The sequence below is a fragment of the Gorilla gorilla genome, chromosome 12 (genome assembly GCF_029281585.2).
Source record: "Gorilla gorilla gorilla isolate KB3781 chromosome 12, NHGRI_mGorGor1-v2.1_pri, whole genome shotgun sequence".
NCBI classification, from domain to species: Eukaryota; Metazoa; Chordata; class Mammalia; order Primates; family Hominidae; genus Gorilla; species Gorilla gorilla.
Genome location: NC_073236.2, coordinates 91,575,690 through 91,719,868, shown reverse-complemented (window position 1 = coordinate 91,719,868; position 144,179 = coordinate 91,575,690). Strand labels below are relative to the sequence as shown.

Sequence of the window (144,179 nt, the reverse complement as noted above, 5' to 3'; positions counted from 1 at the left end):
ATAATTATATATTGTATATTTAATGTTTACCAAAAGTCCTAATGTTGATATCTCTCCAGTCATTTTGTTTGTCTAAAGTTCATTCTCTAGCAGATTTTTGGGGAAGGGCTCATGGGTACAATATTCCCTGAATTGTTGCTTGTCAAAAATATTTTATCTATGTCTTTTGTACTTGAAAGTCTGTTTTTCTGAATATAAAATACTTGGCTTAAATTTTCTGTTTTTGAGTATCTTAAATATGTTACATCACTTTTTTCTGCTGTTGAAAGTTTTGATGTTAATCTGATTTTCCTTACCTAATAGGCCACTTGCTGTTTTTGCCCGAATAACGAAAGGATGTTTTCTTTCTTTCCTTTCTTTTTTCTTTTCTTTCTTTCTTTTTCTTTCTTTCTTTCTTTCTTTCTTTCTTTCTTTCTTTCTTTCTTTCTTTCTTTCTTTCTTTCCTTCTTTCCTTCCTTCCTTCTTTCTTTCTTTCTTTTTCTTTCTCTTTCTTTCTTTCCTGCCTGCCTGCCTTCCTTTCTTTCCTTTCCTTCCTTCCTTTCTTTCTCTCTTTCTTTCCTTCCTTCCTTTCTTTCCTTTCTTTTTCTTCTTTCTTCTTTCTTTCCTTCCTTTCTTTTTCTCTCTCCCTTCCCTCCTTCCTTCCTTTCTTTTCTTTTCTTTCTTTCTTTCTTTTTTCTTTCTTTTTCTTTCTTTCCTTCCTTTCCTTTCTTTCTTTTTCTTTTCTTTCCTTTCTTTCCTTCCTTTCTTTCTCTCTTTCTTTTCTTCTTTCTTTCCTTCCTTCCTCCTTTCCTTTCCTCTTTTTCTTTCTTTCTTTTTTTCGTTCTTCTTTCTTTCCTTCCTTCCTTCCTTCCTTCTTTCTTTATCATTCTAGAATATATCTTGGTGTTGGTTGTTCTGGGTTGATATTCTCAGGAACAGATGAGTCCTGTAGTTTCAAATCTTTCTGCGCTTCAGGAAAGTTTTTTTCGATTAGATTTTTTAATAGTTGTTCTGCTCCCTTGCTTTGGTTTTCTTCCCCAGGATTTTTATTTTCTGTACGTAAAATCTTCTTTGCCTATCTTTTTCTTTTTTTTTTTTTCTTTTTGAGACAGGTTCTCACTTTGCATCCAGGCTGAAGTGCAGTGGCATGATCACTGCTCACTGCAGCCTTGACCTCCTCAGCTCAAGCAATCCTCCCACCTCAGCCTCCCAAGAAGCTGGCTGGACTACAGGCACACACCACCATGCCCAGCTAATTAGATATATATATTTTTTTTTTGTAGAGAAGGTGTCTCATTATGTTGCCCAGGCTGGTTTTAAACTCTTGAGCTCGAAGCGATCCTCCTGCCTTGGCCTCCCAAAGTGCTGGGATTATAGGCATGAGCCACTGCTCCCAGCCTCTTGTCTATCTTCAATATGTGTTACTTTCTCTCAAATCCTTTTTAAAGTTTCTTCATTTATCATTCATCTTTAAAAATTAGAAAAAGTTCCTTTTCTTTACCTTCTATTTCCTTGGAAACCTAATGTATTGTTTTTATTAGTTCTAGGTTAGTGTTTACTTTTGAAATTTTTTTCTTTCATTTCTAATTATTTCCTGAGATCTGTTACCTCCTGTGTGATTCTTTTCTATGTTTTATTTATGTTGTTTCTTCAAATATTGTATTCTTTTCTTTATGTCCTTTAGCTCATTTTGAAATAGTTTCAACAGTTTTGATCTGTTCTGTGAGCATGACCGAGTGCTTTCATTGTGGATAGCAGTGGATCTTGAAGTGTGGTTCAAGACCCTTTCAGATGCTCTGTGAGGTAAAAACTATTTTCATAACTTTACTAAGATGTTATTTCTTTCTTTCACTGTGTTGACATTTGCAATGATAGCTCAAAGCAAGGAGAGAGAAAATTGCTGTGTTTTATCACGAATAAAGATTGTGGCATCAAAATGTACTACTAGTCATTTTACATACAGTTTTTTTTGAAAGCCAGTTTCACTTAAGAATGTCCTTGATGAAACAGTAAAAGTTAACAATTTTATTAAATTTCGATCGTTTAGTACACATCTTTTTAATGTTCTGTGTGACAAAATGGGAAGTACACATAAAACACTTGCTTCATACTAACATGTGAGGTTGTTTCAGAAAAAGTATTGTAACTGCTTAAATTGTTAGCTGAACTAGCCACTTTAAAAAAAAAAATGGAATACCACCTTTACTTGAAAGAATGACTATCAGATAAACTCTGGTTACTCAGAGTTGGGGCATTTGGTAGACATAGTTTGAAAATGACTAATTGAGCCTGAGACTTCAAGGGAAACCACTGATAGTATTTGTTGCCAATAATAAATTTTGAGCTTTCAAGTAAAAATTAGAATTTTGGAAAATGTGTATTTGGCACTGTGAGCTTAACAGTTAGTTAATACTTAAAGACTTTTCTGGTGAGATTGGTGGTAGCATTTACAGTGTGACTTTTTGCTATTGGAGAATGAAATGTTTCCACATTTGGAAGATCTACATAATTCAGTGAACCAATATTCTCCAAGTAATCAACACATTGTTAAAAAGTCATGCAAAAGGTAAAAAATACATTTAAAGATAAACCAATTAATTTTAATAAAATTAAGTTTGAAAAGTTATTTGACAGAATTTTGTATTCCATGTTGCAACTAACTTCAAGCATCTACCAGTTGTCAAGGTTTGGTATGATGTCAAAAAATATTGTAATCAGAGCACTTTGGGAGGCCGAGGCGGGCGGATCATGAGGTCAAGAGATCAACAACATGGTGAAACCTCGTCTCTAGTAAAAATACAAAAATTAGCTGGGTGTGGTGGCGCATGCCTGTAGTCCCAGCTACTTGAGAGGCTGAGACAGGAGAATCTCTTGAACCTGAGAGGCGGAGGTGGCAGTGAGCCAAGATCGCGCCACTGCACCCCAGCCTGGTGACAGAGCGAGACTCCGTCTCAAAAAAAAAAAAAGAAAATCACAATTATCTGAAAAGGCTGTTAAGATACTTCTTCCTTTTCCAAATATATATATCTGTAAAAGTTATATATTTCAGTGAAAACAGCATATCACAACAGGTGGAATGCAGAAACAGATGTAAAAATCCAGCTATTTTCTATTAAGCTCAATATTCAAAAGATTTGCATAAATGTAAAACAATGCTATTCTTCTTAAATTACCTTCTATTATTTTGAGAAATATAGGTTTCTTTCATAAAATATGTTACTAATGTTAACATATGATGGGTAAATTATAATTTTAAATGCAATAATAAATATTTTAAACATCACTCGATTTTAATTTTGAAGAGGGTAATAAATATCAGCAGATATAACCCATATATACAAAAGCTTTCTGGGTTGTCACAATTTTTTAAGAGTATGAAGCAACACTGAGAACAAATGTTTGCAAGCCACTGGATCATGGAGATGCTATCCTATTTCTTATTTTCTTTTATCATATAATATTATAACTTTGTGTGAAATTTGATCGCAATTCTTAATTTTTTTGGTAAGAAAGGTTTTTATTCTTTAATATAAAACTAATTATTCTGAACTTTTGCAAGAAAGTGTAATTGAGCATAACTTCTGTTGTTTTCATGTAGCATTAAAAATGATGGCAGCATGTTTTCTGAAATTTTAATAGAAAAATATTGATTTCTTCTATTTTCAAATATATAGCCATAGAGTTCAAATTAATATTCACTCACAATATATTCTCATAGTATCTATTTTCTTGTGTTTCTCTCTTCTATATTTTTTCCCTTAATTAGGTTTGAGGAACATTTGCCTATTAAGCTTGGTGACTTTATTTATACTTCCATAATTTTAGAAACATTTCAATAATTTTAACATTTGTCTTTATTAATTCATTTCTTTTACTTTCTTTTGGTTTCTTCATTGTTATTTTACTACTTTCTTAAAAGTGGAACTCTTTTACTTTTGGTACTCAGGCTATAAATTTTCCTTGGAGTAAAATTTTAGCTGTTCCCCATTGGTTTTCTTGTAAAATACTCTCCTTTTCATGATTTTCTATAAAATTTGTAATTTCAGTTTTAATTTCCTCTTCGGTCAAGAAAATTTCATATAAGAATTAATGGGATATGAAACAAAAGCCATACAGATAAGCAATTATACCACAAAGTGAATTTGACCCCCCAAATTTTAGATTATATCAAAGCAGTACAGTAATTCACTAAGAGGAAGGGATACATTTTGAATAGAATTAGTGAATACATTCTTGGATTGTTTGATAATTCAATTAATGAAGATCATAAAATCATATAACATAATGGAAAAGGATTTGTGTTACTTAGTGATTTGACATAAAATATTGGACAAAAAATAATTACGTAAAATCTATGTAAGTCTTACAATGAGAGCAATGATGACAAACTAGCTAATGAAGGTCATCAATTCAAAGAGAACTTAAAGTTAGTCACTGAACAAGGAAAATTGAAATGACCTGAAATCTTAGTTCATATATGAAAGAAACTTGATAGAGAGTTCCCCAAATTTAACAAAAATCCTACAAAGTTACATGACAATAGCAATATCACACTGTAATGTTGCAGGTAACTTTTCTAAACCATCATTAATAAAAAGCAAATTTTAATCAACCATGCTAGAAGAAAAACTAAAGTATCTATTTTTACTATGAAAAATAATATAAAATAATTGCCATATAAAGGTACAATCAAAGAATCTGCGGCAAAAATATTATAGAGGTATATCAATATTAATTGCCTATGTCAGGCAGTTAATAAAAATATTATTTTCTTTTACTATTTTAGTTTTCTGTATTTTCTAATGTTTGCAGAATGCATTAGCTTTATAAAATTTTAGTTTACTATCATTTCTCTTTTCATTCAAAATAAATATTCATGTTTATATCTAGTTTTGTATTTGGAATTTTACATGATGTTTCTTAAAGAATACCCCTTCTTTTCCCTTCCACACATTTATATGCTTTAGGCCTCATGAAGCTTGTCTGCCCAGACTTGGACTAATCCCAGTTTCTCCGCTTCTCATTCATAAACATACTACTTATACTAGCTTTTTTCTTGAGGGATAATGATGGTTGATTTCCATGTATTACTTGCGCTGGGTTTTCCAGAGGATGTGAAGCTGAAGATAATACCAATTTAGTTTTCTTACTATGCTCCCAAGCATTGTCTAAAAAAGATGAAATGCAAAATGGCTTTTGAACCACTTGGCAGCCATTTGGAAAACTAAAATGAAATTGGATCACTACCTTGCTCTTTGTATCTAATACATTCCAGGTGGATCAAAGATATAAACATAAAAAAATGAACTTACAAAATGCTAGCAAAAACATAGCAGAATTTCTATATAATAACAATGTGGGAAAAGGCTTTTTATGTTTGATACAAATCCCAGAGGCCATAAAAAAGATTGATAAATTTTAATGCAAAAAAATGAAAAAATTTTACTTGTCAAGAAATAATAAAGTTAAAAGACTAATAACAAGTTGAAAAAATGACTATAACACATATCCCATAGGGTTTATTTCCTTAATATAAAAATAACTCCAGGCCGGGTGCAGTGGCTCATGCCTGCAATTCCAGCACTTTGGGAGGCCAAGGCGGGCAGATCACCTGGGGTCAGGAGTTTGAGACCAGCCTGACCAACATGGAGAAACCCTGACTCAACCGAAAATACAAAATTAGCCGGACATGGTGGCACATGCCTGTAATCACAGCTACTTGGGAGGCCAAGGCAGGAGAATTGCTTGAACTCGGGAGGCGGAGGTTGTGGTGAGCTGAGTTCATGCCATTGCACTCCAGCCTGGGCAACAAGAGTGAAATTCCGTGTCAAAAAAAAAAAAAAAAGAATTCCAGCACATTAATAAGAAAAAGGACAAGCAGCCTAATAGAAAAATAGGCAAAAGAGATTAACAGATAGTTTACAGAAATGGAAATAAAGATAAATTGTAAACATAGGAAAACTTGTTCAATCACCCTTGTTATAAGAGAAATGCAAACTGGAACTGACAATCCGATTGAAGAAGCTCTCAAAGTTTGTAACACATTGTATAGGTGAGGATATTGGGAAGTAAGTACACTATTGGTATAAGTGTAAACTGATAAACTTCTGGAAAGGGCAGATTAAATTTGACACAACAACTTCATTTCTCAGAATTAATATTATAGGTACATTTGTAAATTGTTGCAAGTGGAAGGGCATTCACTGTAGCATTGTTTATAATAGCAAAATGTCAAAACAACCTCAATCTCTATCAAAAGGGGACTTGTTAAATACGTTATTGTATATCTACCAATGAAACATTTTGCAGTGATAAAAAAATAGAGTAACTCTATATATGCAGACATGAAATCTGGTATGGTTTGAATGTGTCTCCCCAAAAGCAGGTGTTGGAAACTTAATCCCTAATGCAACAGCGTTAGGAGGTAGGACATAATAGGAGGTGTTTACGCCATGAGGGCTCTAACCTCATCAATGAATTGATGGCAATTATAAAAGGGCTTGAGGCTTTGAGTTTGATCTGTGGCTATCTCTTTTTCATGAGTGCCCTCTTGCCTTTCTATCTTCTGCCATGCGGTGTGCTCTCTTGCCCTTCCATTTTCCACCAGGAAGGCTCTAGCCAGATGTGGACCCTTTAACCTCGGACTTCCCAGCCTCTAGAACTCTGAGTAATACACTTCTTTTCTTTATAAATTACCCAGACTGTGGTGTCTTGTTATAGCAAGACAAAATGAACGAAGACACCATCCTAAAGACACATTGTTAAAAATGCAATATTCAGGGTAGGACACTGACATTTAAATGGATAAATTCAAGGCTTAAACGTAGTGGTTGCCTCCAGCAGAGAACTAGGGAGTTGGGGGATGGGGGGCAGGTAATGAGGTGGGTAGGTGGGTGGGAAGACTTACTTTTCACTACATATCTTTCCGTACTTTTGAATATTCTTTCATGTACCTATATTACTTATCAAAATGATACAATTATTTATTAAAAATAAGAGCTACCCAGTAACTAGGCTAGTTCCTGGCCTAGACAATATATCCTGTGGGCATCTGAGCACTGTTTGTAGTTCTTTCCCTGAAAATACATATTTAGTACATGGAGAAAAAGCAAGGTAGCCCCAGGCTGAAATATAACATTATCCTCTGTAAAGAAGATCATCACTCCAACAGTGATCTGTGAATGATTGCTTAGGAGTTTCTTAGCTGTTGAAATACCAGTCATGGTCTAAGCTCAGGAGAACATAGAGAGCTTAGCATGTCTAAAGTGGAAGTCTATTCAGCTGTCCAATGTGGAGGAAGACTGAGCTGATAGATGGGAGCTGGGCAGTGTGTGATCTAGAAAAGGGAGTCAAGAATAGAATTTGACAGTATTCATCTAGTACTGACTGAGGGAGAGGATGCTGTCTGTAGTGTACAGTTATGTCTTTTAGTTTTCCTGTAAAATTAGTAACTGCCATTTCAGGGATCTTCGAGTAGTGGCTAAGAACATGGCCTTTAGAGACAAACAGATCTGGATTCAAATCCCAGTTTTTTTCTATCAGCTAGATGATTTTAGGCAAATGCTAATTCTCTGAGCTCCAGTTTATGTATTATTAAAATGTGGATAATAACCTCTACCTCAAATACTCTTGTGGATTTAAAAAAAACAACATAGAGAAAGTCTAACACAGTGTCCAGCATATAGTTGGTGCTCACTAAATAATAACTATTATTTTTTTTTACAGATGGCTTTTATCTTCTCTACCACTTAAGTGCCTAAAGATCAATTAATAATTGGAATGAATTAAATTGAATCAAACATTTAACATCTTGCTATTAGCAAGATAAACATAGCCTTCAGACAGGGTCTCCCAGATGAAGAGGGAAACTTAGACCTTTTTCTTTCTTTCTTTTGTTCCTTTATTTATTTATTTGGAGGCTTTTAGTATAAAAAATAAATGAAAAATTTCAAAACTGTGTTCCAAAAAATCGTGGTGTCTTTTAAATATTGTTTACATGAAACATAATAAGATATATTTGTGTTATTCACATGAAAATAGTATTTGAAATATGAACTGTATAGTGCACCACAGGTAGGACACAACATAGATGAAAGTTTCTTTTAGTCACTGTGTGCCTCTGGAACTGGATGAATGGTCTCCTTTGATGATAAAGTCAAATGTCTAAAGTTGAAGTTCTTCATGGAGATGAGAACCAGCCAGATGGCCATCTTGAATCCCCAGGCCCTGTTCTATGGAGCAAAGCAAAATAGAAAGGCAAACTCCTCTAATGGGCTACAAAACTTAGCATACACATTTTTCTCTTCCACTTGCTCAGCATTTCTAAGTTGCTAATGACAAAAGCCAGCATTTGTGTCTCATGTCTTCCTCTCGGCTGGTGTGACACAGTCTTTAATCTGGGCAGGCTGCCACTTGGGGGCCAGGATAATGCCCTTGTAATGTAGGGAGCACTCAATCCATTCACATTTCCCTGTATCATGGTGAGTTGCTTCATCCTAGTTAAAAATCAAGAAATGATACAGTTAAAAGACTCTTCAAGAACCAAGAAATAGCTCCTAAGTGGGGTCTTCAGTTGGATGCCAAAGAGAAATGGCTCATTTTCTCCTTGGTTGAGTGAATTTTTGCTGCTGACCTGTAAATTCTAAACTATTTGAAAGTTACTGGCTGGAAAATTAATGGAAACTGAGCTGGAAATTTTTTCTTTCTTACCCTTATGTGTGATGCCTTATTTAAAATAATTCAGACTCAAAGTGAATTTCTAGCAAATGGTGCTATGGCTGCTATTAAATTTATTGATGGCGAATACATCATCCTTGCTTTTTATGTATGATGTCGCTGATGTGGTGATTTTTTTAAAGCCTCATGGTAAGACTTTTTAAAAATTCACCTCTTCCATCTGCCCCATAGTGCTAAGTGAGTTCAGGTTAAGATGCCATTTAGCAAGTTAATTTACCATGTTGATGTTTTATGGTAAAGCTTTGGAAAACCATTAAAGAAACCACATTTATTTTTTATATATTGGGATGTTTTTTATGTGCTAAGATTTTATATAAATTTGTTATTTATCTTGATGAAAGCCAGATAAATAAATGCTCCTATTGTGCCTAATAACTCACCTCTTTGCTTTCACAAGGCCAGAGCAAGGCTGAAAGGAAATTCATCTCAAAGCTATTAAGAAAAGCCAGATAGAAGTAGAGCATAAAAATGAAATGAACGATGGTGAAAGGGCCAGACCCTCTTCCAGCCTGCTCTACATCATCCCAGCTACCCAGATGGAACAAAGATTTAGAGTTCCAAACAGAATTCAAGAATAGAAAGAAACAATGTGGGATGGTCTGAGAAAGGGATCAATCCATCCTGTGTTCATAGGAGACACAGGGAGAAAAAGAAATCATTTGGTGAAAAGTCTCAGCAGCCCAAAGCAGAAATAATATGACCACCCGCAAACTGCCACCATGGCCCCCATTTGAATACACCTCAAAAGCAGCCCTTGCTTCTATTACTGTCTTTATTCCCCATATGTGTGAGGAGATGAAACAAAGGAATGAAGAAACTACCTGGGTGCCTCCTCCTTCATACTTAGGGGAGGGTTTGGTCCCAATGTTCAAGTTTACTGAAGCCCCTGGTGGCCAGAATGCAAAGAACATGATAGGTGATACGGACTTTGAGAATTTTCTCTAATAACCTACGGTAGGTGAGCTTTCTTTTTTCTTTTTCTTTTTCTTTTTTTTTTTTTTTGTTTGAGACAGAGTCTCATTCTGTCACCCAGGTTGGAGTGCAGTGGAACAATCTCAGCTCACCCTAGCCTCCACCTCCCAGGTTCAAGCAATTCTCCTGCCCCAGCCTTCCAAGTAGCTGGAACTACCGGCAGGCACCATCATGCCATGCTAATTTTTGTATTTTTAGTAGAGACGAGGTTTTCCAGTGTCGGCCAGCCTGGTCTCAAGCTCCTGACCTCAAGTGATCCACCCGCTTTGGCCTCCCAAAATGCTGGGATTACTGGTGTGAGCCACCACATCCGGCCAACCTTTCTTTTTAAAGTCCCTGCAACTGCACAGTTCAGAGCACAATCTCACTCTCCTGTATCATGTGATTGAGTCTGCATATCTTATCTTTCCATCAAGTTGGACGTCATTCCAAATTCCTGAAGAATCCAGTTTTTAGTTCCCACCTACCTAATGCTATTCAGTCAGCTGTCATGTTCTTCTCATTTTTCTTGGTCCAAATCCTGTCTACCCCTCAAAGAGTAGCTAAAGCTATTTCCACTTTGAGAAACCTTTTGTAACAGCATAGGTCATTCATAGTGGCCACCTTTTTCCTATGTTTGGAGAACGACTGCTCTAAGGCACGTCTACTTTTCCCTACTACCGTAATCATGCTGGATACCCATGTCCTCGGCTTCCTTTGCAGTTAGGGTGTGGTCATGAGATCTAGACTCTCCCAGTGAAATGCCCACACCCTAAACTAGCTGTGAGAAGAAGCTGGGAAATTGTAGACTCCTTTCTGGTGGCCAGTGGGGCCAGCAGCAGTGGCAGACCACCTGGTTCCCAGAGGCAGTAAATGGCTGTGTTTCCTGCAGCTGAATTCTGCTTTGGTGGTGGTGTCTTGGTAAGCAGCACAGTCTGTGCTCAGCAGTAGTGGCTGTGATATCTTTGCTGTTCCAGTTGCCTGCATAATTTGGAGCATTGTTTCTGCCTGCACGATCTAAGACTGGTTCTCCAGCTTCTCAGAGATTCTGTAATACACCCTCTAGTGTTTTGAAAACAGTTTTATTGTAATATCATTCACATACCAGATAATTCACCTATTTAAAATATGCAATTCACTGTTTTTAAGTAAATTCATAGAATTGTGCAATGATCACCACAGTGTAATTTTTAGGACATTTTTGTCCTATAACTGCCCCCCTCCCCCCCACAGAAAAAAAACCATACTCATTAGCCACCAGTCACTTTCCATTCCTCCCTCAACTCCCAGCCCCTTAGGCAATGGCTAATCTACTTACATCTCTGTAGATTTGCCTTTTCTGGGCATTTCATACAAATAGAATCATACAGTATGTATTTGTGTGTGTGTGTGTGTGTGTGAGACTGGCTTCTTTCACTGAGCATGTTTTCAAGGTTCATCCATGTTGTAGCATGTATCAGAATTTTGTTCCTTTTTATGATTGAATAATGTTCCATTGCATGGATATACCACATTTTCTTTATCCATTCACCAGGTGATGGGCATTTGGGTTGTTTCTAGTTTCTGACTGCTATGAATAATGCCTCTATGAATATTTATAGGTGTTTGTACAGATATTTTGATTTCTCTTGGGTATATACCTAGGAGTGGAATTGCTGGGTTATATGGTAATTATGCTTAACCTTTTGGGGAATTGCAAAACTTTTAAAAAGTGGCTGCACCACTTTGCATTACCACCAGTAAGGTGTGAGGGTTCCAATTTGTCCATATCCTTGCCAACACTTGTTATTATCTGTCTTTTTTATTATGCCATCCTAGTAGGTATGAAGCAATATCTCATTGTGGTTTTGTCCACTATTTTTTTTTTTTTTTGGACAGAATCTCGCTTTGTCACCCAGACTGGAGTGCAGTAGCACAATCTTGGCTCACTGCAGCCTTGACCTCCCAGGCTCAGGTGATCCTCCCATTTCAGCCTCCCTAGTAGCTGGGACTACATGCACATTCCACCATGCCTGGCTAATTTTGTGTATTTTTAATAGAGATGGGGTCTTGCCATGTTGCCCAGGCTGGTCTTGAACTACTGGGCTCATGTGATCCTCCCACCTTAGCCTCCCAAAGTGCTGGGATTACAGGCAACAGCCTCCATACCTGGCCTGTCCACTAATTTTTAAATAAATTCCTTCTGCTTAAATTGAATTTCCTACAACTAGAATCCTCACTGATCCATTCTTTATTCAGTCCACTGAATTTATCCAAGTGTGGATAAATCCCTGGATGTAAGATGCATTTCTCCTTTCATGGGTTGTAACCTACTGGGGATCAGAGAGCTGATCACCTACTTCTGTGTGTTTCCCGTAGTGCCTAACCTGGAGCTGAGCAATTACAAGGCTTTAAATGCACACTTGTTCATTGGGGATTGTTGATTGGTTAATCCAAACAGTTCCTTACTTACCTCAAAATTCTGGAAACTTGTCTTTTATTCTCTCAGTAAGCAGACTCAATCGTGGAGATATGTAGCAGGTACTAAGGACATGGATTTTGGAGACTGGTCAAATTTGATTCTAATTCTATCTCTACTTATTACTAACTGTGGAACCCAGAACTAATTAATTAACCCTCTGAGGTTTGGCTTTCCTATTTACAAAGAGAGATGATAACAGGTATCTCAGATAAGTTTTATGGGGATTAAACTATATCCTGTATGTAAAATAATAGAACAATGATGCATGAAAATTGCTCAATAAATGTTAGTTTCCTCTGCACCCCCACATCTCTCCCAATCCTGTCCCTAGTTATCTGGCTGAGAGATGCACCCTAGCTAAATTTGCTGTTTTACATTGAGTACACAAGGACGCAAAGAAGGAAGTGATAGACATTGGGGCCTACTTGAGGGTGGAGGGTGGGAGGAGGGTGAGGATCGAAAAACTACCTGCTGGATACTATGCTCATTATCTGCGTGACAAAATAATGTGCACACCAAACCCCTGCAACACATAACTTCCCTGTGTAACAAACCTGCACATATACTTCCAAAACCTAAAATACAAGTTGGAAAAACAATTTGCTGTTTTACAGCATTATCAGGAGGATAGAGCAATGCTGCTCCTTACATGACTTAATATTCTTGCAAATGAGTATTATGTCGAGGGGTTACAACCATCTGGGGGAGAGAGGGAAAGACCTTACCCAAACCCAGTTTAGAGAGCAGAAAGCTGTTGATTTTAGAGAGCGCAAAGGTAAAGTTGCCACTGGAAAGGAGGGAACAGGCTGCAAGGGAGGCCTGAGCTCTGCTGTTTACATGTCCTGTTTCCCCAGAGGACTCTTTTTTTGGGTTATGACCACATAGGCATAGAAACTTTTCGAAGCAAAGTTGATGTTTATTTCAGATGACCTATTTCTAGGGTGCATTGTGGGATCTGACTTGAAGAAGCCATGTGTATACCACAGGCTGAAGGATTAATTGTGGGGGGTGTCTTGCAGGAATGTTGGTGTGTTTTGTGAAGATTGTTGTCTGTCACAGCTGTTTTTATCCATAGTACATTCAGAGAAAGTTTCCATCCTGGGGGGCTTAAAATAAAGCATCTAATTGAGTGAAACTTTTCCTGTAATGATTGTGAGAGGGTTGAGCTACATCTTTGTGATAAACTAATGGGAGTTGAATCTGGCTTTTGAGTGAAGCTTACTTGGAGGACAATATAACTTGATATTTAGTGTTAAAATGTTCTTTATCTTTTACCAAGTAATTTAAATTCCATCAGCAGAGGTCAATATCCTGCTACAGGTTCCTCAGTGAGAGCTCAATAAATAAATCTAGAGGTGTTAACAGAAAATTTTTTTTATTAATGTGTAAATTATTGCATGGAAGGCCTTTGTGAGAGTGGGTTTTAGTAGTGAGCAGAGGGAAGTGATCATGGTGGGGAATCAGATTCCTAAACACGACACAGTGAATGAGAAAACAGCAGGCAGGATGGAGAGGCTGCAGATACAGAAGTTAATTTAACGTCTTGGTTTCCCAGAGACGGCTCTATCTGGCTTCATTCAGTCATTCAACATTTAGTGAGCACCTATTATAGACCAGGTTCTGTGCCGGGAACTTCAGTGACAAAGCAGGGCCTTTATTGTGAAAATCTTTTTGTTGTGTACGGACCTGAACCTAATCTTCCTCCCGTAGATTAGATCCTGGAACTCAGGAACCTGAATTCTAGCTTAACCCACTCGAACTGTAGCCAGCCTTTAGATCTGTGAGCATGAGAATAAGGGACTATTGTCGTAAGCCTCTGGTTTTTGGGGTAGTTTGTTACATAGCATCATTGTGACAATAGCTGATTAATACATTATAATAGATTTGGATTGTCTTCTGAAAGCATCAAGGAGCCACTAAGGAATATTAATCAAGGGAGAAGTAGATAACTTTTACCTTTCAGAATGATCTCTCTGGCTGCAATGATCTCCTGGGTAGCCACTGCTCCTCCATCTTGGGTGCCAGCATGAGATACATGGAGCAGCACTCAAGCCCAGAGTAGCTGCCGGTCCAAAGACAATGAGAGCCAAGTAGAGCATATCCTAACCAACCTGTAGCTTGCAACCTAAAGAATGGATTGAAGATGGCAAGACTAGACAGAGAGAGACCATCAAGGAGACTGTTGCAATCATGTAGGCTTGAACTTGGGAAGTGACAGTGGGAGAGAGGGGACTATTTAGGAGATAGAATTCATTGGCTATGGTGATGATCAGATGTGAGAGTTGCAGGAGAGAAAGGTCTAGAATAACTTGGTTGGTCAATAGGGCAGACAATAGCGCCCTTCACTGAGATATAACACTCAGGGGAACATATTGTTTTCCAGGGGGAGATGGCAGGAGAGGCAAACAGCAGATTCACTTTAGAGCATATTGAATTTGTGTGTTCATGAGATGTCCAAGTTATGTCCAGAAGACATTTAGATATTTAGTTGGTGTTATCAGCAAGCAACAGCAAGAGGACCCCAGCAAATAGATGAACCTTCCCAAGGAGATTATGTAGTCTGAGAGTAAAAGAAGTCCAAGGACAGAACTCCAGAGAGCATGGACATTTAAAACATGGATCAAAAAAAAGGAGACTGAGAAGATGTTGCAGACAGGAGGAGACAGTAGAATCATGCAAATTGAGAGAGTAAAGAGTTGCACAAAGGCGGGAGTGGTAATGAACAATTTTATTTTTGTGTTTATTTATTTATTTTTAGATAGAATCTCTCCCTGTTGCCCAGGCTGGAGTTCAGTGGCATGATCTCAGCTCCCTGTAACCTCTGCCTCCTGGGTTCAAGTGATTCTCCTGCCTCAGCCTCCCAAGCAGCTGAGACTAGAGGCACGCGCCACCACACCCAGCTAATTTTTGTATTTTTAGTAGAGATGGGTTTCGCCATGTTGGCCAGGCTGGTCTCAAACTCCTTACCTCAAGTGATCTGCCTGCCTCAGCCTCCCAAAGTGCTGGGATCACAGGTGTGAGCCACCAGGCCCAGCTATGGGCAAATTTTGCAGAGAGACAGAGAATGTATTAGTACATGAGCTAAAGTGATTCAATTACTGGTACTGGAGTAAAAAAGAATTGGGTTTGAGTCCTGGCTCAGCAGTTTATGGCTATGTAATCCTTATCTTACTTTTCAAAGGCTATTTTCTCATCTATAAGTTGGGAACAACCTCAGTATCTATCTCATATGGCTGCTGAAAGGACAAACGAGATTGTGAATATATGAGTACTTACCTAGGACAGTATCTGATGTATAATGAGCCCTCATTAAATTCTAAATATTATTGTTATTGTTAGTCATTACTTAGCAAAAGCAGATCATTGGTGACCAAGATGAGGGCAGTTTCAATGACATGGTAGGGCAGAAGCCAGGACACAGTGGGTCAGGGAGTGAATAGGAGCTGAGGAATTAAAGAAACTCTTGCAGAAAATTCTATTGCCTGACATGAAGAAGAGAAAATATATAGGATAGTAACTTGAAGAGAAGCACAACTGAAGACAATTTTGCTTTGTTTTGTTTGTTTCTTTTACAAGAAATAAAGTTGGCGTGCTTATAAGCTGTGGAGAGAGTTTCAAGAAAGGAAAGAGAAAGACAATTGGCAAAGTAGGGTCTTATAGGAAAAAACAAATAGAACCCCAGGAACGAGTGGTGAAGTAAGCCTTCAGTTAGTGAAGACAAAAACAAAAACCACCCAGGCTTTCCACTGGAAAGGGAAATAAAGAAAAGTTTTTTAAAAGGTAAGTACAATGAAATGTTAAATTTTTTTTTTGTTTTTGTCTTCTTGTTTTGTTTTGTTTTTTTGAGACGGAGTCTTGCTGGAGTGCAGCGGCATGATCTCGGCTCACTGCAACCTCCGCCTCCCAGGTTCAAGCAATTCTCGTGCCTCAGCCTCCTGAGTAGCTGGGACTACAGACATGTGCTACCACACCGGGCTAATTTTTGTATTTTTGGTAGAGATAAAGCTTTGCCATGTTGGCCAGGCTGGTCTTAAACTCCTCCTTGAACCTGCCTCAGCCCTCTCAAAGTGCTGGGGTTACAGATGTGAGCCACCAGGACTGGCCCTGAAATTTTTATTTTCCAAATCCCAAAAAAGCTGGAGATGGTCAACTGGCCAGGCAGGGCTGCACCTCCAGGGAGAAGCCTTAGGAAGTGGGCTGCACTTCCCAGAAGGCTGTTCACGGATGTGAAGGTCATCTCAGGAGCAGGGGTTTTGGATGACTCCTGAGATAGGAGGCTGGGTATAAGGACACTGTCTTGGTGAGAAGCAGTGTGTGTTCCATGTGATACCATCCCACAACTCCTCAAGCCTTCAGTGAAGTTATGAAATTCACAAAATCGCTATTGTAATAGAATTTCCTGCAGAAAATGATGAGAGGAGTTAAGGTGAGCCTCCTAGCTGCCAGGGATTCTGGAGACAAAACACATGCAGAAGGAACAGACAAGCCCAAGGCAAGTAAGTGTTACATTTGCATAAACCTTAAAGACGGTCTTTAGACTCATACTGGGAGGGAAGTTGAGAGTTTGGGTTAGGTCAAGTTACTTAAGTCTGCTGGGCAGAGGGACACCTAAAGTAACATCTCAGTCATATAAGTTTGTTGGGGAGGGTTGAACAATTTTGTCGAGGTTGTACCTATCTTACTACACACTCCCCTCGCCACACACTATATATATATAAAATATATACATACATAATTATTTTGTATTTTCCAGCTAAGTGAAAGGCAAAGGCATTCAGGGTTTTTAGGCAGGGTCTTTATTTCAAGTCAGGTTAACCTGACCAAGTTTTTTTTTCTTCTTTTCCAGTCCCTACTGTATATTTAATTTCACAACTGACAAACGCATATTAAACTTTAAATCATGACATTTTAAAAAACTCAATTGATGAAAACTCATTTTCATCCAAGTTTCAGGACCGTGTCATTTGTGTAAAGTGAGGTGCACCTGTGCCAATAATTTACAGCAAGCTTTTATTTAAAGACATGTATATCACATAATTTAAAAAACCAACAGCAATAACAACAACCTTCTCATCTCCCAGTGTAGCAGAGACCAGCAAGTATGACTGTCTCCATCTTGCAGGTGAGAAGCTGAAGCACAGTGAGACTGAATCACTTCTTCAAGGGTCCTTTGTATTCCAGAGCATCCCAGCTACTGAATACATGGTAAATCATGCAAACTCCCAAACAAGAGCAGTGAACAAATAAGCTATCATCTGTTAATATTTTTGGAGCCCTTGTGTCATGCTCATCCTATGGTGATGCTATAAATTATTAAAATAAAGATGTGCAATGCACATTCCTGGACCTAAAAATCCTATAATCTGGTTAGGGAGACCAAACTTCAACACTTAAAAGTTTACAAAGAATTTTAGAAATAAATAATAACCTTTGGAGACAATGACAGAAAAAATCCTGAGGCATTTGTGATGTGAGTAGAAAGTAGAATAAAAAATAAATTGGAGGTCAGAAGAAAGGATAGGCCAGAACGGGCTGGAGTTGACAGAGAAGACATCATGTGGGGGAGGGAATTTAACTGGACCTTGGAGAATGGAGAGTGGTTGTAGGGTTATCTTATCATTATTGTCTTGCTTATACAAGAGCAGATGTATAAACATGGAACCTCGTGAGTTTCCATTTGAGAGGACACTTTCAGACTGAAGTCTGAAAACAATTCAGACTTCTGAATTAGCATCAGTAAGTGTTAAGGGGAGGAGGAGATGGGAAGAAATGCACTGAAAGCTAACTTTCCTAAGATCCCATTTTCCCCCCTGGCAAGAACCAGCTCTGGGGATTAGGGGAGTTTACTTAGGATTATCACAACCCTGGATCTCACACATGTTCCCCTGTGCCTCAAATCTCTGGACTTGTGACATGAATGAATCCTCCAGCTGCCCTAGTTCTTGATGCTCTATTATAGTTTGCTCTTCCATGAGGTAAAAGTAAGAGAACTCTTTCCTAACCTGTGCATTTTCCAAAATGTTCACTTCAGAGTTTCCTGAGACAGCCTCCTGGGGTTGGCAAACATTGTGGCCTGCATAGAATCACTGCAGGGCAGGGTGTTGCTACCACTCATTTCTCAACTGGAAATGTGGTGGGCAAGAGCTATAAGAATAGATAGCTTAGAGACTCTACCCATCTGAAGACTGGATGGTCAGTTGATGGGTGTAAAAAGGTTGTTGAGTCCTCTGGACTCACTGGGTCCATTCTGGGCAGTGGACTTACTTACATCGGAACAACTTTTCAAGAATAGGTCCCTGGCATCCGTAACCAGAACTCAGCAGGCTCCGAACTTGTCCATTCTCTCGCAGGCTTTCCCAAATACACACCCTTGCCCTTTGTTATTCCTGAACACAAAAGCCTTATTCCCTTATTATCTCATACAGTGAGGTTAGGTGACCCATAGAGAAGAACTTATTTGTAAGTATGTAGCCAACCTTGTTAGTAAGAAATAAAAATGCTGGTGTCAGAAATTAAGAGAATCTACAGAGGTGGAAGTATTTACATTTCATGAGCAATCTCATTACTTTAGAGTATGGATTTTAACAACTGGCAAGGAGGATGGCCAAGTGTTGAAGTCTCTTGTACATGGAGACAGGTTATACCTGGTCTTCCTACAGAGCATGGGTCAGGCCTTCATCCCTGGGTTATGAATGTCAAAAGAGTCAGCTAAGAGAAACCAAAATCCTTATTCTGTGCTACCAATGCAGGCTCAATTTCTCACAATATTCTCATGATATAGAAGCCCTGAGCCAAGCTTATAAACTAAATATTTGCATGGAATCAGAGAATCCTGTTGAAACCCCAGCAAAGAAAGCTATGGAAAATCTCCATGGAGTCATCTTCACAATCCAGGACACAAAGCAAAATAGACTTCAAGTGTGTTTTAAAATGTTCAAAGAAAGAGAGGAAGGAATAGAACTTGTAAGGGAAGAATAGAACATTATTTTTACATTTATTTATTTATTTATTTATTTATTTATTTATTTATTTATTGAGACACAGTCTAGCTCTGTCACCCAGGCTGGAGTTCAGTGGTGCCATCTCAGCTCACTGCAACCTCTGCCTCCCAAGTTCAAGCAAATCTCGTGCCTCGGCCTCCTCAGTAGTTGGGACTACAGGCACCCACCACCACTGCCCGGCTTATTTTTTGTATTTTTAGTAGAGACAGGGTTTCACCATGCTGCCCAGGTGGTCTTGAACTCCTGAGCTCAGGCAATCTGTCTGCCTTGGCCTCCCAGAGTGCTGGGATTACAGGCGTGAGCCACTGTGCCCGGCCAGGACATTATTTTTTTTTAAAGGAGGAATTTGAAAAAGAATCATGGTAGACTGTATCTTCCAAAGTTTGTTGCAGATAGTGGCCACAACAATGCTTTCCTATCTTACATGCTTTTCTTATAATGTGTACTTATATTTTTTCTATTAAGAGGTAGGGTCCCCTCCCTTGAGGGACATGCTTATGACTCTGTTGTGATTAATAGAATGTGGTATAAGTGATGCTGTGTGATTTCTGAGGCTAGATAGAAATGTGAGTCCATTTTTGCTTGCTTACTGGATCACTTGTGCTGGAGCTCTAAACTACTGTGTAAGGAGTCCACCTGCTTGGAGATTGTCACATGTGAGGAAGCCACAATTAGCCCATGCAAAGAGACCACACGTAGAGAGGTGCTGTAACTGCAGAGAGGAAAAGAGCTATCTGGCCACTCCCCAACTTCTCCAGTCCTCTGCTGTTCCCGCTGTAGGCACAGTCTGACTGCAATTACTTAAGAGACCCTAAGGCAAAACCTCTAGCTGAGCCCTTTTTGAATTCCTAACCCAAAAAATCATGAGCAAAATAAAATGATTGTTTTAGGCTGCTAAATTTTGAGGTAATTTTTTATGCAGTAATAAATAATTGGAACATATAGAAATTCTAGAAGTTAAAAATTTGAGGAAACCAATGAATAGATTAAATAATAACTTAGATTAGTTGAAGAGAAATGACAGAATTAGATATATTCTAATCGCACAGACTGGAGAGAGAAAAGATAGAAAAAATTAAAAGGAAATTAAGAGACATGGAGTTTGAAATAAAAAGGTTACATTATACTTCTAGCAGGGATTGCAGAGAAAGACAATAGAGAAAGGAGGACAGAAAGTTTTGAAGAGATAATGGCTGAAAATTTTCCTGAATCGAAAACATGATTCCTCAGGCAGAAATTGCACAAATAATTGAGTAGAATAAGTAAAAATAAATCGAGATCTAGACATGGTATAGTAGACATATAAAAAGTCACGTGAAAAGAGAAAATCTTAAAGCTTTATGATGGAAAACACAGATTATCTATTCAGTTAAGCAATACGAAATATAGATCAATTGTAATTTAAAAATGATTGAGTAGGACTTGTACTTATGCGTATGAAGGATTAACTGCTATGGAAATTGCCCTCCCTATGTAAATAGCTAGAAAACCAGATAAAATGTATTAACCCAAATGTTCACTAATTTGTGAACAAATAAATAGATTGTGATTTATCCACACAGTGGAATAATAGTCTGCAATAAAAAGGCACTAAATAACATGAATGAACCTCAAAAGCATTATGCTAAACAAAAGGAACAAGATACAAAAAAGGAACAAGATACAAAAGAGCATATGCTGTATGAGTCCATGTATGTGAAATTCCAGAAAATTCAATCTAATCTTTAGTGACTAAAAGAAGATTAGTGGTTGCCAGGAGTCAGAGGGGAGAAGAGGGACTAGAATATAAAGGGTCAGGAGGGAATATTTTTGGATGATGGAAATATTTTATACCTTGATTATGATGATGGTTACTTTACTGTACATTTATCAAAACTCACTGAATTTTGGCTGGGCGTGGTGGGTCATGCCTGTTGTAATCCCAGCACTTTGGGAGGCCGAGGTGGGTGGATCACTTGAGGCCAGGAGTTGGAGACCACCCTGGCCAACTTGGTGAAACCCTGTCTCTACTAAAATTAGTCGGGCATGATGGTGCACATCTGTAATTGCAGCTACTCAGGAGGCTGAAGCACATTAATTGCTTGAACCCAGGAGGCAGGGGCTGCAGTGAGCCAAGATCCCAGCACTGCACACCAGCCTGGGTGACAGAACGAGACTCTGTCTCAAAAAAAAAAAGGTAGATTTTATTGTTTGTAAATTTACCTCAATAAAACATGGTCAAATACTAGAAATTTTATATGGTTCAACTGGCTAGAAACACAGAATGACAGCAGACTTTTCATCTGTAACAGTAGACGCTGAGAGACCATAAATAATATTTTCAAAGCCCTAAGGAAAAAAATAGTATCCATGTACGAGTCTTCAGCTAGTTAAATGAGGAGTTTTCCAACATTAGTGATTTTGCATCAAAATCATCTGGAGGGTTTATAAAAATGCAGATTGCAGAGGCAATCCCTGGAATTTCTGCTTCAGTAGGTCTTCGGTGGGCTGAGAATATACCTGTCTAATAAGTTCCCATGTATTTCAGATTCTGCTATGAAAGGAACTATATTTGAGAACCACCAAGATAAACCATCATGAGAGGGGGCTAAAAAAGAAAAACTTCAGCCTTACAACAGCTAAGAGAGTTTAGCACCTACACACCCTCTCTGAAAGAACTAGTAAGAGCTTCTTCAGTATAAAAAAGACCAAATCAGAGCCAGTGAAAGGGAGGTAAGAAGCCCTTCTTTAAATATTACCGACACATCTCTCCCACCAAATTGCCAAAACAGCATTCTCTGGAGGAAAGAGAGTCTCTTTTATTCCATCCCGTAGAAGGTTCCCTCCCACTTGCCAAGAATACGTTGAATCACTTCTTATGGCAATAAAAAAGCAGAAAGGAACGGAAGATTTGTTCTCTTACCCTTAATAGACTGAGAATTATCTTCTTGCTATAAATGTAAGAAAGCAGTTAGCCATCAGCAGGAGAGACCAATCAGGGTACACGTTATAGAAGCCAGACCTTTTATGTAGTGGCAAAACAAGTGTGGGGTGGCAGGAGTGATCCCTGGGTGCAGGCCATAAAAGGTGCATTTTCTCTAGGGAATCTAAAAACAATAATAGAGTCAAGCTAAAGTAGATATACTTACTATTATCACTACATGTCATCAATTCTAAATAATGTCAGTGATAAAATACCCTTCCTCAATAAAATATTTTGTTTGGTCTAAATTCTAAACAATTGCTGAAGTTATCTGTTAAACTTTAATAATATATGCAAACTTCAAATTAACACATTTTTATTACTTATCCTTTATCAATATTATATTATACATGATAGCTAATATGGAGAGTTGCCAGTTATACAGTTGGTTCCAAATATATTCAGACTTAGGTACGTGCTTTTGTTTTAAGAGTAAGTTAGTAATGGTTCAAAATCATGTGAACTTGCTTTGTGTCTCCAACTCAACAGATATTACACATTCCTACATTTAAGTAGTAGATTAGAAATAAATGGTCATACCAAAGTGATTATAAAAACAAAGAAACAAACTTGAGTTACTAAAATTGCATCTTTCTATGTAACCATTTAGACTTCTAAATTATTTTGGAAATTTAAATCAGTGGAACAAGATATAAAATTTGGGGTGATATATTTTGTTTAATAAGTGCAAATTTTAGTTTACTCATTTTTTTACCAACTAATGTCTTTAAAATGAAAATTTCTGCCTTTTGAGTTTTTCTGTTGTTTTAAACTGTGTCATTATTCATTATTGTAAAACACCAATATGTAAGTATAAATTTTTCCAAATCTTTGACTCCAAAAATGTGTTATAATCAAAAAGAGTTAATCTATTACTGATTTCCTTTTATGCACTACAATATTTATATGCAGTATTTACTTTTTTACTGGGATGTATGTGCATACATACACACATATATCCATACACATTTAAATAAAATAAAACCCCCCGCTATCTGTGTTTTTTTTCTAGCCATCATGATTATTTGTTCAATTTCATGATTACTACTGAAAGCAATTTTGTCATATAGAGGAGATATTAAAAATGACCTGCTCTGGTGTGGACAGATAGGAGTAGGTGTATATGCCTTCCAGTAATGATCTCCTGGACACTGGGCCCAACTCCTTCAACAAAAAGGACAGAAAAATGGAAATAAATTTACTTTTGTGGTTTTAACTCACTGCATTAAGTGAGAAAGCATCCCTTTAACTCCAGGGAATATGGGGTGGTGGCAGTGATGGGTTGGAAATGGGGAGCTGACACTGTAGCAATGGTGGTGATGTACTGGCCGCTGCACAGGGAGGCTATGCACAGAGAACAGCAACAGGAAACTCGCAAAAACTGAACGAACACCATTTTTACGATGGGGAATTGACTAGATGAGGGCATACACCACCTATAATCTCTGGAAGAGAAGAGACAGGGAGGTTTGGAGGGAAATCAAAGCCAAATGTTATTTCACCTGTCCTTCAAGCCTATAAATGCCACTAAAGCAGATGAGGCTTCAGTAAACAAAAGGTTATCTTGGCTTGAAAGTAATCTTCTCTGAGTATAGTCATATGACAAGAATCAATTATATTTTGAGTAGCAGTAGCATGAAAGATATATTGTATTTAAGAGTATATATGTGTTGACCTATTAAGAAATTACGCAGGCCGGGTGCAGTGGCTTACACCTGTAATCCCAGCACTTTGGGAGGCCGAAGTCGGTGGATCACTTGAGGTTGGGAGTTTGAGACCAGCCTGGCCAACGCGGTGAAACCTTGTTTCTACTAAAAATACAAAAATTAGCCGGGTGTGGTAGCGGGCACCTATAATCCCAGCTACTCGAGAGGCTGAGGCAGGAGAATTGCCCGAACCGGGGAGGCGGAGGTTGTGGTGAGCCGAGATCGTGCCACTGTACTCCATACAGCCTGGGAGACAGAGTAAGACTCCAGAAAAAAAAAAAAGAAAGAAAGAAAGAGAGAAAAAAAGAGAAATTATGCAAAGAAAACTGCCAAAGGCAGCTCTCAACTTAATTTAAAAGTTGGTGAAGTTCAGCTTCTGTATCTGGCCTCATTCTGGTGCTTTTAACCTCTGTTGTGCGTCCACTTTCTTTTCACAAGGCACCCAGGGTCATCCTGTTCTCCCTGAAGGATCGTCCGTCAAAATATTTTTTACACTAAGGTCTAAAAGACTAAAAACAGACAAATATGATCTCATCTGGCGTACTCATTTTTTTAAAAATAAGCTTTTTATTTTGCAATAATTATACTTTCACACACAGTTGTAAGAAATAAAACAGAGATCGGGTGCACCCTCTACTCAATTTCTTGCAAAACTAGAGAACAATATTACAACCAGGTTATTGAAATTGATTATCAAGATACAGAACATTTCCATCAACACAAATATCCCTCATGCTTGTCCTTTGAGAGCTTCACCCCCTTCCCTCCTGCCCCATCCCTTCCTTAACACCTGGCAACCACAGATCTGTTCTCCATTTCTGTAATTTTTTCATGTCAGGAATGTTATATGAATAGAATTATATGGTATGCAGCCTGTGGGGATTGGCTTTTTTCACTCAGTATAATTCTCTGGAGATTCATCCAGGTTGTGTGTGTCAGTAGTTTACTCCTTTTTATTGCTGAGTAGTATCCATGGTATGGATATATCACATTTGGTTGGACTTTTTTAAAAATTTATTTTACTTTAAGTTCTGGGTACTTGTGCAGAACGTGCAGGTTTGTTACATAGGTATACATGTGCCATGGTGGTTTGCTGCACCTATCAACCCGTTATCTAGGTTTTAAGCCCCACATGCATTAGGTATTTGTCCTAATGCTCTCCCTTCCCTTGTCCCCTACCCCCTGACAGGCCCCCATGTGTAATTCTCCCCTCCGTGTGTCCATATGTTCTCACTGTTTAACTCTCACTTATGAGTGACAACATGAGTGTTTGGTTTTCTGTTACTGTGTTAGTTTGCTGAGAATGATGGTTTCCAGCTTCATCCATGTCCCTGCAAAGGACATGAACTCATTCTTTTTTACAGCTGCACAGTATTCCATGGCATATATGTGCCACATTTTCTTTATCCAGTCTATCATTGATGGGCATTTGGGTGGGTTCCAAGTCTTTGCTATTGTAAACAGTGCTGCAATAAACATACGTGTGCATGTGTCTTTATAGTAGAATGATTTATAATCCTTTGGGTATATACCCAGTAATGAGATTGCTGGGTCAAATAATATTTCTGGTTCTAGATCCTTGAGGAATTGCCACACTGTCTCCCACAATGGTTGAACTAATTTACACTCCCACCAACAGTGTAAAAGCATTCCGATTTCTCCACAGCCTCACCAGCATCTGTTGTTGTTGAACTATTTACTTGTTGAAAGACATTTGTGTTCTTCCAGTTTTTGACCATTATGAATACAGTTGTTAGAAACTTTCATGTGCCAGTTTTTATGTGGACATACATTTTCATTTCACTGGAACAAATGAGTAAGAGTTCAGTTTTTTGGTCATGTGACATTTTGGTGTTTTGGTTTTTTTTTTAAGAAACTGCCAAATTATTTTCCAGAGTGTCTGTATCATTGTGCTTTCTCACCAGCAATGTACGAGTAATCCAGTTTCTCCACATTTTTAGCAGAATTTAGTGTTGTCACTTTTTTGTTCCAGTCATTCTGATAGATGTGCAATGGTATTTCATTGTGGTTTTAAAATGCACTTAATGGCTAATGTAGTAGAGCATCTTTTCATGCATTTTTGTGCCATCTGTATATCCTCTTCTGTGAAATGTCCACTCAAGTCTTCTCTTCTTTTTTTTTTTTTTTTTTTTCTTTTTTTGAGACAGAGTCTCTCTCTGTCGCCCAGGCTGGAGTCCAGTGGTGTGATTTTGGCTCACTGCAACCTCTACCTCCCGGGTTCAAGCGATTATCCTCCTGTCTCAGCCTCCCAAGTAGCTGGAATTACAGGCACCCACTACAATGTCCAGCTAAATTTTGTATTTTTGGTAGAGACGGGGTTTCACCATTGGCCAGGCTGGTCTCAAACTCCTGAGTTGAGATGATCCACCTGCCTTGGCCTCCCAAAGTACTGAGATTACAGGCGTGAGCCACCGCACCCGGCCTCTCCTGCTCATTTTCTGATTGGATTGTTGGTTTATTTACTGTTCAGTTTTGAGAGGTTTTTTTTTTATTTTTATTTTTTTGAGACAGATTTTCCTTCTGTTGCCCAGGCTGGAGTGCAGTGGCGCGATCTTGGCTCACTGCAACCTCTGCTTCCGGGGTTCAAGCAATTATTGTGCCTCAGCCTCCTGAGTAGCTGGGATTACAGGCATGTGCCATGATGCCTGGATAATTTTTGTATTGTTTTGAGAGTTCTTTGTAGTTCTAGATATTAGTCTCTTGTCAGGTATGTGGTTTGCAAATATATTCTCCCAGCATGAGGCCTGCCTTTTCATCCTCGTAACCGTCTTTCAGAGAGCATATGTGTTAAAATTTTTATGAATTTCAATGTATCACCTTTTCTTTTTATGGATTGTGCTGGTGGGGGCTCTAAGATAGGGCCAAGGTTTTGTTTTTTTCTGAGGTTTTTGGCTGCAGCACAGCAGTTATTGTCTAAAAGTTTTCCGTCTTCCTAGTCCTTAGCTAGGTTTTTCTCGGCACGTCTTAGGTCTGTGCTCATTGGCATTTCCATGTTGCCATTGTCTTTAGTACCCAATCTGGGACATATAAGGCAAAAAGAAAACTGAGGGAACTCACCCCCATGTCACTCCTTGGGTCTTGAGCTCCCTAGTCTCTACCTTCTTCTCTCTACCACTCAGAGTTCTTTTGTTTTTTTATACACTATCTAGAGTTTTGGTTGTACTTAATGGGAAGAATAGGGAAAAGTGTATCTACTCCATCTTCCCCAAAGAAAAAATTCTGCATTTAATTTTTCTTAGGGATTTAGAAATAAAGTCAGATATAGGAATTTGGGATGTCAGATTTTTAAAAATAATAAGGCCAGTCTTAGTAAACTCTAAGAACACAGTTCCTTTGAAGTCAAAGTCAGGTTCACGGAGATGGATGTACACATAGAGGATTCACAGATCTAACTTAACACATTAAGACAAGCCACAGATAAGTAGGGAAATGTGTTTGTTAATATAGGTCAAGAATAGTTGCTTTTAATAAAGGCAGGCTGAACCAAGTCAAAATAGAGGAAGTAATTATAGGAGTGTCATGAGCAGAGCTCTTTCTTTGCATCAATCTGGGAAGGCTATCTAGAGGAAATAATGTTTCAAGAGTTGCTTTACAGTATGGGAAAAGGATTTGCCAACTGGATGATTAAAAAATCTGCAAGATGTGATATTTTCTAGTGCATTTCAAATTTCAGATATTTTGGGTTTTTGTCTCTTAAAGTTTCACTTATTTTTTTTTCCGTTTTCCACTACTCTTCATTTTATGCATGTTTTCAACTACCTTACTAAATGAATGGAACATATTTATCACAGTGTTTCTCTGTGGAAAAAGCACTGAGTAGAAAATGGGTTGTGGAGGAGCTTTGAGATAAGTTGAAGAAGGTGATTGGGATGTAAAAGGTGAGAGAAAAAAGGTAAAATTAGACTCAGAAGTTTTCAGATGAAAATCCATGTGCGTGCACACCTATACATACATTTTTTTGCAGAACGATTTGAGAACATATTATAGACAGCACCCTTTATCCCTAAATATTTCAGCCTGTCTTTTCTCAGCAAAATGTATAATTACTATCCAATAATCAAATTCAGGAATTTAACACTGATAACAATACTATTATCTAATATTCAGTATATATTCAAAAGTTGAACATTCAAGTTTTGCAAATTTCTCCAATAATGTCCTTTATAGTAATTTCCTTTTCCCTCTAATTTACCATCCAGTCTATGATTGTGTATTGCATTTAATTATCAGGTTTCTCTAGTCTTTAATCTGTAACAGCTTCTTAACCTTTCTTTGTCTTTTACGACATTAATATTTTTGAAGACTATGAGCAAGTTGTTTTGTAGAGTGTCTTTCAGTTGAGGTTTGATTCCATATGATTACATTCAAGCAATATATCTTTGGCATGAATACTACATAAGTGATGTGTGTCCTTTTTAGTATCAAGAAATGCATAATGTCAATTTATCTCATTATTGCTGATAACTTTGATTACTTGGTTAAGATAATGTCCCCCAGAGGTTTCTCAGCTGTAAAGTTATCATTTCTCTCTTTATAATTAAAGAGTACTCATTTCTGGCATGCTTTTCTCTCTTGTGTAAATGCAAATTTCCACCTCTTACCATTTTCCATCTGCCTGAAAATTTTTCTTTATCATTTTTTATAGGAAAGATCTGCTGTAAATAAATTGTCTCAACTTTGTGTAAAAATGTCTTTATTGGCTGGGTGCAGTGGCTCATGCCTGTAATCCCAGCACTTTGGGAGGCTGAGGCAGGTGGATCACTTGAGGTCAAAAGTTCAAGACCAGCCTGGCCAACATGGGGGAAACCCTCTCTCTACTAAAAATACAAAAATTAGCCAGTCATGGTGGCGCACACCTCTAATTCCAGCTATGTGAGAGGCTGAAGCACGAGAGTCGCTTGAACCTGGGAAGCAGGGGTTGCAGTGAGCCAAGATTACATGACTGCACTGCAGCCTGGGTGATGGAGTGAGATTCTGTCTCAAAAAAATAAAAATAAATAAAAATTAAAAAAATAAAAATGTCTTTACCTTCATTTTTGAAATACAGCTTTGTTGGAGAAATAATTCACTTTGGGAGGCTGAGGCAGGTGGATCACTTGAGGTCAAAAGTTCAAGACCAGCCTGGCCAACATGGCGAAATCCTGTCTCTACTAAAAATACAAACATTAGCCAGTTATGGTGGTGCACACCTCTAATTCCAGCTACTTGGGAGGCTGAAGCATGAGAATTGGTTGAACCTGGAAGTGGAGGTTGCAGTGAGCCGAGATCGCATGACTGCACTGCAGCCTGGGTGATGGAGTGAGACTCTGTCTCAAAAAAATAAAAATAAAAATAAATTTTAAAACTAAAAATGTCTTTACTTTACCTTCATTTTTGAAATGCAGTTTTGTTGGAGAAAGAATTCTAGGTTTTTCGTTTTCTTCTTTCAGTAAAGATGCTTCTCCGTTGTCTTCTGGATTGCATAATTTCCGATGAGAAATATGTTGTAATTCTTAGTGTGTATCATGCCTTTCCTTTTATTCCCTTTTTTTGAGATGGAGTCTTACTCTGCCACTCAGGCTGGAGTGCAGTAGTGCAATCTCGGCTCACTGCAACCTCCAGTTCCTGGGTTCTTGGGATTACAGGTGTGTGCCACCACGCCTGGCTAATTTTTGTATTTTTAGTAGAGACAGGGTTTTGCTGTCTTGGCCAGGCTGGTCTCAAACTTCTGACCTAAAGTGATCTGCCCACCTCTGCCTCCCAAAGTGCTGGAATTATAGGCACGAGCCACTGTTCCTGGCCATATCATGCCTTTTCTGAATTCATTTGAAATTTTCTCTTTATTTCTAGTTTTCAGAAATTTGATTATAATGTTCTTTGGCATGGTTTTCTTTAGGTTTATACTGCTTCTGGAGGTGGTGGCTTAGATTATGTTAGATTTTTCTGCCTTCTAACATAAGTAATGAAAGCCATGAATTTCTCTCTAAGCATTGCTTTGCCTTCATACCATAAATTTTGATATGTTGTGTTTAATTTTCATCCAAACCAAGATGTTTTTGAAGGTCCCTTGTGATTTCTTCAATTACCCATGGGTTATTTAGAAGTATGCTGTTCATTTTCTAACAATTTGAGATTTTCACAATTTCTTTCCGTTGACTTCTAATTGAATTCTGTTGTGATCAAAGAACATACTTCAAATAATTTCAGTCTTTTTAAATTTATTGAAGCTTGTTTTATGGCCTAACATATTGTCTATCCTGGAGAATGTTCTACAGGCACTTGAAAAAAAACGTGTATTCTGCTGTTGTTGGGGTTGTGTTCTACAAATGTCAGTTAGGTAAATTGGTTGATAGTGTTGTTCAAGTATTCTATATTCTTACTTGTTCACTGTTTAGCTCTATCAATTACTGAGAAGGGAGTATTGAAGTCTCTAACTGTAACTGCTGAACTATTTTTTCTTTCAATTCTGTTAGTTTTTGCTTCAAGTATTTTAGAGCTCTATTATTAGGTGCATTTATACTTTTATAATTCTTGTATCTTCTTACTGATGTATTTTATCCTAATACAATCTCTTTTCTAGTAATATTTATTGTCTGAGTGTTTGTTTTATCTGATATTAATTTGACCACTTACGTTTCTTGTGTTTACTGTAAGTATGGTATGCCTTTCATCATCTGTATTAGCTGGGGTCTCCAGAAAACAGGATATATATACACATACATATACCTAGATATATGTGCTATATAATACATCTTAATTATCACAATCTACTTCAGATTAATACTGATTTAATTTCAGGAAAATATAACAACTATGCTCAAATATAACTCAATTTTCACCTTTTTCCTTTGTGCTAGTATTGTCATACATTTTAATTTATATGTGTTATAAACCCAGTAATAGTGTTATAATTATTGTTTTATACAATCTTATATTTTCAAAGAAATTTAGAAAGAGAAAATATATTTATGTATATTTTATATTATATATATTTATAAATATATATTTATTGTAGATTATATTTCTTTATCTTTTTAATTTGTGCACGTATTTACTATTGCTGTGCTCTTTGCCCTGTGGATTTAATTTACCACCTGGTGTCATTTTCTTTTAGCCTGAAGGACTTCCTTTGGTATTTCTTGTATGAAAGGTCAGTTAGCAACACATTCCGTGAGTTTTTGATAATCTGGAAATATCCTTATTTTTAGTTTTGATGGATAGAGAATTCTTGATTAAAAAGTTTTTCTTTCAGCATTTTGAATATGTCAGTCTACCGCCTTCTGTCCTCCATTATGTCTGACGAGAAGTCAACTATTAATCATACCTTTTTTCCCATGTAAAAGATGAGTCATTTTGCTATTACTTATTTCAAGATTTGTTTTCTTTGGTTTCAACTTTTTTTTTTTTTTTTTTTTTTTTTGAGACGGAGTCTCGCTCTGTAGCCCAGGCTGGAGTGCAGTGGTGCGGTCTCGGCTCACTGCAAGCTCCGCCTCCCGGGTTCACGCCGTTCTCCTGTCTCAGCCTCCCGAGTACCTGGGACTACAGGCACGTACCACCATGCCCGGCTAATTTTTTGTATTTTTTTTTTTAGTAGAAATGGGGTTTCACCATGTTAGCCAGGATGGTCTCGATCTCCTGACCTCGTGATCCACCCGCCTCGGCCTCCCAAAGTGCTGGGATTACAGGCGTGAGCCACCGTGCCCGGTGGTTTCAACTTTTTTTACTGTGGTGGATCTTTTTTATTTTATTGTACGTGGGGTTTGTTGAACTTCTTGGATTTGAAGATTAATATTTATAATCAATCCTGGAGAATTCAGAGTATTGTTAGTTATTTCTTTAAAAGTTTTTTTCTGAATATTTCTCTCTCTCCTTACCTTCTGGTGCTCCTATCACAGGTACATGGGTATGCTTGATGCTGTCCCACAGGTCTTTGAGACTGGTAATTTTTCATCAATTTTTTTTCTTTTTATTCTTCAGATTAAAAAATTTCTATTAATCTGTCTTCAAGTTGCTCATCTGCTAATTCAATTTTGTTGTTGAGCCCATTTAGGGAATTTTTCATTTTAATTATTGTACTTCTCAACTCTAGAATTTCCATTTGATTCCTTTTTTAATAGATACTATTCTTTTATTGAGAGTTGTTTTTAGACATTTTCATATTTTCTTTTAATTCTTTAAATATGTTTTCTTTAATTACTTGAATATATTTACAAAGTCTTCTTAGAAGGCTTTACTCAATACAATATCTGGGCCTATAAAGTTAGTTTCTACTGATTGATTATTTTTCCCCTGAATGTGGGCCACATTTTCTCATTCCCTTGTCTTGTCTTTTTCTTTTTTCTTTCCTTTCCTTTTCTTTCTTTCTTTTCTTCTTTCTTTTTTCTTCTCTTTTCTTTTTCTCTTTCTTTCCTCTCTTTCTTTCTTCTTTCATCTTCTTCCTCTTTCTTCCTTTCTTCTTTCTTTCTCCCTTCCTTTCTTCCTTTTTTTCCTCCTTTCTTCCTTTCCTCCGCTCCTCCCTTCCTCCCTTCCTCCCTTTTTCCCTTTCTCTCTTTCCTTTTTTTTGAGACTGGATCTTGCTCTGTCACCCAGGCTGAAGTGCAGTGGCATGATCAGGGCTCACTGCAGCCTTAACCTCCCAGGCTCAATTGATCCTCCAGCCTCCGCCTCCCGAGTAGCTGGGACTACAGGTGCATGCCACCATGCCCAGGTCATTTTTGTATTTTCTGTAGAGACGGGGTTTCACCATATTGTCCAGGCTGGGCTCAAGTGATCCAGCCACCTTGGCCTCCCAAAGTGTTGGGATTATAGGTGTGAGCCACCAAGCCCAGTCTTCTTGCATTCTTCTAATTCTTGTCAATGCTATACTGTAGCAACTCTGCATTCTGATTTTTTCCCCTGATTAAAAAGAAATTTGTTTGAACTTAAATGGTGGAATCTTTTTTCCCTGTGGGTTTCAGGCCACTGCTGATGTCTCTGCTCAGATTTTTTATTCTGATTTTTATTCTTTATCGAGGCTAACTAGAGTTCATCACTGTATCAGTATAGCTTAGCGGTCAGCCAATGATTTGAGCAGAGATTTTGCTTAAACACCTTGAGTCCACAGGCATTCACTTACCCTTCTGCTGGCCTATCTATCTGTAGATCGAGGAGTGGGTACATTCAAAGTTCAGCTAGTTCTCAAGTGTGCCTTGACTTTTTTCTTTCCACTGGGGCTCGCTTGGGTTTTCCCTGTGTATGTGTATTGTTTTCTAGTCAGTCAGGGATGGGTGGAGGGCTAATCTAGATCATCTATGGCTATGGCATTTCTAGGATCTCCTTGTCTACCTTTTCTCACTGATTGACCCAACTGTGATCAGAAACTCAGGCTAACAGGGTTGTGAGTTTCACCTCTTCATTTCCTACCAAACTTGTTTTTTTTTGACTGACAATGCTGCCATGCTTCCAATGCCTTTTGCTTCCTGTCCCAAGTCTAGTCTGCCCTCTCTGGCAGCAAAGCTTCTGATTTTTACAATCTGCCTCACCTTTTTAAGGTTATCATTCTCGGCAACTAAACTGGGAATGGGAGAATGGGAGTGGACCCAGGCAGGAAGACCACAGATTCCTGAGGTTCTGATCTAAGGTCCCAGCAATTAAAAAAAAAATCAATAAATGCCTCATAATTTATTTCCCTTTGGTCATTTTTCAGGGTCCTGAAATAGTTGTTTTTGACAATTTTGTCCAGATTATACTTGTTTTGTGAAAAGAGGACTTACCTACCTCTCAATTCTGCTATAGCCAGAAGCCCTGTCTACATGTTTGACAATTTTTTAATTGGATGCCAGACATTGTGTATTCACCTTGTTTGTTGCTGGATTTTGTTTTATCTCTGTAACTAACGATGGATTTTGTTCTGGTGCACAGCTGTTACTTGGCTTCATTTGGCTTATTTTGAGGCTTACCTTTAAGCTTTGTTAAGGCAGATCTAGAGCAGCCTTTAGGCGAGAGCTAATTTAACGTTACTATTAAGGTGTTGCCCTTTCAAGAACTCTACTCAAGTCCCCATGTATTATGAGTTCTTTTTTTTTTCTTTCAACTTTTAAGTTCCACGGTATTATATGCAGGATGTGCAGGTTTGTTACATAGTAGGTAAACATGTGCCATGGTGGTTTGCTCCACAGAACAACCGTCACCTAGGTATTAAGTACAGCATCCATTAGCTATTCTTCCCGATGCTCTCCCTCCACCCACCCCTCCAACAGGCCCTTCCATCTGTTCATGTGTTCTCATCGTTCAGCTCCCACTTATGAGTGAGAACATGCAGTGTTTGGTTTTCTGTTCCTGCGTTAGTTTGCTGAGGATAACAACTTCCAGCTCTACCCATGTCCCTGTAAAGGCCGTGATCGCATTCCTTTTTATATCTGCAGAGCATTCCATGCTGTTTATGTACCACATTTTCTCTATCTAGTCGTCATCAGTAGGCACTGGGGTGATTCCACGTCTTTGCTATTGTTAATAGTGCTGCAGTGAACATATGCATGCATGTATCTTTATAACAGAATGATTTATATTCCTTTGGGTATATATACTCAGTAATGGGATTACCTCTAGATCTTTGAGGAATCGCCACAGCGTCTTCCACAATGGTTGAACTAATTTACATTCCCACCAACAGTGTAAAAGCATTCCTTTTTCTCCTCACCCTCGCCAGCATCTGTTGTTTCTTGACTTTTTAATAATTGCCATTCTGACTGGGTAAGATGGTATCTCATTGTAGTTTGGGGTTGCATTTCTCTAATGATCAGTGATGTTGAGCTTTTTTTCAGTTTTGTTGGCTGCATGAATGTCTTCTTTTGAGAAGTGTCTGTTCATGTCCTTTGCCTATTTTTTAATGGGGTTGTTTTCTTGTAAATTTGTTTAGGTCCCTTGTAGACTCTGGATATCAGACCTTTGTCAGTTGGATAGATTGCAAAAATTTTCTCCCATTCTATGGGGTGTTTGTTTGCTCTAGTGACAGTTTATTTTGCTGCTGAGTTCTTTTTACTCTGAGTAGTAGGAGCATGAACTATTTTAAGATCTATGAATTGTTCTGCCTGCTCCTTTCAGTTGGTTCTTTCTCTGGCTTAGGGTAGATTCTCTACACATGTTATAGATCAATACTCAGCGAGAGACTTGATGAGATTTCTCTGCAGACTTTCGGAGTGCACTCTCTCCCTATGCTGCTCACATCTTCTCCAATACTCTACTCCACAAATTCTAGCCATCTTAATCTTGCCTAGCTAGATCTCTATCTGTGAAATTCATGGAGATCTGTTTGGTTTACCCCTCCCAGTAATATGAGCTAGAAACTGCCTGCAATTGTAGGGCTCACCTTGTTTGTTTCCCTTCCTCCAGGGACTACAGTCTTGTACTACCTGTCTGATATAGTTATTTTATATATTTTGTTCATTTTTCTCATCTCTTAGGGAAGGAGAGTAGATCTTATCTCTGTTACTCCATTTTGGCTGAAAATAAAAGCTAAAAATTTTAATTAGGGAAGAGAAGTCAGTTTCTTCATGATTTGAGATTACTGTGGTTGCTTTGTAGATAATGAATTACATGGAAGTAAGATTTGTCAGTTAGGAGGCTTTAAGTAGTAGTCCAGGGCAGAGATGAATGGTTGCCTGGTCTAAAGAAGTTGTGGTTAATGAAAAGCAAAAAAAAAAAAAAAAAAAAAGGAAAAAGAAGATAGATTGAAATGTGTCTTGGACATAAAATGGATAAGACCTGCTGATTATTTGGATGTAGTAGGCGATGAAGGAAAGTGAGCAGAAAAGGATGACTCCTGACTAGCCTGAAGCCCAGCCAATTTTTATTTCCTTTAGCCTCTTTTAAACCTGTAACTTGGCTTCTTATTCTGCCTTTACCATTCTGTTCTTTGAGCCCAATTTCCTTCCTTATTTCTTGCTTCCTTCTCTGACAACAGAAAATGTCGAATGGTCAATCCTGTAAATATGGAAGAGAATGTATTAGTTATGTATTTGATGGGCATTGAAGCCCCAGTAGAGACAACTGATTCAGTGGCCCATGTCAAATGGCCCCAAAGAGTAGAAGAGGACTCAATAGAACCAAATCAGGTAGGACGTATAGGATCCACTATTATAATCCAATCAGCAAGATTTCAGGCAAGCAAACAAAGATTTAAAATAGGTCCCACTTTAAGGAGTGTTCCAAAAAAGGGAAGGGTTCTTCCATTGATTGAGGCTTTAGCTGGGGAAAGCTCAGAGCCATGTGGTTGGCCCTATCCTGGGGCTGACAGTCATAGCAAGCATAACTCCCCTAGATATGAGGGGTTTTCTTGTTTATCCCAGTAGTCTGTGGCATTTGTGCTCAAAACAAGAGTCACTTCCCCTAAGAAGCCTGACCTTTAATTACAGGCTTTGTATTGGGAGATCCCAGAGCATGGAGTACAAGAGGCCAGGGAGATATCTTAAACTTTGTGTCAATGCAATGAACAAAAACCAGTCACCCTTGAGGACTGGGCGTGAGTCTGGAGATGGAAATCAGGCTGTTCCTGGGAGTCTCTGGAATTCCTCTGCAGGTCTTAGTGCCACATAGTTTAACACGGCATTATTTTGTGCATTTTTCTATAACTGCTTTGTTATGTCTCAGTTTTTAAATCCTCAGTTAGTTTCTGAGGGCTGCCAGAACAAAGTACCACAAACTGGGTGGCTTAACATAAATTTATTGTCTCACAGTTCTGGAGGCTGGAAGTTCAAAATCAAGGTGTCAACAGGGCTATGTTTTTCTTCCATCAGCAAGAAAGACTACTCAGGGACCGGCATATTTACTTTATTGGACCAGTTATGTCAAGTCTAAAGCTACATTTTCCCATGAAACCTATGGGGAAGAATTCTGCTTTGACTCATTTAGCTTCTGTGTTTGCTGGAATCCTTGGCATTCCTTGGCTGATACGTACGTCATTCCAAACTCTTCCTCTGTTGTCACATAGCTATCTTCTTCCTCTTTGTCTCTGCACCTTTTCTCCTCTTCTTATAAGGACACTAGTTGGTTATATTGGATTACGGACTCACCCTACTCCAGTATGACTTGTTCTTAACTAACACATCTTCAGTAACCCTATTCTTAAATAAGGTCACATTCCGAGGCACTGGGAGTTAGGACTTTTTTTTTTTTTTTTTTTTGAGACGAAGTCTCGCTCTGTCGCCCAGGCTGGAGTGCAGTGGCGCGATCTCGGCTCGCTGCAAGCTCCGCCTCCCGGGTTCACGCCATTCTCCTGCCTCAGCCTCCCGAGTAGCTGGGCTACAGGCGCCAGCCACCACGCCCGGCCAATTTTTTTTTTTTTGTATTTTTAGTAGAGATAGGGTTTCACCGTGTTAGCCAGGATGGTCTCGATCTCCTGACCTCGTGATCCGCCCGCCTTGGCCTCCCAAAGTGCTGGGATTACAGGCGTGAGCCACCGCGCCCGGCCGGGAGTTAGGACTTTCACATTTCTTTCTGGGAGACACAATTCAACCTATAAGGTTGAGGACTGTGTCTCGGACTTTCTTCACTCCAAGGAAACTTAGAGCACTGCTAGGCAGTTTTCTGCTTTGGGTAGAACTGAAGGAAAATTAAGGACTATGATTTCTTTTAAATAAACAGATTTCGGCTGGGCACAGTGGCTCACACCTATAATCCCAGCACTTTGGAAGGTCGAGCCGGGAGGATCTCTTGAGCCCTGGAGTATGAGGTTACAGTAAACTATGATCAACTCCACTGCACTCCAGTCTGGACAACAGAGTGAGACCCTGTCTCTAAAAAATTAAAATAAATTAAAATAAAATGAAACAAATTTTATATAAGGATATAATATGTTTAATTGTAACAGAATAGTACTTTGATATTAACTGATATAAGTTCCCTATGATTCTTTTTATTTATCTTACAGCCCTTCCCTCATTCTTGAGATATAGATTGTCTTAGGAAAGGTTGTTGCAGAAAAATCGGAGAACAAAAGAGTAAAATTTTACCTTTCGAGTTTTAAAAGCTTAGGTCCAGAAAGAAGGCAAAAAGATTAAGAATAATACTTGATTAATCAAAGATAGTTCTTTCTCCCTCCTTTCTATCTGAGATTAGATAAAGTGTCCAGAACTGGGGGAGGAATAAGAGGAGCATCTGAGAGAAAGCAGGACCAGTTTTTTGTTCCTCAGCAGGGGTCATGTGGCTTGCCCCCAGGTCAATTCCTGAGGAGTATGAAGGAAGCAAGATCTTCCCCAGATGGGAATAGGGATTTAGGAGAAGAGGAAGATTATATCTTGCTTTCAGGGAAGTTTTAATACTTGTAGAATTTTCCTGTCCAGGTAGGATAGAAGCAGAGTTGAGTGTTTCCTCTATCTCTGAGAGGGGCACAGAAGTACTCAAGGTAGAGCCAGCCTGGAGAGACCTAGTGGTCAGGAGCAAGAGGCTGAGAAGGGCTCTGGGACCAAGGCCCAGCTAAATGATGGACATCTCAACACATGCAGTTACAGAGAGATGACGGTGCCTCCCTTCCTATGCCATAAACTCATGTAATCCCAAAGATAGGTCCCTGGATTGACTCACTAGGTTTCTACTACTATATGGAATGAGGCTCATAAAATAAATTATGTTTGGTTATTAAAAAATAATGTTAATTTCTTTCAATCCTTAATTTGTGACCTGAGATTTATTTCAACTCCATAAAGAAAATGATCATTCTACACTTGCAAGCTGCCTCATATTTGTAGGTGGCCAGTGGAACTGAAACTGTTCTCTGGGCAGCCAAGTGTAACATCAGCATTTTCCCAGACTACAGAAGTTGTTTCTGAGATCTCACTGATTCAGTCTCCAGGAAAGAGGGAAAGAGAAAAGCAAGGAGTGGGAGGGGATAAGGGTATGTGATTAAACCACTTAAATCATGTTTTAAAGTTTTGACTTATTGTTCTGAAAGGGACTCTGGCCTTTTTAGAGACGAAGTTCTAAGAAGCTCTGAAACTTGAGGTACCTGCAAAGATAACTTAGCTGTTGTTGCTAAGGAACAAGCGTGTTTGAATTGTAGTATCAATGTCACCAGCTCCTGCTCAAATGGCAAAAAGTAAAGGAAAGATGTAAAATCAGCAGTGGGGAAGGAACAGTTCAGTGTAATAGGCCATGGGTTATTATTTAAAATTGTCTCTTCTCTGAAAAAATATGGCCTCACATTTGAGGATGTCTCATAATTGTTCCCATAAGGTAAATATACCAGTCTCGGAATAGTTTCTCTTTGATGGAAGAGGAGAGAAAAGTAGGAAGACAGGGAAAGAAGTGGAAGCCAAGTGGCATAACTGACCTAATTAAAGGACATTTTGGAGGAAAGAGGTCATAGTCAGAATGAGCCTTTGGAATTTGACTGAGTTTTAAGTATTGGTTTTGCTATTAACTAAATGACCTGAATGACCTGGGGCAAATAATTTTTAACTATTCCCCCACCTTGAGTTTCCAATCTGTAAAATAGGATGTGTTGTATTAAGATCTCACGAATTTTGCTATTTTGGCTCTTGATATTTATTTCTAAATCATTCATGATTTTTTTTTTTTTGAAACAGGGTCTTGCTCTGTGGCCCAGGCTGGAGAGCAGTGGTATGATCATAACTCACTACAGCCTCCAACTCCTGGGCTCAAGTGATCCATCCACCTCAGCCTCCTGAGTAGCTGGGACTATAGGCATGCACCACCACACCTGGCTAATTTTTAAAAAAATTTTTGGTGGCGTCTTGCTATGTTGCCCAGGTTGGTCTCAAACTTCTGAGCTCAAGTGATCCTCTTGCCTCAACTTCCCAAAGTGCTGGGATTACAAGTGTGAGCCACTGCACTTGACAACTTTCAATTTTATTTCAATAACCCAAGGTGGTAGGCAGCCTCTGAAGTGGTCCCTAAAGATCCCCATTTCCTGGTATTCGTGCTCTTGTGTAATCTCTTCTCCTTGAGTATGGGGTGGGCCTAATGACTTGCTTCTAATGAACAGACTATGGCAGAAATAATGCAGAAATAATGGGACAACACTTCCTATATTAGGTTTTAAAATGACTATGACTTCTCTCTTTGTTTCATTCTCTTTTTCTTTCTTTCCTTCTCTTGGATCACTTGCACTGAGGGAAGCATGTTGTCATATTGAGAGCAATTCTGTGGAGATACCCATGTGGTATGGTGAGGGACTGAGGCCCTCAGACAAACAGAAAGACATTGTGGATCCTTCATCCACAATCACGTTTTGAGAAAACTGCAGCCTCAGGCAACAGCTTAGCTACAATCCTGTCTTTGAGCCAGAGGTACCCAAGTAAGCCACTCCCAGACTCTTGACCCATAGAAACTGGGAGATAATAAATGTTTGGTTTTTTAGCTTCTAAGTTTCAGGATAATTTGTTATACAGCAATAGAGAACTAATACCTGGCTCCAGTCCATCTCACAGTGGGCCCAATGTGTCCTGAAATCATTGTGTGTTTATTTCCCCAGTTCCAGAATGCATAATTAGAATAGACATACTCAGTAACTAGCAGAATCCCCGTAGTGGTTTCCTGACACCTGGAATGAGGGCTATAATGGTAGGAAACACCAAGTGGAAGCCATTTTGTAAGCTGTCTCTACTTATAAAAACACTAAACTAAAAGCAATACTGCATTCTTGGAGGAATAGCAGAGATTGGTGGCACTAAAAGGAATTGAAAGATGCAGAGGCTATGATTCAGCCAGATTGACAATGGACTACTTAATCAGGTAGTGACTCCCATTGTAGTTGTTTTTCTAGATGTAGTTTTGTTGCTGGAGCAAATTAACAAATCCCTGGTATGCAGCTATTAATCTGGCACATGCTTTTATCTTTATACCTGTTAGTACAGACCATCAAAAGAAGTTGATTTTCATCTGGCAAGATAGCAATAATATGTCTTCACAGTCTTACCTCAGGTATATCAACTTTTTAGCACGTTGTCATAAACTGGTCTGCAAAGACCTTGATTTACTTTTCCACGGGACATCATTAAATTGATGATACTATGCTTATTGGACATAGTGAGCAGAAGGTAGCAACTACTTACTTTAGACACATCAATGAGACATTTGGGTGCCAGAGAGTGCAGAAGATAAATCCCAGAGAAATTTGAGGATCTGCTACTTTGGTGAAATTTCTAGGGGTCCAATTATCTGATATATGAAGGGATTTCTCTTCGTCAGTGAAGGTCGAATTGCTGCATCAAGCTTCGTTTACTATTAAGAAAGAGGCGTGATGCCTACTGGGTCTCTTTGGCATTTGAAGGCAATATATTTCTCATTTGCACATATTACTTTTACTCATTTACTTAGTCACCTGAAAAGCTTTCTGTTTTATGTAGGTCCCAGAGTAAGAGTAAGCTCTACAATGGCCCAACCTGGCATGCAAGCTGTTCTGCCAACTGGACCATGTGATTCAGAAGACCTGAAGGTACTTTTGTAGTATTAGTGGTTCATAGAGATTCTGTTGGGAGCCTTTGTCCGGCTGCTATAGGTGAATCCCAGGAGAGACCCTTAGAAATTTTTAGCAAAGCCATACCATTCTCTGGGGGTGACTATTTTCCTTTTGAGAAACAGCTTTTGACTTGCTACTGGGCTTCAGAGGCTGAACATATGACCCTGAGCTACAAAGTTACCATGTGGCCTGAGCTGCCCATTGTGGGTACTGTCTGCCCTACTAAGCCATAAAGTTGGACATGGACAGCAGCACTCCATTATCAAATGGAAGTGGTATCAATAAGATCGAATTTAAGCAGGTCTTGGAGGCACAAGTAATTTGCATGAGGAAGTAGCTCAGATGCCCATGTCTTCTATTGATGCTACATTTACTTCTTTCCTTCAACCACACTTATGGCCTCATGAGGATTTCCCCACGATCAATTGACTGAGGAAGAAAACACTTGAGGTTTGTTTACAGCTCATTCTTCATGATATTCAGGTACCACCTGGAAGTGGATAGCTGTAACACTATAATCCCACTTTGGGACAGCCCTGAAAGACTGTCTTAAAGGGAAATCTTTCCTGTAGGTGGGATTTTGAACAGGATATGTGTTGTTCATTTTGCCTAGGATGATAGATGGCTAGACATATGGGTCTACATTAGTTCATGGGTGTGGCTAATGGTTTGGCTGGATGTTCAGGGACTTGGAAGGCACAACTGGAAAACTGATATGTAGAGAAGAGATACGCGAATAGATCTCTGCAACCAGACACAGAATATGAAGATATTTGTGTCCCACATTAGTGCTCACGAAAAGGTGACTCAGTAAAGGAGGATTTTGATAATCTGTTCTGTGGATGTCAGTCAGCCTTCTCCAGTCACTCTTGTTATCGCCCATAGGGTTCATGAACAAATGAAGGTTATCCTGGGCTTCAGCATCATGAACTTTCACTCACCAGGGCCTATTTGCACACAATTTCTGTTAAAGGCAGAGACCAACGCCAGCCCCCAATATGGCACTATTCTTTGGGGCGATCAGCCAGCTACCTGGTGGCAGGTTGATTACATTGGTCTGTTTCCATCACAGAAGGGAGAGCACTTTGTTCTTACTCAATATGGAATTGCCTTTTCTGCTTGAAATGCTTCTGCCAAAACTACCATTTTGAACTGTCATAATACTTTATATAAATAGCATCACCATTAACCAAGAAGCTCACTTCACAGCAAATGAAGTGAGGCAATGGACTCATGCTCATGGAATTCACTAGTCGTACCATGTTACCCATTATTCTGAAGCAATCGATGTGTTAAAATGGTAGAATAGTCTTTGAAAGGCTCAGTTATCACACTAGCTGAGTGGCAACACCTTGTGGGACTGGGTCAAGGTCCTTCAGGTTGTGGTTAATGTTCTAAATCAATATCCATTCTATAGTGCTATTTCTACCATGGCAAGCTTTACAAGTCTAGGAAGCAAAAGGTGGAAATGGAAGTTGTTGTTCTCATGATCATCCCTAGTGCTCCACTAGCACAATTTTTTTCATCCCCAAAATTTTAGGCTCTACTGCTCTAGAAGTCTTAGTTCCAAAGGAAGAAATGCTTCCACCAGGGACACAATGATTCCATTGAACACTCAGTTGAGAAGACTGCCACTTGGCCACTTTGAGCTCCTAATGCCACTGAATCAATGGCATATCAAGAAAGGGGTTACTACACTGGCTGTGTTGACTGATCTTGACTATCAAGGGAAAATTAAGTTGTTACCATGGAATGAATGGCTATGTCTAGAATGCAGGAGACCCTCTAGGAAAACTTTTAGTATACTCATATTTTGTGATTATTAAGTCAGTGTAAAACTACAACAACCTCCAATTCAAGCAGAACTGTTAATGGTCAGACCTTTTAGGAATAAATTTGGAAACAGATAAGGAACTGTGACTAGTTACAGGGCTTGATAAGGAAATATGAATGCTTAGTAGAAGAAGGCAGTTATAAATACCAGCTATGACCACATGAACATTGCAGAAAAGAGGACTACGACAGTTGTGAATACTTACTTCGATGTGCATATTATTTATATATTAACCAAATATTTTTGTTTTCTTCCTTCCTTCTCATCTCCTTATCTAATATAACATATGCTAAGTTAACTTTTTTCTCAATACTTAAGTTACAAGATATCAAAAAGTGACATGTGAATCAATTAGGAGAAGAATAAAAGATCACCCAAATCAAAAAGAGGACTTTTTATTCTCTTTTCATAAAAGAATTAACACAGGGCTCAACAAACTATGGCTCATGAGCTGGTCATCTATTTTTATAAAAAAGTTTTTCTTGGAACACAGTCATATTCATTCACTTATGCATTTTCTATGGCTGCTTTCATGATACAATGCTAGCATTGAATAGTTGCAACAGAAACTATGTGACCTATAAAACCTAAAATATTTGCTATCTGGCTCTTTAAGAAAAAGTCTCTGACCCCTGAGTGACCATATTTTTGGTTGCATGGCGATAATTGTATTATGTTAGGCAGAAGCATGACTTTATTATTTCCTTTATTTGGAGGTTAACTATGGAGATATGTATGCCTGCAAACTTGGCAAAGGACAGACTGAAGTGGCTTTGTAATGTGTTGCCTTGACTAGGCTGAACTACATTTCCCAGAATTCCCTTTCTTGAATGTTTCCAGTTAGGCTGTATTACAAGAGAGATTCCCCTGGGGGATTTGGAGACTGTAAATGAAGCAACAGCCATTTTGAAACTCACATACCTTGTCTGTTTCCTCGTTGGTGTGGGCAGTGGCCAGGACTGGAACTGCTCCATCTTCCCCTGGATCCTCCTTCAGCTTCTCTGACTCTTGGGCCAGGAGTGTGTGTGTGTGTGCATCTGTGTGTGTGTGTGTGTGTGCGTGTGCCTAGTTTCATGACAAAGGGCCCTGGCTTCTGCATGACCAAGGTCAGAGGCAACAAGTACAAACACAGGTTTTTGCCTGTCTTATTGGCTCAAGCTTGTGCTTATGGATTCCAGCTTGTTCTTGCTCTCCCCATTTTACATCTTGACTGCCTGCCCTGAGGACTTCCAGCTCCAGCATCAGATGCAGTGACAATACCCTTACAGAGACTAGTATTCAACCAGCAACCACAACTGCATAAGGTAAAATCTCTATAACACATTTACATATTTCTTAAGGGGTCAATATCTTTGATTAAACCCTGACTGATACATGCAATAAACATTTATAAAAAGGCATTTAAATGTTCTAATTAGATCAATTTTTTTGCTATCCTTTTGTTGTTAATTTCTAAGTTTTTTGCATTTTTTCAATAAATATGCTTGTATGAATGCTGCTTTTTGTTTATGAACATTTTCTTTATGGCCTAATACATGGTTAGTTGTAACTCTTTCCACATATGTTTCTGAACAATGTGTAATCTCTGTTGAGTGCAAAGTTCTATATAACTTGTTACCATGTTATTAACTCTTGCTATGCTTAATTTTGTGTTTTCGATATCTTTTATAGAGAAGTGTGTTAACTTTTAACATGATAGTCATTCTGTCGATTTCTCCTTGTAAAATGCTAGAATCTTTTCTCTTCATATTTTTTTGAAGCTATATTGTTAGGTGCATGGAAGTTCACGACTAATATAGTTTCTTGGTGGATTGTACATTTTATCAATATGAAATACCATTTTTACCCCTTTTAATATTTTTATACTACATTAATATTTGCCATTTCTATTATATAATAATTGAGATAATATATAATGTGCTTGGTCTCTCATGTCTGACAATAGGAAGCAGGCAATAAATAGAGGCTGCTATTATTATTGTCATCCTTGTAATAAATATTATTCTATGTCCCACAGTGTGCAGATTGGTTTCTTTGGGAGACGAAGAGGGAAAGAAAGGACTAAAGGAATTCAGATTAAGAAAGAGAGCAACTGCCTCTCAGGCACTGCATAATGATGCTTAGAGTTTCTTCTCCTCTAAACAAGGTGATGGAAACTCCAGGGAAGAGAGGCCCCAGGCTTGGACAGATCACCAGAAAGCCTGCCAAAAGAGTCTTCCTAGGCAGCCAAGAGAATACAGCAGAAACAGATTTTCTTGTTGGATCTTGGCCTTTTTGCTTTTGAGGCCCAGCTGAAACTAGGAAGGGTAAAAGCAAAACAAGGTCAGACCTAATAGTAAATGTGTTCCTGTGGTTGGAAGGTTAGAATTATCTCTTCAGAGATTCCCTTGAATTTACATATATTTATTCTAATTCTGATAATAACCCTCTGACGTAGGACTGATGCACTTCATTTCCAGATGAGGAAACTGGTGTTCACAAAGGCGAGAGATGTGGTCAAAGTCTCAGAGCCAGTAAATGCAGAGCCAGGGTTTGAGTGCAGCTATAGCCCCAGAATCCACTCTTTCTACTCTGTCATGCTGCTCCTTAGAGCAGCTCTCAGTGAGTCATCTTGGTGAGGGGCAATGAATTTGGGGTCAGGGGCAACCTTCAGCAAGAGCTGAGATAAAAGTGCAAAATAGAGAGTAAGCCACAAAAGAAATAGAAGTGTTTGGAAATGTTGGAGAAAGTCTCAGGCCCATGTTGAAGCTACTCCCTGAACTCTGTGCCCTTTTCCAAATGGACAGAACTGTGATGAGAGACACAGCAATAATTCCTCTGAATGATGTTTCTCAGGTCTGAAGAGATGGAATGCACTGGGGATTCTCTCAGCCTTGCCATTTGAGAATGGAGAGTCAGGGAGAAAGCAAAGGGCTGGAATTAGAAATTCAAATGCAATCTGATGAAACCACTTTCGACTCCACAGTTAGTAACCCCAAGCTGGCTCATTCCTTTAAATCTTGAGCCCATCTCAAATGTAGTATACATTAAGCACCAGAAATTACTGATCTCTCTTTCCATATGGCCAGTGCATCTCCCCACCTCTGGAATGGAAGAAGCAATAAATGCTGAATAAGACATTTCTTCAGGGAAGACCAAGAGAGAACACATTCTAAAGATGAGGAACTTTGTGAAAAATGTAGACCCAGTGCAGGAAAGAAACAGGTTGCTTGGAAGGATCTGCTAGGGATTTTTTTTTTTTTTAAACTAGGTAAGTTTGCCCCAGGCACATTCATTCAAATAATAAAATGAGAATGGTGTTTGCAAGAATTTAAAAAGGTCCTTAAACTCCTTTCTAGTCAGAATAGATTATGACAAAATGTTCAAGATAGCTCTTCAGAATTTCATTTGATGACCTTGACATGAATTTAAAGCAAATCTCTGCCTTAAAAGTTGTATTGGTAGAGTAATTAAAAGTATGTGATGTTCTTTGCAGAGAGGTGTTCATTTGATGAGAAACTGGAGAAAAGCTTTTTCCTAACAATGTTATTGCAGCTCTTTGCAAGAACTTTAGTGAATTCTGGCTTCTGTCCTAGGTTAAGTTAATTAGTAGTAAGTAATTAGTAGTATAGGTAAAGATAATTAGTGTATATAAGATAATGATTGAAGTTAAATCAACCAAGGATGGGGATGGAAAGGTGCGGGGGGGATGGCACAGGCCAAGTTCTGGAATTAATTGCCAGAGGCAAAGTGAGTGAGGCTCCTGAATAGGCTCTGGGCCATATGGTAATCAGAAGGATCTGCTCTAAAGAGATCTTTGATGTTGGTTTATTCTTCATGGGATTCCTGGGATTGAAAGACAAGGGCAGCCTTCTAAAGCCCTACTTGATTTGCAATTTTTTTATAAAATAGGTCTGGTGAATAATACCTAATTTTCATTACTCCCAAATTAAGTTACAGCATTTCACCCAATTTCTACCTGGATGAATTCAGTCCATGAAAAGGGGCAAACTCTGTAAAATATTTGAAGAGAGTTATTCTGAGCCAAGTATGAGTAACTATGGCTGGTGACACAGCCCTCAGGAGATCCTGAGAACACGTGCTCAAGTTGGTAGGGGTGCAGCTTGGCTTTATACATTTTAGGGAGACATGAGACATCAATCAAATACATTTAAGATATACATTGATTCAGTTCAGAAAGGCAGTACAACTCCAAACTTCCAGGTTATAGGTAGATTTAAAACTTTTCTGATTGGCAATTGGTTGAGTTATTATCCATAGAAAGGAATTGTCTAGGTTATGATAAGAGGTTGTGGAGATCAAACTTTTATCATGCAGATGAAGCCTCCAGATAGCAGGTTTCTGAGACAATAAATTGTAAATATTTCTTATCAGACTTAAGATCTGCCTTGATGTTAATGCTGGAGGGTATAAAAAGGCACGTCAGACCCTCACTTCCAGTCAAGGCCTGAACCAGTCTTTCAGGTTAAATTTTAGAGCACACCAGCAGATGAGGAAGTCCATTCAGATGGCTGGGGGTGGCTTAGAATTTTGTTTTTGGTTTTCAATTCACAATGCCGAACTCTTTCATTGAAGAAGTGGTTACACGAAAGGGGCCCCGATCCGGACCCCAAGAGAGGGTTCTTGGATCTCATGCAAGAAAGAATTCAGGGTGAGTCCATAGAGTAAAGTGAAAGCAAGTTTATTAAGAAAGTAAAGGAATAAAAGAATGGCTACTCTAGACAGAGCCGTCCCGAGGGCATCTGGTTGCCCATTTTTATGGTTATTTCTTGATGATATGCTAAACAAGGGGTGGATTATTTATGCCTCCCCTTTTTAGACCATATAGGGCAACTTCCTGATGTTGCCATGGCGTTTGTAAACTGTCATGGCACCAGTGGGAGTGTAGCAGTGAGGACGACCAGAGGACACTCTCATCACCATCTTGGTTTTGGTGGGTTTTAGCTGGCTTCTTTACTGCAGCCTATTTTATCAGCAAGGTCTTTATGATCTGATCTTGTGTTGACCTTCAATCTCATCCTGTGACTTAGAATGTCTTAACCATCTGGGAATGCAGCCCAGTAGGTTTCAGCCTTAGTTTAGCCAGCTCCTATTTAAGATGGAGTTGTTCTGGTTTACACGCCTCTGACATTTCCCCCATCCCTTTTATAGGAGACCCCTTAATCCTAAGGGTTGCAGAGGGATGAAGATCCATCTTCTGCAACTTCTTCAGGCTGAATAGGGGCAATTACGTTCCTGCCTAACTATCAGAGTCTTTTGTGTTTAGGGTAGAGAGGAGCTCAGTCAGAAAGTGTTGGTATGGCGAGGGCCATTCAAAACTCCAAATTCTGACAAAAGGTGATATCTGGAAGATTAATAAGTGTTCAACTTAAGAAAACATTCAGTAAACTTATCCTGCATCCCTACACAAAGAGTACAACAGCAATATATTTCACAACAGTAAAGCAAAATAAGTACAATTATTCCAGGTAAACTAAATTAGAAGGCTTTCCATGAACTAGGCAACTGTTGGAACCAAGCTTATATGGGGTTGCTAGAAGATTCCAATGTGTGCCCAGGATTAGAATATTGATCCAGGTTTTTACATCACCCATCTGAGCAGCAGCCAGAGATCACTGGTTGGTTCACAGGAATAAACAAGGTTAGCCTAAATTGCAGAAACAATCTTAAAAACAATTGATGATACTAGAATCTAATAACAAGTGTACCATAGTTTTTGAAACATAATTTTTCTCTCCAGTTTCCCGTATTTACTAAAGACAAATTATGGTAAGACTGATTTGCTTTATTATGCTTTGTCTGATTATTTGTATAAAGTGCAACAAGAATAATTATTTTTTCACATAGGCTTTTTGTAAATTGGCTTTGATGGAACTCTGTTTCATAGAAGGAATCTCAGATAAGATTTTTTTAAAGCCAAGGCCAGCCATGGGTTTGTGCCCTCAAATACCTAAGAGTTGAGTAAATTCCTCTCCTCTTGGGGTCCCAAGATAACCTGGGGCTCCTGGACCTGTTCAAAAGTGACATTCTTTACTTACAACAGGTCAGAAACCTTGTACAGGGACTGTTGTAGGCGAGGTATGAGGCTAGTTCCCCAAGGGGCTTTTATTGGCTCTATAAGTCAAATTTGAGTTCTTAAAGGAAAGCATGCCATTCCAGACAGTCTTGCTAAAATAACCAATTTTTCCAGCTGTGTCCTGTTGCAAAAGAAAACAGATTCTTATTGCACTTATGCAAATAACTATATTGCCATAAATTTAGAATAGTTAGAAATAGTTTCCAAATTCTGGAGAAATCAGGTAGGAGAAACAAATAGGCTCCAAATTTTGTCCACAGGGGTATACTTTACTCAATTGTTGAAAGCTATAAATAGCTTAAAAGAAAAGTTTTCTTAACTCTGCAAAACAAAACAAAGGATCAGTAACTTTTTTATTTTTTATTTTACTTTAAGTTATTGGGTACATGTGCACAACGTGCAGGTTTGTTACATATGTACACATGTGCCATTTTGGTGTGCTGCACCCATTAACTTGTCATTTATATTAGGTATATCTCCTAATGCTATCCCTCCCCCTCCCCCAATCCCACGACAGACCCCGGTGTGTGATGTTCCCCTTCCTGTGTCCAAGTGTTCTCATGGTTCAGTTCCCACCTATGAGTGAGAATATGCGGTGTTTGGTTTTCTGTCCTTGTGATAGTTTGCTGAGAATGATGGTTTCCAGCTTCATCCATGTCCCTACAAAGGACATGAACTCATCCTTTTTTATGGCTGCATAGTATTCCATGGTGTATATGTGCCACATTTTCTTAATCCAGTCTATCATTGATGGACATTTGGGTTGGTTCCAAGTCTTTGCTATTGTGAATAGTGCCGCAATAAATGTACATGTGCATGTGTCTTTATAGCAGTGTGATTTAAAATCCTTTGGGTATATACCCAGTAATGGGATGGCTGGGTCAAGTGGTATTTCTAGTTCTAGATCCTTGAGGAATTGCCACACTGTCTTCCACAATGGTTGAATTAGTTTACACTCCCACTAACAGTGTAAAAGTGTTCCTATTTCTCCACATCCTCTCCAGCACCTGTTGTTTCCTGACTTTTTAATGATCGCCATTCCAACTTGTGTGAGATGGTATCTCATTGTGGTTTTGATTTGCATTTCTCTGATGGCCAGTGATGATGAGCATTTTTTCATGTGTCTGTTGGCTGCAATAAGTGTCTTCTTTTGAGAAGTGTCTGTTCATATCCTTTGCCCACTTTTTGATGGAGTTGTTTGATTTTTTCTTGTAAATTTGTTTAAGTTCTTTGTAGATTCTGGATATTAGCCCTTTGTCAGATGGGTAGATTGCAAAAATGTTCTCCCATTCTGTAGGTTGCCTGTTCATTCTGATGGTAGTTTCTTTTGCTGTGCAGAAGCTCTTTAGTTTAATTAGATCCCATTTGTCAATGTTGGCTCTTGTTGCCATTGCTTTTGGTGTTTTAATCATGAAGTCCTTGCCCATGCCTATGTCCTGAATGGTATTGCCTAGGTTTTCTTCTAGGGTTTTTATGGCGTTAGGTCTAACATTAAAGTCTTTGATCCATCTTGAATTAATTTTTGTATAAGGTGTTAGGAAGGGATCCAGTTTCAGCTTTCTACATATGGCTAGCCAGTTTTCCCAGCACCATTTATTAAATAGGGAATCCTTTCCCCATTTCTTGTTTTTGTCAGGTTTGTCAAAGATCAGAGGGTTGTAGATGTGTGATATTATCTCTGAGGGCTCTGTTCGGTTCCATTGCTCTATATCTCTGTTTTGGTACCAGTACCATGCTGTTTTGGTTACTGTAGCCTTGTAGTACAGTTTGAAGTCAGGTAGCGTGATGCCTCCAGCTTTGTTCTTTTGGCTTAGGATTGTCTTGGCAATGTGGGCTCTTTTTTGGTTCCATATGAACTTTAAAGTAGTTTTTTCCAATTGTGTGAAGAAAGTCATTGGTAGCTTGATGGGGATGGCACTGAATCTATAAATTACCTTGGGCAGTATGGCCACTTTCTTGATATTGATTCTTCCTATCCATGAGCATGGAATGTTCTTCCATTTGTTTGTGTCCTCTTTTATTTTGTTGAGCAGTGGTTTGTAGTTCTCCTTGAAGAGGTCCTTCACATCCCTTGTAAGTTGGATTCCTAGGTATTTTATTCTCTTTGAAACAATTGTGAATGGGAGTTCACTCATGATATGGCTCTCTGTTTGTCTGTTATTGGTGTATAGGAATGCTTATGATTTTTGCACATTGATTTTGTATCCTGAGACTTTGCTGAAGTTGCTTATCAGCTTAAGGAGATTTTGGGCTGAGATGACGGGGTTTTCTAAATATACAATCATGTCATCTGCAAACAGGGACAATTTGACTTCCTCTTTTCCTAATTGAATACCCTTTCTTTCTTTCTCCTGCCTGATTGCCCTGGCCAGAACTTCCAACACTGTGTTGAATAGGAGTGGTGAGAGAGGGCATCCCTGTCTTGTGCCAGTTTTCAAAGGGAATGCTTCCAGTTTTTGCCCATTCAGTATGATACTGGCTGTGGGTTTGTCATAAATAGCTCTTATTATTTTGAGATATGTTCCATCAATACCTAATTTATTGAGAGTTTTTAGCATGAAGGGCTGTTGAATTTTGTCGAAGGCCTTTTCTGCATCTATTGAGATAATCATGTGGTTTTTGTCTTTGGCTCTCTTTATGTGATGGATTACGTTTGTTGATCTGTGCATGTTGAACCAGCCTTGCATCCCAGGGATGAAGCCCACTTGATCATGGTGGATAAGCTTTTTGATGTGCTGCTGGATTCAGTTTGCCAGTATTTTATTGAGGATTTTTGCATCAATGTTCATCAGGGATATTGGTCTAAAATTCTCTTTTTTTGTTGTGTCTCTGCCAGGCTTTGGTAGCAGGATGATGCTGGCCTCATAAAATGAGTTAAGGAGGATTCCCTCTTTTTCTATTGATTGGAATAGTTTCAGAAGGAATAGTACCAGCTCCTCCTTGTACCTCTGGTAGAATTCGGCTGTGAATCCGTCCGGTCCTGGCCTTTTTTTGGTTGGTAGGCTATTAATTATTGCCTCAATTTCAGAGCCTGTTACTGCTCTATTCAGAGATTCAACATCTTCCTGGTTTAGTATTGGGAGGGTGTATGTGTCCAGGAATTTATCCATTTCTTCTAGATTTTCTAGTTTATTTGGTTAGAGGTGTTTATAGTATTCTCTGATGGTAGTTTGTATTTCTGTGGGATCAGTGGTGATGTCCCCTTTATCATTTTTCATTGCGTCTATTTGATTCTTCTCTCTTTTCTTCTTTATTAGTCTTGCTAGTGGTCTATGAATTTTGTTGATCTTTTCAAAAAACCAGCTCCTGAATTCATTGATTTTTTGAAGCGTTTTTTGTGTCTCTATCTCCTTCAGTTTTGCTCTGATCTTAGTTATTTCTTGCCTTCTGCTAGCTTTTGAATATGTTTGCTCTTACTTCTCTAGTTCTTTTAATTGTGATGTTAGGGTGTCAATTTTGGATCTTTCCTGCTTTCTCTTGTGGGCATTTAGTGCTATAAATTTCCCTCTACGCACTGCTTTAAATGTGTCCCAGAGATTCTGGTATGTTGTGTCTTTGTTCTCACTGGTTTCAAAGAACATCTTTATTTCTGCCTTCATTTCATTATGTACCCAGTAGTCATTCAGGAGCAGGTTGTTCAGTTTCCATGTAGTTGAGTGGTTTTGAGTGAGTTTCTTAATCCTGAGTTCTAGTTTGATTGCACTGTGGTCTGAGATACAGTTTGTTATAATTTCTCTTCTTTACCATTTGCTGAGGAGTGCTTTACTTCCAACTATTTGGTCAATTTTGGAATAAGTGTGATGTGGTGCTGAGAAGAATGTATATTCTGTTGATTTGGGGTGGAGAGTTCTGTAGATGACTATTAGGTCTGCTTGGTGCAGAGCTGAGTTCAAGTCCTGGGTATCCTTGTTAACTTTCTGTCTCATTGATCTGTCTAATATTGACAGTGGGGTATTAAAGTCTCCCATTATTATTGTGTGGGAGTCTAGGTCTCTTTGTAGACTTAGACTAAGGACTTGCTTTATGAATCTGGGTGCTCCTATATTGGGTGCACATATATTTAGGATAGTTAGCTTTTCTTGTTGAATTGATCCCTTTACCATTATGTAATGGCCTTGTCTCTTTTGATCTCTGTTGTTTTAAAGTCTGTTTCATCAGAGACTAGGATTGATTTTTTTTGTTTGTTTGTTTTCCATTTGCTTGGTAGATCTTCCTCCATCCCTTTATTTTGAGCCTATGTGTGTCTCTGCACATAAGATGTGTCTCCTGAATACAGCACACTGATGGGTCTTGACTCTTTATCCAATTTGCCAGTCTGTGTCTTTTAATTGGAGCATTCGGCCCATTTACATTTAAGGTTAATATTGTTATGTGTGAATTTGATGCTGTCATTATGATGTTAGCTGGTTATTTGCTCATTAGTTGATGCAGTTTCTTCCTAGCATCAATGGTCTTTACAATTTGGCATGTTTTTGCAGTGGCTGGTACCAATTGTTCCTTTCCATGTTTAGTGCTTCCTTCAGGAGCTCTTGTAAGGCAGGCCTGGTGGTGACAAAATCTCTCAGCATTTGCTTGTCTGTAAAGTATTTTATTTCTCCTTCACTTATGAAGCTTAGTTTGGCTGGATATGAAATTCCGGGTTGAAAATTCTTTTCTTTAAGAATGTTGAATATTGGCCCCCACTCTCTTCTGCCGAGAGATCCGCTGTTAGTCTGATGGGCTTCCCTTTGTGGGTAACCCGACCTTTCTCTCTGGCTGCCCTTAACATTTTTTCCTTCATTTCAACTTTGGTGAATCTGACAATTATGTGTCTTGGAATTGCTCTTCTCGAGGAGCATCTTTATCAAGGAGTGGCATTCTCTGTATTTCCTGAATTTGAATGTTGGCCTGCCTTGCTAAGTTAGGGAAGTTCTCCTGGATAATATCCTGAAGAGTGCTTTCCAGCTTGGTTCCATTCTCCCCGTCACTTTCAGGTACACCAATCAGATGTAGATTTGGTCTTTTCACATAGTCCCATATTTCTTGGAGGCTTTGTTCATTTCTTGTCACTCTTTTTTTTCTAAACTTCTCTTCTTACTTCATTTCATTCATTTGATCTTCAATCACTGATACCCTTTCTCCCACTTGATTGAATCGGCTACTGAAGCTTTTGCATGCGTCACGTAGTTCTTGTGCCATGGTTTTCAGCTCCTTCAGGTCATTTAAGGTCTTCTCTACACTGGTTATTCTAGTTAGCCATTCATCTAATCTTTTTTCAAGGTTTTTAGCTTCTTTGCGATGGGTTTGAACATCCTCCTTTAGCTCGGATAAGTTTGATCCTCTGAAGCCTTCTCTCAACTCGTCAAAGTCATTCTCCCTCCAGCTTTGTTCTGTTGCTGGCAAGGAGCTGCATTCCTTTGGAGGAGAAGAAGTGCTCTGATTTTTAGAATTTTCAGCTTTTCTACTGTGGTTTCTCCTCATCTTTGTGGTTTTATCTACCTTTGGTCTTTGATGATGGTGATGTACAGATGGGGTTTTGGTGTGGATGTCCTTTCTGTTTGTTAGTTTTCCTTCTAACAGTCAGGACCCTCAGCTGCAGGTCTGTTGGAGTTTGCTGGAGGTCCACTCCAGACCCTGTTTGCCTGGGTATCACCAGTGAAGGCTGCAGAACAGCAAATATTGCAGAACAGCCATTGTTGCTGCCTGATCGTTCCTCTGGAAGCTTCGTCTCAGGGGGCACCCAGCCGTGTGAAGTGTCAGTCAGCCCGTACTGGGAGATGCCTTCCAGTTAGGCTACTCAGGGGTCAGAGACCCACCTGAGGAGGCAGTCTGTCCCTTCCCAGATCTCAAACTCCGTGCTGGGAGAACCACTACTCTCTTCAAAGCTCAGTTGGAAATGCAGAAATCACCCGTCTTCTGTGTTGCTCATGCTGGGAGCTGTAGACTGGACCTATCCCTATTTGGCCATCTTGGAACCTCCACCACCTTTTTTTTTTTTTTCTTTTTTGAGACGGAGTCTCACTCTGTCACCCAGGCTGGAGTGCAGTGGTACGATCTCGGCTCACTGCAAGCTCCACCTCCTGGGTTCACGCAATTCTCCTGCCTCTGCCTCCAGAGTAGCTGGGACTACAGGCGCCCGCCACCATGTCAGGCTAATTTTTTGTATTTTTAGTAGAGACAGGGTTTTACTGTGTTAGCCAGGATGGTCTCAATCTCCTGACCTTGTGATCCGCCCTCCTTGGCCTCCCAAAGTGCTGGGATTACAGAAGTGAGCCACCACGCCCAGCCTAAGATCAGCAACGTTTTAAGCAAAAAGTTAAAAAGACTACTTCAATTTTTGTATTGGTTCAGTTAATTTAGTTAACTCCTGTTCTGCTTGATATTTATGAACACTTCAGCTCTCTATGAGAGTCCTGAAAGTTTTTTCCTCTATCTTGATGTCACAGTTTCTAAAGTTATCAGAAAACCTGCATTTAAGTGCACTTGTTGAAGTCCTACAGTTGATTTTAAAACCATCTTCGAAAGAGGACTAAATCAAGACAACAATTGTCTGTGGATGAGAAAATGTCTTAGGACAGCCACAGTCAAAAACACAATTGGCAAATTTGGTTGTTTCTGTGGCATACAAAATTTTATGTAACAATTATAATTATTAATAACACTAAATCATATTAGAATTATAGTTTTTTAAATAATTTTGGAACACATACCAGTAACATATTTACACAAATACAGCCCAAAGAAAACCAAACACCATTTCATATTTGACAATGCTTCCTGTAAGACTTTTAAACCAAATACACCAAATTTCACCTTCACATTAGTATATTATTGATGTCAAACCCAATTCTTAATGCAACCTTATAGACAAATGTATTCAATCTTAATCAGTTTGATAAGGTAAGATTTTCATAAACCTTTTATAACGCTTTACACATTTTTGTTAAAGAGCAGATAATAAGCAGGTTTTTGCTTTAAGAAAAACCTGTTGTGCTTTTATTCCAATGTCCAAGTTACTGAATTTACTGAATTGAGTGCAAAAACTGAATAATACCCCTTTAATTTTTAATTTTTTTTTTTTTTTTGTGACGGAGTCTTGCTGTGTCGCCCAGGCTGGAGTGCAGTGGCACAATCTTGGCTCACTGCAAGCTCTGCCTCCCGGGTTCACGCCATTCTCCTGCCTCAGCCTCCCGAGTAGCTGTGACTACAGACGCCTGCCACCACACCCAGCTAATTTTTTGTATTTTTAGTAGACAGGGTTTCACTGCGTTAGCCAGGATGGTATTACCCCTTTAATTTTAGCCAATATGTTCACACACAGAATTTCTTTTACAATTAATTTTTCACAAACCTTCCACAATTTGTTCAAACCTTTAGATTTTTTTCCTATCTCACTTAAAAAAATCCTTTAACCCTTTAAACTTAGGCAAGAAATCCACATTCCCATGAGTTCTTATAGTTGTGTTTGCCAAAAACACATTCTAGTTTCCTCACACACCTTGCATGTAGAGCTGTTTCTTTGGTAGTCTCATTACAATGTTAACTCTTAGTGACTTTTACTTTTGTTGAAAACCTTGGTAAGCTCAGGATTTTAATTATGTACTAGGTATGGAGCCTAGCATAGGACACACTAGGCAGAAGTGCAGATAAGGGCTGACTGCAGCATAGCTAGGGGTGTGGCTAACTCCACATGTCCTAAGCCTTATCTAGAATCTAATGCTCAAAAGTTAAAGAAGCAGTTTGTGGCCTTAAAGCATTTAGCACATTTAATATCTTACCTGCATAATTTAGACCAAGTATTTACACTTTTGAAGACATTTTTATTTTACCAATAATCTTTAAAACTATCTTTATTTCCCAAAGATTACTTAAGTCACATGAACTAAAAGGCATTACATTTTTAACTTTTCTGACAAAATATTTGGTTTAAGCTCGTATTATTAAACCAATTAATCAAAGTTCTTTTGTGTTACACACACAACACATATAAATACACAGACAGTGGAAGATAAAGAACTCATCCCCTAAGCCAGGAATTGAAGTCTGAACCTCGGTCACCATTGTGATGGTAGAGACCAAGAGAAATGATTGCCACGTGGTTAAAAGGTCAAACTCCCAAAGACATGACTGACCAGTTTCAGGGGCCATCTTGAACAGCGGGCTTGCAGGTGTCCTAGGCCCACATTCTATCCTAAGGTACTCCTCTCCATTATAGAACACGGAAAGAAAGACACACAAAGCACACCAGATTCGCTACAGTTTTAAGATTAGCCTCACAAGTACTTTCTTCCACGAATCAAAACTTTACAGGAGATAAACAATGATATTTACCATTCATTCAACAAGTTTAAGAGAGAGAGGAAAGCACTGCCTGAGGCAGGGTGGGGAAGGCAAGGCACTCAGGGAGGCCAGAGAAAGAACCACCCATTGCAGCTGACACTGAAAAGTTCAGGTGGCCACTTGTCGGTCATGAAAGGATCTTTTCCAGCAGTCCCATCAACTCTCAAGTTTCCCCTTTGTGGGGAGGAGAAATCTCCCCATGTCCCATGATCCTGTACATGCCTAATCCTGTCACCCACAGCTGTCAGCAAAGCGTGCAAGGCAGATTAATCCAAAGAGAATAGCAGTTAACATCCCATAGTGCCAAATTCGTTCTTAGCCAAAAGGGACTTTAATGAGAGGGGTCTTTAACCCCTTAAGTCTTAGAAGAGGCTCTAACCCTCCTAAGTTGGGCCTCTAACCCAAGGTCAGTCAAGCATCCTTGCTTTTTATTAAGATGGTCCTCTAACCCACTCTGTCTTAGGAGAGACTCTAACTCCCCTAAGTTGGGCATCTACCCCAGTCCCATTCTTTACCCAGGTATACGCACCCCACTTACACAAAGTTGTCCAATGAGTGCTGTAGTCTATTTCCTTTGGGTTGGGGGTCACCTCAGTATCACTCCTTCAGGTTTCATCAGAAAGATGTTAACAGACCCCACCACTTGCCCAAAGTTAGCCTTTGGGTCAGGGGTTTCCTCACTATAGTCTTTTCTGTGGTGGCCAGAAAGCAGTTACAGGACCCCACCACTTACCCAAAGTTAGCCTTTGGGTCAGGGGTTTCCACACTATAGTCTCTTCCGTGGTTGCCAGAAAGATGTTAGAGCAAAGGGGTCCTGATCCGGACCCCAAGAGAGGGCTCTTGGATCTCGTGCCAGAAAGAATTCAGGGTGAGTCCATAGAGTAAAGTGAAAGCAAGTTTATTAAGAAAGTAAAGGAATAAAAGAATGGTTACTCCATAGACAGAGCAGCCCTGAGGGTGGCTGGTTGCCCATTTTTATGGTTATTTCTTGATGATATGCTAAACAAGGGGGGGATTATTTATGCCTCCCCTTTTTAGACTGTATAGGGCAACTTCCTGATGTTGCCATGGCATTTGTAAACTGTCATGGCGCCAGTGGGAGTGTAGCAGTAAGGACGACCAGAGGACGCTCTTGTCACCATCTTGCTTTTGTTGGGTTTTAGCTGGCTTGTTTACTGCAGCCTGCTTTCTCAGCAAGGTCTTTATAACCTGTATCTTGTGCCGACCTTCAATTTCATCCTGTGACTTAGAATGCTGGGGAATGCAGCCCAGTAGGTTTCAGCCTTATTTTAGCCAGCTCCTATTCAAGTTGGAGTTGTCCTGGTTCACACGCCTCTGACAGAGTGGCTCACTATGCCTTAGGAAGGAGTTTATACCCACATCACAAGAACATACTGTGACTCTTCCTCCTCAGTCTTCTCCAAGGGATCTGAAGCCACTTACTTGATAAGTGTGATTGAGAGAAAGGGAAATATTCAAAACATTTAGGGGCATTTCAACAATGACCATAGACTTACGCTAATTTTTTGAAGTCCAGAACCACGTTAATATTGACGCTTGTAAGGAAGAGGTATTAAGTGGAATTCTAACCCAATGCCCTCATGATAGGTCATGTGAGAGCCCAAACTCTCATCTCATGGTTATCTCCCCTTACCTAAGACATACAGAACACAGTCAGAACTAGACAACCTCAGCAACTAGAAGAATCCTTACATTGACTCCTTGACTCATAGAGTAAGTACTATAATAGGAAGGGTCAAGTATAAGTTCTTGGGACATCTCCTTATTAGCAAAACATTTACAGAAAAGCAATATTACCTCATGGTACCTATCATACCTGGCAATAGATTGTACAATTATTTGTTTGTATATGGTCTGTTTCCCTCCCTAGAATGCAGTCTCATTGGGAGCAGATATTTTGTTTGCCTGTTTACTGCTCTATCCCCAGCTCCTAGAAAAATGACTGGCACATAATAAGTGCTCAATAAGTATTTATTGCATAGACAGATGAATATGTTTCTGAGGGAAATATCAGAAATCAGTGCCATCCTCAAAGATGTGAAAGATACAGATGTGGCAATTCCTACCATATTCCTATTCTATTTTCCATTTTAGCCAGTGAATAACATGGTTGAGTCTTGGAGTATGAAAGTGGACTGTCATAAACTTAATCAGCTGGTATTTCCCACTGCAACTTTTGTTCCAAATGCAGTGTTCTTACAGGAGCAGATCAATACCACTGACACCTGGAACACAGCTAATAACATGTTAAATGCTTTCATTATTTTCTCCAGCCCAACAAATATAAACACTTTAGACAAGGTGCTTTCACTTGGCAATGATAACAGTACAACACTGGTGTCCTAACTCAGCTATATATAAACCTTTGTCCCTGCACCATATTTGCTACACTGGACCTTGACCATCTCATTATCTCTCAGGACATTATTCTGGTTTGCTCTGTTGATGAAATCATGCTTATAAGACTGTGTATTTGTTAACTATTCTTGCATATCAAATTACCCCAAAATTTAGTGGCTTAAAGAAAAAAGTAATTATTTACTTCTCATGGCTTTTGTGGGTAAAAAATTAAGACAGGGAAAAATGGGAAAGGCTTATCTCTGTTCCCTGATAAATGAGGCCTCAGCTGCAAGACACCAAGCCTGGCTTCTGGAATAATCTGAAGGTTTATTCACTCATTATGTCTGGCAATTGATGCTCCCTCTTGGCTAGCTGGGTTCCAAGGGCATGTGGAAGAGAGAGAGAAAGACAGAAAGAGAGAGAGAGCATCCTTCTTATGACTTAGTCTTGGAAGTCACACAGCATCACTTTGCTTATACTTCATTGGTTGGAGGAATCATAAACTCCCACCCAGAATAAAGGAGTGAAAACCTAGATTACATCTATTAGTGGAAGGAGTGACAATAACATTGTAAGAATAGTATGTGGGATGGGATAAATATAAGGTTTGAGTATCTTTGAAAATAGACTGAAGCCTCTATCCATACTTCTTTAGTTGTTGTGTATAAAACAAATTCCCAGTTCTTTCTTCTCTTTTCTTCCCACTGTTCTATATAGGTGTATCTGTGGTGTTTAACTTTAAAATTTAGTCCCTAGATTGTAGAGTATCAACATGGGATTGTATTGAACCAAAGAAGAAATTAAATTGCCCCAAAATCCTGCATGCAGTGTCTGATGAAACAGTGGATTGTCTCATTTCGGCAAGGATATGAGAACATTTTTGGTTACTATGAAGAAAAGCTGCATTATATTTAGTGGTGTGTGTGTATGTGTGTAAAAGTATAAAAATAAGGGAGCATGGTGTATGTGAATACTGAATACTCAAAGGGCTGGGTGGTGGTACCTGGTATTTTACAGATAAATTTATTTGCAGTTTAAAATAATCTGAATTCATTTCTGTTGCTTGCAACCATGAAACCCAACTGATATTCCTCCCTATGTCAGAGAGACTAACAGCCACCATAGGAATAGAAGCAAACTCCATCAGCCAGACCAATAGCTGTGATAGAAGCAGCAATGGCAGTGGTGACAGAAGTTTTTGCTGCCAACTGAAAACAGCAGGAAAATGGCACAGTGGCTATAATAAGGATTAAATGAGCCAACCTTCGAAAAGCACTTAAAGCAGTGACTAGGTAGTGAGAAGCATATTAAGCATTGTTGAACAAAAACAAATTAAGTAGTGCTAGCAAAAAAAGTTAAAGCTAAACAACATACAAGACATTTGGGATTTCTATAAGGAAAGAGAGGGAATCTAGAAGGTAAAACGTCCCAGTTCTTCTATGATGGTGGTTCAGAGACAAAGATGCTTTTGTTACCTTTGACATGGTTATTTGTGTCTAGGTGGCCTTCTGGCAGACAAAGATTCCTCACTCCCACTCTATTGCCACCATCTTAGTCCAACCTACCATTATCTCCTGCCTGGACTGCTGCAATACCCTACTAATTGGTTTCCCGATTTCCATTCTTAACCTGTCTATAATTTATTTTTCACACTGTAATCAGAATTATGAATGGGAAATATGATCCAAATGAAAATCCTCCATTTTCTTTCCATTGCCAATGCCTGTTAATATCTCAGTGTTTATTCAATGTTCCCCCTAATTTTGTAAAGTTTTCCTCAGGTGACCATGCTAAAAGCATAGCAAGCTCTCAATATCATACATATATCTAGAGAGTTGACTGTTTCTAGTGAAAAGTAACATCAACAAAATTAATGTTAAACCAATTTAATGAAATATACAATAGTTACCATGCAGTATGGCAATGAAATATAATCAGTGCATGAGTATATCAGGGTATCAGAGTGTAAACAGGGAAGCCAACCACTTAAGTATTATGGAATAAAGGATTTGTTATAGAAACAAGACCCTTTACAATTATGGGGAAATTTCAGGATGTAAAGTCCAAAACAAGGAAGTTGGAGGATAAGAGAAAATCACTAATCAACCCTCCTGACACACTGGCATGATTGGACAAGTCAGAGCCTGCTAGGGAATTGGGGAAGCCAGGCTCATCCAGATACTGAAGTCGGACAATGGTGGAGGCCTGGTAGAGAAAACCATGGTGAGCTATTGCCTTTGCATCTGATAGTGGGTGTGGGGTCACTGTCAGTGAACAGATCCAACAATTGGGAAGAAGAGTTAGACACAGAGTGGAAAAAGCCAGGCTAATTTAAGACACATCAGCACCTCTGCATATCTGTCTCTCACTGCACCTAACCACAACAACATTTAGAGATTGGTAGTCCTGCTTCATTTCTGCCTTCTAAGTCTTTCGTAAATTTTTCTTTTGAATAACTCGAACACAGATGCATACAGGGAAGGAGGTTTTGGGAAAAGGTGTTCTACAACAAATATTTAGAGAAATCACTAATGTGTATTTCTTTTAAACCATTTAACCAAATTGCTAGGTTTTGCCTTCTCACTTTATTGATTCATGGATTCTTTAAGCAAGATTAATTTGTATTTTTTTCTCATTTTACGTATTTTTTCATCATCGTCACAATCACACAAACATGCAAAGACACACACACAATACACACTGACATACAAATATCAGAAACTATGGGATGCCTTTAAGATGTGTTATAGATTGGGATCCCTAGAAACATCTCCTGAAATGGGGATTCTTGTTCAAGTGATTTATTGCAGGAGCACTCTTGGGAAAGAGGAGTGAGGGTTGCTGGAAAGAGCAGAGGAAGAACATGGTCTCAGCTGGAAATTACCTTAAGTCTAATTCCACGAGAAGCTCTGTAGCATAAATTGCACCAACATTAGTCCCACCTCAAGGCAAAGGCACCAGCTCTTCATACCCCTCTGCCAGTTAGTCATTGACCCAGGTCTGCTGTGGGGGAGGTGGGTGGTTACAGTCCAGTTCTCCAGAGAGAGCAGACAGCTGTGAGTGTTATCAGCCAACACTCAGATGGTAAAGGGGATAGGGTGGGGCCCAGCAGCATTCATTCTACCATGCTTTAGGAGAAGAAATCTTCATATATGGAGTGTGTGGAAATTCAGTCAGCTGGGGCAGAAGGCCCACAGCGGAATCCCGTTTCTACTTCCTCTCTTTCTGCTGTAATCTCAGACATATCTCTGATTCTGTAGCAGTTTGGTCTTCTGGTGCCCACTTCTAGATATCCTTCTGTAGTTCAGTGTTTGGTTATGGATGCTACATTTGCATACCACCATTGGCCTTATAGTTCTTGCCTCCACTCTTCTGTTACTGGTCTTGGGTTGTCTGGGGCTCATATTTGGGTGCCCACTTCGAATTCAGGCTCCTTTCTGCCCTGGTACCCCTCCTCTCACCTCATCATTGTCATGTGCAACATAATCACATCCATAAAAAGATAAAGGGTTTCTACACAACAGCTGTTCTTTTCCCCTGTTCCCCCAAACTGGCCCTATTATCATATTTGACATGATCCCATTATATCTCTTTTTTATTCTGTATTAGTTATTTACTGCTGTGTAACAAATTACTGCTCCCCCACCCCCAAACTTAGCAGCTTAAAACAACAAGCATTAGTTCATAGTTTCTGTGGGTTGGGAATTTGGAAGCACCCTAGCAGGGTGGTTGTGGCCCAGAGTTCTCTCATGGGAGTGCAGTCAAGATGTCAGTTGTGGCTGCAGTCATTTGAAGGCTCAACTGGGCTACAAGATCTCATTCTGAGATGGCTCACTCACATGGCTTGTTGCTAGAAGGCCTCAGTGTCTGGCTGGCTGTTTTGGTAGGAGGCCCCTGTTTCTCACCGTGTGGTCCTCTCTTCGTAGAGCTGCTTAAATGTCCTCATGACATGGCTGCTGACTTCCCCAGAGTGAGGTGATCCAAGTGAGAGTGACAGGTACAGGAGGCAGAGAAATTCAAGGCCGAAAAAGGCAGGGTCCCTGACGAAGCCCCACCTTTAATTAGAAAAGCCTGAGACTGTGGCCCAAATCACTTACTTCCCTGTTTTCCCGCTTGAATGTTGCCTTTTCCTAAACCACCCTGGCCCACCATGCTTCCCATCCTGTACCCATAAAAACCCCAAACTCCACTGGCAGAAGAGCAGAGCAGCACAGCAGAGTGGTAGAGAAGAGAAGAAGAGAAGCATCTGAACGACGAAGAGGCAGGGACCAGGGAACTCTCCCATCTCAAGAGCAAAGTGGAAGCTGCTATGTCCTTATGATCTAGTCTCAGAAGTTACAGCGGGTCACTTGTGACAAAATTACTCCTTAGAATTGAGTCACTAAATCCCGTCCACGCTCAAGGAAGGGGCTTAAGCTCCATTTCTCACAGAGAGGAGTATCAAAGAATTTGTGGACACACATTAGAGCAAACACATACCCCACCACACTAGGGGGCCCTTGAGCAGCTCTTCCCTGGTCTTCACATTTGCCTGGGATGCTTGAGGATTGATATAGGGGATTCTCAACCAAAAGGCTGAGATTTACCTCCTCTAAGGGATGACCACATGACTGCCATTCCAGGACATCTAAGAAGTGGTGGGAGGAGGGGAATACACAGTGATGGAAAAAGGTATAGGGAAAATGGCCTTTGGTGTCAGACAGACTGGGGATCAAGTCTTTACTTTGACATTTCCAACCTAGCTTGGACAAACCACTTAATTCAACACAAAACAAAGCATGTGTTAGGCACTGCACTGGATACTGAAGATAGAGTGCTGAAAATAATTCACTCTTGGGGTGCTTACAGCCTGGATAAGCAGACGGACATTAAACACGTCATTTTCATAGTGATGAGGATTGTGTGCCATCAGAGCACATCCCAAAGGGAGTTAGCCTTATCTAAAGAATTAGGGAAGGTCTCCTTGAGGAAGTGACATTTAAGCTGAGATTCTGAGGATGATTAAGAGTTAGTTGGATGAGAAGAACATATGATGTAAAGGTCATGGGGTACCAAGACCCTTGAACTTCCAAGAAGTTGAAAGGAAGCCAGAGAAGCAGGAGTGTTGGTGAAAGAGACAGTGGGATGAGATAAGGCTGGAAAGCTGGGCAGGGACTCATACTGCCCTGAGTCTCAGAGGCCATATTAAAGCTGGGGAGCCATATCTATAGGGCCATGGCCAACTATTGACTGTTATAGCAGGGGTGTGGCTTGATGAGATTTGTATTTTAAAAAAACTTCTCAGGTTATTCTACAGGGAGTGGGTTAAAGAAGGACACAGTGGATGTGGTGGAACCATTTAGGGAGTACTGCAGGAGTCCTAGTGAGAAGGTGATGGTAGCGGTGGAGGTGAGAGGCCACGAGGAGCGGAACAGCAGACAGGGCTTGACCATTGACTGTGGGCTGGGGACAGAGAAATTAAGGAACAAGAGCCAGATTTTTCAGTGGTAATGGCGAGTGGTGGGTGGGTGGGGGTAGAGAAGGCATTCAGCTTTAGACATATGGTATTTCAGGGACCTTTGAGATATCCAAGCACAAGCGTTGTAAAGGCTTGGATCTCCAAGAGAGGGTTGGGCTCAGAAGGTCTTGGTGAGTCTAGACATGCATGCTGCAATTAAAGTTCCTGGATGAATGAGATGGCCTAGGATTCGTGTAGCACAACTCCAGGGCATGTCCTAAGGAACCTCAGTATTAAAGGGGCAGGGAGAAATGGAGCCAGCAAAGGTCCTGAGAAGGAGCAGTGAGGGAGGAGGAGGAAAACCTGGAGAGTATAATGTCACTGAGCCAAGGCAATGATGTTTCTAGGGAAAGCAGTAAATGGAATTACTTTTAATTGGGATAATTATAATCTTCTCTCATAGGACTCTTGGGAGGATTAAGTGAGATAACATATAAAAACCATCTCAGTACTTCATAAAGTATTTTCAATGTGAGGTGTTGTCTTTAGCAGGGGAATGGGAGTGTAGGGGGTAAAGGTTGAGGGAGGGGAGAAGTCCAGGATGCCCCTTCTGAAGTAGCTTCTTAGCACCTGACACATCCAAGCCCCTTCTAAAGTAACTAACCAGCATCTAACACATCTAAAGCCAACTTTCAGTCATTTATTGATATTTGGAGCCAGCCAGCCTTTGATATAGTACAGTATAATTTTTAGAAACCAGAAAAGACTCCTGGTTTTTTTGTTTGTTTGTTTGTTTGCTTTTGTTTTTGTTTTTGAGTTGGAGTCTCACTCTGTCACCCAGGCTGGAGTGCAGTGGCGCAATCTTGGCTTGCTGCAACCTCCACTTCCTGGATTCAAGCGGTTCTCCTGCCTCAGCCTCCTGAGTAGCTGGGACCACAGGTGTGCACCAGCATGCCCAGCTAGTTTTTGTATTTTTAGTAGAGACGAGGTTTCACCATGTTGGCCAGGCTGGTCTTGAACTCCTGACCTCAGGTAATCCACCCACCTTGGCTTCCCAAAGTGCTGGGATTACAGGCATGAACCACTGTGCCCAGTCTTTCCCCTGTTAGTAAAAAGAAAAAAAAAATTAACCCTCAAAACAAAAAAACAAATTCTACCTGTTTAATATTGCCTAAAAATTCCTTCCAGGGAAGACCTAAGAAACCGTTTTATTCCATAATAAAAGGTTTTAAATAAAAATACCTGGGGCAGTTACTACTGTAATGTGAAAGAGACAGTTAGGTATAATGATGTGATCAGATCCTGTGTGTGTGTGTGTGTGTGTGTGTGTGTGTGTGTGTGTGTGTGTGTTTTAAGGCTCAGGAAGGCATCCAGAATGAGGAAGGAGCAGGGAACAGAGGGGAGGGGAGGCCAGGGTGTGGCCACTGAGGGGAAACAGGAGGGGTTGGAGATACCCAAGGCAAATTTCACTGACCTCCCAGTTTTACAATTTTGCTTCAGGCAGTATTGGTTTCTCTTTACATCTGTCCAGAAAAAAATACAACTTTTGTGCAAATGTACGTTATGTCCATCTGGGGTGGCTGGTGGCAACCCTTACCTCAGTAGAAACTGCGCCTCTCCCACGTGTGCCACAGGAATGTATTCTTCTCTGATGGGTGTAGGTGACCTAACGTCTAGAGTCTAAATACAGCAGATTCCCAACCCTGTCCCCGTTAGGGTATGGGTGGTTTGGGTAGACCAGTGAGTTAATGCACTGAACTAGTGTGGGAATCACTAAAGCTGGGCCTTTTATATGGTGCACCTGGGTAAATGGTCCTGGGAAACTGACCTCCCATTCACCTTCCCAGTAGGCACTCAGGAATATGCAGGGGTTGTTACTAGTTACTTATACCTAATGAACAGGCAGGTCCCAAGCTAGAGTCTCCAGAAAAGAATGAAGGGCTAAGAAGGTGATGATCCTTTCTCCCATTCCATGAGAAAAATAAAGGGAGCTTCTGATGACTGGCGGCCTCCACAGCCCAGTGTGGTTGCGTCATAGCAAGGGCAGCAGTGCTGCTCTTGGACACTGAGGGCTGCTGAGTCTCCATCTGTGTGTAATCGGCTGTGTCAGGGCCTCTGAGGCTATTTCTGTCAATCACTGTAATCTGCACAATCAGGCTTTTATTGTATGAAATTGTTCCTTTTCTGGGTGCCATCTATGCCCTTGCGGTACATTAAACCCGTGAAGTTATCTGCTATAATGGGTTTTGAATGATTAACTGAAGGTGGCCTTTTAATTCACTGAATTTGCACTTACTAAGCACTCACTATGTGCGCTCCTATTGGAGGCCAGAGAGGTGGAACAGTCCTTGTCCTCAGGGGCTCATCACAATGACGACTCCTCTCCCAAGGCCATAGTTATCTCCCCTTATGCCTCTCTCCCCATTCCCTCCCTACTCCACAGCTCCCGGCCTGGAGGCAGAACTGCTGAAGAAGCTCCAAGGGGTCTCAGGCTCACCCTGGCTGGTCTGCTTTCTGTCTGAGCCTTCTTCTGGTAACCAGATGCTGTCGCCATCTTCTCTGTGTCTTATTATGACCTTCCTTGGATGTTAGCAAGTATCTGCAGGACCAGCCTCTGAGTCTTCCTTGTCAGAAGCAATGCCATCATCTCCCCATACCATTCTGGTATGAACTCCACTCCCCACACCCTACACACATTATATCCTCTGGTCCAATGTCACCCTGCCGCATCATCCTTCCTTTGCCTGCAGACTGAACTTCCAACATCTATAGCTAGGTCTAGACTTCTAGTATATGTGCCTGCCCTCTTTCCCCTAATTCTAGTGAACAGACCTAATTCCAGAATTTTCTGCCCTAATAATCAGTCCTATTCTACTTCAATTAATCATAGATGGGCAGCTGTTTCTCGAGTTATGACACAAGAAAGGAAGTAAGAAAAAAGAAATACAAGACAACATGCATACAACTGTGCAATGGTGTGGTACAGGGGACACACTTACAAAGACAACTGAACAAATTCAAAATAAGAATACAATGGGCATTCTGCTAGACCAGACCTGTGCAGTTGAGTAGAAGAGTTAATGAAGGCATATTGTTTCTCATGATGCAGCAGTAAGGTTAGAAGAAAGGGAGGAAGAACAGCAAAAAGCTGACACTCAAGCCAAAGAACAAAAACAAAGTGGCTGGCAAGCTGTACACTAAATTTCAACAAGTAAAAGAAATAGTTTCACCCATTGGTTGGAGGAATTTTGGTCCTATGGACACTTAAAACACAAGGTTAAAGTAAAATTTATTAACCTTTCTCCAAGTTTCCTTACTTGATTGACTACACTACCCAGTCAGTCAGACCAGAGATCTTGGTATGAAAGCAAAAATGAAGACTAAGAGTCCAAACATTGAGCATGAAATAGAAGGCACTATTGTCAAGCAGAGTGGCTAATCTGGCAGAAAATCTAAGCTCTGGGGAATTAAGTTCCAACAGGTCACAGACCATCCTGTATCATGAATGCACTCTGAGAGTTACGGATCAGTCAGCAGCAGCTGAGCTTGTCAAGTGGGGCTGGGCAGAGGTGGATTCCGCCATGTGCATGAAATACCCCCTTTGGGATAATGGCACTGGCTGCTTCTGTTATGTGCATGAGATGCCAAGGGGGGACCATGACCAGCAGGAGCCTGCACTGCTGTCAGCTGTCTAGGCATCTGTTCAAGATGTGTCACTGGGAATCAACATATTGCCTCCCTCTTCCAGAAACCCTACATCCAACTGATTGCCAAGTCATTTGCTCACCTGTGTCTTTTCATTTCTCATATTTGACTTTTCCTGTCCATCCACTTTTACATAGTTTAGTCCTAATCTCTTTAAATTTAATCTCATGCACCTCCTCTTTTAACTCTTAGCCCCCTACCTACTTTTACTCCAGGTGCCTCTGGTAGCTCATTGTCTATACATTATCCCGTCATAGTGCTTGATGTGCTTGTGGCTTGATGTGCTTGTGGCTTGATAATGCTCATGGTTGTCATTTGTTTATTAGTCTGTCCTCCTCTCTTGGACTGCGAGAGCATGAAGGGTAGTTCTTGTATCTTATTTTTTATATGTCTTTAATAGTATATCAAGATTATACTATTATAATCCTGACCTGCAGCAGGTACTTTAATAAACGAAAGTGAAAAAATGAAGACCTATTAATATTTTTTTCAAAAGTTACATCATCTTCATGTCATTCTTACATGTGAATAAATGGAGTGTAAGTTTTAAACTGAGATCACCTCAAAGCAGTGATCTCAAGTATATGACTCAGCTCATCAATAATCCTGGATGGCAATGGTGGGAAGATTTTGCTATAGTGTGAATAAAGATTTTTGTCCCCTCTTTAGCCCTATTTCAGCCTGTCCTTTTTATCAAATAATTGGGCATTCAGTTCTTATAACTCATGAATTCCTGTATATTCATCTTCTGGGAAAATTCAGAGAACATATTTGCAAATGGAAAATAATTTGCCTGTATTTTTTCTCCTTTTTTTGCACACGAATAAACTAACTGTTCTGAACCACTCAGTATTTCTTGCTTTGCCAACTTCCTTGCCCAATATATTTGTCTTCAGCAATTTCACTGCGGTTATTATTATTTTTTTTTTTTTTTGCACAAAGAAATACGTTTCTTCACATTTAAGGGGCACAAACTGTTGATCCCACTTTCAAGAGAGATGTGGTGTTTCTTGATTTTGGAAGATACTTCCAGCTGCCAAGCTCTGTCAGACCCTGCCTTGGCTTAACAAGGAATGTTTCTGTTTTTCTTAGGCACAGAAAAAAATAAAACCCCCAAATTATTTAAGTATCTTTCAGTTTAATTTAGGGGGCCAAGAGAAGCAGTTATGTGAAAATCTAGAGGAAAGAGCTTGGGTTGAGGACTTGGACTCAACTACCAAATGCTGAGCATGGCTTTGTGTAGATTAGTGAAGCCTCTGGGCCTCTGCTTTTTTGACAGAGGAGGTTTAACCACGTGGTCTTTGGAGTCTGTTCTAGCTCTCAAGTTCTATGACTGCACGTATTCTTCTCTGCTGTTGCTACCTAATTCTGTTTGTGCATGCCCTCTCTAAGGGCAAGACACTTTGTTTTATTATACTGAAGTGGCTGTGGACAATGGGAATGTATTGTTAGACAGTTTTTGACTTTCTGTTGAGGCCATGGTGGATGACAAGTGGTTAATCCTGGGGCAGGAGATGAAGCAGGCTTGGGCTTGGGAGGGAGGGACTTTCTCTTCTCTCTGGAAACCTGATCTGCCTGCTCATGGAAAAGGTCTGGTTTGGGGTACAGCTTGTGGCTACTGTGAAACCTCTACTGCCTGGTCACCAAGTTTCCATGGTATACCAAGGCAGGAGAACATTTTCAGGTACACGGATGTTTCCCTAAAGATCTTTGGGTCTGAAGTGCCCAAAATTGACAAGGCATTGGGAGGGAAGGGTGTGCTCATCCTCCCTGAACTCTCAGAAATCACTGCCAAACTGGCAGTGAGACACACATTCAATGGTGATTCCTACAATGCACAAGGCCAGCACTGGACTGCTGGCTGTGGGGACAAGGTAGGCACAATAACCTCAAGTCTTTCTGCCATGTACCTCTGCCACCATAGCACTTCTTTTGGCTAAAGAGTCTGATGGACTTCCTGTTTCAGCAGCTCTATAGTGAAGCTGTGCTGCAACAATGGTGGCAGAGGATGGTTTCTTTGGCAGACAGAATGGGCTTTCTTTGAAGTCATTTGGATAATCACCTGTGGGCTTCCAGAACGTATCACAGGCAGGACACTCCAGGACCAGAGAATGCCTTTGGAATGGGGGTACAGAATTGTATTAATTTGATTATGAAAAGAGATATTATCTTCTTTTCAGTCTCAAATGGGTGAAGTAGATGTTTCAATTATACCACATTTTTTAGTTTTTCCCACAGAAAACACTGATTCAATAAATGCCTGTGGACTGAATGGATGAATATAAAATAGAAAGTGATGTTAAATAGCAGCTGAGAATACAGGAATTCTATGGCTGTTAGCCATTTGTCTTGATTCCTTCTCTAAGGTGGGGTTGGTGTGGAACAATGGGCGGGGTTTCCAAAAGGTGGGCAAGGATTAGGGCCTTTCTTCATTTGGAGGTTTTGATTTTATTTCTTCCTTTCTGAGTAGATGCTAACCAACCTGAGACCCCTCCATCTTTTTCTTTTTATTTTCTCCCTTTCCTATACTCCATCCTTTCTCTTTCTCCTCTCTACAATCTTATTGTTCCAAATTTGAAAACAATAATCAAGGGGAAAAAATTACAGTTGAAGGAGACTAATCAATTTCAATATTGAGTCTGGTACATTCCTTTGAATATCTCCCATAAACACACCTGGAGACCTGAAATGGTAAGCAGGCAACAAGTTCCAAGATATGCCAAACCTCAGTCTAATAAAGTGTTCAGGGTTCCAAGTCATTTCAAGTCTGTAGGGTTGCCTGGGTACTATACAAAGGGAAGTTCAAGTGCAGATACTTTCTTCAGGGTTATCTACTGCCACATAACAAATGACTACCAAATTTAGTGGCTTAAAACAATCATTTTGCTATATTTCACTATTTGGGGAGTCAGGAATTTGGCAGCTCTCAGATAGGTGATTCTTTTGTTCTACCTGGTGCTGCCTGGGATTGTTCAGTAGAATTCAGCTGCAACTGGTCTGGTCTGGAGGGTCCAAGATGACTTTCTTCACATTCCTGGCACCTTCATGGTAATGGCTCTGGCTGCAAGGCTGGCTTGGCTGGTCTCTCTCTCCATGTAGTTTCATGCCTCTCCATGTGATCTTTCTAGCAGGACAGCCTGGCTTTCCATGTGGCTACTCAGGGCTCTAAAACAACAAGGAGGAAGCTGCCTGTTCTCTTAAAGGCTAGTCTTAGAACTAGCAGAGCTTCCCTTCCACTGTATTCTAGTGGACCAGCTCAGAATCAAGGGGAGGGCAAATGAAGCCCACATCTCTATGGGAGGAATGTCGAAGCATTTGCAGCCATTTTTAACCCACTATAGAGGTTTATAGGTACACACAACTGGGATTGCCCTCTGCCAGGAATCAGGAGAGTGAGGGTCTATCATTTTCTGTGCCAAGGGATACCTGGCATGGAAACATCTTGGTCCACTGATCCAATATTTTGACTACCCTGATAGAGCAGAGCAGAGGTTTGTGTGCCATGAGATCCTATACTAACATCTGCCAAAGGTTCTGGTTCTAATAGCTGAAGTTAAAAAGAATTTTAAAAGTGCAATCTCTAGTATTGGCTGTTGGATGGTTTCCCTTTGGATCCCTGAACTGTTTCCTCTTGTTGGCAGTGACAGAGAGAACACTGGATCCTTAGCCTGAGTGTTCTTCGATGTCACCTCAACTCCATTTCATTTTATACTGCTAAATTCAGCCTAACTTTTTGATAAAACTAACACAAAAACTCCCAATTATGGAGCAGCTGGCACTCTATACATTTTCTCTAATTTTCTCTGTAACTACGCAAGTTCCATATGCTAGCTCAATTTTCAGATGAGGGAACAGCAGCTCAGAAAGGTTAAGGAACCTAAGGTGGAGGTTACATAGAAAGCGATATATTTGCAAATTTGAACCAAGACCTTCTGGGCTCCAAAATCTGTCTCCACTACTCCATGTGATCTTTGGAAAATCACAGAACCTTAGAAAACATCTTTAGTGTACGGTCTGAGAAAGCACAGAGCCAGTGAGGCCAGCAGGAACATCCCCAGCTCGGTTTTGCACTCCCCAGTGTTGTCCGCTCCCACTGAGGCTACGGCTGGCCTACAAACTTGTTTTGACATCAGCTGCATTCCTTTTGAGAAATTTTGATATGCACACAAAAAAGTGCACAGTGATTCGTCCTTTCTCAAAAAAATATTCTTTTTATAAAATATTGCTCTGCTAAATTCCTTACGACAGATAGCCTTCACATGATATTTAAGGAATGATTCAACATGCAAAGAAGTGTGAAAAAGAATCACCTTGATATTAATTCCCCTCATAATACCTGAGTTAGCCTGGGTCCTCAGAAAAGCCTGTGTGATAGAAACTGAGGTGAGCCAGTAAGGGTGGGATCAGACCCTGAGGGAAGGTGACAGTGAAGGGAGATTGGGTGGAGGTGTCCTAGACCACGGTGCAGTCTAGCGAAGATTTGGCAAGGCTACCAGGAGTCTTCGAGCCAAAACTGTCCAGCCAAAACCATATCATCTAGGAATGGGCCTGCCCAAGAATTCCTGTCCTGCTCAGTCACTGGCCGAGAGTGGCCTCTGGAGTGAGAGTGGCCTCAGCGCCAGGGAAATGGTGGATTTCAGCAGATGTTGGCTTCTTGGACAACTGAGCTCCCTGTAGTAGCTCTCATGGCTGCCACACTGCCACTGTACTGGGCATACATAAAGTGCTGAATAAATGTCTATTCGTAAATGGTCTTCAAAGTAATCTACTACTCTGCATTTCCAACTTCTGTGACTTTGCTCAAATTTTTATCTGCTTTGCTTGCTCTGCTCTCCTGTACCAACATTCAGAAAGCAGTGCAGATCCCACCTCCAAGCAGTTTTCTCCAATCTCCACAGTCAGAATTAATCTTACAAATCCTTTTTCTAGGCATCTGCTGCACACGCTATACTTCTATCAATGAATCCAGTACAGACTAATACATACGGGAATTACTCGTTGCATAGACGTGGTCCTGGGGACTTAGGGTAGTGGCTTATTCACTTTTTGTGCCCCACCAGTACCCCTATAGCATTCTGCACAGGGCTTTGCACATAGTAGGTGCTTAATAACCAGTTGTTGAATTTGTTGAGATTCTTGCAACAAGATGTACTCAAATAAATCTTTAGGGGAAAGGGTAGTACGGTTCTGCCCAGAATCTCTTACAAGAACTTCCAACTCAGCATGTCCCAAGCTGAACCCCGTATCTTCTCCCCAAACCTACTTCACATCTGCTCTGCCAGTGCCCACCACCCATGCTCCAGTCCCTAAGCCAGAGAACCTCCGCGTCCCCCTGGACTGCTGCTCTGCATCACCTGAATCTTGCTGGTGCTGCTTTGGAAGGGCCCCCCTGATCTTCTCTCCTTCCCTGAAGCCATCATCCTCTTTCACCAGGACTATTGTACTGGCCTCCTTATGGCCTGCTCTGATATATGTCCCCCTCTTCCTCCAGGCCTCTGCATTGTCCCCAGAGTTATGGCTGAGATAGGGTGGGGTAAGTGAGGTGCCAAGGGCACACAATTTAAGGAGGCCCTACTTCCAGGATTGCGCAAGCGCTGAAAGTGAAGGCCTTACATTTTGTTTCTTAAGGCTGGCGCAGTGGCTCACGCCTGTAATCCCAGAACTTTGGGAGGCCTAGGTGGGCAGATCACCTAAGGTCAGGAGTTCAAGACCAGCCTGGCCAGTATGGTAAAACCCCATCTCCACTAGAAATAAAAAAAAATTAGCCAGGTATGGTGGCATATTCCTGTAATCCCAGCTACTCGAGAGGCTGAGGCAGGAGAATCGCTTGAACCTGGAAGGCAGAGGTTGCAGTGAGCTGAGATCAGGCACTGCACTCCAGCCTGGACGACAGAGCGAGACTCGGTCTCAAAAAAAAATGTGCTTCTTAAGTGCCTCTCTAATCACCTGGGTTCCCACGCTGCCCAGAGCCCAACTGTGATAATGACTTTCCTTTACTGGAACTCCTTCTAGCAATCTTTGTTTCAGTGGGTCCCAACCATGGCTGTGCATTAGCGTTACTTGCAGAGCTTGGTGAAAATACAGACTCCTAGGTCCCACCCAGATTGAATCAGATCGGAAGTGTTTAGGGCTTAAGAATCTGCACAGTTGCACAATCAGGTTTGGGAACTGCTGGCTCATAGGACCAAGTTCAGACTCCAGAATAACATTCAAGGTTCCTCTCAATCCGGCACCTGCTTGAGTTTCTGGCTTCATTTTCAGCTGGTTTCCTCCTGACAGGCACCCCACAGGCAGATCACACCAGACCACTCATTGGACCTCACATATGCCTGGCATCTTTATGTCTCTGTGCCTTTTGTTTTTGAGATGGAGTTTTGATCTGTCACCAGGCTGGAGAGCAGTGGCACGATCTCGGCTCACTGCAACCTCTGCCTCCCATGTTCAAGCTATTATCCTGCCTCATCCTCCCAAGTAGCTGGGACTACAGGCACCCGCCACCACAACCAGCTAATTTTTGTATTTTTAGTAGAGATGGGGTTTTACCGTGTTGGCCAGGATGGTCTCGATCTCTTGACCTCGTGATCCACCCGCCTCAACCTCCGAAAGTGCTGGGATTACAGGCATGAGCCACCATGCCCGGCCTGTCTCTGTGCCTTTTCTTGGGCTCCTCCCTCTGAAAGAATGCTCTTCTTCTCCCTGCTCCTTCCAAGAAGCAAGATTCTACTAAGGACCTACTTCAAATGCCATCTCATTTCCGAAACCCTTTTGAATCTTCATTTCTACCCTTCGATATAACTCTTTCCCCATCTAGACTCTACTGTATTTTATTCATAACATCAGCAGCACTTTTCATGCTGTATCACATTGGTTCTATGAGGGTCCTCCTCCCTGCTCAGATCAGAAACTAATAGTCAGAAACTATTAGGTTGGTGCAAAAGTAATTGCACAATTAGTACCTATTCACATTGGATCTGTGGCACCTTGTGCGTTGCCTAGAAAACTGTGAGAATGGATTAACTGTGAATTGAATAGAAATAAGTGCTAACTAGTTAAATTTAACTTTTCACAGCACCTAACACAATGCCTTGAGCACAAAATCTTTAAAATTATTTGTTGAGTGAGTAAATGAACAAAGGAGTGAGTATGGGCCAGAGTTTGTCATCACCACTTAGCCACATCCGGGGAACTTGTATGTGTTTGGTGTTACCTGGTAGAACTCAAGTGTCAGTGTTCATAAATAAGAATCACCTGAGACATTATTAAACATGCAGACTCCCGGCCACCCTCCCAGAGATGCTGATTCAGTAGTTCTGGGTGGGGTCTAGAAATTTGCATTTTTAACAAGCATCTTGGGTAATTCTGAGACAGGTGGTCCACAGACAGAGTCTGAGAGTCAAGAGGCATTTGGTGTTCAGCAGGTGGTGTTTACTCTGTGGATGGATTCTTAGACCAGCTGCCTAGGAGTTCAACCCTTAAAGTCAAAGATATTGTGTAGTCCTATCAGGAGGAGCTGGTAAAAGTAGCAGGTCTAATGTGGCATCTGATGGGCCTTCAGATTCTGGGAAGGCCATTCCTGGGAAAGCCACAGTGTCCTGCAACAGCAGGAAGAATGAAAGAATGACAAGCCAGGCAAGCTTCACCTTGGATAGAGAGTCTCTTGCTTCTAGCTCATTTCTGCTGCTAGGCTGCCCTGGTCTGACAAATGGCCTTGTTTGAAGCCCCGATTCCTGATACTCACTGGGCCTGGGTGACTCCTTGGCTTACTCCTATTCTTTAGGCTCAGCTTCTGGTGGTTCCCATGGGGCCACTGTTTTCATCACCATCATTCTTTGTCCAGCCTCACCTCCATTGAGGTGAATTGGTGTTGGTCGGGTGGAAGGAGTCCAGGTGGTTGAGCCTGCAACCCTACATCCTGGTCAGAACTCTGCCACTAACTGCTCACAAGACTTGCCAAAGGCCACTTACACAAAGTAAGCAGGCATTTACTAAATACTTGCATTATTTGTCTGGGTTCTGCAGAGAAACAAAGCCAACTAGAAAGAGATTTACTATAAAGATTGGCTCACAAGATATGCAGGCTGAGAAGTCTATGATCTGCAGTTATTAAGCTGGAGACCCTGGGGATCTGATGGTGTGGTTCCAGTCTGATTCTGAAGGCCTGAGAACTGGGTGAGTTGATGGTGTAAATTCAAGCCTGAGTCTCAGTATGAAGGCAAGAGAAGACTTATGTCCCAGCTTGAAGACAGTCAGGCAGAAAAAGAGAATTCTTTCTTACTCAGCTTTATTTTTTTTTAAATTCAGAACTTCAGTGGATTGGATGAAACGGATCCAACCTGCTTTACTGAGTCTACCAATTAATTCAAACATTAATGCCATTCAGAGACCCTCCCAGACACACCCAGAGTAATGTTTAACCAAAGAGCTAGGCTCCCTGTGGCCCAGTGAAGTTGACACATAAAATGGAAGTATCACAATCTGCTATGTGCACAGCACCATGAGCTGAACCTCTGGGGCCCCAGATTCCTCAAGTGTGATGTCTCTTGCAGTTCTAATTGTGCCAATTGAAGGCAAAGCCAACCAAATAAAACCTATTTCCTTTGAGGAGCAGGAACAGAAACATTCTCTCAGAATAAAAACAGGAACTAGAAGGTCAATATTGAGAGTGGAGAGTCTGTTTCCCTCTGAAAGATCGCTTGAGAGAGTTAACGATGGGTCTTCATCTTCCCTTCTGTCCTTAGTGTTCTTCTAGGTTCTATATGGTGATGGAAGAAGCAGCTGACTGGACTAGAGAGAGGAACTTCTGGGTGTTGGAGCCCAGGAGCAGAGTTGCATTCTGGGAAAACTTCAGCCACAGAAGCGGCATCTGGAAACTGAGGAGTCGGCATCTGGAAACTGAGGAGTCAGCACCCTTAGGGAGTGGAAAAGGGGTTGGGGAGGCTGGGGACAGAATGCTTGTACACCTCTGCAGTTCAGCTACATGCCTCTAGGCCATCTAACTGAGCATGCTAACTTAGCACCCTCTTCTCAAGTCTAGGCGGGAAGAAGGGAAGTGGGTACAAACACAGATAAGCTTCCAGTAAGGACAAGAGCCCGTGAACAACACCATGGGTCACTCCAGCTTGGTACGTCATAACCAAGTCTCACTAGTCTCAGAGCCTGCACTTTCCACGCCAGCAGGCACGTCCCTCGACCCAGGGTTTTGATCCTTGCCTGCACTTCTTACTGAGATGTCAGCGGCTGCAGGTGCCCACTGCCGGAGCTTCCGTCCGACCCATAAGTGTCCTAGCAGGCCTCTCCCTAAAATGCTTTTGGTATTTTCCTCAAGGGCTACCACATTTGGAAGAATTTAGTCCACTGATTACATTTATTTTGTAGGTATTAAGTTGGTGCAAAAGTAATTGAGGTTAAAAGTAATAGCAAAAATTAAAAGTAATAGCAAAAACCTCAACTACTTTTGCACCAACCTAATATTTATTTACTACTTATCTAGTCATGGTAAATAAGTCAGTCACGCATTTCTCCATTTTTATTACTCAAAGATGATCCAGCTCAGAGGCAGTCTGTCTTTCCCTCTTGGCTATCCCTGTAGTGTTCTTTGTGCCAAAATGACTTCTCAACTGCTCTTACTTTTTCTTTTCATACTAAATGTCAGAAAAGCTTTAGAATTAGACTGAGCTATTATTTGATGTCATATCCAAAATAGCTATTTCTCTATTCTCTAATAAATGGGAATGAATGGATGATTTTCAAAGAAATTCTTATCAAAATAGACTCAGAGATCTTCCAAAAACCAAGCCATGGAAAAAGTGGATAATGCTACCACAAGCTTCCAAGGCCCAGGTCATTTAACAAGTTGCTCATTTTAAACCTTTAAGGGAGAGATGATTTTGTTGCTATTTAACTCATCCAGAGCTTAAAGGAAAAATTCTCCTACCTATTTTAGGAAGCCAACATATCATTGGTACCAAAACCTCATAGAGATAACACTTATGTACCACACACTATGCACAAGCATTGTTCCCCCACCAGACACACACACACAAACACTGCACGAATACAAACATCCACATAATTCATGCACACATCACACATACCACACTCTACCCAAATACAAATGTGCCTCACATACATATACACACAACACATATACCACACCACACAGATTCACCTTATATCCACACCACCCACACCCCAACACACATGCACTGCACAGATACAAACATACTGCACACACACAGCCCATGCCACACACCTATACCCATCATACACACACACATACACACATATCTCAGGGTAATCTTCCTTTTAAATACAATGTAAAAGCTCTAATAAAGATATTAGGAAATAGCCAGGCATGGTGGCTCATGCCTATAATCCCAGCTCTTTGGGAGGCTGAGGCAGGCAGATCACTTGAGGTCAGGAGTTTGAGACCAGCCTGGCCAACATGGTGAAACCTTGTCTCTACTAAAATTACAAAAATTAGCCAGGCATGGTGGCACACGCCTGTAGTCCCAGCTACACCAGAGGCTGAGGCACAAGAATCACTTGAACCCGGGAGGTGGAGGTTGCAGTGAGCCGAGATCATACCACTGCAGTCCAGCCTGGGTGACAGAGCGAGCTATCTCAAAAAAAAAAAAAAAAAAAAAGAAAAAAAAAGGAAACTAGCAAATAGAATTCAGTAGTCCATTTTAAAATACCAAAGTGGGACTCATATCAGCTGGATTCAATTTTAGGAAATCTATTACTATAATTAACCCTGTTAATAGTCAAAGGAGAAAAGTCATGATTACTTTCAAAGGTATAGAAAATAAATGTAACAAATTTCAGTGTTCATTCACGTAAAAAAAAAAAATAAGAGCTAACATTTATTTTTCCCTTATTATGTATTGGGCACTATCTGATATGCTTTGTGTGCGTTTTCTTATTTAGTCCTCAACCATCACACAATGAGGGAGGTACTACCTTTCCCGTTCAGTCTGTAGATAAGGACACTAAAGCCTAGCAAGGTTAAGAGTCTTGCCTCAGGTCACATATTAGGAAGTGGGTTGCATACAGCTAGTAAGTGGCATGTTCTTATGTTCTTAATGACTGTGTCAAAATAGGAATATAGGAATACTTCCATAATACAATAGACAGATGTACCCTAAATCATAAACCAACATCACAGTTGACAGACAAACAATGGAAAGGTTTCTGCTTAAATCAGGAATAAGACAAGCATGTTCACTATTACTGCTATTAACTAACATTTTTTCTGGAAAAACTTTATAATTAGATAAGATAACCAATAAAAGATATAAATATTGTAAGAGAGGGAACAAAATTATAGTTACTGCAGATGATGTGACAATAAACTTGAAATCCCAAGAGAAACAACTGCAAAGCCATTAGAAACAATGTAATTCAAGGAAGTAACCAGTTACCTATTTAATATTTTAAAAACCCATAATTTTCCTGCATACTGAACAACAATCAGGTAGAAAATTAAACTGGAAGAAAAGATCTTATTCCTAGTAGTAATTTAAAAACACTTCAGGCCGGGCATGGTGGCTCACTCCTGTAATCCCAGCACTTTGGGAGGCCAAGGAAGGTGGATCACCTAAGGTCAGGAGTTTGAGACCAGCTGGGCCAACATAGCAAAACCCCAACTCTACCAAAAATACAAAAATTAGCCAGGCATGGTGGCACACACCTGTAGCCCCAGCTACTTGGGAGGCTGATGCAAGAGAATCACTTGAATCCAAGAGGCAGAGGTTGCAGTGAGCTGAGATCACGCCACTGCACTCCAGCCTGAGTGACAGAGGGAGTGTGTGTGTTTCAAAACACACACAGACACACACACACACACTTAAGAATAAGTTAACAAAACTATATAACCTGTGCTATATGACGAAAAAAGGAATAATATTGAGAGACATAAAAGATTTGAATTCATAGAGAGGTCCATTTTTTGAGTAGAAAAAATATATGAAGTGCCAGTTCTCTCCTCATTATAAATTTAATGCCATTCTATCAAAATATTTGCAGAAATTTTGTAAAGAACTTGCCAAAATTTAGACTTAATCTAGAGGAATAAACTTCTGAGAACAGTCAGGAAAACTATGGAAAGTAAGGGAGGGAAAAAAACCACACAGGATATTAGGCTGTATTACAAAGTTACAGTAACTCTAACACTGGTTCCAGCTTAGCAGGAGACTGGCAGGACAATGAAACAGAATAGGGTGGCCTAGAACTGGACCTCCAAGCTTCTGGCAATTTACACAGAAAGCAGGATATGATACAAGTGTTATTTCCAATATATGGGGAAAATGCATCAATAAACAGCCTGTGACAACCATGTGATCACCATTTCGAAAAATAAGAATACCGGATTGTCACCTGACCCTTATACTAAAATACATATCAATGGGATAAAAAAATTAAATGTATGAATGAAGCCATAATTGTATTAGAAGAAAACATTGGCATCTATTTCTATAATTTGGGGGTGGATAAGGTCTTTCTAAGAATGAAAATTCCTGGTTTCTGAAAAGAGAAAGGTAACCACATAAAATAATAAGCTTCCAGCCTGGCCAATATGGAAACCTCATCTCTACTAAAAACATGAAAATTAGTTGGGTATGGTGCTGCATGCCTATAATCCCAGCTACTCAGGAGGCTGAGGCACGAAAATCACTTGAATCCAGAGGTGGAAGTTGCAGTGAGCTGAGATCTCATCACTGCACTCCATCCTGGGCAACAGAGTGAGACCCTGTCTCAATAATAATAATAATAATAATAAGCTTCTATGTAGCAAGAACAGAAATAAAGGACAAATTGAGAGGAAAGTACAATATATATAATAAGCAAAGAGTTTATAGATTCCTCTAGTAAAGAAAAAGCCCTTATAAATCAATAAGAAAAAGATGAATAGTACAACAGAAAAATTGGGCAAAGGACATTAGAGGCAAATCACAAAAGAAATTAGTGAAGCAAGTGAAAAATTCTTCATGTTTTTTCCTTTTTTTTAGTTCTTTGTAGTAGTCAGTACAGCAAGTGAAAATTTGTTCTATTTCACTAATAAAAAATACAAAATAAAATAACAATGAGTTATAAATTTTGCCTATCAGATTAGAAAATAATAGAAAATTTATAATATCCAGTGTCCAAGAGAAACTGGTACTCTCATAAATTGTTGATGAGAATATACATTGGCATAATGTTTTTGAAGAAAATGGCAGCATCTATTAAATGTTTAAAGCCTTTATCCTTTGAAAGATGTTATGAGTTAAACTGTGTCCCTTCCTTCCCCTACTTCACCTGCTCCCCACACAGAAAAGATATGTTGAAGTTCTAACTCCCAGTTCTGAGAATGTGACTTTATTTGGAAATAAGGTCATTGTGGATGTAATTAGTTCAGCTGATAGTGGAGTGGGGTTGGTCCCTAATCCAATGTGACTGGTGACCTTATAAGAAGATGGCCATGTGGAAACAGAGACACACAGGAAGAGACATCATGTGATGTAGAAGGCAGGGACTAGAGTTACACAGCTGCAAACTGAGATTGCCAGCAAACCACCAGAGGCTAGGAAGAAGCACATAAGAATTTCCCCACAGGTTTCAGAGGGAGTATGGCCCTGCTGACACCTCTATTTTGGACTTCTAGCCTCCATAACTGTGAGATAATGCATTTCCATAGTTTTGAACTCCCCTGGTTGTGGTATTTATATAACAGCTCTAAGTGCAAGTTAAAGGTCAAATTCCATATCTATATTAGTCTATTTTCATACTGCTATGAAGAAATCCCCAAGGCTGGGTAGTTTATAAAAAAGAGAGATTTAATGGACTCACAGTTCCACATGGTTGGGGAGGCCTCACAGTCATGATGGAAGGTGAAGGAGGAGCAAAGTCACGTCTTACATGGTTGCAGGCAAGAGAGCAGGTGCAGGGGAGCTCCCCTTCATAAAATCATCAGATCTCGTGAGACTTCTTCATTATCATGAGAACAGCACGGGAAAACCTGCCTCCGTGATTCAATTACCTCCCACAGGGTCCCTCCCATGACACTTGGGGATTATGGGAGCTACAATTCAAGATGAGATTTGAGTGGGGACACAGCAAAATCATATCAACATCTAAGAATTTATTCTACCCAAATATTCACTCAATTATACATATTCAAAGATGTTCACTTCACTATTGATTTTAATGTTGAAAAATTAAATACTATCTAAATATTCATCAGCAGAGAACTGTTTCAATACTTACGGGATATCCTTGTGATGGTTAATACTGAGTGTCAACTTGATAGGATTGAAGGATACAAAGTATTGATCCTGGGTATATCTGTCAGGGTGATTCCAAAAGAGAGAAACATTTCAGTCTGTGGGCTGGGGAAGGCAGATCCACTCTTAATCTGGCAGGCACAATCTAATCAGCTGTCAGCAAATATAAAGCAGGCAGTAAAACGTGAAAAAGACAGACTGGCCTAGCCTCCCGGCCTACATCTTTTTCCTGTACTGGATGCTTCCTGCCCTCAAACATCAGATTCCAAGTTCTTCAGTTTTGGGACTCAAACTGGTTCGCCTTGCTCCTCAGCTTGCAGACAGCCTATTGTGGGACCTTGTGATCTTATAAGTTAGTAAACTCCTTTTGATATATCTATATCTATATCATCTGTATCTATATCTATATCTATATCTATATATCTATATCTATATCTATATCTCTATTAGTTCTGTCCCTCTAGAGAAATGTGACTAATACAATCCTTAATAGAATACTAAGGTGTGGTTAAAAAAGCAATGAAATAACTAAAAATGGACTAATTCATGAGACATTCAAGATAAATTAGTAAGTTCAGAGATCAAGTTGTAAGGTACAGATAGATCTTAAATTTGTGTTTTTAAAAATTCATAATAACATGCTAGTATGTAAACATAAAAAGCATTGATGTACTTTTCATAAGTAGTTATTTGGGGTTGGGGGATGGCGAGAAAATAAAGAACTTTTCTGTATTATATACATATATATTTATAAGATTTGACTATATTTTTAAAATTGGCATGCATTAGTTTTGTCATCAGAAAAGTAAAATCTTTCTTGTTTAATTTTGAGATGGGGTCTTTCTGTGTCACCCAGATTAGAGTGTAGTGGTGAAATCATAGCTTACTGCAGCCTTGCACTCCTGGGCACAAGTGATCTTCCTACCTCAGCCTCTTGAGTAGCTGGGACTGCAGGCATGTGCTGCCACACCCAGCTAATTTTCTTATTTTTTGTAGGGATAGGGTCTTGCTTATTGCTAAGTCTGGTCTCAAATTCCTGGTCTCAGATGATCCCCCCTACCTTGGCCTCTCAAAGTGCTGGGATTATAGGCATGAGCCACTGCACCTAGCCTAAAATCATTTTTATTATACATTCTATGAAGGGAGATTCACATCTCACCTTGCCTTCTTAGCCCATTTTGTGTTACCATAAAGAATACCACAGACTGGATAAACAATAGAAATTTATTTGGCTCACGGGTCTTGAGGCTGGGAAATCCAAGACTGAAGGATTATCTCTGGTAAGGACCTTCTTGCTGTGCCATCACATGGCAAGAGGCACCATGAGGCAAAGGGCATGCATGAGAGGCAAGAGATTGCAGACTCAAGCCCTTTTATAATTGGCATTAATGCATTTATGAGAGTGGAGTCCTTGTGACATAGACACTTCCCATAAGGCCCCACCTCCCAATACTGTTGTATTGGGGATTAAATTTCTAACACATGCATTTTGGGGGACACATTCAAACCATAGCACCCTCCTTCTGAGTTTTTGAGTCAGTTTCCTTAGAATAGCCACAATAATTTCTTAACTTTCCAGAATTCATCCTTCTGACAATCTCTCTATCCAGAAAGTTGGCAAGAACAAGGAAATTCAGCAGGACACATAAAAGTCCTATTTGCTCCCTCAGAGGTACTCCCTTAGAAACTATTTACCTCTACTTTACACTCAATGTGGAGACCAGTTATTCTAATTTTTATGAATATTTTAATATTCATACTTATATTCATAGTTCTTATGAATATAGCAGTTTAAAAGAGGGAAATGGAATTGCTAGTGGTAGGTACACTGACAACAGAAAAGAATGTTTTCAGAAAAATTATAGATATAAAAAAACTAACATTGCAAACCAGCCTGGGCAACAGAGCAAGAGACCCTGTCTCTACAAAAAAATTTGTTTTAATTAGCTGGGCAAGATGATGCATGCCTGTAGTCCTTGTTACTTGTGGGGTGGAGGCAGGAGGATTGCTTGAGCCCAGAACTCGGAGGCTGCAGGGAGCTGTGATTGTGCCACTGCACTCTAGCCTGGAGACCTTGTCTTTAAAAAACAAAACAAAACAAACAAACAAAAAACCATTACAAGGACTTACATGTATATAAGTCTGGATCATTTAATAGAATAAACATCTTACATGTCTCAACAACCTCTGAGGTGATTTTTCTATGTAATAAACTATCATTTTTTATAACTTGGTGAAGACAATTTTAAATTGTGTCTATTGTTTAAGAGCTCAGGGAAGAGTATGATATGTTTAATTTAGATTTCCATTTGAAATGGTTAAAATCAAAAGTCTGGAGCTTAAAGGAAAAACGCTCAGTTATCTGAGAAATTTTACTGCCTGGAAAGACTCATTATCCAAAAATTCTGGATAACCAGGATTTTTCTTCTCTCTTCTTTTCTTCCTAGAGCATTTAATCAAGGCCACCCACAGTCTAGAGATTTTAGAAATTCCCAGTTGAGTAATTTACTCACTAGCAAAGTGAACCGGGAGGAGAATGAGTCTGGGAATATGGGGTGCTAGGTGCGGCTCCATTTGCAGCCCCTCTTCTGAGATAGGATAAACAGTGAGGGGGCAGCAGGGGTGGGGGCTTCACACTGGCATTTCTCTACCCTTTCTCAAACTTCCTTCCCTTAGCTAAGCTCAAAAATGGTTGATTAGGCTGTAAAATAAATAATGCTTATTAAGCCTAATTACATGTAGCAAAAAAAAAAAAAAACAATTATGCAAGTCATTAAAAGAGTCAGATCAACTTTGCTGTAAGTATTTCTTACTTTAGAAATGGCTCTGCAGTTTAAGTTTTCTCAGCTTTCAGAACTCATTGTTTTCTAGCAAGCTAGGCTGCTTTAACCACCTCCCATTAGGGAGGAGAGGAAGGGAGAGGAGGGAAGAGGAAAAGAGATACATAACACTTACACACATACTTAAACACACACACACACACACATACACACAGAGAGAGAGAGAGACAGAGAGAGAGACAGAATTGTCCATGAGAACATTTTAAAAATCAGGATAGATCTATACAAAGTAGGGCTATGGCAGCATGGTTGCAATCACTGTACTTAGGAGAAAATGTATGTGCTACATTCACCAATTTCCCCTTGTTCTATAACTAGAGCTAAGATTTAAGTTAAGCTGAGATTTAATGTGCAATTCACTTTTTGTTTTCTTTCTCTCTCCTCTTTTAAAAAAGCTGGTAACCAACATTAAAGACATTGTGGTTGGTATCTTTATAACTAAAATATAGCTTCATTTCTGCTCATGGAAATATGTAGTCAATTAGCCATAATGTGGTCCAGACTCCCTTTGATATTCTAAAATAAAAACATTCCAAGTTATTTACTTGAGAACAGTTGTTTCTAAGCACGCCCAGAAGCTGCTGTTTTTAATAATACTGCTTTTAATGGGTGTGGGGCATTCTGACTGAAAGGGGGTAGGGAATGTGTAGCTCAAAGTTCTGAACTATAATCACTGGATTTTTGGAATAATAACCATGAGGGGTTATATTTAGATTCAACTATTATTGAAGTTCATTCACAGACATTTAACAATTCTTGTACTCCTTTCTCTTTTCAGGCAAGTTGAAGGGGGAGTGAGGAGTAACCAGGGAAAAGAAGCAGATGAGGACACCATTTACAAGGATGCCTTGCCCTGGGAATCCTCCCCACAGGAGTAAGAAGGGAGCTACCCTTTACATAGCATGTCTGAAGAGTAGTTCCCAAATACTTGTTCTTGGACATGGCAGAGCTGGATGCCCAAGAATCTCCTGGGAAACATTAATTACAAAAACCAAGCAAAACAGAACCCCTGGCTCCACATTGATTTGGAGGGGGTAAGATGGGATGCACCAAGGGTGTGGGTGGTAACCACTGATATGGAAAGCATTGGTTTGCATTGGTAGTTAGATCATTTGGGCTTTCTGGCAATTCCCTGTTGTGTGACCTCAAGCAAATCAATCAATTCCTCTGAGCTTCACGTTGATTATTTAGAAAGTGATGATGCTATCAATAAGTCCCACATTAAAGAGTTATCATGAGAATCAAATGAGATTAGGTATGCAAAAGCACTTATCAATCTGTGAGTTGCCCTCCAATTTTGGCTAAGCTTAGATATTTCAATCCTAGCAATATTTGTGCTAAGTGGTGTGGGAGATTAAAAAAAGAATCAGAATCTAGTTTGGGAGAAGTTTTCAACCTAACTGGAGAGAAAAGGTATAAATGAAATGGTATGCATACTAAGCCACTAAAAAGCATTTTCAGTGTGCACCATGGGCTCTGCACTAGGGTAGATTATGTGGGTGATTGAGAAGTATAGTATACAACATGGATACTCTTCCGAAAGGGCTCCCAGTTTTGGTGGAGAAAAGAGACTCCTCTATAACAGCAAATAACAAAAAGATAATATAATCAAAGTAACTGCTAAATGTTATGGTACAGCCTCTAAAAGGTTACTAAGGGAAGTTCTGAAGAAAGAACAATAGGAATTGCTGTAGTCCAGGAAAGGAGAGAACTTTAGCTGGGTCTAGAAGTTAAAACAGCAAAAGGAACAGAAATAGGCTCATTTGTCAGGGGAACAGCAAAAGCCAAGCATAGAGGCAGGAATGATCAGGGTGTATGCAGTACCAGAAAGGAGATCAAACTGGCTAGAATGGTGGGACAGATTACAGAGGGCCTTAAAAGCTCAGCTGAGAAGTTTGTACTTGATACATCAATGCATATTTTGTATGTTTGTTGCTAGAATTCCAGACAGTAGACTGTTTATACACTTACCCTTGAAACTCTAGAATTGTGTTGTCCAATATGACAGCAACTAGCCACTGTGGCTATGAAGCACTTGAAATGTGGCTAGTCTGAACTGAGATGTGCTATAAGTATAAAACATATACTAGATTTCAAAGATTTAGTGCAAAAAAAATAAAATATTTACATTATTTGTTGAAATGATAGTATTTTGATATATTGAGCTAAATTTTAGATATTATTAAAATTAATTTATCTGTTTCTTTTCCTTTTTAAAATAAGGCTACTAAAAACTTAAAGTTACACAAGGGGCTTGCATTACATTTCTTTCAACAGTACTGTTCTAGAATGTCAAGATGGGTATTAAAGAATTTTATTTGCACAAGGAGCCTGGGAGAAAGAAACAGATAGACATTTAGGTAGATAGCTATGAAGATGCCTAGGAGGCCAGAATTGACAGTATTGTATATTGTATCCCCCTCACCACACACAGACACACACCTGGGATATACATTGAAGTCAAGGCAGTGGAACCTGGTCCTGGGCCAATGAGTAAAGACTGATATAAAGAGTTATTTTTGTGTGCAATACTGAGGGATATCCTTTCAAGAGAAGAGCCACTAAGAAACTGAGAGAGCAAGTAATGTATAAGAACTGTAACAGGATTCATGTTTAAGCACCAGAGCAATAAAAGTCATAAATCTGAATGAGAGACAGAGACCTGTCCCACTTCAGAAGAACATCACTAGTGGCTCCATGGGCCGCACGCTTTACCACTGGGTAGGGCCAGAGGAGCAGAACAGCCACGGCCAGAAGAAAAAGGGGGTAGAAATGGCTCCAGCTACTAGGCAGCTGAGTGGAGACCAGTAGTTCTGACAAAAGAAGAGCAACCTTCTCCAAGGAGAACAATGCGCCCACAAGAGACTTAGCCAGGAGGTTTCCTGGCTAAGAGGAAAAAGTGTTTGGGCTTAGAGTCAAAAGTGATTTCTATTGTTACCCACACATTTTGAGAAAAGTATATATTTCCTTATATCAGAGGGAAAGTTTTGTTTTCTGTAATATGACTAGGCTCTAAAGAGAATATATTACGTTAATGAAGAGGTTTTTTTCCCCCTGAGCATTGTGATGAACACGTTTAAGTAAATTTGGGTAGAATCTACACCCTACTCCCTTCCCAGCTTCCTTTCAACCACCCCACATCCTCATCCAGGCTCTGGATGTTAGTTGGCACTAAGGTTTCAGAGAGAGAGAAAAATTATTATGTTTAATCAAGTGAGAAAAATTTGGAGGGGACCGTGTGTAGAGAGGAAGGACAGCAGAGGGAAGGAAGGGCTGGGAAGACGGGAGAAGGCTTCTTATTCTGTGATGTGATCCTTTTCTTGTAACTTCACCAAAGCTAAAGTTAATTCTACTAAACTCACCCAAATTTGGCATGAGTGGATTGCTTGGAAAAACCAGCGAAGAGACTGAGTGTTGGCTCTGGGGTAATCTGGGGAGAAATATACAGCATATCCAAAGACCAAGCCTGACCTCAAAATATAAATCACTTGTGTTCCATCTCATATTAGGGAGACAGAGAAATATTTTTAAAAGAAGGAATTAAAAATATAGAATTGGAGTTTAGAGATATAAAACTTGTACTCAGAAATAGCATGTGGGGGAACTGGCCCTATTGACCCTGCCCCTGTGTTCTGGTCAACAGGGTTTAAAGGGAGTCTCTGACTCTACAGGCTGTGCTGTTTTAAAGAACTGCTTGTCTCTCCAGGAAGGAGTGCTGAGCTTTTCCAAAGCTCTTTATCTCATCCTCTTAGAAAATTGTCTTTCAGTTTTAGTAGAGCCTTAGTTGCCTCCAAGGCCAAAATGTTGAAAGACTGAGAAGTAAAAGATGCTGGGTCTCCAGACTTAAGCATTAGAGCTGCTTCAGATCCAAAAGTTGGGGGAAGAGGAGGAGGCTGGAATGGTCATGGGAGGGAGCCAGGGAAACAGGGAGGGGTGGGATCATGACACTTGCTTTCCTGTTCTCCTACTCATCTGTTAGTATTAGAATGAGTAGGCTTCTGGAATTCAGCTGAACATTGAGGTTTTTTTTTCCTGTTTCTTTTTGGGCTCCATGTGTTAAATGAGGCTTCCCACATAGAGCTCCTCAGACTTTGAGCCTGCTCCCCAGCTGGCAGTGTGTGTTTCTGCCTGGCATTGGGGAAGGAGTGAGCAGGAAGAGGCACCTCAGTAAAGGGGAGAGATTCTCAAGAGAGGATCTGATGTGTCTTCAATGAAGCTTTCTCTGTCTGAGTTGACCAGCAAAGCTGTATTTACTCCAGCAAGAATCACCTTAGCAACCAGCATAGCCAACGGAATCTATGGATGTGTATATAAATATGAATTCTGTATGTACATGTGTGCATATACAGATAATGCTGTGTGTACCTTTTTTCATGTGCTTGGCCATATTCATTTTCACACTAAAGAAGAACCCATCAGTCTGACATAATGAGATTTTCTCAGGCGATTTGCTTATATTGTAACCATGCTGTCAATCCTTTTATGGTACTTTGGGTAACATTGAAAATATGCTGAATACTGTATTTCACAATATGGTACTGTAGTCAGTGTAGGGGAGTGGAGGGAGGGAGATCTCTGCTGGCCAGCTATATTTTCCATTTTCACAGAGCATCAGATCTTCTGGGCTCATCATGGACCTGGGGCCTGGTCCTCAGCTCATTAGGTCAGCCAGATACAGTTCTCCTATGAGTGATCAAGTTCTAGGATTCCCAATCATCAGACTTATTAGCTATTTTTAAATAACAAAAGAGTACAACACAAATTCTTTCCAGAAGGAAGAAAAGCGAGAAGTAACATAATTCCAGGAAATTACTTGATAAGCACAGAAAGTCAGGATAAAAGGAGGTGAGTTATCCTAAGAAATACTGGTGCTTTGCTGTAACAACCATCTTTTTGCTAAAAGATGCCAGCCAAATGACCAGAAACATCTATATTGGGGTATGTTTTTGTCCCTGGTTAGTACAGGGACATACCAAGGCAAATGCTCACTTTAGAGCTTTTCTTTCTTAGATTATAAGCCCTTTCTACCCCAATCTTAGACAAAGTTAATCTGCTTCTGAGAGAAGAGTCGAAACAAAAAACATCTGTCCCTGGAGAAGGGCAGGAAACCTGGTCAAGCCCAGTATCCTGTAGTGACACAAACAACATATCTGCTCTCATTGGAAGTGAGGCAGGAAACCCTCTCCTGCCCAAGAATCCATACAGGTACAAGGCAGAAAATGGCTTCCATGGATGTGGGAGGGGCAGCAATGCCAAGCAAGTTTCACCCTCAAGGCCCAGGCACACAGAACCTAAGACTGAGGCTGAACTATGATAATAAAAAAGCCTTCCTTGCCCCAACCAAGAGCCTTGCACTGAGTAACAAGCCACTGCAGCCTTATCACTGAGGCAGAAGCAAGAGCATGGAGAGATGCCCCCATCCCCACCTATAGCACAAGAATACAAAGTCCAAAGAGAGATGAGAGTGGAACAGGGACACTGAGAACACTCCTCCAGTGCTCCAGGCCCCACACTAGGAACAAGATAATAGCAGCTGATTATTTAAATTCTTTGGTGCACTAAAGATCATTGCAGCAAAAACAAAACCCAAACCCAGCTCAACTACTGAAAAATTTGACAGAACTTCCCACATGAATAGCTGAACTGAGGAAAGACTTCATTTCCAAGAGTAACTACTATTTACATCAGTCTCTACTATTCCTTTATCAGAGGGTCCAACATTCAGTAAAAAATTATGAAACACGCATACATACAAACACCAGAAAAAAGACAACCCATTGTCCAAAGACAAAGCAATCAACAGAACCAGATCCGAGGTGACCCAAATATTGGAATAATCAGGGAGTTGACTTTGAAATAATTATGAGTGTGGTATTATGGGATCTAGTGGAATGGATAAACAAGAGGCATAAACACTAGCTGGGCATAGCGGCATGCACCTATAGTCCCTGCTACTCGGAAGGCTGAGACAGGAGTATCGCTTGAACCTGGGAGGCAGAGGCTGCAGTGAGCAGAGATGGTGCCATTGCATTCCAGCCTGGATGACAGAATGAGAACCTGTCTCAAAAATAAATAAATACATAAATAAAAATAAGCAAATAAAGAAATAAAAGACAAGAGGCATAAACATATACACAGCCTTATCAGCAAATTGGATACAGTAGAAGAAAGAGTCAACAAACCTAAAGATAGGTGGATAAAAATGATGTAAAGTGAAATACAAATGAAAAAAAAGAATGAGGGAGATAAACAGAATATAACAACCAAATGCTGTAGGACAACATCAAAGAGTCTAATATACATATAGTTATAGAAGAAGTAAAGAAGAGAAATTTGAAGAGATAATAGCTGAGAATTTCCAAATTTGATGGGAAAAAAACAAATCACAAATCCAAACTCAGAGAAATAACCTGATTACAGATTGTAGGAGGTTATAAACCTTGACAGTAACCGAAAGGGAAAAAAAGAAACCTTACAAACACAGGAACAGGATGATAATGGCAATAAACTTCTCATGAGAAACAATGCAAGAAAAAAGAAAGTACAGCAATATCCTTAAAATATTGAAAGACAAAAAATTATCAACTCAGAATATAATACCTGGTTAAAAAGATCTCGAAAATTAAATCAAATCTATTTTAGCCACACAAAGTCTCAGAGAATTCATTTAGCAAACCTGAAATACAAGACATTAAAGGAAGTTCTTTAGGCAGGGGTACGATACTGGAGGGAAATTTAGATCTACGCAAAATAATGAAGAGTTCCAGAATGGTAAGTGACGGTGAACAGATTACAAGTCTACCTCTGAGTTTTTGTTTTGTCATTACTATTTTGAACTTATTAAAATTAATCACAATATGGGTTATGTTATATGACTTATACTTTAACTTCTTAGCTATCTGAAAGAAACCATAGATCTTTGATAATATTTAGGAAGCATTCAAGTTTTATCAGTAACACATGTATAAGAATCTCTCAAGATAGTTTACTTAATCAAAAGTGACGAATCACATTCCTTCAAATTAATTTTATTACCTAAAATTTCATAAGGTGAACTTACCTCAGATTGTAGCAACACATGTACCTGTACACATACACAAAGATAGAAACATCTATATATGCATCATGTAAGTCCAAAGACATATAAATGGATATAAAAGATACACATATGTATTGATTCATGACTCATTTATTACTTTTTTTTTTTTAACTTTTATTTTAACCTCAGGGGTACATGTGCAGGTACATAGGTGAACTTGTGTCATGGGGTTTTGTTGTACAGATTATGTCATCACCCAGGTCTTAACCCTTATACCCATTAGTTATTTTTCCTGATCCTCTACCTCTTCCACCCTCCACCCTCTGATAGGCCCTAGAGTGTGTTGTTCCCCTCTGTGTGCCCATGTGTTCTCATCATTTAACTCCCACTTCTCAGTGAGAACATGCAGTATTTAGTTTTCTGTTCCTACATTAGTTTACTAAGGATAATGGCCTCCAGCTCCATCCATGTCCCTGTGAAGGACATTACCCCATTCTTTTTTATGGCTGCATGGTATTCCATGGTATATATGTATCACATTTTCTTTTTCTTTTTTTTCTCTTTCTTTTTATTATACTTTAAGTTTTAGGGTACATGTGCATAACGTGCAGGTTAGTTACATATGTATACATGTGCCATGTGACTCATTTATTACTTAAAGTAAGCAATTTACCTTTTACTAGGTACTATGCTAGGGTCTGGAGATAATAACCTAAATTAGGCATGATTAGTACCTAGCTTAAGGAAGCTCACGGTCTAGTGGGAGTCAAATGCAAAATAAATAAATAATATGGAACTGAATGATGTGTGCCACATTAGCCATATACATAAGACACCAAAGCTGCACAGAGAAGGGTAGAATTAATTCTCTCTAGAGGAGTTAGAGAGGACAAGTAATGGTAGAAGATCCTGCCATCACAGGAATAGATGTCTTTTCCATCACAGCAAAAAAAGTCATGTAGTGATGCGCAAAAAGATGGATTGAAGGCAAGCTACTCTCCAGGAAGTTTGTATAATGGTTCAAGTGAGAGATAATAAGTGCCAGATCTAAAGTAGTATTGGTGAGTATGTATCCTGGATAAATTTAGAATATAACAGTCAGATTTGCTGAACAATTGGATGTGGAAGGATGAGAGAGAAGAGGAATTTAGAGTGAATACTGATTTCTGGCAGGTGAGAAAATGAGTAATTATGTTACTAGCTAAGATGGAAATATATAAAGACACAAGAACAAAAGGAAGAGACATTAGCACTCAAGAGATGCAAACAAAATTTTGCAAGTTGGAAAGCAAATGGAGGAGAGAAAACTGATTGCAGAGCATAGGAGGTTATAAATCACTGAGTGGAACACTGATGAGTGGATAATCACTTGCAAATCCACAAGAACCATGGCGGTGCGAGACATGACAATGAAAAATAGAGGGACAATTATAAGAGTTGTTGGATCCTCATTCTACTCCTTTTTTCCACTTTCAAAACTCTGAACAAATGGCATAATGCCATCTCAATGGGTGATTAGAGGATTCTTTCCCAAAGAAACTGGCTGTAGGGACAAGTGCTCAACCTATTGACACTTGGAAATTCCTCAGTGAAATAGCTGGGTCCCCACCTGATCCATGTACAGCAAAGCCTACGAGTCATAAGTTTGCTGCACACAAAACACCTTCTAGTTTCACTATCTTTTTTTTTTTTTGAGACAGTCTTGCTTTGTTGCCCAGGCTGGAGGGCAGTGGTGCAATCTTGGCTCACTGCAACCTCTGCCTCCTGGGTTCAAGTGATTCCCCTGCCTCAGCCTCTAGAGTAGCTGGGACTATAGGCACGTGCCACCATGCTCAGCTAATTTTTTTTTTTTTTTTGTATTTTTAGTAGAGACAAGATTTCACCATGTTGGCCAGGATGGTCTCTATCTCTTGACCTCATGATCCACCCACCTCAGCCTCCCAAAGTGCTAGGATTACAGGCATGAGCCACTGTGCCTGGCCTTTTTGTTCTTAAATATGAACAAATAGCAAAGGGTGATCAGATATTTGCAAACAAGTTTCTAAAATGAAAAAAGTGAAAAGTAAAATAAAAGATCTTGAAATTAACTAAAAATACTTAAAAAACAGAAGATGCAATAACTTTTATGTTAACTATTAAAATTAATACAAATTCTAGCAAGACAATTGGATATAAAAGCAATATACAAAGTGAACTATTATCTGCTTCTAGAAGGTAAAATAGATGTAGTTTTCCCTATTCTCATGACCATAACTAAAAATCCTGGACATTATATATGCATAACAAACATAAGAAGGCTCTGAAGAGTGAAGGCAAGAAGACAGACTGGTTAGGAACTTCAGGACCCAGAGAGAAAACCATAGTTAGCAAGTTCCCCAGATTTGGTTTGTTTGTTTTGTTTTAGTTTTTGTTTTGTTTTGCCTCATAAGTCCCAGACTGGGTGCTAGAGAGCCTGGCATCCCAGAAATGTAAATGGGCACAGACAAAAAAAAAATTGCTGAAAAAAAGCCTGCTCTTTCTAGCCAAAGGACCAGGAAATTATAAACTTAACAGGAGAGAAAATTTAGAAAACTTATGGTTCTACTTCAGCCATACACCATAGAAAAAACTTTTGACTCCATCCCTACCCATACCAGCAAAGATAAGTGGAGCACTTAGAGTTCCACCCTCACCAGTCACCTGCTGGTGTAGCTTCAGTGAAACCCAAGCAGGGCTTTCATCCCCACCAGGTGATAATAAATAACCCCCTTCCCCCTCACACATGGCATTAGTGGAGACTATGTAGGGAGCTGTGACTTCCACTCCCACCCAGCAGTAACAAGGTAACCCTATTCTTCCTAGCCAGGAAGTTATCAGCGGAAGCCTACTGAGGAACAGGAACTCTCAACCCCAATCAACTATATTGAGGAGCCACCCCTTCTCCTTGAGTATCAACAGAGGTTGAGTGGTGAACCTAGACTTCTACCCCAACCTGGCAGAAATTAGGTGGTACCCATTCTTCTCTTTCCACAGTGATGCCACAGAGAGTTGGCTAAATCTTATTTAAGTAAGAATCAGAGTCTCATAATGTAATACTCAAAATTTCTAGATTTCTGCCAAAAATCACTCATCATACAAAGAACCAGGAAAATCTCAAATTGAATGAAAAAAAATTATGGCAACACTGAGAGGACAGAGCTATTATTATTTGACAAAGCTTTTAAAGCTTTACTGTCTCCACAAAGAAACAGAAAGCCTCATCAAGAAAATAGAAGATATAAGGAAGAACCAAATAGAGATTTTAGAACTGACAAATAGAGTAATAGAATAAAACACTCAACAGATGGGTTCAATCACAGAATGGCAGGAACAGAAGAAAAGATCAGTGAACTTGAAGTAGAACAATATAAATTACCTAATCTGGATAGCAGAGAAAAAAATAGAAAAAAATGAATAGCACCTCAGAGACCTATAGGACAAAAGACACTAATGATATTTATGTCATTAGTGTTCCAGAAGGAGAGGAGAAAGAGGACAGAGCTGGAAAGAAGAATGGCTGAAAACTCTCCAAATTTGGCAAGAGGCTTAGCCTATAGATTCAGGAAGCCGAGCAAATCCTAAACAGGATAAAGTCAAAGAAATTCACAAGGAGTCACACTTTGGGGAACTAGAGAAAGAAAAATCTTGAAAGCTATAAAAGAGAATTGACACTTTACCAAAAGGGGAAAAACAATTCCAATGACAGAGATTATGGATGCCAGAAGAAAGTGGTGCAATATTTTTCAAGTGCTGAAAGAAAGAACTGTCAACTGAGAATCCTATACCCAGTGAAAATATCATTCAGAAATAAATGGGAAATCAAAAAATATTCTCAGATGGAGGAAAACTAAAAGAAATTGGTTGGCATTGTGGCTTTGCCTGTAATCCCAGTGCTTTAGGAGGCCCAGGTTAAAAGATTGCTTGAGGCCAGGAGTTCAAGACCAGCCTGGGCAACATAGTGAGACTGTCTCTACAAAAAGAAAAATAAAAAAAGTAGCTGGGCATGGTGACATGCACCTGTAGCCCTAGCTACTTGAGAGTCTGAGGCAGGAAGACCACTTGAGCCCAGGAGTCTGAGGGTGCAGTGAGCTGTGATCACACCATTGTACTCCACTTGAATGACAGAGCAAGACCCTGTTTCTCTTTATTGTTTTAGAAAAAAATACGTACAATTTATTCATTAAGTGAGGACAAAACTTCTGTAACTCTGGCAAGTCAAGTTACATCATCAAAGTTGTTTATTTAAAAGTAGAAGTATGCATGGGCAATAGTTTTCATAAGAGTCAGAAAAATTAGGCAGGTTTTACAGTATAGAGTACCCTTTCTGAGACCCTGTTTCTATTTAAAAAAATTGTCGCAGTAGACCCTCAAAGACCAGTTCAAGGATATTCTCTAAGGAAATATTCTCTAAGGAAATAATAAAAGCAGGAATCTTGGACCATCGAGATGGAAGAAAAAAATATAGTAAGCAAAAATATGGGTAAATAAAATTGACTTTCCTTCTTCCTTTGAGTCTTCTAAATTATGTTCAAGGGTCAAAGCAAAAATTATAACATTCTCTCCTGTGTTCTTCAATGTATGTAGAGGGAGTATTTAAAACAGTTATATTACAAATGGCGAAGAGTAAAGAGCTGCAAAGGAATGTTTCTATACTCCACTCAGGGGAAATAAAAAACCTCATGGAACCAAATGAAAATAAAAATACAACAAATGAAAAAAGCTAAAACAGTACTTCAAGGGAAATTCATGGCACAAAGCATATATTAGAAAGAAGGAAAATCTCGAATCAATAATCTAAGCTTCCATGTCAAGTATGTAGAAAAGCAAAGCAAAATAAAGTCAAAGCGAGAGGAAAGAAGCTAACAATAAAAAGTAGAAAGCAATGAAATTGAAACAAAAAAGTAGACAAAATCAATGCAGCAAAGAGTTTATTCTTTGAAATGATCAATAAAAGAGATAAACCTCTAGCAAGACTGGCAAAGAAAAAAAGAAAGACACAAATTCCACTATCAAGAATGAAACAGGGGATATTTCTACAGACCCCACAGACTTCAAAGGATAAACACTCATAAAATTTAACAACTTAGATGAAATGAGCCAATTCCTTGAGAATAACCAACTATTACAACTAACCCAATATGAAGGAGATATTTTGAATTGCCCTATAAGTATTAAGTAAATTTAAATTATAATTTTTAAAATCCCAGAAAAAGAAATCTCCAGGTGTAGATGGTTCCACTGGAGAATTTCGCCTAATGTTTAAGGAAAAAGGAACAAATTATTGATACATGACAATCTGAATGAAAATCTTGAGAACTGTGCTGAGTAAAAACGCCAATCCCTAAAGGTTACATACTATATGCTTCCATTTTTAAATGACAAAATTATAGAATGAATGAATTAGTGGTTGCCAGGGATTTAGGAAGAGGTGAGGTTGGGAGTAAAATGGGTGAGGGATCCTTGTGGTAATAAAAGTGTTCTTCATCTTGAGTGTATCAATGTTAATAACAATATTGTTATTGGTTGTGATATCATAAGCTACTTTTGCAAGACGTTACCATCAGAGAAAACTGGGTAAAGGATAGGTGGAATCTCTTTGTATTATGTCTTAAGATTATATATGATTCTACAATGATCTGAAATAAAAAGTTTAATGAAAAGAAACAACAGTTAGATAAGAAAATTACCCCAAAAAAGCTGTATACAAGTGCATTAACAGTATCAAGTACCTAAGAATAACTCTAATAATAAAACAGGTGTAAAAGCCCTTTGAGATTATTTTTAAAACCTCATTAATAGTCATTAAGGAAGACTTAAATAAATGCAGAGATACCGTCCATCTTGATGGATTGTAAGACTCACGAATTGGATATCAATTCTCTGGAAATGCATCTATAGTCCATAGATTAAATGGAACCACAATAAAAATTCTAACAATTTTTTGAAACTTCATGAGCTGATTCTAACATTTATACAAAAATACAAAAGATCAAAAATAGCCAATATACTCTTGAAAAAGAACCAGCTGGGAGGAAATGCTCTTCCATATACCACAATTTATTACGAAGTTATAATAAATAAGTAATGTGGTATTTATGTAGGGATAGACACATAACCATTGGAAGAAATAGAGAGTGCAGTCGCCAATCCAGACACATATCATCATGGAATTTATTTAAAAGGGAGCTGTGCAGAGCATTGGTAAGAGAACAGCCTTTTCAACACTGGTTGTTAGGTATCTGTATTAGTTCATTTTCACATTGCTGATAAAGACATACCTGAAACTGGGAACAAAAAGAGGTTTAATTGGACTTACAGTTCCACTTGGCTGGAGAGGCCTCAGAATTATGGTAGGGGGCAAATGTCACTTCCTACATGGTGGCGGCAGGAGAAAAATGAGGAAGAAGCAAAAGTGGAAACCCCTGATAAACCCATCAGGTCTCGTAAGACTTACTAACTATCACGAGAACAGCATAGGAAAGACCAACCCATGATTCAGTTACCTTCCCCAGGGTCCCTCCTACGACATGTGGGAATTCTGGTAGATACAATTGAAGTTGATATTTGGATGGGGACACAGCCAAACCATATCAGTATCCATGTGAAAAAGTTTTAAATTGAATCCTTACCTCACATCATACACAAAAGCTAATCTCAGAACGATTGACATTGGTTGATATATGAAAGGAAAACCAACAGAATTTGTGGGAGATAATACAGAGTAATATAATAGGGAAGAATATCTTCATGACTTTGAACATATCTTAAATAAGGTATATTAAATAAGAAACAAAAGCACCAATCATATAAGAAAATATTAAAACATCAGACTACATTAAAATTAGGGACTTCTGTTTATCAAAATATACTAGAAAGAAATGGAAACAATAGAGTGGGAGAAGATATTCCCAACACATTCAACTGACAAAAGACTTGGATCCAGAGGCCGGGCTCAGTGGCTCACGCCTGTAATCCCAACACTTTGGGAGGCCAAGGCAGGCAGATCACGAGGTCAGGAGTTCAAGACCAGCCTGGCCAACATGGGAAACCCTGTCTCTACTAAAAATACAAAAATCAGCCAGGCGCGGTGGCAAGTGCCTGTAATCCCAGCTATCTGGGAGGCTGAGGCAGGAGAATTGCTTGAACCCAAGAGGCAGAGGTTGCAGTGAGCTGAGATCGTGCCACTGCACTCCAGCCTGGGTGACAGAACAAGACTCCGTCTCAAAAAAAAAAAAAAAAAAAAAAAAAAGGCTTGGATCCAGAAAGGGGAAAGGACTTTGATATGTCTCACAAGTGGAAGTACAAATGGTTAATAAATATATTAAAAGGCATTCATTGCATAAATAAACAAGGAGATACAAATTCAAACCACAATGAAAACCCATGTAAAAGCATCAATTTGACAAAAATTAAGAAGTCTGACAATACAAAGTATTTTCAAAGATGTGAAATAAGAAATTTCACACACAGCAAAAGTATGGGAGTATAAATTGACACAACTTTAAAAACAATTTGATAGGATCTAGCAAAGCTGAAGATATGTATATACCATGAATCAGTAATTTCACTTCTAAATTTATACCCTACAGAAATGTATATACATATGTATCAGGAAATGTGTACAGAAATGGCCATGTGAATAATGGCCATTATTCATAATCAGCCCAAACTGAAATCGGCCCAAAATATCCAACAACAATAAAATGAATAAATGAATTGTGGTATATTTATACACTTAAATACTATATAAGAATAAAAATGAATGAACTACAGCTACACAAAACAACGTGGATCGATCATAAAACTATGTTGAGTGAAAGAAGTAAGACACAAAGGAATACACATGGTATTTATATAAAGTTCAAAACAAGCAAAACTAAATTATATTTTTAAGGGATGTTTATTTGGCAGAACTGTAAAGAAATGGAAGTAATTACTATAAAAGTCAGGATAATAATTATCTCTAGAGGGAAGGAAGGAGGGAGTTATGATGGGGAAGAGACACATGAAGTAAGGACTTCTGGGATCCCAGCGATGTTTTTGCTCTTGATCTGCATAGTGATTACATAGTTGTTCACTATATTCCATCTGTGTGCTTTATGTACTTTTCTTTATTTTATGATTTTAAAAGTTAATTAAAATACATATGCGCATGGTTTTAAAAACCAGGCAAATGTGCATTGCAGGACTCGGCTGGATTAATTTTTTTTTTTTCAGGGCCAGGCATGTGACCAAATCAGAGCCAATGAAACACCAATCTTTTTCCAAGACTTCTAGAAAAGAGACTTTTGCCCTTTTTCACTATTTTTTCCCACTCCAGAATGGTCTGGAGCTTCTATAGGGACAATTCTTCCTTTACTGGCTAGTCTAGTCCAGTCTAGGGTGGTCCAAGCCAATGAATTGAATAAGAAAATAAACAGTTGAACATCCAGCCACCTTGTTTCCAACTCCTGGTCAGCTCAGTGGGTGGTATAAGACAAGGAAAAAATATGGTCCTTTATGTTGAATGATCTGACAACATAATTTTGGAGACAGGACTAAAACATACGAAACGGGGCTGTGGTGGCTGTACAGAGCTGAAATACAGCTACACATCTGTTCAAGGAAACACCCTTACATTGGTAAGGTAGTGTGGGAAAAAAGAAAAAGAAAAAAACGAAGCACCTTTAGGAGCTAATAAATTTTGCCAGTCCTAACTTTCTCAAATTCCTTTCTAGCCAGTCTACCAGAAAGTGGGTGTGCTTGTCACATCAAGATACAGAGGCTTTCACATGTGCAAATCCAAATTTACTTGAAAGAGACACAAAAAAGAAAACAGTAGAAATCAGAGTCTTGTGTCCAGCAGAAATGAGTATTGATGTGTACTAGATATGTACTAGAACCATCAAATATGCCCTATTTATAATAGCTTCCCCCAACAGACAATTACCCAAATATCCATCAGCTCTAGAATGGGTAAATTGTTGTCTATTCACTCAATGGAATGCCTTATAACAAGTAGAATGAATGAACTATTACATGTAAAAACATGGAAGCTTAGTGAAAGAGCCAAAGACAAAAGAGCACATATTGTATAATTCTATTTATATTAAGTATAAAAATTAAAAACTAATTTGTGCTCTTACAAGTCAGGTTAATATAAGCCCAGGGTGAGAGGCGAGTAGGTGAGTGCCTGGAAGGGGCAGGCAGGGTCCCTGGGCTGCTGGTAGTATTCTGTTCTCAGTCTGGGTGCTGGTATGTTCAGTCTCAAAATTCAATGGGCTATACATTGATGACATGTGCACGTTTCAGTGTGTATCTTATACTTCAATAAAAAGTTAAAACTATAAGAAATTTAAAAATAAAAAATTGGCTTCAATGTAATTCTTGTATAGCATCTTACAAGCTGCAAAGCATGCTTAAACAACCTTGTAAGGTATGAAGTTAATACCTGTATTTTACAGATGTGGAAATTGAGCCTCAGAAAGATGAAATGACACACACATATTATCACATGGTCGTCAAGAAACAGAACTGAGAATGACCAAGGCGTGGGGGCTCTACGTTCTATGCTAGTAACTGCTGGTTATTTCCTTAGGAGAAGGAAGGCTTTTGGTTTGTCTACGCTGTTCTTCAGGAGCAGAGCTGGGGTGCATAGTAGGAAGCAGTGCGGGGGAAGCGAGCTCATGAGCAATACGTGTAAAGTGCATAGCCCTGAGCGTGGCACAGTGCAACCTTAATCAGCGCCACTTTTCTCCCTCCACGCAAGCCCTTTTCCAGGGAAATAGCATGGGTCGGAACGTTGAACAGCACTGGTAGGTCTGGAACAAACACCGCTCACCTCCAGACAGAGCGACCAGGCTAGGGCCTCAGGCTTGTACTGAAGCCTCCTAACTTGACTGCCGGAGCAAAACTCTGCTGGGATCAGGTCTGTGGAGGAAGCGCTTCTGATTTGGGTTCAAATTCCTTACTATCTATAGGGCAAGTCAGGAGTAGAGAAGCAGAGTCCAGAACACGGTGGAGAGACCCAGTGTGATAACGAAGGTCCCTGACACTCTGATGTCCGAAAAGTGTGTGTGTGTGTGTGTGTGTGTGTGTGTGTGTGTGTGTGTGTGTGTGTGTGTGTGTAGGTGGGGTCTGTTGTGTGCCCTCTGCTGACATTCTTACTTTCATGTCATCTGAGCCTGCCTGGGCAGGGTGGAATGTATGCACTGGTTCCTGTTTACACCCAAGCCAACTTTGTGCTCTGAGCCCCTCAGCACTCAGAAACTTGTGTTTTCAGGTCTGGAAGCCAGCCTTGTTTCTTTACCCGGAGCGGCTAAGAAGATTTTCCCTGTAAGCCTCCCTGCTAGCCGTAGATTTCACATCATCACAGCGACACCTAGTGGCCAAGTGTGAAAGTCCATCCAGCACCCCCCTCCTCCATAGAGGCTCTGGAAGCCAGGGGAGGAGGAGTTTATGGATTCCAGACACTTCTGCACTTCACATACAGCTTCCAGGAGTCAGAGCTCCCCGCGTTGCCAACTCCGCACAGCTCAGCTCTTAATCACATCCTGTCCTGAGTTGCCCTCGGTTTCATGTGTAATCATTTAAAATCATTTTATCTACCCAATTATACCAAGGATATGAGGCTAGGGCTATTAGAATCACATCTCTTTAGAGTTGATGACCTACTTGTTTTTCAGATGGGAAATGCAGATGCCGAGGGGTGAGGGGAATTCCCAGCTGCTGAAAAGTGAGGTTTGGACAAGAACCCGCATCTCCTGAGCACTCCCAGGGCGGGGCTTCCCGTGGCACCATGCCATTTCCTTGCATCATCCACAGTGCCTGCACACAGTAGGCGCCTGGCACACAGAAGGTCCCCTATAGACATGCCTGACTGATAGTTCATAGTCTTCTATGCTTGCCACTGAAGTGAGTTTCACTTGTTATCTGGGTCATCTCTTACTTCTCAGCCTCTTGGGAGTTCCGATCAATTAAAGTGGGCATTGTCTCCATAGTAGGCCATTGTCTTTTTCATTTATAAAGCACACTGTAGATTCAGGAAAGACGAAATGAAGACGAGACACCCAATTTAAAGTATCTCAATCCCAGCATCCGTTCAGATCAAGTGGCTACAGTGGGCTTCGTAAGCTTCAGCTCAGGGCTTCTTAAACTTTCACATGCATCTAAATCTCCTGGGAATCTTGTTCCAACACATATTCTGGTTCCATCGGTCTGGGGTGGGACCTGAGATTCTGCATTTCTAACAAGTTCCTCGAGGCTGTTGAGGCTACTCTTACTGCCAAAGCTGGGAAGTGCACTTTGAGGAGCAAAGATGCAGATAACTACCTCCACCCCAGACAACTGCTTTTGAGAGAGCCCACCTCAGCCCCTGCTGCAGCCCCTCTGACCTGGCTTCAGGAGAAAAGAAAGGCACTAAAGTAACTGTGAGCACTGTGACCCCTCGGTGAGTCATCCCAAGTCTCTTTCCTCACCATCTCCACTGTCCGGAAGCTCCTGCCCTCAGGCAGTCTGAAGGGAAGGCAAGATTGAAACTGAACAAAAATGGCACAGAAAAGGAGAGGTAGACTTGCTGCTGATGTGTCTCACAGTGTTCCTGAGGAACAGCCCTGCTTGGTTGCCATTTTATAATTAGGTACTCATGACATCCCCATAAACCACAGCCTTCTCTTTTTAATTATAAAATGTACTGTAATTTATACAGTTTAATTATAAGGTACGTTTATTCACATTTTCTTTTTCTTTTCTTTTCTTTTTTTTTTTTTTTTTTTTTTTGAGACAGAGTCTCACTCTGTCGCCCAGGCTGGAGTGCAGTGGCGTGATCTCAGCTCACTGCAACCTCTGCCTCCCAGGTTTAAGCAATTCTCCTGCCTCAGCCTCCTGAGTAGCTGGGACTACAGAAGCACGCCACCACACCCAACTAATTTTTGTGTGTTTAGTAGAGATGGGGTTTTACCATGTTAGCCAGGCTGGTCTCGAACTCCTGACCTCAGGTGATCCACCCACCTTGGCCTCCCAAAGTGCTGGGATTACAGGCATGCCACTGCACCCGGCCTCACATTTTCATTTGTACTATTCTTTTCCTACCACTGAACACACCAAAAATGTTCACTAATGCTAAATTAAGAAGAGAAGGAAATGGGAATTTATTGAGCCATTACTATATGACCAATATTATGGTGAGTATCTCCATGCATGTTATTTAATCTTCGCAATGCTCCTGTAAGGTGGTGTTATTACCCTATTTACAGATGCGGAAAACTGAAGCTCAGGGAGATTGGGTAAATTACCCAGGACCACACAGTAGGGATAGGATCCCATATATATATTTGATTGAAAAGTTATTTTTAGACAACAAATTCAATTCAAGAAATACAATGATAATAAATACTAGCATTTGCATTGTGTTTACCACAGATCAGACATTGCTCTAAGCATAATGCATTAATTCATGTAATCCTCACATCAATCTTATGAGGTAGGATCACCCCTATTTACAGATGAAGAAACTGAGTCACAGAAGGGGCAAATGACTGACCCAAGTCACATAGCTATTAATATGAAGTGATGAAACTGGGATGGCAATCCTGATGGCCTGGCTCCAGAGAGATAGTCTCAAACACTATTTCATATTGCCTATCAATTTCCTTCTAATTTCTTAATCTTATAGTTGAGTGGAAATTGCCTCTTCCCTTGTTGTTTCACCCTTTTCTTATTCAGTGTATACTGCACTGCCCTGAAAAATTTCTGCTTACCATATTAGTAAGCATCTACAGTTCTGTTTTCCAACTAGGACTGCCTAGGGCTTTGGGCTCTCTTTGTATGCAGCAAAGGCTGGGGTCTTCCTGAAGAACCTGTTTCTCCATTAGCTGGAAGTTGAAGGAATCTGAAAGAGTTTAGGAAGTCATGAGCTTCTCCATCAGCTAGTCACCCTCTCCCACCTTGGCTGGCTGGCCTAAAGTCAGAGGACAAAAAGATGAGGCTCAAGGGCTGGCTGACAAACTGAGCCGGGCTGGCCCTGTAAGAGTCCACTCTACAGACATAATAAATGTTGGCTGTACACACAGGGCCCTTTCCCTACTACTGACAATGTTTTATCACTTTGCATTATTTTTTAACTCCCAATTTTCTATTTACCATACACACTTCTCAGTCTTGTTTTCCTACCTAAAGGATTCCAGAGGGTGAAGGTGGCTTCATATTTCTGTGTGCACAGGAGTTGCAGCTTTATAGATCTATCCCAGCTCTCCCTCTAGCTGTGCAACTGTGAGTGGGTTATATGAACTTTTCTTGAACTTTGGATTCCTCACCTGTAAAGTGAGAATAATGAGAATCTACTTCGAAGGATTGCAGCATAGGAATAATAAATCTAAAGTACCTTGCTTGTCATAGGCCCATAGAAGTAGCCATTGATTAATAAAATTTATAAATACATTCCGAGTGAATGAATGATATGAATAAATATAAGAAGAAGTTGAGACAGTTAACCTGACTCCCTAAACCAACAACTTTCTTAAACATGGACATTTAGAATTTTTTTTTTTTTTTGGTGAGAACTGAGTAAAAAGACACGCTCACTTAAAGTTGTATGGGAAGAGTCCAAAGACAAACTTCCTCAATTTTTCTAGCTTTGCTAAGTTCAGGGCCTAGGCTGATCTTAGCAGCTAGGACAGGTCTCTCAAAAACTTCCTTTGTCTCAACTCTGACCCGGCTCCAAATTTAAACCCAAACCTTTCCACTCGAGACATCCAAAATGACTGGATGTTTTTCTTTTTGGGGAGGCTAGGTGAGAGGAGTGTGTCATGTCATTGCTTTCTATGGACAGAACAAAATTACATATTTTGTTGTTGCTTTCAGAGAGAAAACTAAGTTATCAAAGGAACTTAAGGTACTGTGGTAATATGAGCGCACCCACTGATAAGCGTGAAAACTCTTTTGAAAACAAGAAACAAAGTCTGAAAGCAGAAAATAGTTTTTCTTGTCTCCAGGATGATAATAGAGTTTAAAATAACATGGTTTTTTTATCGGTATTTTTTTCTGCATGCTGTATCAAATGAAGGAGGATTTGTCTTAAAAACCAATTCATTTTTCAAATCAAGACGTGCCTGGTTTACTGATTATAGAATCCCTACTTAAAAAAAAAAAAGGATTGTGTTTGACTTGTAAAAATAAAATAAAATACAAATAACATCACCCATATGCTCAGTGTAATGGCACACGACTCTAAGTTTGAAAACTTCTACGCTTGGGTTTCTAATGTGATTACAATGGGTTGTAAAGTGGATGAGAGAAACTCGTTTCCCAGGTTAGGATGTCTATTTACCACCTACTGGAATCTATGACAGTTTGGAGTAAGACAATAATAGGCTAGAAGGAAATGAGTACTGTTGACTCATGAATCCATGCACTCTGCACTAATTACAATGCCTCAGTTTCCCTATTTTATAAAATGAAGCTGTCACTTGCCCGCCTCTCTGTAGTGTTTAGAAAGTCCAGGGAGATAATAGACTTTGAGTGCTTTGAAAATACAGAATATATTATAAGTGCTAAATAATAACAATAATAATGGGGAGTCTTTAATAACAGGGGTCCTTTAATAATACTCATCAAGTATAATAACATCACTAACCAGAGTGCGTCTCTGTGCTCTTAATCATTGGTTTGTCTCATGGGAAATTGGTGGAGGATTGGCGCCTCGTACGGGTTGGTTTTGATGGATTTAACACAGAGCCCCTCAGTGAGGCTTGCAGTGGACTCTCCAACGAGCAGGGTAGCTTTTAGGAAGACAACGCCCGTGCAATTGGGAGAGGACAGAACCGAGGTATCTTCAGGGAACGTGATTTTAAAATCCAGTTCCTAGCAGGTTGGGGAAAGAAGGACAGGTACGTTTGGAACCCAAGAAAGTTGTGGGCATGCGGATCTGGCCTTTGGGCCAGTGTGGCCACCCAGTCCTGCCACAAGATGGCGACAGTCCAGCTGGAAACGCCTGCCGGGGTCCCTCGGTTTCCAGCTCCGGAAGGACTGCCCCCGCCGACACAAAGAAGGAATCTTCCGAACGGGAAAGGAGCGTGCGGTCGCCCTCCCGGCGGAGATTGGAAGAGGTGGTGACAAAGGTTGCCTGGAGAAGAAGTGGGCAGCCTCCTTCTCAATTCCATGGGCTTCAGCTTCATGGGGCCGATTCCCCTTTGCGGGGATTTTGTGCAAAAGCACCCGAGAAATTCCAGGTTTGACCCCACCCTCTGCTCAGAGGCCGGCCAGATGCTTCCCGGGGCGGTGACATTCCCAGGATTCCGGCAGGGGGAGTGGGAGCTTCCCGGGGCGGGGCGCGGCCAGGATGAGCCCGGCCGTGCGCCCTCCCCTCCCTCCCCGGCCGGCGCCCCCGGCTGGGCAGGGCGAACCCCGCCAGCCCCACCCTTGGAGCCCTGTAGCCTTTGGGGTTCAGGACCATGGACCTGAACACCCGAGACCGCAGCGCTCCGAGGCCCTGAGTCCCAGTGGCAGCTACAAAGGCGCTTCCTCCTCTCCTGCCGCACAGTTTGCCTGGGGAAAGATCTAGAGGTTGCCTGTGGCTTGGGGGCCGGAGTTCTCTGTCTTATTTTTGTTTCGTTTTGAACATGAGGAACCACCACACCCGCGTTTGTTTCAGGGTGGTGCAAACTTGCTTTGGAACAAAGTGTTAGGAAACACTGATTCCCATCTCGAGGTTCCAAATGCAGTTTATGAGACCCTACTGGGCTGCAGCGCTGGGCCCTGGCCAGCCTGGCCTCCATTGTTCAACTCTTGGCCGGACTATGGCAGCCCTGGGCAGATCCTTGCTCCTCCAGCCCGGGTCTGGGCTAGCACCCGGGATAGGAGAGGGAAGCCCAGAAGAGCGGGGTCACTGGCCCCAGCCTGGGTTTAGCGGGCTCTTATCTGCCCTCCCTTCTGGGCTGTGGGGTAAGAATAATAGTAGCAAAGATCAGCCAGGCGCGGTGGCTCACCCGTGTAATCCCAGCACTTTGGGAGGCCGAGGCAGGCGGATTACCTGAAATCAGGAGTTTGACCAGTCTGGTTAACATGGTGAAACCCTGTCTCTACTAAAAATACAAAAATTAGCGGGGCGTGGTGGCGGGCGCCTGTAATCACAGCTACTTGGGAGGCTGAGGCAGGAGAATCGCTTGAACCCGGGAGGCGGAGTTGCAGTGAGCCGAGACCACGCCATTGCACTCCAGCCTGGGCGACAGAGCAAGACTCTATCTCAAAACAAACAAAAAAAACAAAACAAAAAGCCCGGTGCGGTGGCTCACGCCTGTAATCCTACCACTTTGGAGGCCGAGGCGGGTGGATCACGAGGTCAGGAGTTCGAGATCAGCCTGACCAACATAGTGAAACCCCGTCTCTACTAAAAATAGAAAAATTAGCCAGGCGTGGTCGTCCATGCTTGTAATCCCAGCGAGTCAGGAGGCTGAGGCAGGAGAATCACTTGAACCCGGGAGGAAGAGGTTGCAGTGAGCCAAGATCACACCACTGCACTCCAGCCGACAGAGCGAGACTCCACCTCAAAAAAAAAAAAAGTAGCAAAGACCATGGATTGAACATGCCAGATACGATTACCTTATTTAAGCCTCGTACCACTGCTATCTCCCTTTTACAGATGAAACAACCAAGGCTTCAGATGTTGAGTAGCCCAAGGCCATACAACTCTTAAATAGTGGGGCTGGGATTTGAATCCAGATCTGCTTTTCTCCAAAGCACCAAGCTGTGCTTGGTACCTCCTTATGTAGTTCCTACATCCCCAGTGTGAGACAACTGGGTTATATAAAGAAATACTGGGTGCAGTGGGGTGCTTAAACATCAACATGGGCTTTTAAATGTGGGCCGGAGAACTGGGCTAGTCTAGTCTGCCTTCTTTCCTTCCTTCAACAAATGTTTATGAGTGCATGCTATATACCAAGGGCTTATCTAGACATTGAGAAATCCTAGGAAACAAAACAGACCACACTTACTAAGCTATGTGACCTGAGCAAATCACCAAATGTGCTAGTTATTAAGCAATTGACTTTCACAGCAACTTGCCTTCTGTATATGGCTTTGAGATGGTGCATCTAAGACTCTGCAAACCACATTTCTCCTTTGCCGCTAGTCCCTGTGAAGCTCTGCCAGGGTGCTAGATAGAGGGAGACTCAAGGAAGGAGAGGAGGAGGACACTCTTCTTTCTGTTGCCTTGCTATCCCTGTCAGCTTCACCCTAGCATCAGCAGTAGGTTCTGGCCTCCGGTTTTCTTCAGCACTCCCTGTCCAGTGTTGTCATGTCATCATGCCCCCTCAAATGTTTCAGCACCAGGAGGAGCAGCCACCCCTCCTCTCCAGTCTGAGCCCAGGCTCTGGGGTCCCCTCCTCTGATCTCCTAGGTTTTCATAGCCTAACCTTTTCCCTTTGTTTCCCAGCCCTGGTGTGGTAGCTGCTTTCTACAGGGACTATCTCTGTGTTACCACAATGTTCACTGTTTTCCAGCCCTTCAATATCTATAACGAGTGGTATGCTAGTAAATATTTAACAACCAGTTCTCTAGAAAAACAAAAACCACAAAGAAACCAATTTGTAATGTGTGCCAATTCCCATAATATAAATCATTCACCATGGATAATTTTAAATTATCAATATGGCATCCCTGAATTTCACAAGCTGGTGTGAGCAGATCCAGGATACAAATGCTGGCAACTAATATCCCCTATATTAAAATGTCTCTGTTGAAGTACCTAGTTTCATTTCTGTTTTCAGGACTGGGCCCTGACTGATAACACCTCAGCTTCTGAGCATCTATTTTTGGGCTCTGAAATGGAATTACTACCATTTCTTCCAATAGAGCTGTTTGGATAATATGAAACAATATAAGTAGAACACTCTGAAAATTACTTTTAAAAATTTGAGACCATAACATAGTTTCTAGACGTTTCCACTGAAGGAAGTGAAGTCAGGATGATGAAAGCAGGCAAAGCATTTTAATGATGGCTCACAGAGGTGTTCCAGGTGCTTTTAGAACCCAGGATGACCTCAGAGCATGGGTGGAGCCTGCTGACTCAGAATCAGAGAGGCAGTCATATCAGCGACTGGATTATGATGTCACAAGGCGTGTGTGTGGATACTTTGTTCTTCAAGGATTCTGAGACTGAATATTGTGCAAACCAAGAAAGCACATAAACCCAAAGGGCAAACAATTTATGTAATTCAACTAATACCACAGATGTGGGGCAGGGTTGAACTTTTACACGAGAATCTACTCAGTTGTACAAAGGAAATAAAACTGTATTTTTCCATAACTGGCTAAACTTTTCCCTCAAGATCTCAACCCACTGAGCACCTTGAGAAGGAAACAGTCTTTAAACTTGCAAAATCACTAGGATCTCCATTTCTGCCATTTAAGTAGCCTCTTTGGAATGACTTAGAGTGTGCACCAATGTTCAGTCTTCCCAATTTCCTCTCCCTGCTCCTTTCCAGGGTCACATTCTAGAGTATGTGGGAGTCTATATGATCTTATGGCACAGGGAGGAGGCCTCAGATTCACATGTCCTCTGCCTTCTCCCTCTTCTCTTCCCTGATCATCTAGTTTTTTGTCTCTTCCTGACACAAATGCCAGATTCTCAGACATGTCTTTCTGATTTAAAAGCAAAACAAAACAAAACACAACACTACATGCTGAGGCTTCTTAATCCTGACCCCAGATTTTGGCTGTCTGGTCAGGCCTCAACCCCTTCATGTCATCCAAATAGGACACTTGGGAACTTTCAGGTACTCTGTACACTACACGTAGGCTATAGGGACCCAGGGATGCTGCCTCTGCTGCTTCTGCCTTCTTTGAGACTACCCGTCACTGCCCCTCACTGTTGGGTGTAGTGAAGCTAAAAGCTAGGCTCCTCCTAGAGGCCTGTGGACTCCCCAGACCATGCCTGGGAATGGAGCCACCACATCCAGTTAACCTGGGCTCCCTGATGCCCAGCTGGGTATCTCTATACCTTCCTCTCCTTGAGCTTCAGCAAGGGAAGGCTGGGTAGAACCCTGGCAGTGGCATCTAACCAACTCTGTCTTCCTCTGGATCTGCCTGTGTTTTCCTTTCTCATGCTTTTACCTCTTCAGAATGAACAACCTTCACCATAGCCTCCTTCCTCCTGGGGGCACCAAGCTTCCTGGCTAAATGGCTAAGAAGAATCCTCTTTATGCTGTGGAAGAAACTTTGGTCTGAGTTGATATGGGAGCCTCAGTAAAACTGGGTATTATGAGTTACTGAGGATAAAAATACATTGGGTTAGTACTCTCAAAATATTGCCCCCTTTATATATACATATATATACATATATATACACACATACATACACATATATTCAATGTATTTTATATTCAATATATATTGAATATTATATTCAATAATATAAGTTGATATATTCAACTATATATATAGTTGCCTTCAACTATATATATTTGTTATATTCAATTATATATATCAACTGTATGGTTGCCTTCAACTATATATATATATATATATATATATATATATATAGTTGAATATAACAATCAACAAAGACAAAATATAGTAATAGTTCTGGCCAAGAAAATTTATTTTTATAGTTAAAAAAAGATCCTTGGTTCCCCTGCTTACTGAAGTTATGCATACTTCTGGTAAAACAAGTGAACAAAAAATCTACAATATGTTTCTAAATGTCCAACGAAGGGAAGAGAGCACCTCTGTTCTCCTGGTTTGGCCAAGGGCTACTGCTCATAAAACATCCTAGTTCACAAAAAGCTTGTTTAAAAAAACTTCCTTTATAAGGTGCCAGCGTCTGTTCAGGGGCTAGCTAGGCATTGTCCTTTCTAAGCCACTGGGAATCTCTTCCTTTCGAGAGTCAGAAAGAATATTTTCTCTTGAGTTTGGAGACTATAAGCTAGAAAAGAAGAATGAGACCCGGGGACCAGGTTGGAAGATGGAATGGATATGAGGAGTAGGAGAAGTCATGGATGCAAAGTGCAATAGAAAATTGTTTCTGGGGCCAATGTAGATTGAATTTCCAACTGGGCTTCTGCCATACCATCCTTTATGAGTACACATGCACTCTGGTTTGTTTGGATATGTTCTACAGCGTTTGATGATGTTTATAGAATGAGATGGGGATACAAGCATGGTGGTGTCCCTTCTCAGTTACAAAGTGCTGGAAGTAGGATGCTCTGCTGAGCCCCAATAGAATACAAGTACTTTCCTGAGTGCCATATGCTTTCTCTTCCATTTTCCTATATGATCTTCCAAACAGTCCCATGTGGTGGGAAACCCCATTTAATAAATGAGGAAATGAAAGCCCGTGGCAGTTGAAATGACACAAAGTAGAACTGGGACCACACTCAGGTCCCCAAATCCTCAACCCAGGGCTCTTTTCTCTATGCCAAGTTGCCCTACAATGCCAGTGCAGAAGAGCCAACAGACTTTTCCTTCAATCTCTTCCCAAGGCTGAGTTCCATATGAGAGCTGAGGTTTGCCAACCTGTTTTGCTCTGCTCAAAAGTGATGGAAATAGCATAGAAATCACAGTGTGCAAATATCCAAGTTGGCCTTTTTGAGTTGTTCCCCATCCAGAAAGGCAAAGTATTGATCACAGAGGAACCTGAACAGGAGAACAAGAGAGTACATGCTCCATTTGGTGGGTTAGCAGATTGTGAGTGCAAGAGTTGGGGAAGAGAGAAGATAAAGAACAGAACAGCCAATGACTGAAGACAGGATTCCTGGGATATCGGTGTTCAATGGACAACTTGAAGGTCAAACCCAGGCAGCTGTCAGTGAATAAGTAGGTGACTTTGCAGTACCCCCGTCTGCATTCCCAACTCAGAGAGGAAAAACTGTTCCTCTACCCTCTTATGTCCAGTTTTGGGGGGCCTGCAAATTAGACAGAAGATAGATTAGCAAGAAAAGACAGATTTTAATTATGTATATATGAAAGGGAGTTCACAGAGAAATGTGACTCAAAAAGGCAGTTAGAATTCGAGGTTTAAATATATCTTAATAGGTAAAGGAGAGCGAGTAAAAGAGTGCTTATGGGAAAGCAAATGACTTTTAGGAAAGCTAAATGGATGCTTAGCAGAATAAATGGGAGCTATAATAGGTTTGTGACAATGACTGTTGGTGTGGTGCCTACTTCTCATTGTCTGATTTCTCATTGTCTCTGATGATAAAAGTCATTCTTCCCTGGTTGATTTATGACAATTGAGGTCTTTTCAAAAGTCCTGCTTTTAGGCAGTTAAGGGATCTCAGGAACTCAAATGCTTTCAGCTCAAAATATTTTTATGCCACAGTGGCTTATCCTAAACACCTTCACTACCTTCTACCTTGCACTGAACTCACAGTCTATTTCCTCCAAGGAGGAAATTTGCGCTTTTTATATTATATGTATTATTTGTAATAAAAGTCTTGATAAACTTTTTTAGTAGCCAAATGTGTGAATCAGTAATTACCAGAAAACGATTTCAATTTCCTCTCAAATCACTTCTACCTCAACTTCTTATTGGGAAAGTAGGAAGGTATATATTAAAATATTTTTTAAAAAATCTAGTAGTAGGCCAGGCATGGTGGCTCACACCTGTAGTCCCAGCACTTTGGGAGGCCAAGGCAGGAGGATTGCTTGAGCCGAGGAGCTCAAGAGCAGCCTGGGCAACATTAGTGAGATCCTGTCTCTACAAAAAAATTTAAAAATTAGCCAGGCATGGCAGCACATGCCTGTAGTTCCCGCTAATCAGGAGGCTGAGGTGGGAGGATTGCTTGAGCCTGGGAGTTTGAGGCTGCAGTGAGCTATGATTGTGCCACTGCACTCCAGCATAGGTGACAGAGCAAGACCCTGTCTCAAAAAAAAAAAAAAAAAAATCTAGTAGTACACTTACTTATAAGTTCATTCCTGGAGCTAATTATGAAGTTAATATGGGAGTAGGGGTGGACTGGGGTGGGGTGGAGTTCATAGTTCAGCGGACTGAGATTTCTGTTTCCGTAGAGCTGTAGTTCTGGGCTAGCAACATCAACTATCAGAATCACCTGGGGGCTTGCTAGAAATGCAAATTATCAAGCCCCACCCCTAACCCTAGTAAATAAGAAACTCTGGGGATGGAGCTCATCATTCTGTTTTTGTTTGTTTGTTTTTGAGACAGACTCTTGCTCTGTCACCCAGGCTGGAGTGCAGTGGCGCAGTCTGGGCTCATGCAACTTCTACTTCCCTGGCTCAAGACATCCTCTCACCTCAGTAGCGCCCTGCCTCCGGCTTCCCTGACCAACCCGGGGAGCTGGAACTACATGAGTGCACCACCACACCCAGCTAATTTTTGTATTTTTTGCAGAGACAGGTTCTTGCCAAGTTGCCATGTTCGTCTCAAACTCCTGGGCTCAAGCGATCCACACACGTCAGCCTCCAAAAGTGCTGGGATTACAGGTGTGAGCCACTGTGCCTGGACACATAATTCTGTTTTAACGAGCCCGCCAGGTCATTCTGTTGCTCCCTCATATGGGTTAGTCTGGGCTGCACGTTATCATCACTTGGTTATGTTTTAAAATTGCTCATGTCTAGACCCTATCCTAGATCGTCTACATCAGAACTTCTAAGCCTGAGGCCAAGGTGTCTCCATTTTTACAGTTCCCAGGTGGTTCCAATGTGCAGCCAAGGACAAGAACCACTGCCACAGAGATTGCTGATGACTATGGGGGATGGCTCCAAAAAGTGGTAGTATTGTGAGAGGCGTTTGAGCCAGAGCAACTCCATCTTGAATAGGAGGTGGGTAAAATAAGGCTGAAACCTACTGGGCTGCATTCCCAGAGGGTTAAGGCATTCTAAGTCACAGAATGAGATACGAGGTCAGCACAAGATACAGGTCATAAAGACCTTGCTGATAAAACAGGTTGCAGTAAAGAAGCCGGCTAAAACCCACCAAAACCAAAATGGCCATGAGAGTGACCTCTGGCTGTCCTCACTGCTACACTCCCACCAGTGCCATGGCATTTGGCAACATCAGGAGTTACCCTATGTGGTCTAAAAAGAGGAGGCTGGAATAATCCACCCCTTATTTGCATATAATCAAGAAATAACCATAAAAATGGGCAACCAGCAGCCCTCAGGGCTCTATTGAGTAGCTATTCTTTTGTTCCTTTACTTTCCTAATAAACTTGCTTTCCTTTTAGTCTATGGACTCGCCCTGAATTCTTTCTTGTGGGAGATCCAAGGACCCTCTGTTGTGGTCTGGATCAAGATCCCTTTCCTGTAACAGTATCAGTGGCTGTTTTACTTATTTATTTATTCCACAAATAGTGAGCACATACACTTCTACTCCCTATACTTCTTACAATATAACAATGAATAAGAAGCAGTCATTGTCTTCCAGAGAGACGTCGACACACATATTTCAATACCACAGTGGGAGCTCCAGAGGGTAGCTTAGGGGAAGAAGTGGGCATAATCTCATCTACTTCTACCTCCATTATTTGAAAAAAAAACCTACTCTTCTCAATCTTACGTGAAAAAGATAGGCAACTGTAGCTTCAAAAGAAGTTCCATTACAAACCCCAACCAGATTGTCACTCCTAATCTCCTTCAATAGAGAAATTCTGAAGGCACCACCACAATGCTAGGGTGTAAAATTCTATGATGTGGGTGTGTAGAAAGTGCCATGAGCATAAGAGAGAGCATCTAACCATATGTTAGAACTATGGTAGCCAGATGGAAGGTTTTAGAGTAATTTTAATGTGAGCACTTAGCCTGAAGGTGAAAAGGAGGTTTCTACTGGGACAGATCTATTACACAAAATGCACTCAACACGTATTTGTTGAATGAATGGATAAAAAGATGAAGGAATGAGTGGACGAATGGATGGATGAATAGATGAACGACAGGATGCTCCAGACAAAGGAAACAGTATATCTAAATCACCCAAGTGTAAAGGGCATGCTGTGTTTGAGCAGCTGTAATCAGTCCACCATGGCCAGAGTTAAAGGTTATGTAGATAAGGCAGGAATCAAATCATAAAGAGCCTTCTAAGCTGTGATGGTAGATTATGTTATTCTTCGTAAATTTTCTTTTCTTTTTTTTTTTTTTTTTGAGACAGAGTCTCATTCTGTTGCCCAGGCTGGAGTGCAGTGGTGTGATCTTGGCTCACTGCAACCTCCGCCTCCAGGTTTCAAGCGATTCTTCTGCCTCAGCCTCCCAAGTAGCTGGGATTACAGGCGTGCACCACCACGCCTGGCTAATTTTTGTATTTTTAGTGGAGACAGGGTTTCACCATGTTGGCCAGGCTGGTCTCGAACTCCTGACCTCAGGTGATCCATCCACCTTGGCCTCCCAAAGTGCTGGGATTACAAGCAGGAGCCATACATCCGGCCCTTCACAAATTTTCAGTGCCCCTCTCTGTGGGAGCATTGTGTATCCCTACCCTGTTGAACTCAGATGTGGCCATGTCACTTGTTTGGCCCATAAAATGTGAGTGGAATTGATGTGTACCACTCCTAGACAGAAACTGTGAGAGCCAGCCTGTGGTTGCCATACTCTCTTTTCCCTGTTTCTGCAATTGTGGAGATATGTGAAGAAATGGCACCTCCATCAGCCTGGCCCCTGAGTGACTATAAGACCATTTGCTGACTCATGATGGATAAGTGTCATGAACAAGAAATAAACCCTGTTGCAAGCTATTGTGGTCCTCTTTTTGACATTGCATCATATCTAGCTGATCCAAACTGATAAACTTGTGAAGGAACCACCGAAAAACAACTCTGGTAGAACTGCAGTATAGATTGGATGTTTGATTCATTTGTTTGTTTATATAATAAATGTCTTTGGGCATGTACTAAGCAAAAGCATTAAAGAAGATAGAAAGATATGTAAAGCATAGTTCCAGCATTTAAAGGAGTTTACATTCTAGTGTGCCTATTCGAAACCTGAATAAAAAGTGTAAGAAGAAGGTTAACATTTATTGAATATGTATGAAGTATCAGACACTATATTAGCTGCATGCATAGTGCTCCATGGTATGTGATTCTCAATAATGGGCATGTGTTTTACATTATTTTGTAGTACCTTGGCAGTTCAGTGACTTGCTGAGATTCAAATCCAGTGTTTCTCCCTTCATCATGTACCATAAAGAACTAAATAACACTTAATTTTCCTGCTAAGACTAAGATTCTGAACTAAAAAGTAGAGTCTATGACTTGAGTTGGCTAGCAATGGGAACTGGTGGAAGAAAGAGATGAAACAATTGGATTAAGAGAGAGAGAAATAGGAAAGAAGAAATAATTGTGCTCATTCATTCATTCATTCAATCATTCATCCTACAAGTATACGTTGAATTTGTGCTTGTGTTCAGCATGTTTTAAGATATTTGGGAAGTATAATAGGAGCAGGAGAAGACAGAATTTATGCCCAACGAGTTATATCTAGCTGGAAAGATAAGGTGAACATACAGGAAACAGGAAATAGTCCAAAATAGCCTATATCCAAATGTTAAGCTCACTGCAGGTGGTACAATGGAGACAATACTGGTGTAAGGTCAGAAGACTCAGCATTGTTGGCGGAAATGTAAAATGGTACAGCTGTTGTGAAAAACAGTATGTGGATCCTCAAAAAATTAAAAATAAATTGCCATATGACCTTGTAATTGCACCTCTGGGTATAAACCCAAAATAATTACAATTAAAAGCAAGGTCTCAAAGAGATAGTTGTATACCTACATCCATAGCAGCATTACTCATAATAACCAAAAGATGGACACAAACCAAGTGTCCATCAATGGATGAATGGATAAACAAAATGTGATATATACATACAATGGAATATTATCTAGTCTTAAAAAGGAAGAAAATTCTGACGCATGCTGCAAACATGGGTGAACCTTGAGGACGTTATGCTAAGTGAAATAAGCCAGACATGAAGTAACAAATTCTGTAGTATTCCACTTATATGAGGTAACTACGGTAGTCATATTCATGGACAGAAAGTAGAATAGTGGTTACCTGGGGCTGGGGGAGGGAGAAATGGGGGATTGTTTTTCAGCACAGAGTTTCAGTTTTGCAAGATGAAAAGAGTTCTGGAGATTGGTTGTACAACAAAGTGAATGCACTTAACACTACTGAACCATACACTTAAAAATAATTAGAATAGTAAATTTTATGCTATATGTATTTTAACACAAATACATAAATTAGGCAACAATGGTCAAGGTGGCAGATATATTAAGAATCATATTAGGGACCGAAGGCCTTTGGGCTTTGTTCAAGAAATGAAAAAAAGAAATCGAGAGCAAACTGACTGAAATGTAATTCATTAACCATACCATTTGTAATTTAGGTATTTTACATCCACAGAACACTTTTGCCAGCCTCTCGATTTGCCTAGAATGACAAGAATAGAATCATTCATATTAAATTGTCAAATGCTATATACTGAATGTTTATGTCCCCCCCAAGTTTCATGTTGAAATCCTAACCCTCAATGTGATGGTATTTGGAGGTGGAGCCTCTGAGAGGTGATTAGATCATGAGAGTGTAACCCTTATGAATGGGATTAATGGCTTTATAAAAGAGGCCCCAGAGAGCTCCCTTGCCCCTTCCAGCAAGTGAAAACACAGTGAGAAGGTGCTGTCTATGAACCAGGAAGTGGGCCTTACTAGACACTGAACCTGCTGGGCATCTTGATGTCAGACTTTCCAGCCTCTAGAAGGGAGAGAAATAAATTCGTGTTGTTCATAAGCCACCCAGGCCATAGTATTATGTTATGGCAGCCTCGACAGACTGCTATAAGACATCAAGATTAACGGAGAAGGCCTTTAGAAACAGCTAAAATAAGCAGTAGGACATGCCGTATAATAGGAAAAGATCTGGCTGGGTGCAGTGGCTCACACCTCTAATCCCAGCACTTTGGGAGACTGAGGTGGGCAGATCACTTGAGGTCAGGAATTTAAGACCAGCCTGGCCAACATGGGGAAACCTTGTTTCTACTAAAAATAAAAAATTATCTGGGCGTGGTGGTGCACACCTGTAGTCCCAGCTACTTGGGAGGTTGAGGTAGGAGGATCACTTGAGCCTGGAAGGTAGAGGTTGCAGTGAGTGCTGATCATGCCATTGCACTCCAGCCTGGGTGACAAAGTGAGACCTTGTCTTAAAAAAAAAAAAAAAAAAAAGGGTAAGAAAAGACCTGCTTAGCTGTGGTGAAAGGCCAGAAGGTCAATGACCTCAGAGAAAAAATGGACTCTAAAATCTATAGCTAAGAATTATATCCCATAATAAGAAAAAATGTCAAGAATATCCACCTTGGGAAGGGAAAGTGAATTACCTAGCTCTAGGACACTTCCTATTCCTCTGAATTAGCAGTCCCCAACCTTTTTTGGCATCTGGGCTCCCTGATGCCCAGCTGGGTATCTCTACACCTTCCTCTCCTTGAGCTTCAGCAAGGAGAGACGGGGTTTCACCATGTTGGCCAGGCTAGCCTCGAACTCCTGACCTCAGGTGATCCAACCCCCTCAGCCTCCCTAAGTGCTGGGATTACAGGCATGAGCCACTGCACCCAGCTTATTTTGTTAATAGTCACTCTCCCCTATATGCTGCTTTACAGAAGTATGATGTGACCCACAGTAAATGACAGCATGCAGTGAAACAGAATGCAATCAAGTAACAGACTGTGTAGTGTCAGCTCAGAATATTGTAGAATCCTAGGCAGAAAGGGGGAGTCTGGATGAGTCACAGAAAGCTTCAGAAAGCAGGGGAAATGTGATTGAAACAAGGAATTTTATTTTTTGAGACAGCGTCTTGCTCTGTTTCCCAGCCTGGAGTGCGGTGACGCAATCACGACTCACTGCAGCCTTGGACTCCTGGGCTCAAGCCATCCTCCCACCTCAGCTTTCTGAGTAGCTGGGACTACTCAGCTACTAAAGTAAAAATTTTGTACTTTTTTGAAGAGAAGGGATCTCCCTGTGTTTCCCAGGCTGGTCTTGAACTCCTGGGCTCAAGTGATCCTCCCTCATTGGCCTCCAAAAGTGTTGGGATTATAGGCATGAGCCACCCCACCCAGCCAGGAATGGAATTTTATAGAGAAGGTCAGCATAAAACAAAGTACAGAGATGATGTGGAGCAAAGAGATAAAGCAACTGACCATCTCGAGTGAGTGTATATTTGGAGAATAAAATTCATCAACCACTTCCCCTCACTGACAGAATCAAAATCAAAGTTTTGCCTAAAATATGATCTTCTCCATATCTGCCCCTTGCTTATTCCTTATTCTCATTTCCCGTCTCCCATCTCTAAAACTGCCTTCCATCCATGTTAAAGAACTTGAAGAGCCCTAGCATTCATTTATTCAATCAACAAATATTAATCCCTACTATGTGTCAGACACTGTGCTGGAAGGGAAGAGTATGGCCCTGCCTTCATTGATCTTAAGATTTAATGGGGATGACATAAGTCAACAGGCAATTATAATGCAGCATGGTTGGGTGATAGGGCTATATAAGGTGTGAAGGCCAAGGAAGACTTCCACAGAAAGAGACTTTAAGCTGAGATCTGAATGATGATTAAGAGTTAACCACGTTAAGCAGGGAGGAGGGAGGTCAGAATAAGAACAGTGATGGGGACAGGGGGGAATACCATGTGCACTCCAAAGTATACAGTTCCTCCTGTGATCAAATGCTGAGAATGGAGAGAGCTGAGGCTGGAGAGTAGGCAGGGGCAGCTCATGCAGGGCTTTGTAAACCATATGAAGAAGGCTAAGCTTTAATGCAAGGTAAATGGAGACATTGGAAACATGGAAAGAGTGGGTCCAACTTTTGTTCTTGATAGATCACTGGATGTAGACAGTGGGTTGAGCTTGGTGGGGAAAATGACAGCAACACTAGAGGCAGATGACCAATTATGAGGTGGGGAAAAAGAATGGAACCTAAACTAGCCTAGAGGCAGTGACAATGAAGGAAAGCTGATGTTTTCAGGAGATATTTAGGAAATTGAATGGACAGGACTGGGAACCTTGTTGGCTAGGGGATGGTGGATGTGAAGGAGGGAGAGGGAGGGGTTGGGGATGATGGCCTGATGTTTTGTTGAATAGTTGGGTGGTACCATTCCCTGAGATGGAGAACACAGGAGGAGGAGGAGGCTTGAGGGGAGAGAGATAATGACTCTGGTTTTGGACTTAGTGAATCTGAGGCACGTGTGGAACATGCAAGCAGTAGGCAGGGAGATCTGGAACTTAGAAGATTGATGATGGCTGGGCTTATCAACAGAGAGGTGATAAATGCAATGGCTGCCAGTGGAGGTGTTAAAATGACAAAGAAAAGGCAGCAGAAACAGCACTTGAGAAACTACACTTAGGGGAGAAGCAGGATGCAGTACAGCAGTCTATGAAGGTGTGATTGCAGCTGTAGGCAACTCAGGAGGGTTGAGTGATCCAAGTAAAGAGAACAAAGCAGTCAAGAAGGAAGGGGTACCCAGCAGGAGCCAACCCTTCCAAGAAGCTGAGAAAAATAAGGATGGTATCAATTAGGATTGTTTGGTTGCAGGTAACAGAAACTAACGGGTAAACTTAAGGAAAAGGAAAGAATAGATTATAAGGGTACAGAAATATCTCATGGACCCAAAAGCAAGGACTACAAACAAGAACTGAAGTCTCTTAGCACCTTGAAGCTTTTCTCTATATATCTGCTGTATTCTCTTCTTTCTGCAGGCATCTTTCCTTGGTTCATGAGGGTACATAGGAACTGGAAAATGGCACCTATAGTTCTGGCGGTATGGCTTTTCTGGTTAAAAGACTTGCTCAGATTAAACTAGAATCCCAATTCCAGAGCACGGGTAGGAAAGAGGAAGAGAAGAAAAGAGGAAAGGAAAGAGATGGAGGGAAGAAAAGTGAGGAGGAAATGGGGGAGGAGGAAGGTAGAAAGAGAGAAAGAGAAAGGGGAAGACAAAGAGAGCTAGAGAAACGGAGAGAAAGTGATTTCCCTGGAATAAACTCAGGTGGCCATCGCTGGTCCAATCATCTATAGCCAGAGGGGAAGATCTCAAGTATAAACTGGGCCACTAGGAGTTGATCCTGATTGGGAAAGGGAGCTGTGAAAGGAGATATTAATAAATAAGCAAATACTTTAAATTAAGCTTTCTATCACAAGAACTAAAACATATCCCTGAGATTTTGTGGCTAAAATGTACATGCCGACCTTGGCAAAAGCAGTTGCTGTTTTTTTTTGTTTTTTTTTTTCTGAGAGTGGGTCTCACTCTGTGGCCCAGGTTGGAGTGCAGTGTTGCAAACTCAGCTCACTGCAACCTCCACCTCCTGGGTTCAAGCAATTCCTGTGCCTCAGCCTCCCAAGCAGCTGGGACTACAGTCATGTGCCACCACACCCAGCTAATTTTTGTATTTTTAGTAGAGACAAGGTTTCACCATGTTGGCCAGGCTGGTCCCGAACTCCTGGCCTCAAGTCATCCATCCGCCTTGGCCTCGTGAAGTACTGGGATTGCAGATTTGAGCCACCACACCCGGTAGCAAGATAAGTTTCTATGGAATGGTATCAGCTAAAGTTGGTTTGCTGTGGGCTGAGGATTGGATGGAGGAGAAAGGAAGACAGTGCATAGAGATGACTCTACCAAGTGTGCTGTGAAGGGCATGGGAGAGAGCTGGTATTGAAGGTTTCGTTTGTTGGTTTGCTTGTTTGTTTTCTGAGCTCATACGAATTGAACATATTTATATGCTGATTGGAGAGTATGAAGAATGGGCATACTAATCATTTTGGCATCTTGATAAGCATGCAGAATCCCAGACCCCACCCAACCAGCTGGTGGAGGGTGGAGTCCAGGAACACGATTAGTGGCGTCCTGTGCAAAACGAAAATGCAGGCCTCCTGTTTTATTTTCCTTTATGGGAAAAATGCCTTTGCCTTTATTCTGTGGTCTCTTTCTCCATATGTCATTGTGGTTTTTATTTGTTATTAAATGTGTCACTCTCTCAGGAATGGGGATACTTGCTGGGGAAGTGCAGGCCTCACAGGGAGTCCAGGGCCCTCCATTTGGAAAAAGTTCTCAACATGATTATTCATCAGGAAAATGCAGATTAAAGCTACAATGAGATATTACTACTCACCCACTAGAATGGCTAAAATTAGAAAGACTAACCATACCAAGTGTTGGCAAGCATGTGTTGGGAGTATAAATTGGTTCAATCACTTTGGAAACTTGGACAGTAGCTACTAAACCTACCTTATGATTCAAAAAATTAACTCTATATAATTGCACATGCTTATCAAAAGAGATGTATAAGAATATTTATAGAATTTTATTCACAATAACCCCAAACTGGAAACTCTCAACTATTCATCAATAGGGAATGGATAAATATAACATAGAATATGCATAGAGTACTATGAACCTAAAAATGAATAAATCACTTACATAATATCATTCATGGATGTTACTCACAGATACTATGCTGAGCAAAAGAAGCCAGATACAAAAAAGTTTGTACTGTATGATTTTATTTATATGAGGTTTAAGAACAACAAACTAACTGATGATATAAATTAGAATAGTATGTACCCTTGGCTGGGTGCAGTGGTTCACGCTGGTAATCCCAGCACTTTGGGAGGCTGAAGCAGGCAGATCGCTTGAGTCCAGGGGTTGGATACCACCCTGGGCAACATGGTGAAAACTCATCCCTACTAAAAATACAAAAAAATTAGCCAGGCATAGTGGTGCATGCCTATAGTCCCAGCTACTTAGGAGGCTGAGATGAGAAGATCACCTGAGATCAGGAAGCCAAAGCAGTGAGCCATGATTGTACCACTGTACTCCAGCCGAGGCAATGAGAGTGAGACCCCTGTCTCAAAAAAAAAAAAAAAAAAAAAAAAAGAATTGTATGTACCTTTGGAGGGGTGTAGACTGGAAAGAAGCACAAAGGAATCTTTCGAAGTGTTGAAAATGTTCTATATCTTGGTCTGATAGGTGGTTATGGCTATATACCTGAGTAAAAATTCTTCAAGCCGAACACGTAAGATTTGTGCACTTTACTGTAAGTTATACCTAAAAAATAAAAAACAATGAAATTACTCCACTGCTTCAATGCATTAGAGGAAGGAAATGATTCAAAGATTCCAGTGTAGGTTGAATAAGATGCCCTCTTTATTGATAGATCTTAGTGGTTATCAGTGATGGAAGCATCACAGGGCGATGTCTAGGTCCTACGGACTCCTGAGGCTGAGTGATCTCAAACTGCTCCAATTCACTTCCTGTGACAGCCTGCATCCTACCCACTCTCTTCAGTAGAAGATGGGGCAGGGGAAGGGCCTTTCCTGGATACAAAGGTGGCCCAGAAGTGGTCATAATACTCTCCCCTCCATTTCCCTTCTTCTCAGACCTGTGCAGTGGAGGAGCATCTGAATAGGTATGGGCTCTTGGGATCTTCAAGGTGAGCATGTTAGAATCTGGGGTCTGGAGGCCACTTTCATGGGAGGTGAGAACTGCTGGTCATTTCCAGGCATCTCCAACTCCAGCCCGCAGCCATGGGGTAGATGGCTAATGGGACTATGCAGATCTGATCAGTGTAATGTCAAGATCCAAATAAACACCAAATTTGTACAGAGTGAAGGTACTGAGAGTTAAATTTCCCCTTCGTTGTATGTTTCCTCCTGTCCTTTTAAAGCATGGGAGCAATGATGGTAAGAATTGGCAGTTGGAATGAGGAAAGAGAGCGGCTGAGGGTCTCTGCTGTTTCCTTTCCTGCACAACTGAAACCTTGATGCTTTCTGTGACCTAGTGATGACCATGCCCATCTTTGAACTAAAAACTCTAAATTCTACATCCTCAGAGCAAAGTGCAGAATTGGAAAAATTATGGGAATCCTTCATGGCATGTGGCTCTTCCATCCAGGGGCTTCAGGAAAGGACTGGGGCTGCTTATTGGTGGGTATGATTTTGTAAGTATTGGTAATACCCTCCACAAGGAGACAGCGCATCACAAACTCAGGCCCTGGTTTCCTGCCTGGATGGGGCTTTTCTTCTGAATATTTGAGAGTGAGTAAAATAAAAAGTTGTCACCAGTCTTAGTCTGCTCACTCCTTCTTTGTGGGGAGTTGGTTCTAGCCAGTCATAAAGTCTGGGTAGAGAACATGAATGTTTCCTTTGAGAAGCAGTATTAGCCTCATGTTTGCTTCCAGCATGCGTTTTGGGTCTTTTCCCAGAGGTTTCAATGAGGAATCGTGTGTCTCAGAGGTGAAAATAAAAAACAGAAATAAAAAACATTTGAGTTCTGCAAAACCACAGTGGATTGGAAACTATGTAGTTAGCCTTTTTGCTATAAATACAATTTTTAAAAATTCAAGTGCTTTTGTTTTTTCTCTTATCAAAAAAATGTGGCTTTATATACACATTACATGCTGAGGGGCCAGGTGGGGGTGTGCAGAACAAGATGTTTCTCATTCCATTTGTTTCAAGCAATAACTCAGAGGCTCTGGAGAAAATAAACCGTACATAAATAGTAGAAAACAGACTGCATCTTGTTGCTATGGCAACGCCCTACTTATATTACATTAAGCTGATTCATGTCTTTTCTCACCTCACTGTTAATAAATTTTATTGGCTGATGAGAATTAAGCTGGCTGGAAGAGTTGGCATGGACAAGTTGCATGTTAATTTGTCATCCAATTCTGGGTATCCCCTTGTCTTTTTTTCTTTTTAAGAAAAAAGGTATCCCCTTTTCTTTTTAAGAAAAAAGGTATCCCCTTTTCTTTTCTTCTTAAAAGATTATTTTTACTGTCTTTTTTTCACTAAAAACTATGTAGACAGGAGTTTCAGCAACAGGACATCGATTGCTTCCTGGCTGCTCCCTTAGTCTTAGGACTCTTGAGGAAAGAGAAAAGGCACAGGAGCAATAGAGCTTGGAAAGTTTCCTTGTTTCTTTTCCTGCTCCCTTATTCTCTTCATTCCAATGTGTTTAGGGGTTTAGGGGCTTTAAACAATCCCTCTACTCTTTTCAGCCACTGTAATTCATATACATCCCCACCTACACGCGCGCGCGCATGCACACACACACACACACACACACACACACACACCCCAACAAAGTTAAAAGACAAACAAGAAACTGGGTTAAAAGACAATAGGCGGCCAGGAGCGGTGGCTCATGCCTGTAATCCCAGAACTTTGGGAGGCCAAGGCGGGTAGATCATGAGGTCAAGAGTTCAAGACCAGCCTGGCCAACATGGTGAAACCCCGACTTTACTAAAAAAAAAAAAAAAAAAAAAAAAAATTAGCTGGGCATGGTGGTGCACCCCTGTAATCCCAGCTACTTGGGAGGCTGAGGCAGGAGAATTACTTGAAGCCGGGAGGCGGAGGTTGCAGTGAGCCGAGATTGCGCCACTGCACTCCAGCCTGGGTGACAGAGTGTGACTCCGTCTCAGGAAAAAAAAAAAAAAGACAAAGGGCCAGGTGTGGTGGCTCATGCCTGTAATCCTAGCACTTTGGGAGGCTGATGAGGGTGGATCGCTTGAGCCGAGGAGTTTGAGACCATCCTGGGCAACATGGTGAAACCCTGTCTCTACTAAAAATACAAAAATTAGCCAGGCATGGTGATGTGCACCTGTAGCCCCAGCAGTACTCAGGAGGCTGAGACTGGAGGATCACCTGAGCCAGGGAGGTGGAAGTTGTAGTAAGCCAAGACCATGCCACTGCACTCTTAGGAGACAGAGTGAGACCTTGTCTCAAAAAAAAAAAAAAAAAAAAAAAGACAACAAACCAAGAAATACATTGGCAACAGATATAGCAAGGAATGGGCTAATTTTATTAATGTACTAAAAACCAAAAACCAAAAAACACACAAACTACTTACAAATCAAACAAAAAACTAAACCATACAAACTAACCAATGGACAACCCATTATAAAGTGGACAGAGGATATGTAATGTCAGCTCATTGCAAAAGTGAGACCAATGGTCATCAAATATCTGAAAATATGCTCAATTTCAACAGCTATTAAAGAAATTAAAATAGCAAAGAGACGCAAATTTTCCTCATGCTAGATGAAGAAGCATTAAATAGCTATATGATTTGGAGCTGAATATGTTAGGGAAAAAAACAGACCTTCTCAGACACTGTTTATATTAGTATAGTTTGGCCTAACTTTCATGGAAGTAAATGTGGCTTTACTTATCAAAATGTTAAATGCATATACTTGTTAATGCAGCAGCTCCACTTCAATGAATTTATTTATGAATATACTCACATAAGTGATTAAAGATGGTTTCACAATGACTTTCATTGTAACATTAATTGTAATAGAAAAAAAACCCTCGACAGAATGTAAATGCCCATCAGTAGATGACTGGTTAATAAAACAGATTTATACAATGGACTACTACCCAGCTGTTAAAACAGGAATTTACAACTACAGAAAGATGTTAAGAATATAACAAGAAGGCCGGGTGCAGTGGCTCACGCCTGTAATCCTAGCACTTTGGGAGGCCAAGGCAGGCAGATCACTTGATGTCAGGAGTTCAAAACCATCCTGGTCAACATGGTGAAACCCCATTTCTACTAAAAATACAAAAAATTAGTAGGGCATGATGGCACGTGCCTGTAATCCCAGCTACTTGGGAGGCTGAGGCATGAGAATCTCTTGAACCTGGGAGGCAGAGGTTGCAGTGAGCGGAGATCACACCACCGTACTGCAGCCTGGGTGGTAGAGCAAGACTCTGTCTCAAAAAAAAAAAAAAAAAAAAAAAACAAAAATCAAATAAAATTATCAAGTTTCAGGACTGTATACATAACATAATCTCATTTGTGTTAAAATATATTTTATAATATATATGTTATTATATGCATAGAAAATTTCTTGAAAGACCCACATAAATAATTATTGTTCCTTCTGTGGAGTGGGAACAGACAGTGAGAGGATAAGGAATGAAAGGAATGGGTTGGGAGACTCAAAATAATTGAGAAAATTTAACTTTCATTTTCCTTTTGCACTGTTTTAACTTTGTTAAACATGAAGATATATTACCTTTATGATCAAGAGCTTTTGAACAGTGTACGCACACGCTGTGTGTATGCATACATACATAGCTGCATGTCATTTATTTGTCACCACGAAGGGTAAGAAGATGTATTAGATAGTTCTGCCCACAGTCTAACTAGGAAGATGTAAATGTGTGGAAAGTTAACAAAAAAAATTACAATATCTACTGACTATCACTCAGTAGATATTGATCACATCCCAATAATTGGTATCCACAGCGGTATTCTAGGAGGTAAGAAGAGGAAAGTTGCTATGACTGCAATAAGTACAGAAGACAGAGGCCTGAACATCTGGCAGCATCTAGGTCCCAGACACCCTCAAGATTTCATAAAGAGGAGTGCTTGTTGTTGATAAGAGTCAAGCTGGGTCAGCCTTGCAGATGACCAGTCACCCTCTTCAAGTTGTCTCTTTGGCTGCAAATGGCTCAAGACCATGCTGAAAGTTATACCTCTTCTGCTTTTGGAAGCTGCTTGCTTGCTGACCATAAAAAGCACTGATGGCCTGTTTCTGTTAGGAAATGTCCAAGGCCCTATAGTACAGAGAGAAACTGCTTCATCATTAGTACTGACCTTGTGCATGTCAAGAACCTAAACTCCCTGTAAGGTATTAATCCCTACCAACTGTACTGGGTGTCTGAAACTGCATTCTTGGGAAGTTCCTTTGGTTACTTTGCCCTCTTGGAGAAGCTAAGAATTATAGTTAAGAGCATGGAGTCAGATTGACTGGATATAAATTCTGGATACATCACCTGCTAGCTGTGTTTCCCTAGGAAAATAACCTGATCTCTCTGTGCTGTGGTTTCTACTTCTGTAAAGTGGGGATAATTATAGCATCAACAACCTCATGAGCTGTTTGAGGAACAAATAACTGAATAATCTACAAAAAGAGGAGAACAGCTATTGGACGTATAATTCACATAATTATCATTCGCAAAATTACTTATTCTTACCAGAGAAGAAGAGGATCCTAAAACTTTCCAGAGAGAAACAACATTTACACAAAGCATTGAGAATAAGAAAATAATGACAGTGACATATGGACAGTAACATTGGAAGCCAGGAGAAAAAGCAACAATGCCCACAAAATTAACTTCTACTTAGAATGATATGCCCCAGCAAATCAAGCGTGAGGACATAATAAACATATTTACATAAAGTCTCAAAACTTTTTTATTACCAAGTGCCCTTTCTCAAGAAGCTACTGTTGTATTTGCTCCATCAAAAAGAGGGACTAAGCCAAGAAAGAAAACATGAAACTGGGAAAGAGCGCTTCCAGCACAGAAAAGTAGCCAGGGGATTCCTAGGATGAGAGCTATGCCGCAGGCTAGAAAAGCAAGAGTGGATCTGCAGGAGACATGTAGAAAGGGAAGGCTATTCAACAGGTTTGACTATGTAGGAAATTATCCTGAGGCATTGTACAAAGCTCTTAGGAAATACTGGAAGACTTAGCAATAGGTTCAGTAAAAACTAAACAAATGAAAAAATGAGGCGATGAATAACTACAAGAAAATCAAAGTATCTTAAAGGAAAGAAAATGTAATTATAGTAACCACTCAACTCAGCACTGTGCAAGATATACTGAACATAAAACAATTAAGAATTTAACACAAAAAATTAACTATTTTGAGAGAATAGGGAGAAGAGTAGAATATATTAGAAAGTTAAAATCCTCAGCTGCCATAATAGGAAAACAACAGGTAATCCAGAAATTGATGACTCAAGACAGGGCAGTACACATTTATCATTTGGAAATATGGTGATAAGTAACAGAAGAAACATTAAGCAGATGCATTTGAGGGGTGCGGAGGCAGGGGCAGCAAGGGTGGTGATTACTATTTTTTACATATCACTTTTAGCCCTATTTGACTTTATAAGCTATATAAATTTTTAAGTACTTTGCAAATCTAAGGCTTTGACACTTCTGAAATGACAATTCTTTATCCTTAAGCTCAACATCTATGAAGGCCTGAGTAACTGATGTCTTAAAATAGGCTGGTATGTTTAAAGATTCTGTTTTAACAAAGTGAGAACAGAAGAGGAGATGTATGCCTTTCATTATCATCACTTTTCATTTAACTCTCTAGATATAGCCTTCGTGAACTTCGTTAACCCCTCAAAACTTTATCCTCTTATATTTTTATTTTATTTAAAATATGTTTAAGGCCATAGTAAATGGAAGTTTACCTAACTGTGACACTAAAATCAGGAGAGTTGGGGGAAGAAAGGTAGTGGTTCAACATCACATATGATATAGATATAATTACAGCAAGTTAAATGTAATAGTATGTTAAAAGATGAATATGCTTTGAGCAATTAGCATTATTTCAAGATGGCTAAAATTTAGGAAATGTATTAATATACTCACTACATTAATAAATTATATGAGAAAAAACTATGTGCTTATTCTGATGCATACAAAAATGAGATTTGATAAAATTTAACATCTGTTATTGACCAAAACCTCTAAGGTAGGATATGAAATTTTCTTGACTTGAGAAGGAACATCTTTCAAAAACTAATACTAAATATCATGTTTTATGATGAAAAACTAGTGGCATTTCTCAATTTCTTGGAAAAGCCCATTAAGATCAAGAACAAAACCAGAAAGATCAGTGATGTTATTCAGCACTATTCTGAAGGCCCTCACTGAAAGAATAACATAAGAAAAATAAATAGGGGGTTCAATTACAGGAAAGAAAAATTTAAAATTGTCATTATTTGCAGATGATATGATCATCTATTAAGAAAATACAAAAGAATAAACTGGACAACCTAGGATTAATAAGAAAGTTTAATAAAAAGTCAGATTACTAGATAATTATTTCCCCACAACTTTCACATATGTGAAACATGACAAATTAGAAAATTAAAAAAAAATTCTCATTCATGATAGCAACAAATACTAAAAGCTACCTATGAATAAACAGAAATTAAAAACATGATTCCCCATTTAAAAGGTCACAGAAAATGGGGTAAAATGTAAGCAAATGGTGAAACTGGGTAAAGGAATATCTGGTACTATTCTCACAACTTTTCTGTGCTTTAAAAATGGACAATGCTGAAAGGATAATTAGTGATCGAACATGGAAAGGAGACACTATCTCACATCCCTATGAAAAATTACCCCAAAAAGGGAAATTAGAAAGGTTGAGACATGGAAGGCATATCCAAAAGTCCTACATGGGAATAATAAAAATTCCAGATGGAAAAAAGAATGATAGAGAAGATGCAATTATAAAAGAAGAAGAAAAAACTTTCCTGAACCAAAAAAGTTTTCAGATTAAAAAGGCTCACGAAGTACCAGGCAGATGGCACCTCTGGACCCAAGCAGGGATTGGAGGAACCAGGGACTGGCGGAACTTGCCACCCTGAAGGGAAGGACATAGGCCTGGATGGCTTTGCCACCTGCTGATTGTAGAGTCCCAGGGCCTTCAGCAAACACAGGCTGTGGCCAGGGAGTAGGTACAGCAGGTCTTGGGCAAGACCTAGTGCTGTGCTGGCTTCAGGTCTGACCTAGAGCAGTCATAGTGGTGGTGGCCACAGGGGTGTTTGCATCACTCCACCTCCAGCTTCAGGTAGCTTAGAACAGAGAGAGAGAGAGAAGGAAAGAGAGGGGGGGTGGAGACAGGAAGAGAGAGAGAGGGAGAGAGGGAGGGAGGAAGAGAGAAAGAGAGAGAGACAGAGAGAGTGAGAGAGACTTTGGGAAAAAGTAAGGGGAAGAGAGCAATTATCTGCCTGGTAATTCTCCCACATCTTGTCCAAGACCATCAAGGTTGTACCTCTAAGAGTCTGCAAGAATCACAGTGTAACTAGGCTTGGTGTACCCCCTAAAGCAGATACAGCTTAGATCACAACACCCAAGTCCTTTCAAACATCTGGAAAGCTTTCCCAAGAAGGACAGGTACAAATAAGCCCAGACTGTGAAGACTAACTCTTCAATGCCCAGACACAGACAAACATCTACAAGTATGAAGACAACCCAGGGAAAACATTATGTTACCAAATGAACTAAATAAGGAAACAGGGACCAATCATGGAGAAACAGAGATATGTGACCTTTCAGACAGATAATTCAAAATAGCTGTTTTGAGGAAACTCAAATTCAAGATAACACAGAGAAGGAATTCAGAATTCTATCAGATAAATTTAACAGATTGAAATAATTAAAAAGAATCAAGGAGAAATTCTGGGGTTGAAAAATGCAATTGGCACATTGAAGAATGCATCAGAGTCCTTTAATAGCAGAATTGATCAAGCAGGAGAAAGAATTAGTGAGCCTATATCATAAGGGCATTAATACCATTCATGAGGGCTCCACCCTCATGACCTCCCCAAAGGAGGAACCAGTCCCTGGTTCCCTAATACTGTCCCTCCTCCTAATACTGTCACCTTTGGGGAAAGACAAATATTAGACCATAGCAGGCAGTCATTGAGTGCACATTCTTTCAGTCAAACCAACACCAGTACCCTAGTGTAGCTGTCCACCTGCAGCCTCTGTGGTGGGGTCAGCTCAACACTCACTCTGGAAGCCAGCCATCCTGAGGGTGCACAGAACTTCTCACTCGCTTCCATACCACACAGAAGTTGAGAGAGGCACAGTTTCTAACTCATGCTCTTTCTCTGCCTACCTTCACCATGGAACAATACTTATACTTGTGGCAGTCCAACTCTTCCCTGCATGATGAGGAGGAGGCCAAACTTTGTGGCAAATACCTCCAAGAGTTCCAGATGGAGAGACAGATGCAGGATCACTGATTCCAGTTTTCCTGATATCCTATTACTCCCATACCCTATCAGCAGTACCAGTATCAGCCTCAAAACCACTCTGTCCTAGATTTCAGCCTGAAGAAAAGTTGTTAGAATACACATCTTATCCTCTTTCTAAAACACAAGATGAGACAAGACAGAAAAAAAAAAATTCTCCTAGCCAAGACTTCACAATTGAGTTCTATCTACCCATGGCCAACTGCAAAGGCAGCATGAAAATCCCCTGGACCTGGCTTTGGATATGCTATTGAAGCATAAGGAATTCGGAAAATCCTTTTCTCTTTGGTCAAAACCTCATACGTAAAGAATATTCTATTAACTTAGATTCAAAAAAATACCATTTTGGTGATGAAAAGCTGAGCATAAACTATCATTTTTTCTTTTTATCCCTATTTTAACTATCCAAATACCTACCTAAGGCAATAGATTACTCTGGGGAGTGGAAGAAGAGCACACATATGGAAATGTAAAAGAGAAAAGCACATTCATTTAAAGTATTTACGCCATAAGTGCTATCCCTGTTTACATATGTTTCTAAAAACAAACACACATTTACTTTAAATTGCTTATGGAATATCCATAAAAAATGGCTCAAATAAAATTTTAATAAATTCCAGAACTTAAATGTTTTACAGGCCACATCTCCGCCCCAAGTTCAATTAAGCTAGAAATCAACTGAAGAATATAGAAACATAACATAAACAAAAACACAACCACTTTATTTTTAATTTTTGTTTAAATTTTATTTTATTTCAATAGTTTTTGGAAAACAGGTGGTTTTTGGTTACATGGATAAGTTCTTTAGTGGTGATTTCTGAGATTTGGGTGCACCCATCACTTGAGCAGCGTACACTGTACTCAATGTGTAGTCTTTTATCTCTCACCTCCCTCCCACCCTTTCTGTCATTTCCCCACAGTCCATTATATCATTCTTATGCCTTTGTGTCCTCATAGCTTAGCTCCCACTTAGAAGTGAGAACACACGATATTTGGTTTTCCATTCCTGAGTTACTTCACTTAGAGTGATGGTCTCCAACTCCATCCAGGTTGCAGTAAATGCCATTATTTTGTTCCTTTTTATGGCCGAGTAGTATTCCATGGTGTATATATATATATATACACACACATATATATCACATGTTCTTTAGTCTGTTTGTTGGTTGATGGACATTTAGACTGGTTCCATATTTTTGCAACTGTGAATTGTGCTGCTATAAACACGTGTATGCGAGAGTCTTATGACTTCTTTTTCTCTGGGTAGATACCCAGTGGTGGGATTGCTGGATCAAATGGTAGTTCTATTTTTAGTTCCTTAAGAAGTCTCCATACTGTTTTCCATAGTGTTTGTACTAGTTTACATTCCCACAAGCTGTGTAAAAAAGTGTTCCCTTTTTATCACATCCATGCCAACACCCCTTTTATTAATTATGGCCATTCTTGCCATAATTTAAAATCATAAATAAGGTGGTAGCTCATTATGGTTTTAATTTGTATTTCCCTGATAATCAGTGATGTTGAACATTTTTTCATGTGTTTATTGGCCATTTGTATATCTTATTTTGAATTATCTTTTCATATAATTTGGCCACTTTTTATGGGATTATTTGTTTCTCTTGTAGATTCTGGATATTAGTCCTTTGTCAGATGCATAATTTGTGAATATTTTCTCCCACTCTGAGGGTTGTCTGTTTATTCTACTGATTATTTATTTTGCTGTGCAGAAGCTTTTTAGTTTAATTAGGTCCTATCTATTTATTTTTGCTTTTGTTGCATTTGCTTTTGGGTTATTGGTCATGAACTCCTGGCCTAGGCCAATGTCTAGAAGAGTTTTTCTGATGTGATTTTCTAGACTTTTTATGGCTTCAGATCTTAAAATCTTTGATCATCTTGAGTTTGATTTTTGTATAAGGTGAGAGATGAGGATCCGGTTTCATTCTTCTACATGTTGCTTGCCAATTATCCCAGCACCATTTGTTGAATAGTGTCCTTTCCCCACTTTGTTTTTGTTTGCTTCATTGAAGATCAGTTGGCTATAAGTATTTGGCTTTATTTCCGGGTTTACTATTCTGTTCCACTGGTCTACATGCCTATTTTTGTATCAGTACCATGCTGTTTTGGGAATTACAGCCTGGTAATATATTTTGAAGTCAAATTGTGTGATGTCTCCAGATTTGTTCTTTTTGCTTAGCCTTGCTTTGGCTATCCGGGCTCTTTTTGGGTATAAATTTTACCACTGTTTTTCCTAGTACTGTGAAGAACGATGATGGCATTTTGATGGGAATTGCATTAAATCTGTAGATTGCTTTTGGTGGTATGGTCATTTTCGCAATATTGATTCTACCCATCCATGAGCATGGGATGTTTTTCCATTTGTTTGTGTCAACTATGATTTCTTTTAGCAGTGTTTTGTAGTTTTCCCTATAGAGGTCTTTCACCTCCTTGGTTAGGTATATCCCTAAATATTTTGTGTTTTTGCAGCTATTGTAAAAGGGATTGAGTTATTGATTTGATTCTCAGCTTTGATCTCAGTCATTGTTGGTGTATAGCAGTGCTACTGATTTGTGTATCCTGAAACTTTACTGAATTAATTTATCAGATCTAGGAGCTTTTTGGATGAGTCTTTAGGGTTTTCTAGGTATACAATCATATCATTGGTGAACAACAACTGTTTAACTTCCTCTTTACCAATCTGGATACCCTTTATTTTTTTCTCATCTGATTGTTCTGGCTAGGACTTCCAGTACTATGTTGAATAGAAGTGGTGAAAGTGGGCATCTTTGTCTTGTTCCAGTTAGCAGGGGGAATGCTTTCAACTTTTCCCTGTTCAGTATAATGTTGGCTGTGGATGTGTAATAGATGGCTTTTATTACCTTGAGATATGTCCCTTCTATGCTGGTTTTGCTGAGGGTTTTAATCACAAAGGGATATTGGACTTTGTCAAATGCTTTTTCTGCATCTATTGAGATGATCATATGTTTTTTTGTTTTTAATTCTGTTTATATGATGCATCATATTTATTGACTTGTGCATGTTAAACCATTTCTGCATTCCTGGTATGAAACCCACTTGATTGTGGTATATTATCTTTTTGATATGCTGTTGGATTCAGTTAGCTAGTATTTTGTTGAGGATTTTTGCATCTATGTTCATTGGGGGTATTGGTCTGTAGTTTCCCTTTTTTGTTATGTCCTTTCCTGGTTTTGGTATTAGGGTGATACTGGCTTTAAAGAATGATTAAGGGAGGATTCCCTCTTTCTCTATCTTTTGGAATGGTTTCAGTAAAATTGATATCAATTCTTTGAATTTCTGATAGAATTCAGCTGTGAATCCATCTGGTCCTAGACTTTTTTTTTGTTGGCAATTTTTAAATTCCTGTTTCAATCTTGCTACTTGTTATTGGTCTATTTAGAGTTTCTACTTTTTTCTGATATAATCTAGGAGGGTTATATATTTCCACCAATTTATCCATCTCCTCTAGATTTTCTAGTTTGTGCATGTAAAGGCTTCAATGATCTTTTGTATTTCTGTGATATTGGTTGTAATATCTCCTGTTTCATTTCCAATTGAGTTTATTTGGACCTTCTCCCTTCTTTTCAAAATTTTACAAAATCTGACAATTATTTTTTTTTAGGAAGCTAAAAATATGACTCCAATCCCTTCTGGCTTGTAAGGTTACTGCTGAGAAATCTGCTGTTAATCTGATAGATTTTCCTTTATAGGTTACCTGATGCTTTTGTCTCACAGCTGATTCTTTCCTTTGTCTTGACTTAAGATAACCTGATGACTATGTGCCTAGGTGATGATCTTCTTGTGATGAATTTCCCAGGTGTTCTTTGAGCTTCTTTTATTTGGATGTCTAGATCTATAGCAAGGCCAGGGAAGTTTTCCTCAATTATTTCATCAAATAAGTTTTCCAAACTTTTAGATTTCTCTTCTTCTTCAGAAACACCAATTATTCATAGGTTTGGCCATTTAACATAATTCCAGGGCCAAACACAGTGGCTCACACCTGTACTCCCAGCACTTTGGGAGTCCAAGGCAGGAGGATCGCTTGAGGCCAGGAGTTTGAGACCAGCCTGGCCAACATGGTAAAACCCCATCTCTATTATAAATACAAAAATTAGCTGGACGTGGTGGTGCACATCTGTAATCCCAGCTACTTGGAAGGCTCATGCATGAGAATTGCTTGAACCTGAGAGGCCGAGTTGCAGTGAGCCAAAATCATGCCACTGCACTCCAGCCTGGGTGATAAAGCAAGACTCTATGTCAAAAACAAACATCAATGACAAAACCACTGGGGGTGGGGGTGGCTCACGCATGTAATCCCAGCACTTTGGGAGGCCAAGGTGGGTGGATTACCTGAGGTCAGGAGTTTAAAACCAGCCTGACCAACATGGTGAAACCCCATCTCTACTAAAAATACAAAAATTAGCTGGATGTCATGGCACCCGCCTGTAATCTCAGCTACTAGGGAGACTAGGCAGAAGAATTGCTTGAACCCAGGAGGTGGAGGTTGCAGTGAGCTGAGATCGCACCATTGCACTCCAGCTTGGGCACGAAGAGCGAAACTCTGTCTCAAAAAAAAAACAACAAAACAAAACAAAACAAAAACAAAAACCAAAAAACCGCATAATTCCAAATTTCTCAGAGGCCTTGCTCATTTATTTAAATTACTTTGTCTTTGTCTGATTGAGTCAATTCAAAAGCCCTGTCTTTGAGCTCTGACGTTCTTTCTGCTACCTGTCTAATCTATTGTTGAAACTTCCCAGTGCATCTTGTGTTTCTCTACGTGTGCCTTTCATTTCCAGAAGTTGTGATTGTTTTTTCTTTATGATATCTATTTTCCTGGAGAATTTTTCATCCATATCTTGTATTTTTTAAAAATTTCTTTAAGTTGGTTCTCACCTTTCTCTGGTATCTCCTTGAGTAGCTTAATAATCAACCTTGTGAATTCTTTATCTGGCAATTCAGAAATTTCTTCTTGATTTGGATCCATTGCTGGGGTCCAAATCAGCAATGTGATCATTTGGTGGGTGTTATAGAAACCTTTTGTCATGTTACCTGAATTGCTTTTCTGGTTCCTTTTCATTTGGGTAGACTATATCAGTGGAAAGTTCTGGAACTCAAGGCCTGCTGTTCAGATTCTTTTGTCCCACAGGGTTTTTCCTCCATGGGGTGCTCTCCCCACTCCCCTAGGGGTAGGACTTCCTGAGTAATCCCTGTAGCGATTCTTTTTACTCTTCTGGGTCTAGGCACCCAGCAGGACTACCAGGCTCTGGGCTGGTGCTGGGGAATGTCTGCAAAGAGTCCTGTGATGTCAGCTGTCTTCAGGTCTCCCAGCTGTGGATGCCAGCACCTGCTCTGGTGGAGGTGGCAGGAGAGTGAAGTAGACTCTGTGAGAGTCCTTGGTTGAAGACAGGTTTAGCGCGCTGACTTTCTCAAATGCTGGTGATGCTAGCAGTGAAGTTGTCACGTGCACAGACTCAGGACCTCTGGTTAGCCAGGATGTGGCAGTCAGTGGAATACGCTGTTGTTTTCTTCTTCCTGAGAGCAGGGTTATTCTGTCATGAATATTTGTAATGGCCTGAGTTGGTTGGCCTCCAGCCAGGTTTTAGAGAGCACCAGCCACAGTAGTAGTGGGGTCGGGGGGTAGTAGTCTCAGCTTATCCTAAGTTGGCCAGGGCAAGTATTCTCTCATAACCACTTTAAAATTAAAGAATGCTTCCCAAAATATCCTCTGAATCAAAGAGGAAATAAAACCAGAGGTCACAATTTATTTAGACATTAACAAAAGGAGAGCAATTTATAGCAAAACTTTTGGGAAATGGCTAAAGTTGCATTCAAAGGAAAACTCATAACTTTACACACCTATCTTATTTTATGAAAAAAAGAATGAAAACAAGAGACTAGGTTTCTATCTCCAATAGCATGGTTGTCTAGGTATTTACTAGACCCCCAAATAGTCCTGAAAACAAAAGGGAAGAAAATAAGTGAAATACAGAATAAAATACATTTTAAAATTTATTCTAAAAAGTATTCAATGATGGTAAAATAGTAAAGAATTACTAGGCCAAATATGAAAGTGAAAGAAGGGACTCAAAGACTATTAAAATCACATCTCTCCCAAGAACATTTGCCTAACTTGGCAAACTTAAGCTTAAGTTGGTTTTCACAGCTTGCTGAAGTTGGAGACAGAAGACGAAGTGTAAAGGACTCTAAAACTGGTAAATCAATGGGAGAATCAGCCCTTTACATTGGGGATTCCTCGCTGTAGGGCTATGGCCTCACTGCAGGGAGAAAAAAATAAACACACCATCCCAACACATATGCAAACACACAGAGAGGACTTTAGGGAATGTTGCATGGCACAGAAGAAGTGGAGAGAAAATATCATCACTGATAATTGATAAACAAAAGCCAGCCCTTTTGGTAATCCCAAAAGCTTTAAACCATGAGTTCTAGACTAGAAGTGACTTGGGAGTTTGGAATTAGCTTCCAAGCTCACTTGTGTGCATAATGGCAGGGTTCCATTTTTGGCAGCCTTAGCACTGTGGGTCTCATTTTGCTCACTGTCCACTGGAAGCTGCCCTCAGTTCCTTGCTACACGGGCCTTTCCACAGGGCAGCTGACAACATGGCTGCTTCCTTCTTCAAAGCCAGCAAGAGAGTCTGTCAAGTCCGCTAGCAAAATGGAGACAACAACCTTGTGTAATGTAATCACAGAAAGGAATTTCATCAGCTTTGCAGTGTTCTAGAGCGGCAAGCCACAAGTCCCACCCACACTCAGTGAGAGTAGATAACATAAAGGGGCCCAATCTTTCTCTTTAGTACCCAGTGAAGGCTCATGGAAAAGAGCCTGTGAGTGAGTGCAAGCTCCTACTATGCCTGGGGTCCCCAGCTATTCCAGACTAACATCCCAGACCCACCTGGCCCTTAGTTGATTTCTCCTTACCTATTACCTGCGCTCCCTCCCATGCTCTGCCACCAGTGAACCGGTACACTTGTCCTTTCTCTCCTTGGAAAGGCCCATTCATTTCTGGAATTCAGACTGACCAGTTTTCTGATGGGTTTAAAAAAGTTATAATTTTGTAGTGTATCTAGCTTTTTCCTTTTTTAAATTTTCCTTTCTTTTTCTCTTTTTTTTTTTTTTTTTTTTTTTTTTTGAGACAGGGTCTTGCTCTGTCCCCTAAGCTGGAGTGCAGTGGTACAATAATGGCTTACTGCAGCCTTCGCCTCCCAGGCTCAAGCTATCCGCTTGCCTCAGCCTTGCTTCCTGAGTAGCTGGGACCACAGGTGCCAGACACGACGCCCAGCTAATTTTTTGTATGTTTTGTAGACATGGGGTTTCACTATGTTGTCCAACCTGGTCTGAGACTCCTGACCTCAAGCGATCCACCCATCTCGGCCTCCCAAAGTGTTGGGATTACAGGGGTGAGCTACTGCGCTGACTGTATCTGTTTTTTTCTTCTGGTTAGAGTGAAAGTAACACTCTTTACAGCTTTCTACATCCTAGACAGAAGTAGAAATAACTGAGATTAGACAGTATTTTGAACTAAACAATAATGAAAATACTCCAGATCAAAATCTGTGGCGGGAAGCTAAAGACAGATGTTAGAGAGAAATCTACAGCCTTAGAATGCATATATTAAAGAATATTAAAGAAGAAGAAAGGTCAAAAATTAATGACTGAATCTTCTAATTTAAGAAATCCCCAAAAGAGTAGCAGGATAAGCCCAAGTAATGGAAATGGCCGGGCACGGTGACTCATACCTGTCATCTCAGCACTTTGGGAGGCTGAGGCGAGTGGATCACTTGAGGTCAGGAGTTCAACACCAGCCTGGCCAACATGGTGAAACACCGTACCCACTGAAAATAAAAAAAAAATAGCCAGGCATGGTGGCGGGCACCTGTAATCCCAGCTACTACGGAGGCTGAGACATGATAATCACTTGAACCCAGGAAGCAGAGGTTGCAGTGAGCCGAGATTATGCCACTGCACTCCAGCGTGGGCAGCAGAGCAAGACTCCATCCCCCTGCCCCCCCAAAAAAAGAGAAGAAAAGAAAAGGAAATAAGATAGAACTTAAAGTAACAGTAAGTAATATCCTATAGAACTGATAAAGCCATAAATTGCTTCTTAGGAAAAAAATAATCAAATTGACAATGCTTTGGCACAACTGGCCAAGAAGAGGAAGCATTACAAATGAAGAAAGGGATACAGTTCCAGATATAACAGATATTTAAAAGATATTAAAAGAGTTTTAGAATTAACCTTATTTAAATAAATTTGAAAATCTAAATTAAGTAGACAAATTTCTAAAATAGAAACATATAAAATTTGTTAAAATTGTTTCAAGAATAATCAGAATATACAAATAGCCCTACAATCATAAGAGTTATTCTATCAGTAGTTAAAAATATTCTCATAAAGAAAACTCTAGACCCAGGCAGTTCTACTGGCAAGTTCTACTAAATATTTGAAGAACACATTTGTTCAGTGTTACACAAATTATTCTAGAGCTTACCCAAAGAGGGAACATTCCAGAGCTAATTTTGTGAGGCTTGTATAAACTGTATGCCAAAATCTGACAAGGTAAGTATGAGAATAGAAATTACAGATCAATTCCACTAATGGGCTTTGATTCAGAATTCTAAACAAAATTTTAGGAAATTGTATCAAGCAATGTATTAAAAAGACCAAAGAAAAACAAAATCACACAAAGAAAAACAGACTGCTAATTTTTCTTAGTAAGGTTAAATTTCCATTACTAATAGAAAAAAAGCCATTAGAAACTTAAGATGCTATGAATATTTTGGGAAGAATTTAATTTGACCCCAGTGTAAATGGAATTGGATCAATACATGTGATCTTTAAACAGTGTTATTACACCAAAGTAGGTATATTTTAAATAAACATTAATTATAGAATTTGAAAAAAAACAAAATTTATACCAAAAATTTAATATGTTTTTGGGCATATGATTTTAGACACTAAAAAGGGAAGAAACATTTAATTTGTGCAAAATCAACACAAAGTAATAGGTATTTTTCTCTCTTTAAAAGAAAGAAGTGAAAATGAAAGTACAATATTTTATATGGAATTGTATGGATTTTCTTAAGAGTTGTTAAATGAACAAATACAGTTCTTTTAATTTGTTTTTGTTATTCTTTGTGAGCATGTTGTTTTACTATAAGTGCATTTCATAGTTTTAATCATAAATAAATGTCTGTGAAATGATTTCTTAAAAAGGTAATGCATCATGAGCAAGTTGGTTTATTCCAGCAAAGAAAGATTGGCTTAAACAGTGAAAAATCAATTAGTGTAATTCACCTTGATAACACATTAAAGGAGAAAAATTATGTGATTATCTCAAAAGATGCAGGAAAATAACTTGATAAAATTAAATATCCATTTCTGGATTTTTTAAAAGCCTCTCAAACAAAATAGGAATAGAAAGTCATTTTCTTAATTTGACTCTTCTGTTTATTGCTGTATAACAAATCAAGCCAAAATGTAGTGGCTTATCACTATAATAATTATTTATTATCTTGTGTACCTTCTATGGCTCAAGAATTTGGGTGTGGTTCAACTGAGTGGTTCTGGCTCTGGTTATCATGATGTTGCAGTCAGTTGGTGGCTGAGGCTGGGTTCATTGCAAAGTCTTCTTCACTCACATGTTTGGTTCCTGGGCTGGAAAGACTCAGACATCAGGGTGCTGGAACAGCTGGGGCACTTCAGGCATCCCTATCTGTATGAGATCTCTCCATATGGTCTGTTTGTTTTGATTATAACTACTGTTGTGTTAACAAATCACCCAAAAACTTACTGGCTTAAAACAACAATTATTTCTTTTTTCTCATGAATTCTGTAGGTCAAGAAATTCAGAAACACCTCAATTGGGTGGCTGTAGCTTGGGGTTTCATAATGTTGCCATCACAGTGATGGGATCATCTCGAGGCTTCTTATATGTTTGGTGCCTGAGCTGGGAAGGCCTGAACATCTGGAACCTAGAACAACCGGGGTTATTTGGGCACACTCATCTCTATCTGGTTTCTTTACATGGTCTCTCCAGCATTGTGACTTCAAGGTATCTGGGCTTCCCATGGAAGTATAGGGCTTCAGTGGCACATGTCCCAAAAAAGAGAATTAGGAAGTTGTATCAATTTTTATGATGTAGGCTCAGAAGTAATAGAACTTCACATTTATTGTACACTGTTAGCCAATTCAGGTACAAACGCCCATCCAGGTTTGAAGGGTAGGGTATATAGAATTCA

The 144,179-nt window shown here is 40.1% G+C and overlaps 1 long non-coding RNA gene across 1 annotated transcript; it reads left to right on the top strand.

The window, feature by feature from the left end:
- Positions 1-38,974: 38,974 nt before the first annotated feature.
- On the top strand, positions 38,975-87,954 carry LOC129531592 (uncharacterized). Its single transcript, XR_010129808.1, has 4 exons — positions 38,975-39,003; positions 41,139-41,227; positions 44,264-44,389; positions 86,866-87,954. It is a non-coding gene; the product is annotated as an uncharacterized lncRNA (long non-coding RNA).
- Positions 87,955-144,179: the final 56,225 nt, after the last annotated feature.